Below are 144,179 nucleotides of genomic sequence, written 5' to 3'. Positions count from 1 at the left end.
GGACCCTGCTCCTGACTGATTTATGGCCCAGGCTTATTTAATTGAGTATCTCTGATTACTGTACAAAAATAACTTTTCAACCATGTAGGATGAACAGTGAGGCTGACCTCACTCCTTTAAGGTAGAAACTTAAGGTTGTTTCACCAGTTACACTAAACATATTTTCCAAATACTTCTGAAATAGCATGTGCTCCATTTCTAATAGACAAGTGTTATCAACCTTTTATTGCAGTGGGCTAAATCAGGGTTCTTGGTAGTCTTAAATAAATCTTCTTTGAAGCAAAAGTATACACCTCACACACATGGTTTTGGACTTAAAAAAAGACATCTGTACCATGTCCGATATAGAGTTTAAATGTATTCAATTACGAGTTTGCATCCCAATATTACACTTTATATACATCACAGAAGACTGAAATATAACACAACTGTTTGACACAGAACACAGGATTTTCATCGTAAAAAAATTGGGCTTTTTGGCCATTGACTGCAGGAAAGGGCTACAAGGTGTTCAGCAGTTTCACACTTCCAGGGTTTTTCAGGTTTAACACTTGTTAAAAAATACTCATCAGATGAGTATATGACTTAGTGTAACTGGTGAAACAACCTTTTTCAGGTTTAACACTTGTCTCACACATCAGCAGCAGGTGACAGCTTGGAGGTGCCCCTAGCCTCTACTCTGTCATTATGGGTGAAAAAGTAGGCTTGTTCAACAGGGTCAGGGAACACAGACCATCCCCAGTCTGGCCCAGCATCAATTGTGTACTAATTCAGTCAGAGACAGGCTGGTGTCCCACTGTGATGTAGAGTGTCTTTCAGACATCTCTACTCAACCCCCTGTGGCTGATGGGACTTCCCTAGCCCTGGACCATGTAGAGGGCCAATGAAATGTATGTGTAGAGAGCGGGTGAGAGGTTGAGGTGTATTTGGGGTGTTATTGTAAAAATGGTGGCCATCTGTGCAAATGAATGTTTATAGTGGTGAGGTGAAGTACAGTATGTTTTCACTGTCGAGCTAAGCAAATAATTTAATTGTCCAAAGAGCCAATCAGATGAGAGTCTGAATCACATGAGACTATTTCATGTAATAGCCATATATAATAACTTCGGGAGTAGTTATTGGTTGAAACTAAATCCCTGGCTTTGTTTCAGTTGGCATCAGAAGTATGTTAAAAGGAAGATCTGAGAATTGCAGAAAGCAGTGAGCCCGCGGCAACGGCCATTCAAATTGAAACAATTACTCCTACTGCTGTGTTGACTCTAAAGGGTGGCATTGAGCTCTCACTTCTGTATGTTCAATTCCTTTCTGTAAAAACTTCTGTGTTAGCTGCAGGATAATTAAGGTATGAATAAGGTATGAGTAATATGATAACTGAACATTAATGATAAATTAATGGTTGGTTTGGAATCATTCCATAGTTTAAATATTGGCGCAGACAGACATGGCAGCTCTGTTTCTAGCTCCTAAGCAAGTTTGCAGTCATTTCTTACACTATTAGCCCAGAACATTTTTTTTGTGTTATTACATACATCCGGAAATAACTTTTGGATATCAGAGCGGCGGTAAGTCACCAGCATTACTACCAGGAATACGACTTTCCCAACTTGGATCCTTTGTTCACACCCCCCCAGGGCAATTGATCTTATCTTTGGTTGTAGTCACAGCCGTGTATATTCCCCCTGAAGCCGATACCATGATGGCCCTCATAGGAACTACACTGTACTTCACGCAAACTGGAAACCACATATCCTGAGGCCGCATTTATTGTAGCTGTGGATTTTAACAAAGCAAATTTGAGGAAAATGCTACCAAAGTTCTATCAACACATTGACTATAGTACTCGCGCTAGGAAGACACACAAACATAGATATTCTCTCTTCCAGGATCTCCCCCACTCTCCCTTTGGAAAATCAGATCATGACTACATTTTGCTCCTCCTTTCTTATAGGCCGAAACTCAAATAGGAAGTACCCATGCTAAAGTCTATTCAACGCTGGTCTGACCAATCGGAATCCATGCTTCAAGATTGTTTTGATCACGCGGACTGGGATATGTTCCAGGTAGCCTTGGATAATAACATTGATGTATACACGGACACGGTGACTGAGTTCATCAGGAAGTGTATAGGGGATGTTGTTCCCACTGTGACTATTAAAACATACCCAAACCAGAAACAGTGGATAGATGGCAGCATTCATGCTAAACTGAAAGTGTGAAACACTGCATTTAGCCATGGCAAGGTGACTGGGAATATGGTTGAATACAAACAGTGTAGTTATTCCCTCCATAAGCCAATCAGACAGGCAAAACGTCAGTACATGAGACAAAGTGGAGTTGCAATTCAATGGCTCAGACACGAGCCGTAGGTGTACAGACAATCATGGATTACAAAGGGAAAACCAGCCACGTAGAGGACACGTCTGGCTCCCAGACAAGCTAAACATCTTCTTCTCCCGCTTTGAGGATAACACAGTGCCATCGACGCGGCCCGCTCCCAAGGACTGTGGGCTCTCGTTCTCCGTGGCCGACGTGAGTAAGACATTTAAGCGTGTTAACACTCGCAAGGCTGCCGGCCCAGACAGCATCCCTAGCCGCGTCCTAAGAGCATGTGCAGACCAGCTGGCTGGAGTGTTTACGGATATGTTCAATCTCTCCCTATCCCATTCTGCTGTCCCCACTTGCTTCAAGATGTACACCATTGTTCCTGTACCCAAGAAAGCAAAGGTAACTGAACTAAATGACTATCACCCCATAGCACTCACTTCTGTCATTATGAAGTGCTTTGAGAGGCTAGTTAAGGATCATGTAACCTCTACCTGACCTGACTCCATAGACCCACTTCAATTTGCTTACCACCCAAATAGATCCACAGACGATGCAATCGCCATTGCACTGCACACTGCCCTATCCCACCTGGACAAGAGGAAAATGTATGTAAGAATGCTGTTCATTGACTATAGCTCAACATTCAACAACATAGTACCCTCCAAGCTCATCATCAAGCTCAGGGCCCTGGGTCTGAACCCCGCCCTGTGCAACTGAGTCCTGCACATCTTGACGGGCTGCCCCAAGGTGGTGAAGGTAGGATACAAAACTTCCACTTCACTGATCCTCAACACTTGGGCCCCACAAGGGTGTGTACTCAGCCCCCTCCTGTACTCCCTGTTCACCCATGACTGCGTGGCCACACACGCCGCCAACTCAATCATCAAGTTTGCAGACGACACAAACATAGTAGGCCTGATTACCAACAATGACGAGACAACCTACAGGGAGGAGGTGAGTGCCCTTGCTGAGTGGTGCCAGGAAAATAACCTCCCCCTTAACGTCAACAAAACGAAGGAGCTGATCGTGGACTTCAGGAAAAAGCAGAGGAGCATGCCCCTATCCAAATTAACGAGACCGCAGTGGAGAAGGGGGAAAGCTTCAAGTTCCTCGGTGTACACATTACTGACATTCACCACAAAGACAGTGTGGTAAAGAAGGCGCAACAGCACCTTTTCAACCTCAGGAGGCTGAAGAAATTTGGCTTGGCCCCTAAGTCCTTCACAAACTTTTATAAATGCACAATTGAGAGGATCCTGTCGGGCTGCATCACCGCCTGGTACGGCAAATGCACTGCCCGCAACCACAGGATTCTCCAGAGGATGGTGCACATCACCGGAGGCATACTCCCTGCCTTCCAGGACACCTACAGCACCCGATGTCACAGAAAGGCCAAAATGATCAAGGGCATCAACCACCCGAGCCATGGCGTGTTCACCCTGCTATCATCCAGAAAGCGAGGTCAGTACAGGTGCATCAAAGCTGGTTCCGAGAGACTGAGAAACAGCTTCTATCTCAAGGCCATCAGACTGGTAAATAGCCATCACTAGCCGGCTACCACTCAATTACTCAACCCTGCAGCGTAGAGGCTGCTGCCCTACATACATAGACCCTACATAGACCTGGAATCACTGGTCACTTTAATAATGTTTACATACTGCTTTACTCATTTAATATGTATATACTGTATTCTATTCTACTGTATTTTAGTCAATGCCACTTTGACATTGCTCATCCTAATATTTACATATTCTTAATTCCATTATTTTACTTTTAGATTTGTGTGTTGTTGTGAATTGTTAGATATTTCTGCACTGTTGGAGCTAGGAACACAAGCATTTCGCTACCCCCACAATAATATCTGATAAATATGTTTGTGACCAATTAAATTTGATTTCAAGATTTTTTAAAGAGGGCCTTGGTATTTAAAAAAATTAAGCTAATGTATCATGATGAAGTGTATTTGTTGGGCGGCCCAGCCCCCGAAGTGACTTATCATCTCTATGCAATGATTCCTCTGTGTTGTCTTAGAAATGCAGCCTTCTCTGCATTATTTCACCAACCCCCTCTTATCATACTTCTAGCTATCAGAGGTTCTGTTGTCTTTACATCCTGTAGGTCTGATATCCGATTGGAAGTTAACTCAACACTACTACTATTGGTCCACAACTCAGAATTTGAATCAAATCATGGCCAAATGGTTATAAAAGGGTCTTAGTGTCACGATCATCGTCAGGGTGGAAATGACCGGACCAAGGTGCAGCATATATTTATTTTTTATTTATAAATGTCACCAACAAAACAAAGAATAAGGAAACAACCGTGAAGCTGACTTGGGCTATACAGGCCACTAACAAAGACAACTACCCACAACTAAGGTGGAAAAACAGGCTGCCTAAGTATAATTCCCAATCAGAGACAACGATAGACAGCTGTCCCTGATTGAGAACCATAGCCTGCCAAAACATAGAAACAGCAAACATAGAAATAAAGAAACTAGAATGCCCACCCGAGTCACACACTGGCCTAACCAAAATAGAGAATAAAAGCCTCTCTATGGCCAGGGCGTGACAGTACCCCCCCACCAAAGGTGCGGACTCCGGCCGCAAATCCTGACTCTATAGGGGAGGGTCTGGGTGGGCATCTACTTCGGTGGCGGCTCCGGTGCGGGACGCAGACCCCGCTCCACCTCTGGCTCCCCCCACTTTGGTGTTTAACAGGATTTTTGAATGACTACCTCATCTCTGTACCACACACATACAATATCTGTAAGGTCCCTCAGTTGAGCAGTCAGTTTCAAACACAGATTCAACCACAAAGACCAGGGAGGTTTTCCAATGCCTCGCAAAGAAGGGTACCTATTGGTAAAAAAAAATATTTAAATGTGCAATCATGACACATTATGACTATAGATTTGATGCACGAAACAGACTGAAAAAATATTTGGCACTGTAAATGGTCTCATTTAAATGAGGAAGGATTATAATTGTTTTTTCAAATCATACCAATCATATGAGAGAGATATTTGAAACAACGTTTTGACCCTCAGGTTTCCATTCCAAATGTGTTTGTGAATGAAGACCCTAAACCCAATGCATTAGGAATTGGAGTCACTAGCATTCTCTGCTATTTTATGTCCATTTAAAATGTATAAATCGGATGTGGACACATTCAAAATTATACATGCCACAGTGGCATTGCAATGAAACATGATTGAGTGTACACATTAGTCAACATTCACAGTACAGTTCCTGTGGGGTCTTATTGTTCCTGGAAGAGGGCTTACATGTGGCCTATTTGGTCACTTGGGGCTACATCATCTGTTTGGAGAGGCAGAGGGTCACAGGACTCATGCTTAGTTCAGGAGCCTTGGGTTGACCTGTGGTTTTCAAAAACACAAGATGTGTGTAAGATCAGCACAACAAGAAAATTATGAACCTTGGTCAATAGACCTCTTTGTCACACTTTGGTATTACAATAAAGAACAAAGTAGAAAAACATCAGTAAAACACTGAACATCAGCAAACCACCTCACTCACAGGAAATATTTGCTAAAATTGTGAACCATGCATTGATTTGAGAGGCCTCATTTATCAACCATGCGTACATTTCTTACTAAACTTTGGTGTACTGTAGAGATTCTAGGATTTGCGTGCACCCCAATTTATTGGGATTTGTCAAAGTGTCGCACGCAACATACTGTTTACGCATGTTTTCATTGATAAATCAGAGCCATATTAGCCTTATTTGTGCTTTGTGACCGAGTGCTAGAACCCTCCTTGAAAACACCCTCCATTCATCTTTTATGTTAACAGAAAAGCACCTGATTTGCTGCATGATTTGGAAATGTTGGACCTGGGCTATTTCCGTTTCTAAATTAAAAGGGAATAGCAAATTTGATCACATTTCTGTAGAGGTGTGGGCATAATGTTTTCATCTTTTGCAGTGACTCTTCCAAACAAAAAATGCATGCCAAATAGTGAGTGCCAAACACTGGCTGCGCATTCTGCAAGATTGATTGTCCTTTTGAACATTGTAAAAGTAAATGCTACAGTCCACACTTCTTATAATTATAGTTTATCAATAACTTTTCATGTTCAAAATCGTGCACTCTCCTCAAACAATAGTGTAGTATCTTGAATAGACCAACATATAATTGGAGAACACAGGATGTAATCTTTACTTGTTATTTAGTAGGAACTGATTTACACCACTATCTATCATGGAGACCAATACTCAACTAACTCTCTCTATTGTTCACAGAAGAGTTACCAACCTAGGACCGGTGATAGCACCGCCTATTGGTTTGATGAGCCAGCATCATTTATCACTCTATAACAAATAGCATGGTATTATTTCACTGTAATTGCTACTGTAAATTGGACAGTGCAGTTAGATTAACAAGAATTTAAGCTTTCTGCCAATATCAGATATGTCTATGTCCTGGGAAAAGTTCTTGTCACTTACAACCTCATGCTAATCGCATTAGCCTACATTAGCTCAACCGTCCCGTGGACGGAACACTGACCCCAAATAAGTTTTAACTGACTTGCCTAGTTAAATAAAGTTTAAATAAAAACTAAATGTCCTGCCTTTGTATAGGCTCTGAGATTAAATAGGCAATGATGTCTCGCTGCTATCGACAGCAATACCATAGCCTCCCATAATTTCAAATATTTTACATAAGCTACGTATTTACTGAGTTGACAGAATGTTTTAATCTTTAGTAGTAATATATGCTGTATCTGGAAAAGGACTGTGTCAGTTTTCTCTGAAAAAGAAAGCCATGGCAAATTATCATGGACCTGCAGCAGATCTTTTGAATCAACAAAGTTTTGCATCGACTTTTCCCCCACCTACTATAAATATGATGGACTCCTAGAAGCCGTAACAGACTGCCTGCAAATTCTGAAACATTGCAGAGTAGGCTACTCAAAAAAAATGCAATTACAGTACTTAGAGTACTTACAGTGCTATTTCTCGTGTGTCTTTGTTCTACTTGACTTTATGTATTTTTTTATAATATCACTGATATTCATTACTGCATTGTTGGGAAAGAGCAAGCAAGAAAGGCATTTCACTGTGCACTTGACAATACAAACTTGAAACTTGATACATAGGCCTACTTCAATGTAAAATATCAGCTGTTAAATTTGACTGTATACTGGTATTATAAACCCCACTGCCTATGATATTGCAAAACTTGAAATACATATAGCCTATCTATTTACTAGGCTACTAGGTCCAATTAAATGAGAGATGCGCATGGTAATTTATTGTATGGCTCCTTCGGGAATATGAACTCATCATGGCCAGAAAAGGTGAGGAATATATTCTGCAATCATTGTGAAAATTAAAAAAATAAGAAAAAGATATCTATGTCTAATTATAAGTTTCAAGTTTTAATGTCACATGCACAGGTACAGTGAAATGCCTTTTCTTGCAAGCTCTCACGCCAACAATGCAGTAATCAATAACAATGTAATACTAAAAATAACAAGGTAGAACATAAACACACGACATATAAACATAAGAAATAAGAAGAAAATTATAAAGTAAGTAAGCATACTATATACAGAGTCAATTCCAGTAGCATATTTACATTGTGCAGGGATATGGCTCAATAGAGGTAGCTATGCACAGATAGGGGTAAGGTGACTCATGATTATGATAAACAGAGTAGCAGCAGCTCATATGATGATTGTACTGTATGTGAGTGGGTGTGTGTGGAGTCAGTATAAATGTATGCGCATATTGTGTGTGTGTGAGTAAATGATGGCGTGAGAGTTTATATGTGTGTTGGAGTGTCAGTGAGCATAGTGTGTAGGGCCCTGTGAGTGTACATTGAGACAGTGCAATAATAATAAGAAAATATAAAGGTCAACTCAGTATGTGTAGCCATTTACAGTAGTTAGCTATTTACTTAGCTATTTAGCAGTCTTATGGCATGGAGATAGAAGCTGTTCAGGAGCTTGTTGGTGTCAGTCTTGATGTACCTGTACCGCTTGCTGTTGAAAGCAGAGAGAATAGTCTGTGGGTTGTTGGAGTCTTTAATGATTTTCCGGGCATTCCTTTCACACCACCTGATATAGAGGTCCTGGATTGCAGGGAGCTCGGCCCCAGTGATGTACTGGGCTGTCCGCAACACCCTCTATAGTGCCATGCGATCGAGTGCGGTGCTATTGCCATACCAAGCAGTGATGCAGCCAGTCAAGATGCTCTCAATGGTACAGTTGTAGACATTTTCGAGGATTTTAAGGGCCCATGCCAAACCTTTTCAACCTCCTGAGGGGGAATAGGAGCTGTCGTGCCTTCTTCATAACTGTGCATGTGTGCACCATATTCAGTTCTTAGTGATTTGGACACAGAGGAACTTGAAGCTCTCAACCTGCTCCACTGCATCCCCGTTGATGTGGATATCCACGATCAGCTCCTTGTACTTACTGACATTGAGGGGGAGGTTTTTGTTCCAGCCACACACTGCCAGGTCACTGACCTCTTCCCTGCAGGCTGTCTCATCGTCGCCGGTAATCAGGCCTACCACCGTCATGTCATCAACAAACTTGATGATGGTGTTGGAGTCGTGTGTGGCCACACAGTCGTGGATGAACAGGGACTACAGGAGGAGACTAAGCACACGTGGGGCCCCCGTTTTGAGGGTCAGAGTGGCGGGTGATGTTGCCTGTCCTTCTTCTTAACTGACTTGCCTAGTTAAATAAAGGTTATACATCCTGACCACCTGGGGTCGGTCCAGGATCCAGTTGTAGAGGGAGGTGTTCAGTCCCAGGGTCCTAAGCTTGATGATGAGTTTGGAGGGATAATGGCGTTGAACGCTGAGCTGTAATTAATAAACAGCATTCTCACATAGGTATTCCTCTTATCTAAGTGGGTGAGGGCAGTGTTGAGTGCAATTGAGATTGTGTCCTCTATGGATCTGTTGGGACAGTATGTAAATTGGAGTGGGACTAGGGTGTTTGGGACGATGGAGTTGTTATGTGCCATAAATCAAATCAAATCAAATTTTATTTGTCACATACACATGGTTAGCAGATGTTAATGCGAGTGTAGCGACATGCTTGTGCTTCTAGTTCCGACAATGCAGTAATAACCAACAAGTAATCTAACTAACAATTCCAAAACTACTGTCTTGTACACAGTGTGAGGGGATAAAGAATATGTACATAAGGATATATGAATGAGTGATGGTACAGAGCAGCATAGGCAGATACAGTAGATTGTATCGAGTACAGTATATACATATGAGATGAGTATGTAAACAAAGTGGCATAGTTAAAGTGGCTAGTGATACATGTATTACATAAGGATACAGTCGATGATATAGAGTACAGTATATACGTATGCCTATGAGATGAATAATGTAGGGTAAGTAACATTATATAAGGTAGCATTGTTTAAAGTGGCTAGTGATATATTTACATCATTTCCCATCAATTCCCATTATTAAAGTGGCTGGAGTTGAGTCAGTGTCAGTGTGTTGACAGCAGCCACTCAATGTTAGTGGTGGCTGTTTAACAGTCTGATAGCCTTGAGATTGAGAAGCTGTTTTTTTGAGAAGCTGTTTTTCAGTCTCTCGGTCCCAGCTTTGATGCACCTGTACTGACCTCGCCTTCTGGATGATAGCGGGGTGAACAGGCAGTGGCTTGGGTGGTTGATGTCCTTGATGATCTTTATGGCCTTCCTGTGACATCGGGTGGTGTAGGTGTCCTGGAGGGCAGGTAGTTTGCCCCCGGTGATGCGTTGTGCAGACCTCACTACCCTCTGGAGGGCCTTACGGTTGAGGGCGGAGCAGTTGCCGTACCAGGCGGTGATACAGCCCGCCAGGATGCTCTCGATTGTGCATCTGTAGAAGTTTGTGAGTGCTTTTGGTGACAAGCCGAATTTCTTCAGCCTCCTGAGGTTAAAGAGGCGCTGCTGCGCCTTCTTCACAATGCTGTCTGTGTGAGTGGACCAATTCAGTTTGTCTGTGATGTGTATGCCGAGGAACTTAAAACTTGCTACCCTCTCCACTACTGTTCCATCGATGTGGATAGGGGGGTGTTCCCTCTGCTGTTTCCTGAAGTCCACAATCATCTCCTTAGTTTTGTTGACGTTGAGTGTGAGGTTATTTTCCTGACACCACACTCCGAGGGCCCTCACCTCCTCCCTGTAGGCCGTCTCGTCGTTGTTGGTAATCAAGCCTACCACTGTTGTGTCGTCCGCAAACTTGATGATTGAGTTGGAGGCGTGCGTGGCCACGCAGTCGTGGGTGAACAGGGAGTACAGGAGAGGGCTCAGAACGCACCCTTGTGGGGCCCCAGTGTTGAGGATCAGCGGGGAGGCGATGTTGTTGCCTACCCTCACCACCTGGGGGCGGCCCGTCAGGAAGTCCAGTACCCAGTTGCACAGGGCGGGGTCGAGACCCAGGGTCTCGAGCTTGATGACGAGCTTGGAGGGTACTATGATGTTGAATGCCGAGCTGTAGTCAATGAACAGCATTCTCACATAGGTATTCCTCTTGTCCAGATGGGTTAGGGCAGTGTGCAGTGTGGTTGAGATTGCATCGTCTGTGGACCTATTTGGGCGGTAAGCAAATTGGAGTGGGTCTAGGGTGTCAGGTAGGGTGGAGGTGATATGGTCCTTGACTAGTCTCTCAAAGCACTTCATGATGACGGAAGTGAGTGCTACGGGGCGGTAGTCGTTTAGCTCAGTTACCTTAGCTTTCTTGGGAACAGGAACAATGGTGGCCCTCTTGAAGCATGTGGGAACAGCAGACTGGTATAGGGATTGATTGAATATGTCCGTAAACACACCGGCCAGCTGGTCTGCGCATGCTCTGAGGGCGCGGCTGGGGATGCCGTCTGGGCCTGCAGCCTTGCGAGGGTTAACACGTTTAAATGTCTTACTCACCTCGGCTGCAGTGAAGGAGAGACCGCAAGTTTTCGTTGCAGGCCGTGTCAGTGGCACTGTATTGTCCTCAAAGCGGGCAAAAAAGTTATTTAGTCTGCCTGGGAGCAGGACATCCTGGTCCGTGACTGGGCTGGATTTCTTCCTGTAGTCCGTGATTGACTGTAGACCCTGCCACATGCCTCTTGTGTCTGAGCCGTTGAATTGAGATTCTACTTTGTCTCTGTACTGACGCTTAGCTTGTTTGATAGCCTTGCGGAGGGAATAGCTGCACTGTTTGTATTCGGTCATGTTACCAGACACCTTGCCCTGATTAAAAGCAGTGGTTCGCGCTTTCAGTTTCACACGAATGCTGCCATCAATCCACGGTTTCTGGTTAGGGAATGTTTTAATCGTTGCTATGGGAACGACATCTTCAACGCACGTTATAATGAACTCGCACACCGAATCAGCGTATTCGTCAATGTTGTTGTCTGACGCAATACGAAACATGTCCCAGTCCACGTGATGGAAGCAGTCTTGGAGTGTGGAGTCAGCTTGGTCGGACCAGCGTTGGACAGACCTCAGCGTGGGAGCCTCTTGTTTTAGTTTCTGTCTGTAGGCAGGGATCAACAAAATGGAGTCGAGGTCAGCTTTTCCGAAAGGGGGGCGGGGCAGGGCCTTATATGCGTTGCGGAAGTTAGAGTAACAATGATCCAAGGTCTTTCCACCCCTGGTTGCGCAATCGATATGCTGATAAAATTTGGGGAGTCTTGTTTTCAGATTAGCCTTGTTAAAATCCCCAGCTACAATGAATGCAGCCTCCGGATAAATGGTTTCCAGTTTGCAAAGAGTCAAATAAAGTTCATTCAGAGCCAACGATGTGTCTGCTTGGGGGGGGATATATACGGCTGTGATTATAATCGAAGATAATTCTCTTGGTAGATAATGCGGTCTACATTTGATTGTGAGGAATTCTAAATCAGGTGAACAGAAGGATTTGAGTTCCTGTATGTTTCTTTCATCACACCATGTCACGTTAGTCATAAGGCATACGCCCCCGCCCCTCTTTTTACCAGAGAGATGTTTTTTCCTGTCTGCGCGATGCGTGGAGAAACCTGTTGGCTGCACCGCTTCGGATAGCGTCTCTCCAGTAAGCCACGTTTCCGTGAAGCAAAGAACGTTACAGTCTCTGATGTCCCTCTGTAATGCTACCCTTGCTCGGATTTCATCAACCTTGTTGTCAAGAGACTGGACATCGGCAAGAAGAATGCTAGGGAATGGTGCACGATGTGCCCGTCTCCGGAGTCTGACCAGAAGACCGCCTCGTTTCCCTCTTTTTCGGAGTCGTTTTTTTGGGTCGCTGCATGGGATCCACTCCGTTGTCCTGTTTGTAAGGCAGAGCACAGGATCCGCGTCGCGAAAAGCGTATTCTTGGTCGTACTGATGGTGAGTTGACGCTGATCTTATATTCAGTAGTTCTTCTCGACTGTATGTGATGAAACCTAAGATGACCTGGGGTACTAATGTAAGAAATAACACGTAAAAAAACTAAAAACTGCATAGTTTCCTAGGAACGCGAAGCGAGGCGGCCATCTCTGTCGGCGCCGGAAGTTGCCATCAAAGCAGCCTCTCAAAGCACTTCATGATTACAGATGAGTGCTACAGGGCGGTAGTCAATGTGGAAAGAAGCCTTAGAATTCTTCAGAACATGAATGATGGTGGTCATCTAAAACATGTGGGGATTACAGGCAAGGTTGAAAATGACCGTGAATATACCTGCCAGCTGTTCTGCGCATGCTCTGAGAACGTCCCCTGGAATACCATCGGGCCCTGCGGCCTTGTGGATATTGACCTGATTAAAGACTTTACTCACGTTGGCCTTGGAGCGCGAAATCACCAAACCTTCTGGGTCGGTGGCGGCCATCACCCGGAAGGATGTTGTTGTTGTGAAAGCGTGCATAAAATGCATATATTTCGTCTGGTAGAGAGGCATCGTTAGGAAGATCACGGCTGTATCTTCCTTTGTAATGGACTGTAGCCCCTGCCACATCGGGCAGACATAGTAGACTGTGTATGATTCCACATTATTCTTTGTCCTCTTTGTCCTCTGACAAATCAACTGGAAATGTCAGTGTTCCTCAAGGTTCCGTTTTAGGACCACTATTGTTTTCACTATATATTTTACCTCTTGGGGATGTCATTCGAAAACATAATGTTAACTTTCACTGCTATGCGGATGACACACAGCTGTACATTTCAATGAAACATGATGAAGCCCCAAAATTGCCCTCACTAGAAGCCTGTGGAAGTGGATGGCTGCAAACTTTCTACTTTTAAACTTGGACAAAACAGAGATGTTTATTCTAGGTCCCAAGAAACAAACCCTGATCTCTCTTTTGACGAACATATCAAGACTGTTTCAAGGACAGCTTTTTTCCATCTACATAACTGTCACGCCCTGGTCTAAGTATTTTGTGTTTTTCTTCATGTATTGGGTCAGGCCAGGGTGTGGCATCGGGTTTTTGTATTGTGGTGTGTTTTGTCTGGGGGGTTTTGGTGTGTATGTATTGGGATTGTAGCTAGTGGGGTTTGTAGCTAGTGGGGTTATCTAGCAAAGTCTATGGCTGTCTGGAGTGGTTCTCAATCAGAGGCAGGTGTTTATCGTTGTCTCTGATTGGGAACCATATTTAGGCAGCCATATTCTTTGAGTTTGTCGTGGGTGATTGTCCTTAGTGTCTTGATGTCATTATTCTGTGTTAGTTTACACTAGTATAGGCTGTTTCGGTTTTCGTTACGTTTATTGTTTTGTAGTGTTTGTATTTAGATTCGTGTTTTGTTTGTTGAATAAACATGGATCGCAATCTACACGCTGCATTTTGGTCCGACTCTCCTTCTCACCAAGAAAACCGTTACAGAATCACCCACCACAAAAGGACCAAGCAGCGTGTCAACAGGCAGGAGCAGCCCAAAGAGGAGATGCGCAATAAGGATTTCTGGACATGGGAGGAAATCCTCGACGGGAGAGGACCCTGGGCTAAACCAGGGGAGTGTAGCCGCCCAAAGGTGCAGCAGGAGAAGAGGCAACAGGAGCAGCCCAAAGAGGAGTACAGTATGGACTATACTTCTTGGGAGGAGATAGACAGGTGGGCGGTCGACCCAGGGAGAGTGCCGGAGCCCGCCTGGGATTCGATGGAGCAGTGCGCGGAAGGATATAGGAGAATGGAGTTTGCGAAGCAAGCAAGGCGGCGCGGAAGGAGGCCCGAGAGTCAGCCCCAACAATTTCTTGGGGGGGGGGCCTCAGGGAGAGTGTGGCCGAGTCAGAAGTCAGACCTGAGCCAACTCTCCCTGTTTATCGTGAGGAGCCAAGGAGGAGACCAGAACCAGAGCCGGTGTTGGAGGTGAGCGAAACAGAGACTGTGAAGGAGTTAATGGGGAAATTGGAGGAGAGAGAAATGAGGGAGTTGCTGTGTTGGTGCTTTTTGCATGGAATTCGCCCGACGGAACGTGTCGGATTTGATGGCACCTGGGTTAGCGCTCCATACTCGTCCTGAGGTGCGTGTTAGTCGGCTGGTGAAGTCGGTGCCAGCCTCACGCACCAGGCCTCCTGTGCACATCCCTAGCCTTGCACGTCCTGTGCCAACACTGCTCTCAAGATCTCCAGTACGCCTTCACGGTCTAGCCCATCCTGTGCCACCTCCACACTCCAGTCCTCCGGAAGCAGCTCCCCGCACCAGGCTTCCTGTGCGTGTCCTCGATCCAGTTCCAGCACCACGCACCAGGCCTTCAGTGCGCCTCGCCTGTTTAGCGCAGCCAGAGCCTTTCTCCTCTACAGCGCTGCCGGAGCCTCCCGCCTGTTTAGCGCAGCCAGAGCTTTTCTCCTCTCCTGCGCTGCCGGAGTCTCCCGCCTGTTTAGCGCAGCCAGAGCCTCTCTCCTCTCCTGCGCTGCCGGAGTCTCCCGCCTGTTCAGCGCAGCCAGAGCTGCCAGCCTGCATAGAGCAGCCAGAGCTGCAAGCCTGAATGGAGAAGCCAGAGCTGCCAGCCTGCATGGAGAAGCCAGAGCTGCCAGCCTGCATGGAGAAGCCAGAGCTGCCAGCCTGCATGGAGAAGCCAGAGCTGCCAGCCTGCATGGAGCAGCCAGAGCTGTCAGTCTGCATGGAGCAGCCAGAGCTGTCAGTCTGCATGGAGCAGCCAGAGCTGTCAGTCTGCATGAAGCAGCCCGAGCTGCCAGTCTGCAATGAGCTGCCAGTCTGCACGGAGCTGCCAGTCTGCACGGAGCTGCCAGTCTGCACGGAGCTGCCAGTCTGCACGGAGCTGCCAGTCTGCAAGGAGCTGTCAATCTGTAAGGAGCTGCCAGTCTGCACGGAGCCGCCAGAGCTGCCAGTCTGTAAGAAGCCGCCAGAGCTGTCAGCCTACATGGAGCAGCCAGAGCCGCCAGTCAGCATGGAGCAGCCAGAGCCGCCAGACAGTATGGAGCAGCCAGATCTTTCAGTCTGCCAGGATCCGCCAGTCAGCCAGGATCTGCCAGTCAGCCAGGATCTGCCAGTCAGCCAGGATCTGCTAAAACCACCAGCCAGCCAGGATCTGGTAGATCTACCTACCTGCCTGAGCTTTCTCTCACTCCCGAGCTTTCTCTCACTCCCGAGCTTTCTCTCACTCCCGAGCTTTCTCTCACTCCCGAGCTTTCTCTCACTCCCGAGCTTTCTCTCACTCCCGAGCTTCCCCTCAGTCCCGAGCTGCCTCAGTCCCGAGCTGTCCTTCAGTCCCGATCTGCTCCTCAGTCCAGTGGGTTTCTGGGTGAGGACTACTAGGCCATGGTCGGCGGCGAGGGTGGACTATCCAGGGACGCGAGGAGAGGGGACTAAGACATTGACTGAGTGGGTTCCACGTCCTGCGCCGGAGCCGCCACCATGGACAGTCGCCCACCCGGACCCTCCCTATTGTTTTGAGGTGCGTTCGGGAGTCCGCACCTTAGGGGGGGGGGTTCTGTTACGCCCTGGTCTAAGTATTTTGTGTTTTTCTTCATGTATTGGGTCAGGCCAGGGTGTGGCATCGGGTTTTTGTATTGTGGTGTGTTTTGTCTGGGGGGTTTTGGTGTGTATGTATTGGGATTGTAGCTAGTGGGGTTTGTAGCTAGTGGGGTTATCTAGCAAAGTCTATGGCTGTCTGGAGTGGTTCTCAGTCAGAGGCAGGTGTTTATCGTTGTCTCTGATTGGAAACCATATTTAGGCAGCCATATTCTTTGAGTTTGTCGTGGGTGATTGTCCTTAGTGTCTTGATGTCATTATTCTGTGTTAGTTTACACTAGTATAGGCTGTTTCGGTTTTCGTTACGTTTATTGTTTTGTAGTGTTTGTATTTAGATTCGTGTTTTGTTTGTTGAATAAACATGGATCGCAATCTACACGCTGCATTTTGGTCCGACTCTCCTTCTCACCAAGAAAACCGTTACAATAACATTGCAAAAAATCTGAAACTTTCTGTCCAAAAATGATGTAGAAAAATTAATCCATGCTTTTGTTACTTCTAGTTAAGACTATTCTCTACTTTCCGACTACCCGGATAAAGTACTAAATAAACTTCAGTTAGTGCTAAATATGGCTGCTAGAATCCTGACTAGAACCAAAAAATGTGATCATATTACTCCAGTGCTACACTGGCTTCCTGTTAAGGAAAGGGCTGATTTCAAGGTTTACTGCTAACCTACAAAGCATTACATGGGCTTGCTCCTACCTATCTTTCTGATTTGGTCCTGCCGTACATACCTACACGTACGCTATGGTTACAAGACGCAGGCATCCTATATGTCCCTAGAATTTCTAAGCAAACAGCTGGAGGCAGGGCTTTCTCCTATAGAGCTCCATTTTTATGGAATGGTCTGCCTACCCATGTGAGAGACGCAGACTCGGTCTCAACCTTTAAGTCTTTACTGAAGACTCATCTCTTCAGTGGGTCATATGATTGAGTGTAGTCTGGCCCAGGAGTGTGAAGGTGAACGGAAAGGCTCTGGAGCAAAGAACCGCCCTTGCTGTCTCTGCCTGGCCGGTTCCCCCCTCTCCACTGGGATTCTCTGCCTCTAATCCTATTACAGGGTCTGAGTCACTGGCCTACTGGTGCTCTTTCATGCTCTCCCTGTCTGGGTTGTGCCGTGGCGGAGATCTTTGTGGGCTATACCCGGCCTTGTCTCAGGATGGTAAGTTGGTGGTTGAAGATATCCCTCTAGTGGTGTGGGGGCTGTGCTTTGGCAAAGTGGGTGGGGTTATATCCTTCCTGTTTGGCCCTGTCCGAGGGTATCATCGGATGGGACCACAGTGTCTCCTGACCCCTCCTGTCTCAGCCTCCAGTATTTATGCTGTAGTAGTTTGTGTTGGGGGGCTAGGGTCAATTTGTTATTTCTGGAGTACTTCTCCTGTCTTATCCGGTGTCCTGTGTGAATTTCAGTATGCTCTAATTATCTCTTTCTTTCTCTCTCTCGGAGGACCTGAGCCCTAGGACCATGCCTCAGGACTACCTGGCATGATGACTCCTTGCTGTTCCCAGTCCACCTGGCCGTGCTGCTGCTCCAGATGCAACTGTTCTGCCTGCCGCTATGGAATCCTGACCTGTTCACCGGACTTGCTACCTGTCCCAGAACTGCTGTTTTCAACTCTCTAGAGACAGCAGGAGTGGTAGAGATACTCTTAATGATCGGCTATGAAAAGCCAACTGACATTTACTCCTGAGGTGCTGACTTGCTGCACCCTCGACAACCACTGTGATTATTATTATTTGACCATGCTGGTCATTTCTGAACATTTGAACATCTTGGCCATGTTCTGTGATAATCTCCACCCGGCACAGCCAGAAGAGGACTGGCCACCCCACATAGCCTGGTTCCTCTCTAGGTTTCTTCCTAGGTTTTGGCCTTTCTAGGGAGTTTTTCCTAGCCACCGTGCTTCTACACCTGCATTGCTTGCTGTTTGGGGTTTTAGGCTGGGTTTCTGTACAGCACTTTGAGATATCAGCTGATGTACGAAGGGCTATATAAATACATTTGATTTTGATATTGTCCTTTTGCTCGTTTGATGACTCTGTGGAGGTCATAGCGGGTCTTGTACTTGTTCCTGTCTTCAGCCATAGCCTCAGGGTTGTAGCCCTTTGTGCGATATCCCTATCCTTTAGTTTAGGGCCAACCTCAGTGTTGATAAATGGCTTTTGATTGGGAAAGCAGCGACCCTTAACTGTGGGGACAAAGTCGCTGATTTGTTTCCAACGCGCTCGAGTCAGTTGTTGTTGATGAAAAGTCAAACCCCTCCCATGGAGCGAGATAGCTGCCAAAAGGTTGAACGTACGTATCATTAGGATTGTAAGAAAATTCACACAGAAATGGTTAGGATTGTAAAAAAAGCCTTGCGTGAAACCTGAAACGTAACCTTTAAATTAGATCTGTAAATGTACAAACCCTATGTTACGACTATGAATGAACATTTACATGTTACTTTACATCTCCCTTTACTCTGTTACAGATCTTTTTTGTATGTACAAACTTTTGTCAGTACTGTGGCATCTGCAAAGGACATGAACTGAACGTAGCTAGTCAATCAAGCAACTCTAGCCCAGACGTTAGTTGCTTTGCAGCTTCCGGTTTCATTTCCAAAATACAAGTCCAGAGCTTGTTTTAGAACGGCATTCGATAACGACCCTATTCCAGTAGATGGCGAAGTATATGCTTGGTCCTTCAGTAAATTATAAAGACACAGAAGAGCCTTGTCTAGAATAACTGCCTGAGCTTCAAATTAGAAAGTAAATATGATTTAGGCCAGGCCTATTCCACTATCTAAATATAGCCGCGTATGGCTACTGTGGTGATCATGTAACGTAATGAAATCACACTTTTTCCAGTATTAGGGAGCATGGACTGTAGGTCTTAAATTAGGTATTTTAATTGTTGTATTTGAGAATGCCAGTCTGTATGTAGACTTGTTATAGCCATTTGCGTTGCACAACCCCACAACGCAGAGGCTATATCTATATCAATAAATGAGACAAAACTAAATATTGATTAAGTCTTGGCTATAATCTGTCCTGAGCAAAATAGCCAATGGCTCCCAAAGAGTCAAGACTATCTATAGGCTAGTCTTATTGCCAGATCTGTTTTTCCCTATCAGCCACCGCATGTGCTTCTTCAAATATTTTGTTTAACATTTATTTAGAGGCTATATATATATAGAGGCCTGTGAGCTAGGGCCTCTTTTTAAGGGGCCTATAATAGAAACCGTTATAAAACTCAAAAATAGAGTTCTAAAATATTACCGCAAGACACCAGCACCCAAAATGATAGCCTAACAAGTTGAAGGCCTATTTTTTATTTGGATAGGCCTAAATTAAACATTGAATTATTAAAGTGATAGGCTAAAGAACTTTGGAGAATTTAGATCATTTTGAATACACACATGGGTTTCAATAAACAAATTAACAAGACTGTTCTATTCACTTTGATTTAGTTCCTAGAGCAACTCAGACATATTACATAATTGATGACATGACTGACTTAATGAAGGATTAATTAAATGTTCAAATATATTGGAATGATGAGTTGCACGCAACATGCATGCTCTGCACTTTATTTGGCTAGTAGGCAAATAGGCCTACATTGGGGTATAATGACTATGGCTGCATGACTCCAGAAGGGCATCTTCTGAGGCTGAGTGGTGCTTTTCTGAATGCCCATTGTGCTGTGGTGCTGCATGGAGAACACAAGCTTTTCAACTGGGCAGCAGTATTGCGATGGAGGGAATAGCTTATACGGAGACTGCCTAGGATCGCTGCAACAGGGTTATTGTAAAATGTGGGGAAAAGCTTATGCCAGACTTAGCCTACATTTAACCTCTCCCTTGTTCATTTCAAAGTCCATATGTTCATGACCCGATTCATATAAATCATGTCAAATTATTTTTAATTCACATGAACCCTTCCTACAGAATGTGCTTGGGCAATATTTTGAGTGCTTAAATAATTCATTGATTACTATAAACTGGTCTATCTCCACGACATTCCTAGTTGGTCACCAAACATGTTTGTAAAAACTCTAACGATAAAGCCTTGCGTTCCTATTTTCTTTATTCCGTTCGTGCTGTTGGCGGTAGGTGCCCTAGTGTCGGGAAGGCAAAGTGTCCCCATTTTGAAACATTTCATGTGTCTGAAGGTAGAACTTCAGCTACCCGGCAGGCCCAGAGAGCAAATCAAGTGCACCTATAGGCCTACTGCTGGCCAAACAGATAGCTCAGATCACCACAGTTTCCACGAGCCATAGACTGTAAAAATAATTCTTCATTGCACAGCAAAGTTTAAAAAAAAATGTTAACCATGACTAGTGTCACGCCCTGACCTTAGAGCTTTTTATGTCTCTATTTTGGTTTGGTCAGGGTGTGATTTGGGTGGGCATTCTATGTTCATTTTTCTATGTTTTTGTATTACTTTCTTTTGGCTATGGGTATGGTTTTGGGTATGGTTCTCAATCAGGGACAGCTGTCTATCGTTGTCTCTGATTGGGAACCATATTAGGTAGCATTTTCCCACAGGGTTTTTGTGGGTAGTTATTTTCTGTTTTGTGTTTCTCCACCTGACAGGACTGTTTCGGTTTTCGTTCATTCTCTTTGTGATTTTTGTTATTTAGTGTTCAGTTGAAATAAAAGTAGGAACACGTACCACGCTGCACTTTGGTCCACACCTTCTTCAACAGACAGTCGTTACAACTAGAGAGTTACTCAACTAATACAGCAAAGCACTGTGGTTTTTACGAGTAAGTTCATGTTTAATTAAGTTGTTATGCAGCACTGTCAACACGTTGTTCAACATCTTTTATAAGCCATAAAATACACTACAACCAGCACTGCAACGCAGCTGCAATGAATGAGTATAGGAAAGTATTTCAATAAGCTTGTGTTATTAGTGGCTTGTCTCTTTTTTTTTAAATATGGAGTAACATTTCACTTTATTTGGACACCGGCTTAACAACATGCATTGGTGCATGAGGCAGAAATAATGGAGTGCCACTTGAGTTTTGCCATCAGCTGGAAGACAGTGTCCCCTTTTCTCAGTGAAGGGAGGAAGAGCAGAGGGATGGTGAGTTGTGTGAGAGGCAGTCTTAAAAGCGTCCACATACTTCCTAGTCGAAACAGTTCGGAAGAGTTTGTGCATATATTATGCTGAAATTTTGAAGTTTTTATAGATTTTTTTTTAAGGCACATTATATTTTTGCTGAAGTCTGTAGCAGAGGTCTACACCCCTTTGTCAGTGATTGGTCAACAGTAGGGATTCTTTAATGAAGTCTTTGTCATTCAATGAGACGATTAGTTTTCATGCACATGTTTACATTGAGAAATACTGCACCAAACATCTTAGTCGCGCCATTTTACATCTAAGTACTCCTCGTCAAAAACGTCAAAATGAACGACATATCTTGAGCTATCTTAGATTAATTCAGACTCTTTTGAGGAAGTGTATGTATATATTTTTTCTTGTTTTTCAAGCGAATGTCCTTTAAGGGGGTATGCAAGCACACTTGCTTGGTGCTCCTAGCTGACTTCGGCTAGCTGCCAGCTGAACTGAAGCATTCTCCCTTGAAACTGACCATCAGATGCAGGCCGTAAGTCCAGTAAAATAAATAAAAGCGCTAATTATTATGTTTACTCAGCTGTGCCTCAAAAGTAATTCAACAAATTATCTATTACAAGTGTGATTATATACATACAGTTTTTAAATATAATTTCAAAATGGTCTGAGAAGAACAACATTGGCAGCCAATTCAATCATAGCCAATATGCAGAGATAATGTTTTTGGCATATAGCCTACTACAAACTTCTACAGAACTGTTTTTAATAAATAGGTTGTTGTAAAGGCTTACGTTTTTATTAAAGTCATGTTTACAAACAAATCTGAGCAGTAGATCTCGGCTTGCATTTTGACTCAAAGTGATCTTGACTTAAAGGTTGGTGACCATTGGTCAAGTTTACAGGGCAACAAGCTCGCACAGTCTCATGTCAGAATGAGACATTCATCCATGTCTCACAAACATTACATTTTGAAGTTCTAAACTTCACATTTCGAAGTGTTTAGTTTGGGCATGAACTCCATATCTTCAAGGTTAACTAAAGGCATTAACTCCACTAGGCCACCACATTCAGCATCATATTCAGCAGCATATTTTGCACATAACCTATCACCTGCACATTAAGAGTGGAAACCTTTTCTGTTTGCCTTGTTTAAATTGTTTTGGAATGGTTGCCGTCTATTGCTCTGTTCATATTTGGGAACCCATTGACGGTATCATGGCAACAAAACGATTGACTTCAACCTGTTGTGCGGTGGTGTATGGAAATTGTATTTGTTACTGTTTTGCTGATGATTGCATCTGAAAACATTGGCTCATCGAGGGCTGTGACATGCCAATCAGCAAACTCCTGTTGAAAAGTGCCTGTTTCCAAAAACCAGAGGGTGGATAGCACTTGGATGTGCACCAGAATGGCATGTGCTTGCCTTTTTAAATCCCCGCAAAGATCCTATACGATTGGTTTTGGGAAGCGATATCTGATCTGTACTTTCTGCAAAAATGTCCCGTCTGTCTCTAAAAATTGTACTCTCTGTATTTCAACAATGGTGTCACTTTCACTTGTGCCTCTAATTTAACAAATTACTGTACTTTATATGGATTATTATTGTAACAAATGCACTGACATGGTCAAATCCTTACATAGCTTGCGTGAATTCACAATGATTTAAATATTACCCTCACAATTTCACACATTGTCAACATATATTTTTACCTATTCTATGCTTGACAAGCAGTTCCCTTATTCCACCTCAATTTATGCACATTCTCAAGCAAACGTTCATATTGATAAATCTCTTTTTTTCATGGAAATGATCCCACACATGGTTTACGTACAGATTTGTGTCTACATATGATTGATAAATGAGGTCCCAGGTCTTTTCTTGACAATTTCACCAAGTCTCCACTTCCTCAGACTGAATTTACTGTCCATTTGTACTTCACAGGCTCTATTTTCAGCTGGCGTTAAGGCAGCACAATTGTCAAAAGCACACTCGTTTGTAATTTTGAGCTGTAAAAGCCGTCATTCTTCTCTTTTCATACCCAAGTGACGGGATTTGTAATTTACCTGTCTTAAATGAGCTCACTTGCGCTAAGATGGGAAGGGTGACCATATCTGAGGTGTGTCCTTAAAAAACGTGCACCAAAGTACCAACCCCTGGCAGTGCTGTAGGGGATATTTAAGACCAACCAAAACCTGGTCTTAGCTGACAGTTGGTTATGTCATGGATGTCAAGTGCAGCCTATCCAGCCATGATGCACAGTGCCCATATGCACATGCTATAACTGAGATGTGGTTGTTGTGACCATAAACTTAAAATTTAGAATTAGAAACCAAGAAATAGCCTCCCCTCTCAATGAAGGCAGTTTTTTTTTGTCCTGCCAAATGCATTTGACAAGTAGTCAAGACTATCAAAGGTTTTGCGTTTAATATTTTACATCCAATCTATGAGAGCAGGTTGTTTAACCAGCTCCTGTTATTATTTGCTATGTCTGTAAAAAAACAACTCCAAGTAAGCTACAGGTGAAGGCGGAAGTTTGCATACACTTATGTTGGAGTCATTAACTTGTTTTTCAACCACTCCACAAATGTCTTGTTAACAAACTATAGTTTTGGCAGGTCGGTTAGGACATCTACTTTGTGCATGACTCAAGTCATTTTCAAACAATTGTTTAGAGAGATTATTTCACTTATAATTCACTGTATCACAATTCCAGTGGGTCAGAAGTTTACATACACTAAGTTGACTGTGCCTTTAAACAGCTTGGAAAATCCCTCTACGGGATCGGTGTCCCTAAACCAGGACGGTTGTTGCTAACGTGCGCTATTGTAAACAACAGCCAACTTTCCCAGGATAAAGACATGTCTTATATGGGTAGATTAAATGATTGTTAATCTAACTGCAGTGTCCAGTTTACAGTAGCTACTACAATGAAGAAATACCATGCTATTGTTTGAGGAGAGTGCACAACAAAATACTTTTATCACAACTGATTTGATACATTCACCTCTGAAGGTAAATAATGTTCTTACATTCAGTAATATTGCTCTGATTTGTCATCCTGAGGGTCTCAGAGATAAAATGTAGCTTAGTTTTGTTTGATAAAATACATTTTTGTATTCCACACGTAGGAACTCGGTTCTACAGTTTAAACCCCTGCTGTCTACTTGTGAGGGTTTTGCCATCATGCTTTTGCATTATTCACGAATTACATAGGCCTACCTGCAGTGCACATGCTACTCCATTCTGTGTGTATCCATCCCCATTTCCAAAGAGCGCCTCTTTTCCGGTTACCAAAGATGCACTCCACCAAATATATAAAAATTATTCAGTCCTATAATGCAATAACAGTAGCCCTAGGCTATATCTTACTTATTGATCAAGTGAGCTTTGTATTTTATATTTGAGAACTGCAATGTGTAAAGGCTTGTTGAAGCCAATTACAACAATGAATACTGTCAACACTGCAAACACAGGATAGCATCCTGTGTTTGCAGTGTTGACAGTTGCTATTGCTGTAGCCTATATGCTTAGTAAGCTGTATCAATCTACAATGGACTAGGAAGAGTATATTTCGTGCCCCCAGCCAAAGATACAAAACTTGAGACAACGGCATGCAGCAATAAGCCAACAAACGTGTGAGTGGGCAAGCCCTCGTCACACCTACAATTTACTTCAATCAAATGTATTTATAAAGCCCTAATTACATTAGCTGATGTCAAAGTGCTGAACAGAAACCCAGCCTAAAACTCCAAACAGCAAGCAATGCAGGTGTAGAAGCACGGTGGCTAGGGAAAAACTCCCTAGAAAGGCCAAAACCTAGAGAGGAACCAGGCTATGAGGGGTGGCCAGTCCTCTTCTGGCTGTGCCGGGTGGAGATTATAACAGAATATGGCCAAATGTTCATAGATGACCAGCAGGGTCAAATAATAATAATCACAGTGGTTGTCGAGGGTGCAACAGGTCAGGAGTAAATGTCAGTTGGCTTTTCATAGCCGATCATTCAGAGTATCTCTACTGCTCCTGCTGTCTCTAGAGAGTTGAAAACAGCAGATCTGGGACAGGTAGCACGTCCGGTGAGCAGGTCAGGTTTCCATAGCCGCAGGCAGAACAGTTGAAACTGGAGCAGCAGCACGGCCAGGTGGACTGGGGACAGCAAGGAGCCATCAGGCCAGGCATGGTCCTAGGGCTCAGGTCCTCCGAGAGAGAGAAAGAAAGAGAGACAATTAGAGCGAGCATACTGAAATTCACACGGGACACTGGAAAAGACAGGAGAAATACTCCAGATAACAGACTGACCCTAGCCCTCCGACACAAACTACTGCAGCATAAATACTGGAGGCTGAGACTTATTCCTCAAAACCCAGCCTTTTTGCGCAATAATCTATTGCGAGCATAATTCCCACAGTGAAAATAGCTAAAATACTTCTGACACCCCCCGGACCTGAAGCCTACCGTCAGCACTAAGATTTATCATTGCGTTGGGTTTGTTAAAATAGAGCCCCATATGTCTGACTTGGTAAGTGGTCTTGATCTTAACACCTGGGTTTTCTTCCCCCTCCTTTTCTTATCCCCCTGGTTTCTCTGCAGCTCTGGGGGAGGAGAGTGTTTGAGAGATTGCTGGCAGTGGCAGTAAAGCATGCTGACAATGGGAGGGAGGTATGGAGGGCCACACACACAAGGCGAGAGGGGGAGCACTTATTTCTCGACTAATGTGGTTCAGATATGGGGCTAAACTCCTGACCTGATGAAATCCCAGAGAAAAACCCATCTCCCACGAACAGAGGGCGAGACAGTCGCTATAAAGAAGTCTGGTTCCATGACAAATGAATGGGCTATAATACCATAAGTGCCATGTATTACAGTCTTCCCTGTGCACTCACACATGCACACTTACTTGCAAGCTCACACACAGGCCTATAATCACTCGGGCACACAAGATTTTTGTAATACTTCATCTCTCCTTTTTCAAAAGTTCTCTACTCCACTCTCCACACATCATTGCTGGCTATCTATTCAACAAAAATATTGAACTGTGATTTAAACAGACAGAGTGATTTGTTGATGAGGTCCATTTGAAAAACCATCCTCCGCTGGATAGCTTGGCAGGGTGCTTTTTGCAATACCACTACTGGTGTGGACAGAATTCATACTGACGTGTTTTGCAGGACACTGGCATTTGTTTCCCACAGGCTGAGCTTGAGCTCTGTGTACAGTCTTGTTCTACAGCACAACATTTATTTAGCATCTCACTGTACCCAATGGGAGATGATGAGAGGACATGCTGGAGGGCCTGCATTAAAGCATGCATCCCAAATAGGAATGAGCAGAATCTTAGCAAGGGCGGTATCTGCCTTGCCAAATAAAGTGTGGTTTATGAAGCATCCAAACTAATACACTGCAAAATGTAATTTATCATAATAGCCGTTTAAAATATCTTAAAATATCTTGAAATAAGAAACTACTCGTATTAAGCCGTTTTTAGGTTAAATTTAACAAAATGATCTACCAATGATAATTTAGCTTGGTACAAAAAAAGCTAGACATTTTTTTTTAAGTCATCAAATGTATTTATATAGCCCTTCTTACATCAGCTGATATCTCAGAGTGCTGTACAGAAACCCAGCCTAAAACCCCTAACAGCTAGCAATGCAGCTGTAGAAGCACGGTGGCTAGGAAAAACTCCCTAAAAAGGCCAAAACCTAGAGAGGAAGCAGGCTATGAGGGGTGGCCAGTCCTCTTCTGGCTGTGCCGGGTGGAGATTATAACAGAACATGGCCAAGATGTTCAAATGTTCATAAATTACCAGCATGGTCAAAAAATAATAATCACAGTAGTTGTCGACGGTGCAGCAAGTCAGCACCTCAGGAGTAAATGTCAGTTGGCTTTTCATAGCTGATCATTAAGAGTATCTCTACCACTCCTGCTGTCTCTAGAAAGTTGAAAACAGCAGGTCTGGGACAGATGGCACATTCGGTGAACAGGTCAGGCAGGGTTCCATAGCCGCAGGCAGAACAGTTGAAACTGGAGCAGCAGCACAGCCAGGTGGACTGGAGACAGCAAGGAGTCATCATGCAAGGTAGTCCTGAGGCATGGTCCTAGGGCTCAGGTCCTCCGAGAGAGAGAAAGAGAGAATTAGAGAGAGCATACTTAAATTCACAGGACACCGGATAAGACAGAAGAAGAAATCCAGATATACAGTGGGGCTAAAAAGTATTTAGTCAGCCACCAATTGTGCAAGTTCTCCCACTTAAAAAGATGAGAGAGGCCTGTAATTTTCATCATAGTTACACTTCAACTATGACAGACAAAATGAGAAAAAATCCAGAAAATCACATTCTAGGATTTTTTATGAATTTATTTGCAAATTATGGTGGAAAATAAGTATTTGGTCAATAACAAAAGTTTATCTCAATACTTTGTTATATACCCTTTGTTGGCAATGACAGAGATCAAACGTTTTCTGTAAGTCTTCACAAGGTTTTCACACACTGGCTGGTATTTTGGCCCATTTCTCCATGCAGATCTCCTCTAGAGCAGTGATGTTTTGGGGCTGTTGCTGGGCAACACAGACTTTCAGCTCCCTCCAAAGATTTTCTATGGGGTTGAGATCTGGAGACTGGCTAGGCCACTCCAGGACCTTGAAATGCTTCTTACGAAGCCACTCCTTCGTTGCCCGGGCGGTGTATTTTGGATCATTGTCATGCTGAAAGACCCAGCCACGTTTCATCTTCAATGCCCTTCCTGATGGAAGGAGGTTTTCACTCAAAATCTCACGATACATGGCCCCATTCATTCTTTCCTTTACACGGATCAGTCGTCCTGGTCTCTTTGCAGAAAAACAGCCCCAAAGCATGATGTTTCCACCCCCATGCTTCACAGTAGGTATGGTGTTCTTTGGATGCAACTCAGCATTCTTTGTCCTCCAAACACGACGAGTTGAGTTTTTACCAAAAAGTTATATTTTGGTTTCATCTGACCATATGACATTCTCCCAATCTTCTTCTGGATCATCCAAATGCTCTCTAGAAAAACTTCAGACGGGCCTGGACATGTACTGGCTTAAGCAGGGGACACATCTGGCACTGCAGGATTTGAGTCCCTGGCGGTGTAGTGTGTTACTGATGGTAGGCTTTGTTACTTTGGTCCCAGATCTCTGCAGGTCATTCACTAGGTCCCCCCCCCCCCCCCCGTGTGGTTCTGGGATTTTTGCTCAACGTTCTTGTGATCATTTTGACCCCATGGGGTGAGATCTTGCGTGGAGCCCCAGATCGAGGGAGATTATCAGTGGTCTTGTATGTCTTCCATTTCCTAATAATTGCTCCCACAGTTGATTTCTTCAAACCAAGCTGCTTACCTATTGCAGATTCAGTCTTCCCAGCCTGGTGCAGGTCTACAATTTTGTTTCTGGTGTCCTTTGATAGCTCTTTGGTCTTGGCCATAGTGGAGTTTGGAGTGTGACTGTTTGAGGTTGTGGACAGGTGTCTTTTATACTGATAAGTTCAAACAGGTGCCATTAATGCAGGTAACGAGTGGAGGACAGAGGAGCCTCTTAAAGAAGAAGTAACAGGTCTGAGAGAGCCAGAAATCTTGCTTGTTTGTCGGTGACCAAATACTATTTTCCACCATTATTTGCAAATAAATTCATTAAAAATCCTACAATGTGATTTTCTGGATTTTTTTTCTTCTCATTTTGTCTGTCATAGTTGAAATGTACCTATGATGAAAATTAAATGCCTCATCTTTTTAAGTGGGAGAACTTGTACAATTGGTGGCTGACTAAATACTTTTTTGCCCCACTGTAGCAGACTGACCCTAGCCCCCTAACACAAACTACTGCAAAATAAATACTGGAGGCTGAGACAGGAGGGGTCAGGAGACACTGTGGGTGATAAGTGAATTATCCCTTAATATAAGATATTTAGGCTTGCTTAGATTTCACTTTTTGCAGTGCAATACCCCTTCCACCTCTAAACTGCTTACTTAGCTAAGGAACTGTGGTCTCCGTCACTCTGTCACGTCATGCCATTGTTTTGAACATTCTCAAGCCGCCCTCTACCGGCTGCGCAATAATTGTGCCCTGAAGTCGTGATGAACCCAGTCATTCTGGACAAAGGCTAACGACAGTTTATTCTAAATTACACGATAGTGCCTGGAGATACAATGACATTGCTAAGTAGTCAAATTTACTTTAGACAATGTTGTCATTAGCTAGCAAAGTTAGTCAAAAATAGCTAGGAATGCTAATGTTAGCTTGCTAAAATCTAGTGTCCTCTCCTCAATCTTAGCTAACTAGCTAATGTTATACTGCATCTAAAGTCAATGTGGACACATCAAAATGATGACAAGTGGTTTTCCTACTAATTACAGTGCCTTGCAAAAGTATTCACATCCTTGGCATTTTTCCTATTACAACCTGTAATTTAAAATGATTTATATTTAGATTTCATGTTATGGACATAACCAATTTGGACTATTTTGTGTAAGTGAAATGGAAAAAAATACTTGTTTCAGAAAAATTTTAAAAACATTAAAGTGGTGCGTGAATATGTATTCACCCCCTTTGCTATGAAGCCCCTAAACAAGATCTGGTGCAACCAATTACCTTCAGAAGTCACATAATCTGTTAATTAAAGTCCACTTGTGTGCAATCTAAGTGTCACATGATCTGTCACATGATCTCAGTATATATACACCTGTTCTGAAAGGCCCCAGAGTCTGGAACACCACTAAGCAAGGGGCACCACCAAGCAAGTGGCACCATGGAGACCAAGGAGCTCTCCAAACAGGTCAGGGACACATTTGTGGCGAAGTACAGATCAGGGTTGGGTTATAAAAAAATATCTGAAGCTTTGAACATCCCATGGAGCACCATTAAATCCATTATTAAAAAATGGAAAGAATATGGCACTACAACAAACCTGTCAAGAGAGGGCCACCCAACAAAACTCACGGACCAGGCAAGGAGGGCATTAATCAGAGAGGCAACAAAGAGACCAAAGAGAACCCTGAAGGAGCTGCAAAGCAACACATCAGAGATTGGAGTATCAATCCATAGGACCATTTTAAGCTGTACACTCCACAGAGCTGGGCTTTATGGAAGAGTGGCCAGAAAAAAGCCATTGCTTAAAGAAAAACATAAGCAAACACGTTTGGAGTTCGCCAAAAGGCATGTGGGATACTCCCCAAACTTATGGGAGGGTACTCTGGTCAGATAAGACTAAGATTTCGTTTTTTGCCATCAAGGAAAACGCTATGTCTGCCGTTTTTCCCACAGTGAAGCATGGTGGTGCCAGCATCATGCTGTGGGGATGTTTTTCATCGGCAGGTACTGGGAAACTGGTCAGAATTGAATGATTTAATGGATGGCGCTAAATACAGGGAAATTCTTGAGGAAATCTGTTGAGGAAACCAGTCTTCCAGAGATTTTAGACTGGGACGAAGGTTCACCTTCCAGCAGGACAATGACCCTAAGCATACTGCTAAAGAAACACTCGAGTGGTTTAAGGGGAACATTTAAATGTCTTGGAATGGCCAAGTCAAAGCCCAGACCTCAATCCAATTGAGAATCTGTCGTATGTGTGGTATGACTTAAAGATTGCTATACTCCAGCGGAACCCATCCAACTTGAAGGAGCTGGAGCAGTTTTGCCTTGAAGAATGGGCAAAAATCCCAGTGGCTAGATGTGCCAAGCTTATAGAGACATACCCCAAGAGAGTTGCAGCTGTAATTGATGCAAAAGGTGGCTCTACAAAGTATTGACTTTGGGAGGGGGAGTAAATAGTTATGCACGCTCAAGTTCAGTTTTTTGTCTTTCTTGTTTTTCACAAAATATATTTAGCATTTTCAAAGTAGTAGGCATGTTGTGTAAATTAAATGATACAAACCCCCGAAAAATCTATTTTATTTCCAGGTTAAGGCAACAAAATAGGAAAAATGCCAAGGGGGTGAATACTTTCACAAGATACTGTATTTGCCTCCTATTGAATGACATTGTTATTCCAAGCCACTGTAATGCACTTTTGATGAAATCTTTATCAGCTCTCACTGAGTAAAATGCTCAGTTAGGCATCAGTGCAAAATTAACATTCAAAACAATATTGTGACGAAACATGCAACCCATTAATAAGTTTCACTAGCTGTCAGCTAGTATAAAGATTGTGAGACGAAAAACGGTAGTTAGCCTGAGATTTTTGTCTGAATTTGGTTTGCCTAGTTCATGGTGCCATGTGTGCTGTATCCGAACATATGGAAGGCAACAGGATACCTTACTGAGCTGCATGCAGTAATTTGTTTTGCCTGTTAACTTTCATTTAACAGTTTTAAATAAGATTCATGATTCCCCTCTGTGAACCGTCATATACCACGCAGATTAAACATGTTGTACAACACAAGTAATCATAATGATTATTAGACATACTGTATATTCTTTATGTCTCAGGCTGTGCTAGAGACAATGAACCAGAGGGTAGCAAAAGTCATTCCCTCAGAAAAATGATACAAATTTGAACAGTTCAGGTGGAAGCCAAACCTTTTACAAACACAATCAGTATTCTATTTACATGAATGGCTGCTGCTGATGTGCCAGCATCAGGACCACTGGACCGAAACGAATGTGTCGAGTGCTCTTGTGGTCTGTGTATATTTTAGTGTGTGTGCCATACAGTCTGGGAGCGGTGGTGGTCTGGTGCGATAGTTCCAGTCTGTTTCCTTTAGGCTGTCAGGACTCTCACAGACTAAACAGGAGTATAATAATAGTAAGGTTTACTGAAGAGTAGCTCTACACAGTAACTTTATCAACAAAAACAAATGAACAAACTAGGGATAAGAGCAAGCAGTCAAAACAAATTTTCCAAGTGTCTGATATCTCGTCTGGATAGAAGATTTGATCTGTATACTGATATGCTTTTTAAAATTTACATTTTAGACATTTAGCAGACGCTCTTATCCAAAGCAACTTGCAGTTAAGACCACAACATTTCACAGTTATAGTAAGTACAGCAAAGTCAATGCAACAGTAGTTTAGCTATCACATATTACTTTATTTTGTAATTTGGAGTATTCCTAAAAAGTGTTAAACAAATCAAAATATATTTTATTTGAGATTCTTCAAAGTAGCCACCCGTTGCCTTGATGACAGCTTTGCACACTCTTCGCGTTCTCTCAACCAGCTTCTTGAGGTAGTCACCTGGAATGCATTTCAATTAACAAGTGTGCCTTGTTAAAAGTTAATTTGTGGAATTTCTTTGCTTAATGCATTTGAGCCAATCAGTTTTGTTGTGACAAGGTAGGGGTGATATACAGAAGATAGCCCTGTTTGGTAAAAGACCAAATCCATATTATGGCAAGGAAGCTCAAATTAGCAAAGAGAAACGACAGTCCATCATTACTTTAAGACATGAAGGTCATTCAATACGGAAAAGTTCAAGAACTTTTAACGTTTCTTCAAGTGCAGTCGCAAAAACCAAGCGCTATGATGAAGACACTTGCTTGGGCCAAGAACCACGAGCAATGGACATTAGACCGGCGAAATCTGTCCTTTGGTCTGAGTCCAAATGTAAGATTTTTGGATCCAACCACCGTGTCTTTGTGAGACGCAGAGTAGGTGAACGGGTCTCCACATGTGTGGTTCCCACCATGAAGCATGGAGGAGGTGTGATGCCGTGGGGATGCTTTTTTTATTTAGAATTCAAGGCACACTTAAGCAGCATGGCTACCACAGTGTCATGACTGCCCTGTTGGGATCCAAATGGGTCTGATCAGCTTGGCAATGGATTACAGTAACTAGACCCTCTTTCACCTGGTGAGGGGTTGACACCTCACGCCCTTTTGGAAATTAAAGGAAAGGACATGGGTTGTTATTTTGTGATGTCATTAAAAATGTTAAAGGAAATATTGTAACTTAAAGTATATACACTACATGAATGAAGTCTCCATCATTAACGTTGTATATGAAATAGGAAACATAAATACTTTTGTTAAGATAGGAATGTGATTTTAGGAGCCATAAGATATCATTTGTGTCCTATAAACATTGCACAGTATGTAGCCATGCCCGAGTTAGGTCAGAGAGTGTGTCAGCCTGACAGTTCCGTCCCTTTTGACCAGAGTGCATCAAAGGATTGGTAAGAAATTAACATTTAGACCAGAAAGGCATTGAGCTGCAGCTCACGTCGGAAGTGGTTCGAACTCTGAATATTAACACATGGTAGAGGCGAGAAGCTCACCTTGCAGACAATCACTGGTACGGCTGATTAGCCATCGTAAGTAAGGTATCCAGAAATGCGAATATAAGTGGGACCATTCTACTACTCTTCATACCATGCTATTCAACTACTCCTCAAATCACGTATTCTACTACTCTTATCAGCAACGGGAACCGTCGTCATGGCTGGCTAGCCTATCTTCTGAAATGAACAACAGTAGAAGATCGGGGATGGGGGGGCTTTTGGACAATCAGAGACTTACAAGCGTGCCGTGGAAAGGCCAACACCCTCCCTAAGAAGGCCAGGTTCCGACAGGGATAAACGGTGAACGAAGGCATTCCTTCGTAAATAAATTCATGATTTCTTACTCCAAATGGGCGGCAGTTCATGTGCAAAGTATATGATTACTGTGAGAGTAGTTCCTAAAATGTATCAACGATAAGTGTCTCTTTCTCTCTCTCCCTCCCATCTACTTTGTAAAAAGCTGCCATATTCTGTCAGTCAGCTAGGGACCTGTTTTAATGTATTAAGTGTGTATGTTTCTTCTGTGTTATCATTTAGTTAGCTAGTAAATAAATAATTTAACCAATTTGTGTAGCACTGAATCATAAGTAAGGCTGTTTTTTTTGCAGATGCAGGTTACGATTGTTCAGAATGATATGATACGAGGTTATGATTAATACGTTGACTTTTATGGATGTGATAGGAGTTTAATTCAGGAGATGGTAACTCTTTAAACAACTGCTCTTGTGGTGCCCCAAATTCCTAATGAGTTAATTGTTACATGATTAATTTAAATAAGGTAACAATTAAACATGGTTAGTTGATTAGATAAATAAGTCATCAGATTAATGAAAGTAAAGTCATGACTACAGCATTCTGCAGCGATACACCATCCCATCTGGTTTGCGCTTAGTGGGACTACCATTTGTTTTTCAACAGGACAATGACCCAACACACCTCCAGGCTGTGTAAGGGCTATTTGTCCAAGAAGAAGAGGGATGGAGTGCATCAGAAGACCTGGCCTCCACAATCATTCAACCCAATTGAGATGGTTTGGGATGAGTTGGACTGCAGTGTGAAGGAAAAGCAGCCAACAAGTGCCCAGGATATGTGGGAACTGTTACATGTATGCTAAGAATCGTGAAGCAAGTACAGGGAGTGAATGTAATAAATAACGGAACATAACAAGGAACATAACAAGAAACACGAGTAGCGTAAATAAATAAAACAGTGAAAGAGTAAATAACACCTGGGGAAAGAACCAAATGGAGTGACAGACATGGGGGAGGTAATCAGGTAGGTGATGGAGTCTAGGGAAGTCTCATGAGGCGCAGGTGCACGTTTCGATGGTGGCAGGTGTGCGTAATAATTAATAAACTGGCGATGTAGAGCGCCGGAGAGCGGGAGTAGACGTCACAGGAACTCCTTGAAGACTGTTGGAAAAGCATTCAAGCTGAAGCTGGTTGAGAGAATGCCAAGAGTTTGCAAAGTTGTAATCAAGGCAAAGGGTGGCTACTTTGAAGAATCTGAAATATAATATATGTTTTGATTTGCTTAACACTTTTCGGTTACTACATGATTCCATGTGTTATTTCATAGTTTTAATGTATTCACTATTATTCTACAGTGTAGAAAATGGTAAAAATAAAGAAAAACCCTTGAATGAGGAGTTGAGTCCAACGTTTTGATTGGTACTGTATATCTATTATGCATGGGATTACATTGGAACAGATTTCCCAAATTAAAATCATTTGCTGGTGTTTTTGCAATCTGAAAAAAAAGAAAGATAGACACTACCTTTCAAAAGTTGTGTCACGGAGAAATGTTCTTGTTTTTTAAAGAAAATTTAATATTTATATTTTGTCCATTAAAATAACATCAAATTGATCAGAAATAAAGTGTAGACAATGTTAATGTTGTAAATGACTGTTGTAGCTGGAAAGCTGAGTTTTTTAACGTAATATCTACATATGCATAAAGAAGCCCATTATTAGCAACCATCACGCCTGTGTTCCAATGGCACGTAGTGTTAGCTAATCCAAGTGTATAATTTTAAATAGGTTAATTGATCATTAGAAAACCCTTTTGCAATTATGCTAGCACAGCAGAAAACTGTTGTTCTGATTAATAAAACAATACAACTGGCCTTTCTTTAGACTAGTTGAGTATCTGGTGCATCCACATTTGTGGGTTTGTTGGCAGGCTCAACATGGCCTGAAACAAAGACCTTTCTTCACAGAACAGCGCAAAACTGGCTCAAACCAGAATAGAAAGAGGAGTGGGAGCCCCCGGTGCAAAACTGAGCAAGAGAACAAGTACATTAGTGTCTAGTTTGAGAAACAGACGAGTCCTCAACTGGCAGCTTCATTAAATAGTACCCGCAAAACACCAGTCTCAACATCAACAGTGAAGAGGCGACTCAGGGATGCTGTCATGTCATTCCTACAGTCAGCATGCTAATTGCACGCTCCTTCAAAACTTGAGACATCTGTGGCATTGTGTTGTGTGACAAAACTGCACATTTTAGAGTGGCCTTTCATTGTCCCCCAGCACAAGGTGGACCTGTGTAATGACCATATCATTTAGTCAGCTTCTTGATATGCCATACCTGTCAGATGGATTATCTTGGCAAAGGAGAAATGCTCACTAACAGGGATGTTAACAAACTTGTGCAAAACATTTTAGAGAAACACGCTTTTTGTGCGTATGGAATATTACTGGGATCTTTTATTTCAGCTCATGAAACATGGGTACAACACTTTACATGTTGCATTTATATTTTTGTTAAGTATATATTTTTGCTCAGAAAACTAGGTGGGCCAAATAAAATCACTGCCAGCTGGGCAACTCTAATATAAGTCATCAGCAGTCATAAGCTTTCAGGGAGCCTCTACAGAGCCAATTAGCCACAGAGTGGCAGACTGCCTTCCCTTCAAGACACCTATAGCACCCGATGTCACAGGAAGGCCAAAAAGATCATCAAGGATATCAACCACCCGAGCCACGGCCTGTTCACCCTGCTACCTTCCAGAAGGCAAGGTCAGTACAAGTGCATCAAAGCTAGGACCGAGAGACTGAAAAACAGCTTCTATCTCAGCCATCACTAGCCGGGTACCACCCGGTTACTCAACCCTGAACCTTAGGAAGCTGCTGCCCTATATACATAGACATGGAATCACTGGTCAATTCAATAATGTTTATATACTGCTTTACTAATTTCAAATGTGTATAATGTATTCTATTCTACTGTATTTTAGTCAATGTTACTCCGACATTGCTTTTCCTAATATTTATATTTTTCTTAATTCCATTATTTTACTTTTAGATGTGTGTATTGTTATATATTACTGACTGTTGGAGCTAGGAACACAAGTATTTCGCTACACCCGCAATAACATCTGCTAAATATGTGAATGTGACCAATGAAATTTGATTTGAGTGGCTCGGTGTAAGGGAAATGTCAGGGTTGTGCCCATACATACTCATTTACTGAGTCAGAAGAATGTCTGAGGGCAGATTTAGAGGTTGGATGAGAGCAATAATCATTAGCAAAACACCCACACCTCCCTGTTAGAACGCTCTGTGGCAGTTGCTCTCTTGAGGAAAAAATAAACTTTTGCCTTCCGTCTGCCCTCCCATGTTTAAAAAGTCAAGGCATGCTGCAGATATTCTTTATGATGCTGTGAGCTAACCTTTGTTCCTCTCCTCCCCCTGCCTCCTTACTCACTCTCTCACATTGTAGTTAGTCAGTCGGTTTCAAAACAGGGGTGATAGGCTGACAGTATGGAAATGATTGTGGTCCAGTGAGGTTATACTGTATAGCCTGTGTTATGAGTTTCTTAATCCTACCAGAAAGAGGAGAGATTTGATACAGAATTAATCCATCTAAAATAAATATACAGTAGGTAACACTTTCTATGAAGTACATATAACGCTTTATAAACCCTTTATAATGCGATATAACACTGACTATGAGCATCCATAATAACTCATAAGTATTTATAAAACTAAGTATGATGTTTTATAGATCATTCACTATAATGAATTATGAGATTATAGTTAACTAAATAGTATAGCCATACTGGTTTGAAAACACAAACAAGATACTTCATACACACAAGGGCCCTGTGATACAATATAACAAACTCATACTAAAGATTTTTAAAGCACTTTTCATGTATTTTTGTTTGCTGTAAATAAAGTTATTCACTTAATTAAAAAACACCATAATAGGCTAGGTATTTGTAGGCTTGAAGTAAAGTGTGAATTTTCCACAATAGAAAGAAAAAAACACACGACAGTTAGCTTACCCTGGTAACATTTAATTTGACATTGTCAGTTAAATGGAGATTTTTAAGCAAAGCTGTTCATTATTTCAATACACAAGGATAACATTCAGTTAAGACATTAACATTACTTTGCCAAGGTAGTTGCAGGCAGCGCATTGCATTCCCCTCCACTTCCCTGCACACAAGTCTGTAGCTTTCTACTGCTGCTAGCTAGCTCACAGGTCTATTGTATTAAACCTCTCCCCATGGACAGGCAGTAACTTTAACATTATTGGTTAGAGGCAAAGTCTTGCCACTTGCTAGCTAGCTATTCACACCCGTAGTGACACTACATGAGCACGAGCAGCCCCACTGTGCCCCCACCAATGCATAGCTAGGTAGATAGCTAGCTACTAGCTTGCTAGCTAGAGCAGGAATTCTGAATTATAAAGCTTACATTGCAGCCATCTCATTACATTCTCTTTCAAGTTCACCTTAAACACAATTACTTTTTCATCTCAATACACATTGTTTAACTCAACCTAACTAAGTTATTATCCAGTTTCACCCCATACAGAACCAATCACCAAAGCACCCCCAGTCCATCACATTGCCTCCACCATGCTTGACAGATGGCGTCAATGACTCCTCCTGCATCTTTTCATTTTTTCTGCATCTCATGAACGTTCTTCTTTGTGATATGAACACCTCAAACTTAGATTCATCTGCCCATAAAACTTTATTCTAATCTTCCTCTGTCCAGTGTCTGTGTTCTTTTTCCCATCTTAATCTTTTATTTTTATTGGCCAGTCTGAGGTATGGCTTTTTCTTTGCTACTCAGCCTAAAAGGCCAGCATCCCGTAGTTACTGTTGACGTTGAGACTGGTGTTTTGCGGGTACAATTTAATGAAGCTGCCAGTTGAGGACTTGTGAGGCGCCTGTTTCTCAAACTAGACACTCTAATGTACTTGTCCTTTTGCTCAGTTGTGCACCGGGGCCTCCCACTCCTCTTCTGGTTATAGCCAGTTTGCGCTGTTCTGTGAGCGTTGCACAAGATCTTCAGTTTCTTGGCAATTTCTCCCATGGAATAGCCTTCATTTCTCAGAACAAGAATAGACTGACCAGTTTCAAATCAAATCAAAATCAAATCAAATGTATTTATATAGCCCTTCGTACATCAGCTGATATCTCAAAGTGCTGTACAGAAACCCATAAAACCCCAAACAGCAAGCAATGCAGGTGTAGAAGCACGGTGGCTAGGAAAAACTCCCTAGAAAGGTCAAAACCTAGGAAGAAACCTAGAGAGGAACCAGGCTATGTGGGGTGGCCAGTCCTCTTCTGTGCCGGGTAAAGATTATAACAGAACATGGCCAAGATGTTCAAATGTTCATAAATGACCAGCATGGTCAAATAATAATAATCACATGCAGAACAGTTGAAACTGGAGCAGCAGCACAGCCAGGTGGACTGGGGACAGCAAGGAGTCATCATGCCCAGTAGTCCTGAGGCATGGTCCTAGGGCTCAGGTCCTCCGAAAGAGAGAGAGAAAGAGAGAATTAGAGAGAGCATACTTAAATTCACACAGAACACCGGATAGGACAGGAGAAGTACTCCAGATATAACAAACTGACCCTAGCCCCCTGACACAAACTACTGCAGCATAAATACTGGAGGCTGAGACAGGAGGGGTCAGGAGACACTGTGGCCCCATCCGATGACACCCCCGGACAGGGCCAAACAGGAAGGATATAACCCCACCCACTTTGCCAAAGCACAGCCCCCACACCACTAGAGGGATATCTTCAACCACCAACTTACCATCCTGAGACAAGGCCGAGTATAGCCCACAAAGATCTCCGCCACGGCACAACCCAAGAGGGGGCGCCAACCCAGACAGGAAGATCACATTAGTGACTCAACCCACTCAAGTGACGCACCCCTCCTAGGTACGGTATGAAAGAGCCCTAGTAAGCCAGTGACTCAGCCCCTGTAATAGGGTTAGAGGCAGAGAATCCCAGTGGAAAGAGGGGAACCGGCCAGGCAGAGACAGCAAGGGCGGTTCGTTGCTCCAGAGCCTTTCCGTTCACCTTCACACTCCTGGGCCAGACTACACTGACCCACTGAATAGATGAGTCTTCAGTAAAGACTTAAAGGTTGAGACCGAGTTTGCGTCTCTCACATGGGTAGGCAGACCATTCCATAAAAATGGAGCTCTATAGGAGAAAGCCCTGCCTCCAGCTGTTTGCTTAGAAATTCTAGGGACAATTAGGAGGCCTGTGTCTTGTGACCGTAGCGTACGTGACTTTCAGAAGAAAGTCCTTTGTTCTTGGCCATTTGTGCCTGGATTCAAACCCACAAATGCTGATGCTCCAGATACTCAACTAGTCTAAATAAGGCCCATTTATTGCTTCTTTAAATCAGGACAACAGTTTTCAGCTGTGCTAACATAATTGAAAAAGGGTTTTCAAATGTTCAATTAGCCTTTTAAAATGATGAACTTGGATTAGCTAACACAATGTGCCATTAGAACACAGGAGTCATGGTTGCTGAAAATGGGCCTCTGTACACCTATGTAGATATTCCATAAATATATATATTCCATAAAAATACATCATTTTTTTTCATTTCCAGCTACAATAGTCATTTACAACATTAACACTGTATTTCTGATCAATTTGATGTTATTTTAAATGGTCAAAAAAGTTGCTCTTCTTTGAAAAACAAGGACATTTCCAAGTGACCCCAAACTTTGGAACAGTAGTGTATACTGTATATACTCTTTTGGGGGGAGGGGCTCAAAAAACCAAATAAAATCACCTGAGGGGCAAATTCGCCCCCCGGGCCACCAGTTGGGAAACCCTGTTCTACAGTATAGAATTTATCTAGTCATGATCAGCATCACCCATAGCTCATAAGCCTGATGAGAAATATCTTATTGTCAATTCATGTGGTCTGTGAACACTATAACTTAAAAAATGCTATATATTACTTAAGCAGCTGATCGACTGTAGAAGAGACTTTCCTATTTGGCTCAGTGTCTCGTTGGTAACTTTTCTTATCTTACGTCAAAAGCTTTGTTTATGTGAGAAATATCAATTAGTGTGTTGATTAATAATGTAGGGTGTGGGCTTCTCTAGGAAGAGATCAAAGTTTACTATCTGAACCCCACAAACAAGCTCAAGGCAACTCATTGTACTGACTAGTCATCTGTCTGCCCTTATTTCAGCTTCTGTTTTCCTTCCTCTCTCTGATTGGATCTATTTATCCCTGAGGCACAGAGGTAGACTGACAGGTTGAGCATAGAATATGTGATATGACACACCTGGTTGCTATGGAAATGGGGCCCAATAGCAATTTGAAATGTGTCAGGTAGATAGGGTTAGCTGGCACAGTGGCAGATGTCAGTTTGCAAGGAAGGCTATAAGACTGTCATGCACAGTGTCACATCTGCAGCACAGTGAAGGGTAATCTCATGCACTCCTATCTACCACATTATATAATGTATTATTTATAACACTAGTGATGTCTTGTCTAAGAAAACATATTGGTGACGACTCATCCCACTGTCGAGAAGGACATTAATTATTTTAAACTCAAAATGTATCCACCTCACGTAGCTTACAAGCCAATCATAAACTGTTTTGGTTAGCATCCAAAGCAACACACTGGATTTTTAGAGGGGAGCATTTCTTAGAGGCCCATGCTTTTTGTAAATATGCAATGGGCTTTCAGAGCTTTACTGCAAAATAAACACGCCGAAGTTCAGGGGAGCAGAACATTTTTACTGCACTAAACAACTTTCTCTCGCTGTCTATCTCTCTTTCCTGCTCTCGGTCTCACCCATTGTGCTCCTTCTCCTTTTTCTCACTGGTGCAAAGGCAACACCTGGCACAAAGGTTGATGGAGCTGATATAATTGGTTATAAAGGTTCTCCTCTTCTCAGTCTGAGCTATGTTCACTCTGATAGGTTGACAGGTGAGAAAACTCCTCTCGTTGTGTATCATTGTCAGTTCCATTTACTGTATGCTGTGTATTAAAGTGGAACTATAAGCTGTTTGTCTGGCGGTGTACTTTACTCTCATATCTATTTCTTTCACACTCGCATGCGCTTTCATCCAGAATCAATGGGTACTCTTCATATCAAACTCTTGTCAAACTCTGCATATGTGAGGCTAAAACATGTCAGGTACAGGGTGTACAAAGACAGTTATTTAGACAAGGCCAACTGCTATTAAAATGAATGCATCACAAGATGTTGTGTGATGACGGAGAGACATCATGGATAAGTGTAGTATAACTCACCCTGCTGAAGTCTTTTCCTGCGAGCTTGGGACAAAATGCTACCATAAATGTTACTGCGAGGAGAATAAGGGAGACAGAAGAGGTAGACTTGAACTGGCAGGTTATATGACAGGGTGGGTGCTCTTAATGAACTGTATAGCTGAGCTGACACTGAAGCATTGCCCTAAGCTCTCTCCCTCCCTCCATCTTCCTCCCTCATTCTTCCACACAATGTGAGCTGTCAAAGCACTGCTGTGACAGATATGTCTCTGAGTAATCACACTGCCTGACAATGCATGTAATGACACAGTGTTCTCCTCAAATACACTGCTGCGCAAAGTGCACAGAACATGAGGCAGCTTGTTCAAAGTCTCCCTGACAGCTAACGATGTCTCTCAGATAAACCTAGCACAATTGTTGTCGAAATTCAACAAATGGCCATATATTAGGTGATTTCTTTCAAATCAAATTGTATTTGTCACATGCTTTGGGTCCTTTTTCAATGATTTAAAAATCAAATATTATATTAAAAATATAGTGACACGAGGAATTTTTTATTTAACCTTTATTTAACTAGGCAAGTCAGTTAAGAACAAATTCTTATTTTCAATGACGGCCTAGGAACAGTGGGTTAACTGCCTGTTCAGGGGCAGAACGACAGATTTGTACCTTGTCAGCACGGGAGTTTGAACTTGCAACCTTCCGGTTACCAGTCAAACGCTCTAACCACTAGGCTACCCTTGAATAACAATTAAAAACAACATGGCTATACACAGCACCGAGTCGATGTGCAAGGGTACAAGATAACTAAGGTAGCTATGTACTATGGGGTGGCATGTGGCCTAGTGGTTAGAGCGTTGGGCCAGTAACCGAAAGGTTTCTAGATCGAATCCCTGAGCTGACAAGGTAAAAATATGTTGTTCTGCCCTGAACAAGGCCTAGGAACCCACTGTTCCTAGGTCGTTATTGTTAAGAGGACTGACTTGCCTAGTTAAATAAAGGTTAAAAAAAAATAAAAAATACAGGTAGGATTAAAGTGACTAGGCAACACAATAGATAATAGGCAGCAGTGGGTAGCCATTTGATTAGCTATTTAGCAATCTAATGGCTTAGGGGTAGAAGCTGTTCAGGTTCCAGACTTGGTGCACTGACACTGTGCCGTTCGATAACGGCGGACTGAGTGGCTGGAGTCTTTGAAAATGTTTTGGGCCTTCCTCTGAAATGACCTGGTATAGTCCTGGATGGTGGGAAGCTCAGCCACAGTGATGTACTGTGCCCTACTCACCACCCTCTGTAGCGCACTTGCCGTACCAAGTGATGATGCAGCCAGTCAAGATGCTCTCAATGGTGTAGCTGTATAACTTTGAGGATCTGAGGGCCCATGCCAAATCTTTTCAGCCTCCTGAGGGAGAAGAGGCCCTCTGTGTGTGGACCATGTTAATTCCTTTGTGATGTGGACACCGAGGAAATTGAAGCTCTCAACCTGCTCTGCTACAGCCCCATCTATACCCATAACATTATTTTTTGTATGGTAGGTGTGAGATTTATATATTTTACTAAAATATATTAACATATGTTAAATGTTAGGAACTTCAGACTTCAACTGTATAAGGCCATATATTACTTTTTTGTATGGGAATGGTTCAACTGATAAATTGATGTCATTGTTGCAATAGTTTGAGTGGGCAACATACTGTATACTATAATCTAAACTGTACACTATAATCTTAAAATTTCTTAAATTCACTATGATATTGATGGAAGTGGTCAACAAAAAAGCGTTGCATTACACTTGGTGTCCCACTTGAATCTAAATGCAACACTTCATAATGTAGCAAGCTGTCTCCTTCATGTTGTCCTCTAACCGGTGCTGTACACATTATTCCCAGTTTGAGCTGTGTTAGTTATAACAGGATGTGCAACCTTATCTCCCCCCTAATAGATGAGTGATTTATTGTCACTTGTCAAAACAACAGGGTTTTTGGTGAAATAAAAATAAGTAAATTAAAGTAAATAAAGTATTATGAATACTATTGCTGCACATGTATACTCAGCAAAAAGAAACATCCCTTTTTCAGGACCCTGTCTTTCAAAGAGAATTCATAACATACCAAATAACTTCACAGCTCTTCATTGTAAAGGGTTTAAACACTGTTTCCCATGCTTGTTCAATGAACCATAAACAATTAATGAACATGCACCTGTGGAACAGTCATTAAGACACTAACAGCTTACAGTTGATAGGCAATTAAGGTCACGGTTATGAAAACTTAGGACACTAAAGAGGCCTTTCTACTGACACTGAAAAACACGAAAAGAAAGATGCTCAGGGTCCCTGCTCATCTGCGTGAACATGAATTAGGCATGCTGCAAGGAGGCATGAGAACTGCAGATGTGGCCAGGGCAATAAATTGCAGTGTCCGTACTGTGAGACACCTAAGACAGAACTACACGGAGACAGGACAGACAGCTGATCTTCCTCGCAGTGGCAGACCACGTGTAACAACACCTAGATCGGTACAGGATCGGTACAGCCGAACATCACACCTGCGGAACAGGTACAGGATGGCAACAACAACTGCCCAAGTTACACCAGGAACACACAATCCCTCCATCACTGCTCAGACTGTCCACAATAGGCTGAGAGAGGCTGGACTGAGGGCTTGTAAGCCTGTTGTAAAGGCAGGTCCTCACCAGACATCACAGGCAACATCTTCGCCTATGGGCACAAATCCACTGTCGCTGGACCAGACAGGACTGGCAATAAATGCTCTTCACTGACGAGTCACGGTTTTGTCTCACCAGGGGTGATGGTCGGATTCGTGTTTATCGTCAAAGGAATGAGCGTTACACCGAGGCCTGTACTCTGGAGCGGGATGGATTTGGAGGTGGAGGGTCCGTCATGGTCTGGGGCAGTGTGTTACAGCATCATTGGACTGAGCTTGTTGTCATCGCCTGCAATCTCAATGCTGCGCATTACAGGGAAGACATCCTCCTCCCTCATGTGGTACCCTTCCTGCAGGCTCATCCTGACATGACCCTCCAGCATGACAATGCCACCAGCCATACTGCTCGTTCTGTGAGTGATTTCCTGCAAGACAGATGTCAGTGTTCTGCCATGGCCAGCGAAGAGCCCGGATCTCAATCCCATTGAGCATGTCTGGGACCTGTTGGATCGGAGGGTGTGGGCAAGGACCATTCCCCCCAGAAATGTCCGGGAACTTGCAGGTGCCTTGGTGGAAGAGTGGGGTAACATCTCACAGCAAGAACTGGCAAATCTGGTACAGTCCATGCGGAGGAGATTCACTTCAGTTTATGTCTCACTTGTTGAATCTTGTTATGGTCATACATATATTTACACGTGAAGTTTGCTGAAAATAAATGCAGTTGACAGTGAGAGGACGTTTATTTTTTTTGCTTGACATTATATGTAGAGAGAGCATTTTATGTTTATGTTTTCAATACATCAAACTGTTTTTGCATATTGATTAGGTCACTTTAAAGCTGTGTTTGGGAGGTATTTATCAAAATGTCTTGTCAACAGGAAGCAGCAACATCATTTTCAAAGTTTTAGGAATATAAATGGAACTTTCAACATTCATTTCCAATGTATTGTACTTAACCAGGCAAAAACTGCTGAATGAGTCTAAAAATGTGCCGTGATTGATTTATTTTGATGATACTCGAGAAATCACCAATACGATTTTACTAGGCAGGTTTGCTGTGCTTAGTTGTAGCGTTGACTGCAAGCTGACAGTGAATTCAGAACTGTTCCGTGGCTAGCCACATTAAACATACTTTTACCAGGTTTCCGTGAAGCAATTGTAATGACAGTCCACCACAACATACCCAAGTTTCCAGATAAGCAAGGGGTTGTCTGTTTTATATTTAATTGTGTATTAGAAACACAGTTTGAGATCATTGTGAGGGGATTTCACAAGTGGTTAGAAGGGGGAATTGGGCTTTCCGGGAAATTGTTGTCCGAGGTTGCAACATTAACCAAAGGGGGCGGGGCAGGAGAACTGCTAGCTTTTAAAACTTGCTGTTCCGAAGCAGTCCATTATTATTTCATGAGCTGTAAGGATGGCTTTGACTTTTTAAGTCGTTTGGGTCAGGTTTAAAATTCAGTCTCGTCTTGACAAGCTGTCTCTCTTTTTATTTTGAATCTAAATCCAATATGACAATCATAAGGTTCCTAATTCCGGGAAACGCACACAGATCCTATCCCAGATTTGAGGAACTGCTTGGTGTCACATGATACTGTACACAGCATTCTAGGATTGGACTTAAAAATGTCAGAAATCATGATTAAAGGGATGTGTTCAATAATAGTAAATACAAAATGTAAGTGAGTGATAGATACAGTAAAGCTACACCAGCACATCACTGCAGATTGACCTGGACTGTTTCTTTGTGTTTTAGGAGTTTGGATTCCTCCTCAAGCAGCCAGCAGTAAGGCATCTTTTTCTAACTTTATACATGTCATTTGAGTTCAGCATGTTGTCAAAAAATGTCTCAAGATGACTGCAATTACTGTTAACAGAATTGTATTAATGGTGAGACTTCAGGTTTTCATCTGTTGGCATTTTATTTATTACCATATCGGTACATTTTCCTTTAAGGGCTGTTTTGTTTTGCTGATGAAGCAAGCTTGATTTCTCTGCTCTCTACAAATTAGATCAGCCAAGTCATCTTTCAAATAACTGCCTGGTTTTGAGATATGAAAAGCAACATAGAGGACCTACTTCCTTCCACATGTAACGTCAGTCTGTAGATTCCGCACCAATAATATGAGAAGGTTGGAATTATTTTCAGTCTCAGTGACCCATGGTATTTCCTCCAGTGACTCTTGATCCACAAATACCATGTGCTACCAGGGTTTTAAACTGTTAAATAGGTTTGCTTTGATTAATGTTATATGGACACCTATCAATCTTTCTCCCTCCAGCACACACTGAGCTGTGAGCACATGACATTTGGTATGTTCTGGTCTCTACTGACTTACATGGGAAAGAGTGTGCTCAATGTCAACACTAGATCAAGTTCTACTCTCAAATGTAGATATTTTTTATCCCATCACACCTTATTAACTTACAGTACATTCCGATTGTAGAGCCAAAAACATATATTTTGCTTGAACTTCTAGAGCACAAAACCTTCTTATTTGGTGTATAGTGCACAGATAAATCAGCGTACTGTCATATCTAGTTGTATGACCTTTGCCCATTTTAGACAGACCTTTCACAGTACTACCGGGTATGGATGGACTTGGCCAGCAACCTCACACCCCTCATCCAAACACATCAGCTATGACACCTGGTAAAAGAGGTGAGAATCCACATGTATCTTAGTCAACAATCAAATACAGTTGATTTTGGCTTCAGCAGTGATGTGACTTTGTATGTGTCTGGGCTTGTGATGGCCATGCTGATGTCTGTGATTGTACCCGTGTTGCTGATAGACCCCATACTAACAGACACATTGTTGGAAACAGATGCCCGTGAGTCCCCATCACCTGAAGGGCCATCGGAAGCTGAGGCTGGCTCACCTTGGTCTATGTCTGGCAGGAGGGGCAATACCTGCCGGCCCAGGTAAAAAAACATTGCACCTTTAACTTTAACCTCAGACTTGAACTATGTCCCATTGATTGTTGGCATTGTTTGTGTTGATTAAACTCTCCCCAAATTGCTGGCTCTGCCCTACTGGCTGGTCTCCTAGAGACTCGGCCTGCCCCCCATCCTGACCTATGCAGATTCCTTTCTGGACAAATGGAGACTAAATTACCTACAGGGTGAGCTGGGCCTTAGAACCTTACCCCATAGCTCTACCCCCTTGAACACTTTCCTTTCATCCCATACCCAAAATGCCACTACACCCTTATCCTCTACCATCAATTCTATTAACACCACAGTACCATGTACTGTTTAGGAAACAAATGTATTGACATCAGTGGAGGCTGGTGACTTGAAACATTGAGGAGGATGGGTGACCCACAGTATAGGAGCGTAACGCACGGAGACGACAAAGTGTGTTTCAAAAATCATCAAAGACTAATTATTTTAACCTAAAGCATTTAATAAAGACATTTATAGTACCATATTATGGGGAATAGGAATGCGAGGGCTACTTACAGTGTTGGAAAGGGATCACAGCAGTGATTGAATGAGGGCCTGAATTGAGGTGTTCAAAGGCTTGACCAGCGCAGGACAGGATTTGACTGGGAAGACAAAAACATAACACAACACACTACACAGTTAGACAAAAGAGCTACGAATGAGTTAGTCCAAGCAAGGAGTAAAATCATTTGTGTGTAAAAATGTGATTGTGTATGCGTATGTGATTGACTCTACATAAAGAAATGAGTGAAAATGTATAGGGGTACTCACAGTACTTGGAGGGGAAACATTCAATGTGCCAGTGGATGTGCGGGCACATGAGACGTGGCTTCAGTTCATGTCAGGAGAAATTTGACAAAGATAGTAGAGTGGAGTGGTCATCACCTCTTAATCAGGGAACAGGAGGGGACATATAGCAGACAAAAAGCAGATACATTCCATTACAGCTGCACCATCGTAGGTTTGGACAATGACTTTCTCTATAAACTTAAATTCAGACATCTCAAAATTCATAAAGTCAAACACAGCACCTCGCCCACTTGACACATCAAAGTAGACCAAGAAACTTTCCTGAATAAAGCCCTGATCATCCTGTTTTTCCTTAAATGTTAACATAACTAGGAAAACTTTGGACCCTATAAGGTATGACAGTGAATAATCAGTTGTAAAAAGGTTTTATATGGGATATGATGGGACCAGTTGATCATAATTAGATCACATGATTTTTAAAAACTGAAGAAAAAAAAAAACTCCTGGCCCTGGGGGGGATGTAAACCCTGTCAAACTGCAGCAACCTTATACTTGTTCATATAAATTATATTTAGACTAAATTAGGAAGGGGATTTCCTCTACCCAGACCACAACTGATAGACAATAGATCTCACAGGGCTGAGCTTGCTTTATGCATGTTTGCATTATGCAGGCCTATGCAACTGTAGGCCTTGTAAAACATTTACTCACATCCGTCATCACTATTATGTTGATTCATTCATTCCAGTTAATCATTTTGGATTAGAAACGTATAGGCAGCCTAGCCAGCCCAATTTGGAATATAAACTAAATTTGACCACATTTTCTAATTGGCACACAAATGGACTATAAATACATAACGTTACCAATTAGTTTACCCTGACCAGATGGACAGGGCGCATAGGCTGTATGCAGCTGCTCTAATTAGTAGCCTACAGTTGATTAGACTGAAAAATAGTATTGTTTTCATCCCATACACCATTTCAGATTTCTAATGTTTAGGTGTAGTCTAGGTTGCTGCAACATATATATCATTAGTTTTTGCTTGTGTCTGTCCGGGGTGATTGTGTTATCTATCATCTTTGGGAAATAAATACCGGAGGAAAGTGGAAAGTCTACTTGAGCACACACGAAAAAAATGTGCTGCGTCAAACTCTCTTTAATCTTTTAATGGATGATGCGATGGAAGCTATCAAATCATTCGGAATTGTTTTCGACATCCCAGAAAAGACAGTCGAAAGTTTGATATGTTCAGCAAGTAAAGCATCGTAACGTTCAATTACCTCGGCAAAACTCCTTGTCGGCAGAACTTTCCATCTCGTCGTGTCCTCTAAAAGCAAATTATTGCATGCCCAAAAACGCAGGCAAAACCAGTAATACAGGCTCCCTGTTAACCAGCTATACTTTTGATACCAGGTGATATTTAACGAGCTCACCTTTTCATCTTTCTTCATGAAACTGATCTCAGGCAGCGGTCGACCCTCGCTTTTAATTCGCACCTTTTCCGTGTACGCCAGAGAACGAAAGGGGTTCTTCGTTGGTCATTCGCGCTGGTACAGTAGTTAGCTAGTTACTGAAATTAGCAAGACAATTGCACTAACTGGACACAAAAATAAAGTTCTAGACCAATAAAACAATTTCTAATATACCTATTCAGTCTACTGTAATCCAAAAAATGCTCAACTATCACCTTTCATGTTATCTCTATCCAACAATGTATCCAAATTCCTCCTAGGTTTTGTATTGATGTCAATGTACCATGGCGCTACCCCAGACAGTGCTGTTGAAGTTACTGTAGACCTTCATTGCAAAAAAAAAATATGATGTAATCAATTATTTGGTGACATATGAATATATTCAATATAGTTTTATTTAAATATGATAACTTTTTAATATTTCACAATTTTTATTTTTATGATATTTCACTGAGGATGGTCCTCCCCTTCCTCCGCCGAGGAGCCTCCACTGATTGACATTCTTTCTTAAACTTGTCATTTCAGGGACATGAAGATTAGGTGAATATGACAGATACACTATCATGACAAGTACATTTATCTCCTGTAAATTCCTGTTTTCGGGTCTGTTTTTATGTGGTTTCCATGCAATATTCATGTGGTTTTGAATATAGGAACTCGAATACACTATTCTCTTTCACTGGGGGAGAAAGCTGTAGAGGCTTCTTCCTGGTCTCTCTCTTGATGGAGAGGGTTTCTAGCTCAGGAATTCAGGAAAGTATATGTGTCTTTCTTTCTCTTTATCTGGCTCTATCTATGTATCTCTCACAGACTTTGGGTTGAAATCAGGGCTTTGTGCAGGCCAGTCGAGTTCTTCCACACGCATCTCAACAAACACTTTCTGTAAGGACCTCGCTTTGTGCATGGGGGCATTGTCACGCTGAAACAGGAAAGGGCCTTCCCCAAACTGTTGCCACAAAGTTGGAAAAACAGAACTGTCTAGAATGGCATTATATGCTATATAATTTATTTATTTTCACTGGAACTAATGAGGATAGCCCGAACCATGAAAAACAGCCCCAGACCATTATTCCTCCTCCACCAAACTTTACAGTTGGCACTATGCATTCGGGCAGGTAGCGTATTCTTGGCATCTACCAAACCCAGATATGTCTGTAGGACTGCCAGATGGTGAAGAGTGATTCATCACTTCACTGCTCCAGAATCCAATGGTGGTGAGCTTTACACCACTCCAGCTGGCGCTTGGCATTGCACATGGTGCTTCAGGACTCAGCGGTCCCATTCTGTGAGCTTGTGTGGCCTACCACTTCGTGGCTGAGCCATTGTTGCTTCTAGACAGGTGGCATCCTATGACTGTGCCACGTTGCTAGTCACTGAGCTCTTCAGTCAGGTCATTCTACTGCCAATGTTTGTCTATGGAGATGTCATGGATGTGTGTTTTATACACCTGACAGCAACGGGTGTGGCTGAAATAGACGAGTCCACTAATTTGAAGGGGTGTCCACATACTTTTGTAGATATAGTGTAACTCTGTATAGTGCTGTCGTAGATGGAGTGATAACCCCATGCTTCAGGAGGGCTGCTGTATGAGGGTGTGGGGGATGAACCAATGATGTTGTCAGGGGGAAGTGCTGCACAGAGTTCCACCATTCAATGCTTTGATGCTCTACTGGGCATCTGTCATGACGACCATGCAGGTATGGCCCCATTCTGACCAGATAAGCCTCTCTTTCTATATAAAAAGTCAAGTGAATTTTCAGTGATATTTCAATTTGGGTTCTAACCAAAGCGTATCTCCCCTCTGATCTCACCTCTTCACTCTCCTAATTTCTCCTTGGTCGTTCCTCCTCTGCATCTCTCCATGTACAGCATCTTTCCCACTGCCAGCTGATAGAGACTCCGACTGGCTGTCCCCCTCTAGGTGACTTTGTCTTATGACTGCTGTTGGTCTGCCTTGGTGGATCTGCAGAGTTACCATCTGGTACTGTATATATGTATATACTATATATGTAACCAAAAGATAGTGATGTATCCTATCAGTGTTGACTGTGTGAGTCATGTCTGTGAGATCAGTGCTCTCTGGGTGGCACCACGTATACTCTTTGGGAAGGGCAGTGGCCTGGAGCTCCAATGCTTGACTATAACTTCAGTTTTCTTGCTTAGGTAAACACTACATAGTTCTTCTAAATATTATTACTCAAACTAGTTGGAAATCAAGTTCTGGCAAGGGCTGACCCACTTCCAACACTGCCTGGGGCATTTGTGTAAGATGATCTACTTTACTAGGAATAACCAAGCAAACGATGTGGCGCCATCAACTAAGCCGACACAGTTAAATGCTTTATATGCCAGTTTTTTATGACCTAACAACACAACTTTATGGTTGTGGAAAAATGACAACCTAAGACATTAATCTCCACACTAAAATATGGGTGGCGGCAGGTAGCCTAGTAGTCACAGTGTTGGACCTGTAACCGAAAGGTTGCTGGATCGAATCCCTGAGCAGACCAGGTAAAAATCTGTCATTCTGCACCTGAACAATGCAGTTAACCCACTGTTCCCTGGTAGGCTGTCATTGTAAATAAGAATGTGTTCTTAACTGACTTGCTTAGTTAAATAAAGGTTAAAATCAAATGAAAAAAAGCATACCAGACAGAAATGGGAAAACATTGATGCTTTGTTGTGTGACATTATAGTGGTGGTTTCTGTCATAGGTATTGAATTGTAAACCACTTTGCCTTGTTACCTCCATTGTGGGGCTCCAATTCTACCCAAAGTGCATCTTAATCTGCCAGTAGTTATGGGATTAAGGGATTCTATGCTTGAGTAGAAACCCTTCGGTGTGATGTAGGCTGTCTTACAGTAGATAGAACAAATGGATTTACCAGCCATGCTTTCGTATGGGGTCTCAAATGGCCCCCCAAAAATAATGTTTATTCACTGATGTGTGTTATGGTTAGTAGCAGTAGTGGTCACGGTACTTGCTGACATGCAACATGCCTCAGCATTGCTTCACATTTCAACTCTAAACATCAGTACGCAGTTTGAGAGGTCTTCCCTTATCCAGTAGCCTTTATGACTAGATTCAATCAGATCATGCGTTAACCGGCGATAGACGACACCCTCATAGCTGATGTTTTGGAGGTGTTTGAGGTGTAACTGCATTGGAGCTGTCAAATTGGTGAGCCGCTGCTCTTGATCATTGTCACAAAACCACACCCGTCCTACTCGCGTCAGAAGTCCAGAACAAGAAAGTGTAAGCTATAGAAATAATTAAGCTAAATTTGAAACCATACACAAAATGCATAATTTGACTGAATAATTAGTAAGCGGTCATAATTTAATGGAGTCTGTGAAGGAAGAAACCACATGGAAAAAGTGACAAGGAAGTTAAGTCCCAATAACTGATTTCACCAAGTCAAATTAAATCATTTATTGTGTTGAGGTTTCATGATACTTGTATCTAAACCAAAGTAGATAACATTAAGCTTGTTCTTTTCATCAGCTTGGGTCTCTATATGCTTCGATATGAGGTCCTAAACCTAGCATGAAAGTGCATCCTTGTAGCTGTGTGGGTTAATATAGGCAAAATGTTTGCCTTCAGGTAAGTTGAGTCAATGGCAAGTTGAGCAAATTAATGTGCATGGGTTATGTTAAAAGTTTTGCCTGTGTTAAAAGATGCTTAAAAAATGTAAAAGACCAAAAAGGGATAGTGTTTAATTGTTTTGGGGAAATAAAGTTGTAAAAAGTTAGTGGTCATATTTTAGTAAGTACAGAAATGTGTCGTCGGATTAATTTACCCTGTCCCGCGGATTTATCCTCCCCAAAAAGCTATATTTTCAGAACTGTAATGTATATGTAACAGTATAGCTTCCGTCTCTCTCCTCGCCCCAACCTGGGCTCGAACCAGGGACCCTCTGTACACATCAACAACAACCACCCCCGAAACATCGTTACCCATCGCACCACAAAAGACACTGCCCTTGCAGAGCAAGGGGAACAACTACTTAAAGGTCTCAGAGTAAGTGACGTCACCGATTGAAACGCTATTAGTGCTCACCACCACTAACTAGCTAGCCATTTCACATCGGTTACATATACATTAATTCTGATTTTTTTTCCAGGGTTACACAACATCCTGAAATATATGTAGATGTCCTTGGTAGAAAGAATGCTATATTTCCCTTGATGGAGTGATGCTGACTGTAAAAAATTGCAAAATTTACCCCACTCTTCCCTAAATTACATTTCACATTACGCTGTTCAAACTTGTAATGGCTCTATGGGATTCCTCTCATTGCGACTCTGTGCAGCCAATAGCAATGTCTGCTTTAGGTATAATGCCAGGAACCAATTGTGGATTGGACAGCACTAATGTAATTCTACCTCTGACACTGTCAAAACAACCGCTATGCGGATGTCGGCTAAAGCAGATCTGAATGAATAGAGCCCAAGATATGCTGGTAGTGGATAGAGCGAGGATGGGCAGACATGTCATCATTGCCCGACTTTTACCTCCAGTTGGGGGATGTGGATGATGAAGGGCGATATTCTATTCCATTTTATTTTGCATGGAAAGGTGACACGTAAAAAAGTCCAGCTGAACTCAGACACTATAATGGTTCTTAGGGACCTGAGCCACTGAGCTTGTGTCAATGATCCAACCTGTTTCACCATGGTAACCATGGTTTCACTGTACTGTAGCTGGGGGAAGTGAGTGTTGGAGAGATATAGGAAGGTAGAGAGGAAGAGAGAGGGAAATTACACACTTGAGTTTAGTCGTCCAAGCTGACGGCATCTGGGCAGCAAGTGGCAGGCTGGAAACTGGCCAGCCTCAGGGCATGCCAGTTGTGGCCCTGCCAGAGAGTGAGCCAATCACATTTAGAGAAAGAGAGAGAGAGAGACTTCTGAGAGTGACTAGGCAGACCTCAAAGCAATCCAACACTGCAGCTGAGCCCTGTTCATGCTAGGAGTTTTTATCAACAAGACAAGGAAGAGAGCATGGATTAGGAGCTGTACAGTAGCATGTTGATGTACCAATTGGTTCTCAGATGGTCTAAATACTTAGGTCAGTTAGGACCACCACATTATTTTAAGAATGTGAAATGTCAGAATAATAGTAGAGAGTATGATTTTCAGCTTTTCTTTCTTTCATCACATTCCCAGTAGGTCAGACGTTTACATGCACTCAGTATTTGGCAGCATAGCCTTTAAATTGTTTAACTTGAGTCAAATATTTCGGGTAGCCTTCCACAACCTTCCCACAATAAGTTGAGCGTGACAGAGCTGGTGTAACTGAGTCAGGTTTGTAGGCCTCCTTCATCGCACATGCTTTTCCGTCCTGCACAAAAATGGTCAATAGGTTTGAGGTCAGGGCTTTGTGATGGCCACTCGAATACCTTGACTTTATTATCCTTAAGCCATTGTGCCACAACTTTGGAAGTATGCTTGAGGTCATTGTTCATTTGGAAGACTCATTTGCGACCAAGCTTTATCTTCCTGACTGATGTCTTGAGATGTTGCTTCAATATATCCATATAATTTTTCCTCCTCATGATGCCATCTATTTTGTGAAGTGCACCAGTCCCTCCTGCAGCAAAGCACCCCACAACATGATGCTGCCACCCCCGTGCTTCACAGTTGGGATGGTGTTCTTTCGCTTGCATGCCTCCACCTTTTTCCTCCAAACATAACGATGGTCAGTATGGCTAAACAGTTCTATTTTTGTTTCATCAGACCAGAGGACATTTGTCCAAAAAGTACAATCTTTGTCCCCATGTGCAGTTGCAAATCGTAGTCTGGATTTGTATGGCGGTTTTGGAGCAGTGGCTTCTTCCTTGCTGAGCGGCTTTTCAGGTTATATACTTTTTTTTTTAGATACTTTTGTGCCTCTTTTGTCCAGCATCTTCATAAGGTCCTTTGCTGTTGTTCTGTGACTGATTTGCACTTTTCGCACCAAAGTACGTTCATCTCTAGGAGACAGAACTCATCTCCTTCCTGAGCGGTATGATGGCTGCGTGGTCCCATGGTGTTTATACTTGCGCACAATTGTTTGTACAGATGAATGTGGTACCTTCAGGCATTTGGAAATTGCTCCAAAGGATGAACCAGACTTGTGGAGGTCTGCAATTTATTTTCTGAGGTCTTGGCTGATTTGTTTTGATTTTCCCATGATGTCAAGCAAAGAGGCACTGAGTTTGAAGGTAGGCCTTGAAATACATCCACAGGTACACCTCCAATTTACTCAAATTATGTCAATTAGCCAATCTGTTCAAAGGCACAGTCAACTTGGTGTATGTAAACTTCTGACCCAATGGAATTGTGATACCCTAAATTATAAGTGAAACAATCTGTCTGTAAAATTACTTGTGTCATGCACAAAGTAGATGTCCTAACCGACTTGCCAAAATTATAGTTTGTTAACAAGAAATATGTGGAGTGGTTGAAAAACAAGTTTTAATGACTCCAACCTAAGTGTATGTAAACTTCCAACTTCAACTGTATGTTCCGTCAACATTGTGTTGCATCATATTGTCTCTGCCTTGCAATTCACATAGTTTAGAATAATGTCAGCACACCTCTTACAATTATATTGGTTTTATTGAAAATGCATTTGTTTTAAGGTAAAAACAGTACAAAATGCATAATATTGCAAATCAATGAATTGCACTTCCTTAAGGTATAGCTATGTCTGTCCTTCAATATGCTACAGATGTAGGATCTTCATTTGATCACTGTTTTGTTGAGGAGAACTTTCCTGCACAGCAAGAAATGTACACTTGTGTATTTGATGTTTAAAATGGCTTCTAAAGTTTGTAATTTCCACTTTAAAATGTCATACTTGATTTGCCCTAATGAAAAATCTATCAACCCCTACAAAAAAATGTAATTAATTATATTCCACATTCACATTGCCTATTTCTGCAGGTGTATTTTCTTTCAGTGGCAAACTGGCTCAAATTAAGTTCCTCCATCTGTACAGTAATATTGAAGGACCTGGTAACCCAGCCAAGAAGATCAAATGTGTGATTGAATCACTTGCTGTCAGTGTGACATTTTTTATGTGAGATTTAAATTATTATCTATAAATATTAGGTGCAATAAGTGGATGGTTTAAGTTGCTACATCAAATGAATCCATCTATCCAAAGTCACTATTCGTCAAAGGCCTAGAAATATAAAGATTGAATACCCTACATGCTTATGTATACTGTAAATAGCCCTTCTTTATTGTTGTAAGTTCAGTGCATGGATTGCTACTTCTGGGTCGTGAGTTGATTCCACCCCTAATGTAATCATATAGGAGATAGTAAGCAAAGGTGTTTGGTGCTGATCAATGTTAATCAAAATTATTGGTGAGTTGCAGAATTATGGCACTACGTGAAGGACCATATGGTCTGTGATGATGATCAGTTGAGCCAAGTGAGTTAGAATTAAGCAATAAGGCCATTATACCACGGCTAAGGGCTGTTCTTTACACACAACACAAAGCGGAGTGCCTGGATACAGCCCTTAGCCGTGGTACATTGGCCATAAACCACGAAGCCCCGAGGTGCCTTATCGCTATTATAAACTGGTTACAAACCTAATAAGAGCAGTAAAAATAAATGCTTTGTCATAACCGTGGTATACGGTCTGATATACCACGGCTGTCAGCCAATCAGCATTCAGGGCTCGAACCACCCAGTTTATAATGTGAAATGCATATTCCAGAGAGAATAGTGATGCATTTCGTCCTGTCCTTACAGTACATTTATTTTCTGTGGGTTAGAGTAAGTTAGTGAGATGTTAACATGTGTGTAAGTGAAAGGCAATAACAGCTTTGTGCATGTGAATTGATAAAGAAGTGTCAAAACCATGCTTACTTTTTCAACTGAAATTCAATCATATTTTCATAAAATAGTCTGCTGCATGTTGAATAACACAGTAATAAGAAACTTTAATATGTTATATAATATAATCAACAAACTTTAATATGTTAAAATAAGTCTATATTTTTTTCTATATGCAATAGTCAAATCTTGGATTCAACCCCTATTTCTGCACATTGATGGATTAGAACAGCTATTGGAACAGAACTATAACCTTGACTATATCCTGTTTCTAAAAAACAAAGCAGTCGAGGATCCCATATATCGCAATCTTCCTTTACATACTCCTGAAGTGCATGTCTGTGTGCAGAGAAAGAGAAAGAGAGAGAGCGAGACAGACAGAAAAAGGGAAAGAGACAAAGGAAAAGGAAGGGGAGAGAGAGTAACTGGGCTCTCTCAAGACTGGAGAGAAGAGGCAAGAAGGGTTCATGTAGAGTCGGTTCACTAATATAGTGTAATGTACTGTATATAACTTCTTCTTCCATGATGTTCTCAGCCTCCAAATGTTTGTGCTTTTCCAACAGGCTGATGTACGATTAAAGTATATTTTTAGAGAAACAGGCCTTCCACATGGTGATTCCTCTTCTGGTCAAGCAGAGACCAAAAAGGTGTGCCATTGGAAATCATTTTTAAAAAGTGAGAGAAACATTTGCCCGGTAAATAAATAATATCCATCTTCATATTTGTGGGCTACATTTCATGATGACAAAAATATATCCAGTCTCACCATGTAGTTCTGCTAACCTTTAGCCAGGGTATAAGTTGACCTTCTCCGGTTTTGAACGAAAAACTGAAGGCTTGGCAGAGCTAAGATTGTTTAAAAAAAATCCCCCATTGATTTCTAGTGCAGTTCAAACTTAGAATCCTGATTTAGATGATTTACTGTTATCAGATTATCCGTTCCCTGGAGCAGAACATCTACTGTTGTGATAGATCCCTTTGAGGGAAGATAGATGTGTAAAAACAGATCCAAAAGTCCATTCCAAAAGCCAAGATCTTCCCTAAGTTAAAGGAACCAGAGTTTCCAGCGACCATGCTTTTTGGACTCTGTCTTGGACTTGCGTTTGGGGGTTGAAGTGAACACCTCGTGGGGGTAAGGCAGAGCAGGGTATTGAGAGTTGTCCAAGGGGCACAGTCTCTTAATCAGGGGCTGTAACTTGTCCTCCTGCTGCTTGAAGTCCAGCTCCACACTGCAACACAAACAACACAATAACATTGAGTTAACACAATAATATATAATAAAACACAATCTTAAATTATAGCATACAATGGTGTTCTGGACAATTCTGTGCTTCCAACTTTGTGGCAACAGTTTGGCAGCAGATTCTTTCCTGTTTCAGCATGACAATGGCCCTGTGCACAAAGCAAAATCCACACAGAAATGGTTTGTTGAGATAGGTGGGGAAGAACTTGATTGGCCTGCACAGAACCCTGACCAACCCAACATCAGTGCCCGACCTCACTAATGCTCTTGTGGCTGAACGGAAGCAAGTCCCCGCAGCAATGTTCCAACTTCTAATGGAAAGCCTTCCCAGAAGAGTGTAGGCTCTTATAGCATTAAAAGGGGGACCAACTCTATATTAATACCCATTTTTTTGTGGAATGAGATGTTCGACGAGCAGGTGTCCACATACTCCCCAATTAAGGTGCCACAAATGTTCTGTGATATTTTCCTTCTCTTAGAGAAGGAAAATACTCGAATTTGAAGCTACTGTGGAAAGATGGTTCAATCCTATTTCGGTTTAGCTTTTAGAGTACCAGGATTTAAGAGATTGAATAACATTCAAACCAGTCTTAATTGTGGCTATCACAAATTGAACATGAATGAAGCAGCTCAAATATGAACCATGACTCTGCACAATCTGGTACATTGGATTTTGATCCCATAAAAGTGATTTTAAGTTAATAATATGATTCAGGAGTACTGCCAATTCGCCGGCATTCAATTTGTCCGTTGATAATCCAGGGCAGTCGCTAGCCATAGACTCCAGATGGATTGTTTGGGAAGCGCACAGTACAGTCTGATAATTCTCATAGCACCATAAATCATTTCCTCTAACACTGAAATGTACTGGATGTGACATCAGACTAATGTATATAAAAAGTATGAACATCTGTATGTTTCAGTGCATAGTGAAGGGTATTCCCTAACATGATACAGTATGTCCATCTAGTAGTCGGGATGTGAGTCATTTCTGATGTCTGATTTCCTCATCCTCTGCTGTAATCCCTGGCTGCCATCATCCGATTCCATTCGGGCACTGAGACTAAATCTCTCACTGCTGGGAGAAGCACCAAGCTTTATCCCAACCAAATGAAATCATTCACAACCCAAGCAGGCCCAGACGTACTACATCTATAGCTATTGATTAAGTTAATCTATTCATTTACGTATTACCATTGGCATGTGTAATAAATATGGAAAATACTATTTTGGAATGAGTAAAGTAGGATTCATACTGTCATACCTGACTGCCAATTTAATACATGTTGACAAAAAATATTTCCCCCGTAGTCATTATATTTTCCAGGCCTCTGCAATTTAATCAAAAACATCCATTCTCTGAAGATTGCAATGTGTGGTTGTACAGTACTAGAAGCAACAGTAAAAATAGTAGCAGTAGCAGAAAGTGTAATTTTCCAACAGGCAAGTAACATTAACCTTATCACACAATGTTGTCTAAGACTGATCTTATTTATCGTTGATAAATTGTTTTTATTGAAAGTGTAGAACAATTTGAAGCGGCCTACCAGTCAAACAGATGTAAGTTAAAGAGGAGTCAAACCTTCTGAAATTACATGAAACCCTCCAAGGTCAAACATAAGTATACACAGTGTAGGCAGACAGATGGATGTACAATGCCCTGTTCAGCCCTTTTCACAATCACCGGCATGACAGGCAGTCCAATTAGTTTTCTGAAGGAGATGCTCTGCTCAAAAATGACAGAATTAATCTTAGGAAGTGTCCATACCCTTAAGATAAGTGTCAGTTATTCAACTCTTTGACAACCTTCAGAGAAAATGATACATGGTGCCAGACAGGCATTTGGTGGTGCAGAAGATTGAATCAATCAATAAAGGTGTGATTACAGGAATATAAATGTGACTATAAATACAATCTTGAATATATACAGGTAGTTCATACTTGAACTTTCCCCCCAAAACAGGATTGTGAAATGATGAGCACTTCAATGATGTAGTATGTGCCAGCACATACTGTACCTCTGTTTTGGGTTGTTGAGATTTTACATCGGTCAGTTGATTCTTACTTCCATCAAGATTGAATTGCCACAACTTTGAAATGAGTTGCACGCTTTGTATATGTACAGAAGACGTCCTCTTATTACCCAGTATTTCTAGAGCCATTCTGAAAGCTCAGCATTTCAGGGCTCTTGTTGATGCCAAGCTTTCGCTAGAAAACAGCACAAAGCACAACAGCGCAGCACACTATGGAATGGTCTTGGCACTTATTAAGCAATGAATCACTTGGCAGAGAGCTGCAATTACTGTATGCTGTGGACAATTGGCTCATCAGGGAGCCCGAGGAACACTGTACTGTGCGGGTGGCCCTGGGGAGCAGGTGACTGAGTAAACAAAGACCACGGATCTCAGATCATCTCATTCTCAACAGATTGGGACAGCTAGAGATGGGGTATAGCATTTTCAATCATTCACAAGCAGATTAATCATCTGTTTAGCTACGGTCTGTGAATAGCTGTGTGTGTGATCACTAGTGCCTGATTGTTTAGCTGTGATCCCGGTGGAGTGAACATTGTTTAATGATTGTTCTTCCTTGGAGGGTGGTGATGGCAGATGTTGTCTCCTACATGCTCTCACTGTCTTCCTTCTCTGGTTGGTTTCTAATTCTATAATGTTGATGGTGTGGTAGCACATTACTTTACTATTACTGTAGGTTTTATTCTGATAATCTGCTAAATGAAGATGTAAATGTTCTCAATATTTTCTCCCCTTCCCATATCACCTCCAGAATACAGTATATTATACAATGCTCCTTATTTGTCTTTCCTTCTGGGCTACCGACATGAATGGTGCAGGCACCCCCCCAAAAAAATAAAAAATAAAAATATCCAACTAATATACTTCAATTGCCTATGTTTATTTATTTATATCACCAGAGTACAAATGACTGACTTGGAACCAATGAACATATATATCTTTGACTGACAAGGTGCCATTTTGATAGCACCTTCTTTGTTAAAATGTCAGCTAAGGTCCAGCTCTATTTAATGGTTGACTGCCTTACAGTAACACAGTCATGTGCACACAGAATGACAGACACATACTTTATTGAACACATCGATACTACAAGCCCTCTCAACACCAATGAAACTACTGCATCTTTGCTAAAAGCAGGGGGCATACACGCTAACCCAATTAGCTACTTGCTCTTAAGAGTAATTATATAACATCTTCATTAAACCCAGCTCATACAACCAGGAACTGTATTTGCACTGATTTGTGAAGTCGTTATTAGCCTCAAATTAGCCTTATAAAAAATCTCTGCAAACAAGATTCAACCCTCACCTTCTTTTTGAATTCTGATTCTTGTACCTATGTTATGCATTATGAACTAGAACTAGTAACCCAATCCGTGTGGGTGTGCATCAGAAATCAGGCTTTTCATCTGTGCTCCCCTGGTATGGAATATGGGCAAAGACCCTAGACTGTTTACTGTTGATGTTACTGCAGAGCCATACTAAGTAGTCTAAGGAATCTATTCAATTCGTATCGAAGAATTTCAGTGTTACAGCATGATTGAAATTTAAAGGCAATGTTGCCGAATTGGTGGTGACTGCATTCATGGTAAACACTGCATATGTCGGCTCAATCAGAAATTACCTTTACATTTCTATTGCGCAATCAGTAACACTTCAGCGATACAGACTGAATAGAGCCCTAAGCTCCAGAAGGACATTAGCATGGCTGGGAACTGTATGGAGCAGAGGTTAGACACTCTGGGCCATAATCTCTACATCCACTGTTTTCTCAGGGGTTTTTTGCATTTGTTTCCCCAGCCTGCTTTTCAATGGGATGTGATGTGACTACAGCAGTGAGGCCTTTATGCTCTCTCTCTCATCTCCCTCCCTCTCCATCCCCCCTGTCCCTCTCTCTGCTCTGTTTGTATCAGTAGCAGTGATGCAATGGATGCTGCAGTATACAAGAGGGAGGGGCTGGGAGTGTCGGGCGGGAGTTGAATTCTGGGTAGGGATTGTAGATTGACTACCTCAGCTCAACTGGGCACCTGCAGGAGCCCAAGCCATGGATTGATTAACCATATTGGAACTGACTTGCTGTTCGGAATTAGAGGCCACGTCTCTGCTGCTGCTAATCTTGGCAATGAGCAGTTACTGTCCAAGTTTGAGGAATAATTGGCCGTTTGGTTCAGACTTTTTTTTTAGTTTGGCTCTTTTTAATTCTGCTCACTGTATCCAGGCCAGCTCATTAAGTGGAAGCAAAGAATGGTTTGCCCAGCAAGGTGATTATTGCTGGCTGCCCTATCAGCACTATGAGTCACCACCACAGGCCCTGGCAGGAATAGGCCTGTCATAACAAAGAATGGTCTACTCAAACCTCTACTGTTTGTCCATTTTAGGTTGGATATCTATTTTTATTCACATAGCTAGCGCTGAAAGCCACAGTCCTAACGTAACAGTTCAAGAAATCAACATACATCTCAGAAAATAAAGAATAGTAAAAAACGAATGGCTAAACAAAGTATACACTGTAACATGTGAAGTAGATAACATTAATGATATAAGAAAATGGTAAACACTCATAGAAAGAATCATCATTCGCCTTGTAGACTTTAAAAATATAAATTGGGGGACTGGGTGTGACACTCAATCCAGTGTGTAAATCAGCAAGATGGAGTAAGGGGATACTGCAGAGAAAAAAATGAACTAGACCATTTGCAAAGTTTTTTGATATATTTACTGCCCATTGCGCTGGCAGAGACAGATAGCACTTGATAGATGGTCGTCTTGCTTTCATTTCCCAAGTCCTACTCAAGGACAGTCAAAAAAAAAACCCGCAGAGGCACACAATTTAGGAGCTGAAAAACCTATTGAACACAGATGGAATGATAATCATTTCCTTTGTATATATTCCACAGGCCTTTTTCTAATAACAAAATGAATCATTTGCATAGACTTTTCATGGAACGGCTGTGTTTAGGTTACATCCTGGCACTTCCAGTGGAAAATGTATTTTCCTTTTTAAAAAGGATTGAGAGCTATCTATGGATAATCTAAAATTTTGAGAATAATTATCATGCATTCTAGACCTGTGTCAGCGTAAAGCTGTTGTCTCTCTGTGATCAGTGCACTGATAAAGATAAAACATATTTTTGCCTCTATCAAAGCAGTTTTCCTTCTCTGCCCTTTATCCTTCCTGGCTCCTTCTCTGCCCTTTATCCTTCCTGGCTCCTTCTCTGCCCTTTATCCTTCCTGGCTCCTTCTCTGCCCTTTATCCTTCCTGGCTCCTTTTCTGCCCTTTATCCTTCCTGGCTCCTTCTCTACCCTTTATCCTTCCTGGCTCCTTCTCTGCCCTTTATCCTTCCTGGCTCCTTCTCTACCCTTTATCCTTCCTGGCTCCTTCTCTGCCCTTTATCCTTCCTGGCTCCTTCTCTGCCCTTTATCCTTCCTGGCTCCCTCTCTGCCCTTTATCCTTCCTTGCTGTATATTGTTTAGTTAGTCCTTGTTTGTTTGATTTCTGTATCTCTGTCCCAATAGTGTTTATGGTGTGATGTACTGTAAGTCATCTGCATTGTTGGTAAACAGTATATTATTTGATTCCTTCTTTCTATGTGACCTTGTGAATTAAATCAAACACCACTTCAGAATTTCACTTACAATCAACCTCTACTGAAGCAAAGCTATTCATAATTCATGTAACATCTTTACATATCTCCAACCAAGGTTCATGAATAAAGGAGCAAAGTGTGTAGATATGTTTATCCCCTCTTATATTCCCAGAATTACAAGTGTTTTTCAACACATCGTTTGTTCTTTTAGTTAGTACATATATACTCCACATACCCAAAGGACATTAGGCTGCCTACATACATACAGCATTACCCACGTAAAAGCCTACATCCTGTACCTGTTCTGTTTCTTCCTGTTATGACATGCATTCTTGTATTAGTGTGGAAACTGTGTTTATTTTAAGTAATCCCATAATGATATCACACCAAATGCATAGCATCACAAATAAGAAGGAGCATTCTTGTTGAATCATTGTGAGACATCAATGGCTGTAATCACTTTGTTAGCATACAACAGCTCATACATTAACTAATTAGATTATGTAGTTTGTAAATCAGGAAGACTACACGAAGCAATGCATATCAGCATTTATGGTAGGAATTGAATCATTTCAAATCCTCTTTCGTGCCACACTAGTCTTCAGTTAGATACTGTACTAGCAAATGTGATTTGTCACATTAGTTATCTCAGATTTTAGATCATCAAAAATTATTATTTTTTAAAATCTTTATTTAACTAGGCAAGTCAGTTAAGAACAAATTCTTATTTTCAATGACGGCCTAGGAACAACTATTCAGGGGGAGAACGACAGATTTGTACCTTGTCAGCTCGGGGGTTTGAACTTGCAACCTTCCGCTTACTAGTCCAACGCTCTAACCACTAAGGGAACATATTGCTCATGAGGGAACATATTGCTCATGAGACTAAGGTAAAAGAAAAAGCACATCATTACATTAATCATTCCTGCATGCCAATTTCCTTACTCTGACACCATGGCTGTTACATGAAGCATTATTTACGCACGCAACAAGAGAACAGGGCTGAACAAAATGAGAGGCTTTGTCTGGATGAGAACATTCATTGATTAGGTACTGATTACGTTAACTCAGGTTAAAATGGAGATTAACTTCTAGTTTAGTTTATTAGGATCCCCATGAGCTACTGCACATGCAGCAGCTACTCTTCCTGGGGTCCATATACAGTGCATTTGGAAAGCTTTCAGAAGCCTTGACTTTTTCCACATTTTGTTACATTACAGCCTTATTCTAAAATGTCTTAAATGCATTTTTTACCCTCACCAATCTGCACAGAATAGCTCATAATGACAGCGCAAAACCAGATTTTTAGACATTTTTGCTAATTTATTACAAAAAAAAAACATATTCCTTATTTACATAAGTATTCAGACCCTTTGCTATAAGACTCCAAATTAAATTTAGGTGCATCCTGTTTCCATTGATCATCCTTGTTTCCATTGATCATCCTTGTTTCTACAACTTGATTGGAGTCCACATGTGGTAATTCAATTGATTGGACATGATTTGGAAAGGCACACACCTGTCTATATACGGTCCCACAGTTGACAGTGCATGTCAGAGCAAAAACCAAGCCATGAGGTCGAAGGAATTGTCCGCAGAGCTCCAAGACAGGATTGTGCCGAGGCACAGATCTAGGGAAGGGTACCAAAACAATTCTGCAGCATTGAAGGTCCCCAAAAACACAGTGGCCTCCATCATTCTTAAATGGAAGAAGTTTGGAACCGCCAAGATTCTTCGTAGAGCTGGCCGCCCGGCCAAACTGTGCAATCGAGGGAGAAGGATCTTGATTAGGGAGGTGACCATGAACCCGATGGTCACTCTGAAAGAGCTCCAGTTCCTCTGTGGAGATGGGAGAACCTTCCAGAAGGACAACCCTCTCTGCAGCACTCCACCAATCACACCTTTTCAGTAGAGCGGCCAGACGTAAGCCTCACCTCAGTAAAAGGCACATGACAGCCCGCTTGGAGTTGTCCAAAAGGCACCTAAAGGACTTAAACAAGATTCTCTGGTCTGATGAAACCAAGATTAAACTATTTGGCCTGAATTCCAAGTATCACGTCTAGAGTAAGCATGGCACCATCCCTAGTGAAGCATGGTGGTGGTAGCATCGTGCTGTGGGGATGTTTTTTAGTGTCAGGCACTGGGAGACTAGTCGGGATCGAGGGATAGATGAACAGAGCAAAGTACAGATAGATCCTTGATGAAAACCTGCTCCAGAGCGCTCGGGACCCCATACCAGCGGTCATGAGTCATGAAGGCCTACAAATTCCAGGTGACCGTTTAGTCACAGTAATTAGGCTTCTCCAAGGTCTGATGCTGATGTTGGTCATTAGTAGCCTACCAAACTTGCTAAATGCCTGGTCCTCAGCACTCAATTGTCCCTCTAATCATTCTGACATTAATAAAAATCTAATCAAAAATCTAATCAAACACTTCCTGAGAGCCCATGACCTCATGTTGAGCAACATTTCTATAGGCTATGCAATTGTGCGAGAAAACAGGGTGATGGCATCTACTAAACAGAGAAGGATCCCATCAGCTTTCTATAGGCTTACAATATTTACTTCTCAACTTTCCTAATATTAAGCAAATTGCTTATATTTACAACAGGAGTATAGCCTACCTGGCTGGCATGAAAATGAACCACGGGAAAAGCATCCTCCATTCGCTGTTTAAGTGCGTTGATGCCCCTGTTTCGATACAGGTGCATGATAATGGTCCATTCTAATTCAAAACAAATTTCACACATACTGTATTATTTAGTATCCACTACCATTCAAAAGTTTGGGGACACTTAGAAACGTCCTTGTTTTTGAAAGAAAAGCTATTTTTTTTGTCTATTAAAATAACATCAAATTGATCAGAAATACAGTGTAGACATTGTTCATGTTGTTAAATGGAATATCTACATAGGCGTACAGAGGCCCATTATCAGCAACCATCACTCCTGTGTTCCAATGGCACGTTGTGTTAGCCTTTTAAAATTGTAAACTTGGATTAGCTAATTGATCATTAGAAAACCCTTTTTCAATTATGTTAGCACAGCTGAAAACTATTGTCCTGATTAAATAAGCAATAAATATGGAGCATCAGATTCTTATTGGAGCATGTGGGTTCGATTACAGGCTCAAAATGTCCAGAAACAAAAAAAAACTTCTGAAACTCATCAGTCTATTCCTGTTCTGAGAAATTAAGGCTGTTCCATGCGAGAAAATGCCAAGAAACTGAAGATCTCGTACAACGCTGTGTCCCACTCCCTTTACAGAACAGCACAAACTGGCACTAACCAGAATAAAAAGAAAAATGGGAGGCCCCGGTGCAAAACTGAGCAAGAGGACAAGTACATTAGTGTCTAGTTTGAGAAACACAAGTCCTCAACTGGCAGCTTCATTAAATAGTACCCGCAAAACACCAGTCTCATCATCAACAGTGAAGAGGCGACTCTGGGATGCTGGCCTTCTAGGCAGAGTTCCTCTGTCCACCGTCTGTGTTCTTTTGCCCATCTTAATCTTTTATTTTTATTGGCCAGTCTGAAATATGGCTTTTTCTTTGCAACTCTGCCTAGAAAGCCTGCATCCTGGAGTCACCTCTTCACTGTTGCTGTTGAGACTGGTGTTTTCTGGGTACTATTTAATGAAGCTGTGTAGAGTGTGCAGTCATTAGCATACATTGTCATTATAGTTTCTTGTAAGACAAGTGGCAAATCATTTGTAAAAAAAAAAAAAAGAGAGAAGTGTAACGGCCCGAGGCAACTGCCCTGAGGGATACTGTACTCTATACTGTACATATCTAATGTTAGAGAAGCTTCCATTGAAGAATACTCTCTGAGTTCTAACGGATAAGTAACTTTCCAATCATGTGATGACAGGTGATGTAAAACCATCTAACAATACACATCCAAATATCATCTTATTGTTAATTTTGGAGTCGTTTGAGTCAGTGCAGTATGAGTTGAGAGAGCTTCACTATATACATGCTGAAAGTCAGTAGTGAACGTGTTCTTTGAAAAACAGAATTGTATTTGTTCTCCATCAGTTTACTGAAAACATGCAGCAAACTGACTGGTGGGCTGTTAGAGCCCAGTAAAAGGGGCTTTACTATTTTTAGGTAGTGGAATTACTTTAGCTTCCTTCCAAGCCTGTGGACACACACACTCCTTTTGTTTAAAGCCACAGCAAATAGTGGTGGCAATAAGGTCTACTACCATTCTCAGTAGTTTGCCATCTAGGTTGTCAATACCTGGTAGCTGATCATTAAGGATGTTTAACAATCATTTCCCACCCCTTCCACACAAAATTCAAAACAGCAATCATTCTCTTTAAGGATTACCCCCTTTTTTCAATTTTCGCCTAAAATGACATACCCAAATCTAGCTCAGGCCCTGAAGCAAGGATATGGATATTCTTGGTACCTTTTGAAAGGAAACACTTTGAGGTTATGGAAATGGGAAAGGAATGTAGTAGAATATAACACAATCGATCTGGTAAAAGATAATACAAAGAAAAAAAAACATTGTTTTGTATTTCTTTTGTACCATCATCTTTGAAATGCAAGAGAAAGGCCATAATGTATTATTCCAGCCAGGTGCATTTCGATTTAGTCCACTAGGTGGTGGCAGCGTATGTGCAAAGTTTTAGACTGATACAATGAATCTTTGCATTTCTGTTCAAAAGTGTTGTATCAAGACTGCCCAAATGTGCCTAATTAGTTTATTAAAAACTTTTCATGTTCAAAATTGTGCACTCTTCTTAAACAATAGCATGTGTTCATTCACTGTAATAGTTACTGTAAATTGGACAGTGCAGAAGGATTGACATAAAATAAGCTTTCTGCCAATATCAGATATGTCTATGTCCTGGGAAATGTTCTTGTTACTTACAACCTCATGCTAATCGCATTAGCCTACGTTAGCTCAACCGTCCCATGGAAGGGACACTGATGCCGAAGAAGTGTGAAATGTCACAATAACAGTAGAGAGAATAATTTATTTAAGCTTTTATTTCTTTCATAACATTCCCAGTGGGTCAAAGGTTTACTTACACTCAATTGGTATTTAGTAGCATTGCCTTTAAATTGTTTAATTTGGGTCAAACGTTTCAGGAAGCCTTCCACAATAAGTTGGGTAAATTTTGGCCCATGCCTCCTGACAGAGCTGGTGTAACTGAGTCAGGTTTGTAGGCCTCCTTGCTTGCACACAACTTTTCAGTTCTCCCCACAAATGTTCTATAGGACTGAGGTCAGGGCTTTGTGGGCCAATCCAATACCTTGACTTTGTTGTCCTAAAGCCATTTTGCCACAACTTTGTAAGTATGCTTGGGTTCATTGTCCACTTGGAAGATCCATTTTCACCAAGCTTTAACTTCCTGACTGATGTCTTGAGATATTGCTTCAATATATCCACATCATTTTCCTACCTCATGATGCCATCTATTTTGTGAAGTGCACCAGTCCCTCCTGCAGCAAAGCACCCGCACAACATGATGCTGCCACCCCCACAACATGATGCTGCCACCCCCGTGCTTCACGGTTGGCATGGCGCTCTTCGGCTTGCAAGCCTCCCTCTTTTTCCTCCAAACATAACGATGGTCATTATGGCCAAGCAGTTCTATTTTTGTTTCATCAGATCAGAGGACATTTCTCCAAAAAGTACGATCTTTGTCCCCATGTGCAGTTGCAAACCGTAGTCTGGCTTTCTTATGGCAGTTTTGGAGCAGTGACTTCTTCCTTGCTGAGCGGCCTTTCAGGTAATGTCAATATAGGACTCGTTTTTACTGTGAATATAGATACTTTTGTACCTATTTCCTCTAGCATCTTCACAAGGTCCTTTGCGGTTGTTCTGGGATTGATTTGCACTTTTCACACCAAAGTATGTTCATCTCTAGGAGACAGAACGCGTCTCCTTCCTGAGCGGTATGACGGCTGCGTGGTCCCATGATGTGTTTCCTTGTGTACTAGTGTTTGTACAGATGAATGTGGTACATTCAGCCATTTGGAAATTGATCCCAAGGATGAACCAGACTTTCCCATGATGTTAAGCAAAGAGGCACTGAGTTTGAAGGCAGGCCTTGAAATACATTGACAGGTGCACCTCCAATTGACTCAAATGATGTAAATTAGCCTATCAGAAGCTTCTAAAGCCATGACATCATTTTCTTCCAATTTCAACTGTAAGTGGATGTCACAGATCCATTACTATTGATATACATTCAAGTTGGTTGAGTGATAACTTGGGTCATGTTCCAGTCATTAGTCACGGTAAGAAGCTTCCTCTTGAGAGGACAACTAGATGATAACCAGTCAATGTTCAGGTCACTCTGTTAGCATTAGAGACCTTATCTAACATCTAATATCAACTCTAGTAATTGGGGACTAGACTAGAGTCTATACCTGGTCAAATTATTTAGAAGTTCCCTTAGCCAAAGTTTTTTTTTTAAATGCATGCTGTTTTTTCATGGATAAAGTGTATGTACTTAAGCACGAGTTGTTTACTAAGATGACGATAATGAGTGCAAAAAATTGACATGAAAGTATTTGTTGAAATTGGTTCACTTTTTAAATTTAGATCTCTGCTATAGCAGTCTCTGTTACGGTGTTTATTTGCGACATCACAAACCCTGCTATCTTAGGTTTTCCCCTGTGAGTCTTTCCCTGCCTGTAAGGCAAGCCGTACAGCTGAAGAAGCAGCTAGCTGAATGGAAGGTGCTTGCTGGCACACTAGGGTACAAAAACAACTAACATCTTGATGGTGACAAACTTTGGAGGCTCAGTACCATGATTCAGATGGTATGCTTCCGTATATTCTGTAATATTGTATATTGTTTAAATTGGAGTCGATCTCTGAGATGGATGTTTTTATTCTTGTCTTTGAAGGCAAAGTGAAGGAGTTAGACTCTTGTCACAGTGTGAACACATTTGCAACCTGCCTGAGGATCATTTAGATCTCTCAGACGAGTGGAGAAGTCAGAACATCTATAGTTTTCTTTATTTATTTTATTATCTTCAACCATGACAATGTTATATGTGCAGAACCTGCATCTATAAATTAAACTCAATTTGCTGCTTCTAATTCGGTTTATGTGTTAATTCCTTTCTACATTCACTACATTCCTCTATTTAAATGCTCACCAGATTCTGAAATAAGAGTTGAGGATGTCTATACATAATTGTAATAGGATATCAATAGTTTATTTTCATAATTGATCTGACCCAGATAGGAGTGTTCTCTTCTCCTTCAGTGAACTTATCATTGATCTCAGACACACCATTTCCTAGTATCTATTTCCACCTCAGATTCACGTGGATGGTGCTCAATAAATTGATCTCACTCTGACAGAAGTATTCTATCAATTGTCATTATTGTTTCACAATCGAGCTACGCCCATTAATACTTAATGCAATACCATTAACACCATGCAGTGATAATAATGATATCCTCTGAGTTCAGTAAACTATTCAATTCTACTCATTACCAGAAAACACATTCTACTTAATTGACTCTTAGCACTTGGTTTGCCACATTACAGTATATCACCTCACACATACAGTACATATAAGCATCTCTCATGCCATGTTGTTCCATTGCAGGTGTAAGTGACCTTTCAAGCTGTAAACAAGCTGTAAACAAGTACTCACCTATAAATGATGCAGGCACTGTTTCGACACGTGTCACAGTTGGCTGTGTCCTGTCCCGTTCGGTAGGAAAGCCTGGGGAGAGGTGAAAGAATGGATGATGCATTTATTTCATTTTCATTTATCTACTGACATGGATTTGTGTTAATAATGCTAGTCGTTTGTGAGATTGGATTGACCAGGTAATAGACATACTCACTAGATGTAATATGCTCATCTCTATCCTTATGACACAGTATACAAGTGGTTTTCATAATATTGTTTTCACCAGACCTTCTAACAGAACTAATGCATTATTAACCATGTTTATGAATACTAAAGAAAAATCAATATATGTGATCTCTCTGGGCTCCATCCAACTGAATGTATTCAGAAAAGAATGAGATTTAAGGAGGCAAAAGACAATCAACATGACAAATGCTGTCTGTCTTCTTTATCGCATTCCAAAGAGCCCTAAAGCCCAGTCTCCGCCCTGTATTGTCTTGTCATTACTTAGATTGCTATGCTTCCTCCATCTTTGGCACAATTGTATGTACATTCTGCTCCTGAGGCATACTTACAGTAATCAGACATAAGTGTGAACTGAGCATGCATGGAGATTTGATGGCATCTATATAAATCTCTCTAGTAGTCTCATAGTGTCAACAGTCTCATCCTTCATGTTACATACGTTGAGATGTCACATACGTTGGTGGCAGTGTTGGGATTTCTCGTTCATGATGTGTAGGGGACAGTGGAGGCTGGTGGGAGGAGCTATAGGAGGACAGGCTCATTGTAATGGCTGGTGGGAGGAGCTATAGGAGGACAGGCTCATTGTAATGGCTTGAATGGAATGAAAGGAATGGAGTCAAACATGTGGTTTCCATATGTTTGATGTGTTAGATACCGTTCCATTTATTCCATTCCAACCATTACAATGAGCCTATCCTCCTATAGCTCCTCCCACCAGCCTCCACTGGTAGGGAGGGGTCAACTGGAAAGCAGAAGGGGCAACTGGGTCCACCAGGACATGTAATTGCTTATTGTCACTGGGGAATGATGGATGAGAACTAGAGGGGTTGAACTCTGCTGCTCACCATGTCATAAGGATGACCTTATCTGTCTTGGATGGATCAAAATTGCAGATGGGAATGCAAGGTCACCAAGTTCATCTGTCCATGTCACCTTAGAGGTTGCTCTTGAATGTGGAGTTGAGGGCCTGAATACACAATAACTCTTTGAGTCACACAAAAAGAAGGGAGGTTTTTTGTTGAGATATTTGAGTGTTACCATGATAATCAAGGTCATCACATTTCTAGCACAACATCGTCTACTGTAAATCTAAACTACAATTGTATTTACTGAACTGTATTTTCAGTTAATCTAGCAATGTACCAATGTTGTGTTAGGCCAGATGACTTTATGTGAGGACACTGTGTCGGAAAGTAATTCTCTAAGCTCTGACACTATAAGTCATCTCTAAGCTGTGCCACTGTTTGCTGGCACAGGCTCACTCCGGTGTTATTTGCTCGTCCTCATTGTGCAAATAAGAAATCCTCACTGTCCCTATAGCGCTGACTTCCACATCACTGTGTGTGCTCTAAAAGCAGAGCTTTCACCTGAGAAATCCATCCACATACTGTAATGCCTTTATCCCAGTGAGAATAAGACTGGCTTTCAGACACTATTCCGTTCCACCGGAAATCTGTGACCATCACTTTGAAGACAGACAGCTTTAGAATGGCTTGGCAAGGAGCGAGAAGGTGGGGAGGGAGCTGAGATACTGGGGCCTTGTGGTGACGAGCAGGCTCTAATAATAGTGGTCAAACATACTAAAGGGCCATATGAGCCCATACTTCAGAGGAGATGAAAGCCAGTGCTTTATGATGCGTTGATAATTGGTCCTTTTAAACTAGGCTTCAAGGAGCGACATCAGGGGTACCGTGTTCTCTGGTGGCTGTGGCGAAGGCTTAATGCAATTTGCTTTGTGCCACTCTGGATTGTAGTGATGGAGCAGAGCAGACAGCCTTCTGCATTCTGTCTAATGATGAAGAGGTTTGGCCTTTTGGAGTTGGCACATAAACTTTATGCACTTGTTAGTACCTCTGTACAACTGAGCAAATATACTTAATGATATCTACAGTTCAATCAGAGACCACTTACTTCCTTGCTATTGGAATGAGATGACACAGATAGCCTTGATGTATGTATTCACAAGCTCAATTTAGCTTACACATACTGTTAGACCACAGCAGTTTGAAGGGCTGCAGGACTACCAAGAACATCAAATCTCAGTGATGACTGAACCACACACACACAATGTATGTACTCACTTGAGTATGTCAGTTATGTCAATTCCATATGTGACTGGTTACAGGATCCTAGGATTATTGTAATTTTTTGACAAACTGTTCTTTACATTTTATAAAACCAGGGTCCAATGTTTACTTTTTTTCTCAGTTGGCAAAAAATCTACTGGCCCAGACAGAATTTTGACTTTTTGGGACATCAAATCAAATCAAATTGTATTGGTTACATAAACATATTTAGCAAATGTTATTGCGGGTGTAGAGAAATTCTTGTCATAGTGTAGTTTTAAAACGCATTGGAGCCCATTTTTTAAAAATAGCATTGTATTCATTAATTGTATTAATTCATTCATTTTTATTTCTAACGTACACTAGTGTCTGTAATTTAGAGATTTTTTTTACATAAGAAAATAGGATGCTGACCCTTTAAGTCAAAAACAGATATCAACATGGCTACAGTAGCCTAGCCAAGACGAATGCTATGTGTCTTTTTGTATCTTTCTTTTAGCACACTATCGACGTAGCCAGCATATTGCTAGTACAGTATGTTCGCTATTGAAAGTTTACTTTTTAAAATAACTTTCCCTAAAATAAATAAGCTCTTCGTGTAGATTGATGGGTGCTTCTTTTTGCTCTGGACAGCTTGCGTGTGCTGTGTGAAGACATCAACTCACGTACAGCTCGAGCCCTCGAGAAGTTGTGACTCGCGGGAACATGGTGGTGCTTGAATGAGTGTCCAATCATATACCTCAAAAACCAATAGCGTAACTTTTCTGTGTGTAGTCTTTAATGGTTTTCAATGGTAGACTGCAACAGAGCAGGTTAATGTTGAACTGGAATGCGAAAATGCTCTGAAAAGTTACCGGCACAAGGAGAACCATTTGCCAACATGTTTTTACTGGCCCCGTTAATGCCTGAACCTGAAAAGTACAAAATGGTTTGTCATACACTGCAACGGGAAAGTAATGCAGCTTTTAAAGTTGATAAACTTGGATACCCACTTTGAGAAAAAGCCCTTTTAAGTTTTGCTTCAATTATCACAAAGGCTAGAGAGCTCTTCCTTGTATACGGCCATTCAGCATTGTTCACACTCTCTTAGCGCCACCACCCATCTCTTCAACAATTGACATGTAAACACACGAGTCAGCATGGAATTGTACTACAGAAAGTAATCTCTCACAACTGAGCTTTGTCTATAGCACCAGCTAAAATCAGGGCAGCAATGTTGTTGAGAGATGTAGCCACAATTTTTCCATAGCTACAGTTGAAGTCGGAAGTTTACATACACTTAGGTTGGATTCATTATTAATTAAAACTCGTTTTTCAACCACTCCACAAATTTCTTGTGAACAAACTATAGTTTTGGCAAGTGGGTTAGGACATCTACTTTGTGCATGATACAAGTATTTCTTTCCAACAATTGTTTACAGACAGATTATTTCAATTATAATTCACTGGATCAAAATTCCAGTGGGTCAGAAGTTTACATACACTAATTTGACTGTGCATGTAAACAGCTTGGAAAATTCCAGAAAATGATGTCATGGCATTAGAAGCTTCTGATAGGCTAATTGACATAATTTGAGTCAATTGGAGGTGTACCTGTGGATGTATTTCAAGGCCTACCTTCAAACGCAGTGCCTCTTTGCTTGACATCATGGGAAAATCTAAAGAAATCAGCCAAGACCTCAGAAGAAAATTGTAGACCTACACAAGTCTGGTTCCTGTTTGGTAGCAATTTCCAAATGCCTGAAGGTACCACATTCATCTGTACAAACAATAGTACACAAGTATAAACACCATGGGACCACACAGCCATCATACCGCTCAGGAAGGAGACGTGTTCTGTCTCCTAGAGATGAACGTACTTTGGTGCGAAAAGTACAAATCAATCCCAAAACAACAACAAAGGACCCTGTGAAGATTCTGGAGGAAATAGGTACTAAAGTATCTATATGCACAGTAAAACAAGTCCTATCCCGACATAACCTGAAAGGCCGCTCAGCAAGGAAGATGCCACTGCTCCAAAACCGGCATAAAAATGCCAGACTACGGTTTGCAACTGAACATGGGAACAAAGATTGTACATTTTTGGAGAAATGTCCTCTGGTCTGATGAAATAAAAATAGAACTGTTTGGCCATAAAGACCATTGTTATTTTTGGAGGGAAAAAGGGGGAGGCTTGCAAGTCGAACAACACCATCCCAACCGTCAATCACGGGGATGGCAGCATCATGTGGTGGGGGTGTTTTGCTGCAGGAGGGACTGGCGCACTTCACAAAATAGAAGGCATCATGAGGTAGGAAAATTATGTGGATATATTAAAGCAACATCTCAAGACATCAGTCAGGAAGTTAAAGCTTGGTCACAAATGGGTTTTCAAAGTGGACAATAACCCCAAGCATACTTACAAAGTTGTGGCAAAATGGCTTAAGGACAACAAAGGCAAGGTATTGGAGTGGCCATTAGAAAGCCCTGACTTCAATCCTATAGAAATTGTGGGCAGAACTGAAAAAGCGTGTGTGAGCAAGGAGGCCTACAAACCTGACTCAATTACATCAGTCCTGTCAGAAGGAATGGGCCAAAATTCACCCAAGTTATTGTTGGAAGCAAGTGGAAGGCTACCCGAAACGTTTGCCCCAAGTTAAACAATTTAATTAAAGGATATGCTACCAAATACTAATTGAGAGTATGTAAACTTCTGACCCACTGGGAATGTAATGAAAGAAATGAAAGCTGAAATAAATCATTTTCTCTACTATTATTCTGACATTTCACATTCTTAAAAATGAAGTGGTGATCCCAACTGACCTAAGAAAGGGATTTTTTACTCGGATTAAAATCAGGAATTGTGAAAAACGGAGTTTAAATGTATTTGGCTAAGGTGTATGTAAACTTCTGACTTCAACTGTATATCTTTCCAAAAATCTGTGATAGCCAAGATTATCTATAAACTGACCATGTAAGCCCCCATTCTGTTATAGACAGACGCCTGTGACATGACAGACCAATCAGGACTCATCTCTTGGCATCTTTAGTCCCTCCATTATCTCAGCCAATCATGGCTGACCAGGAAGGATCCTGTCTTTCTCCCTATATAGCTCAGTGCTTTCTCCTTGGCTAAACTAGGCTCGTAATTTAACATTTTTTATCCATATTTACAGATCACATACTAGTTTGTAATCAAGGCACATGAAAGTTAATATGTTCAAGAAGGCAATTCCGCAAAAGAAATCTTTAAAAATCTATATATTTTATTTTCAAACCACCCTCCTATGAAGTAAGAACTAGAGGCAAACTCCCACCTTGAGGAATTTGGGCACATTTGATGCATGGTGGCTGGTTCAACTCACCCTTCTCTTTGAGCCTCGCCCTTCTCCAGCTCTTGGATGACCCCCAGTAAAACCTTGATGGTCTCCTGACTGGAGCTGATGAGGTTTTCCATGGCCTGGAGCTTTCCCTTAATATCCCCATTCCCAGGTAAGGGCACTATCTGCTGACAGGCACCCTGCTGTCCTGGAGGGCAAGCCTGATCCTCCAGGCCCGACTGTGTTTTCCTTGGGGCTGGTAAAGTCCCTGATTGGTACTGATGTGCCTTTACCTTGACCACAGAGCAGCCAGCACTGTGGGGGTGGGGCAGTGTCTGAGACTGTTGTCCATTGGGCTGCATGGCCTTCTTGCGTTTGTGGTGCACCGACGGACTCCCTAGGCCTAGACTTTCCACTTGCGTCAGGGAGTTCCAGGCAACAGGACTTGTGACCTTTAATCTTGTGTCCTGTAAGAGTTCCTCGCAGTTTGCCAACTGGCGTTTGGCGGAAGGGTTGGCACCCGTCGTGTCCACTTTGGATAATACTTTGTGTTTGGTCCTCACGCCAGAAGCCTGGTTCTTCGGCTCTCCCATGGGAGTTGGGTCATTTGCAAAGCACTCTGTGTCCTTTGTGAGGAGAGAGGGGTCCGGGCATGCACGCCCGTCTACGCAGTTGGCACCGGATAACAGATCCTCTGTGCCACTGCTGTCATCCCTGTGGTGGAGCAGTGCCTGCGTCTGCCGCACATGCTTCCCTGCACCCTGAGATGACGAGCACTCCTCTAAACTCACTGCCTCGTCCTGACCTTTCAAGTTACTCAAAAACCCATTGTTTTGACCCTTGTAGTCCTCCACCAAGGCCGTGTGTTTGATGGTGTGTCCTTTCTTTCGCTCGAAGGGGAAAGTCTGGTAGTGTTTCGTAAGGTCTGGTGACGTCTGAACACCCGTGCTCTTAGTCACATTGGGGATGGAGCGCCGCGCAGGCATCGCCATGTACTTCCTGTATGCCACTTTACAGGAAATGGACCTTGCTCCTCGCCCCCCTGCCCGCTGCTCGTTCTGGGCGTCACAGATATCCTTGAAGCGGACTTGTAAGGCTTTGTTCCTCTTCTTCACCTGCTGTTTGCCGTCAGGACCGTATTGTGCCTCCAAGCTATGTGACGGGCCTGTCTCTGAATCTGACTCTGAGTTGGAGAGCACGACCCTGCTGCTCTCCTTGCTCACCATGGTTTCTGGGAGAAGGGAGAGAAATATACAGTGTATGTCATAATATGCTGGGGTTTAATCACAGTACATTTACTTTAGGCAGCAGATCGTTTTTATTTTCTTTGTTCTGTTACTGAGACTAGAGGTGTCTAGACTGTCAGGGCCCGGTTGCATAAAACATCTTAAGTGTTTTCCTTAAGGGTTCACCTTAAGGAATAATTGTCCCTTATCTAAGATAATTGTTTAAGGGTGTTAAATAGATCCCCTCAACTATTCCCTTAGGTAAGAGCATACTTAAGGGGTTTTACTGTAGTTTGAAAGCATGTACGGCTGAAAGAGTATCTGGTTACCATGGAGACAGCCCGATTCACCGACTAAATGTTTCCTCAAAGAGATTACATGTATTTTGTGAGATAACAGAACAGAACTTTGAAAAATCAAGACAGGATAACCAAATTGCTTCAGAAGAAAATAAACCAAGTTTATTTTAGTTACTTTTTTCTCAACTTGTTTCTATTTCTTTCTAGCACATCAAGCTAGCTTACAGAGTAGATAGCTAACTAGCCAGCTAGATTTGTAGCCATGGTTTGTGCACCTTCCATTGTTTAGGTAAGTAGCTAGCTGGTTAATGTTTTCCTTTTGTAACCAGGGCAGACGAAAATGACATTCAACTCCACAAATGACGTTTACATTGAAATCGATACTGAATGAAGCAGTTAATGGGGATCCTTAACTTTGCCACTAAATTTAAGGGGGGGATTCACCTTAAAATGTTTTGTGCAACTGACTTAAAGTTAATGAAACTTTAAGGGAAAAGATAACTTTAAACGTTTTATGCAACCGGGCCCAGAGATGAATTTATACGAGATCACGATTTATGTCACAGATGAGACACACACAGACACAGACTTATTTTATATTATTATTCTTATGACAAATAAAGATTTCTATAGATATTCCACATTCAGAGCTGTCGTATTTAAGGGGCTGTATTGCATTGAATAATGTTTGACTTTGTGTCATTGGAATAGTGTACGAGATTTATAATAGATTTGATTACCAACGGACTAACATGGAAAGCAGTTTTAGGGAATGAAATTGTGTTAAAAGGAAATATCAGAGTTGAGCTAGTTCATCATCTTTATACGATGAGACACTATGTGATAAATAAACCCGAATGCATCATTTGTTACTACACAAATGCAGGCCCTTCATGGCATAGTCACTTCTCTGAAAGCAATCACGTTCAATCATTTTGAGACGTAGTCAATCCATCAGTATGCTTGGTGACATACTGTTTTTTCATCTCAAACTCCTTATAAGTCCAAAGTCCAAAGCACTACCCCACACAATTTGCTTATAATGAAACAGACTGTAATGAGGTTATGAAGTTATGTAGAAAAATCATATGTATGTCATTGATATTTCGTAGTTATCCAAGAGCCTGTATTAGCCTTAGCATTGCCTTCTGTCCATGTGGGCAATATATGAGCACTGATTCTACCACACTACCCCTAATGTCACCTGAATAAAAGGAAGAAAGGAAGCCCCATTACCAACGTTTTAAAGAGAGTCTGTCAGTACTTCAGGTCCTCTCACTCACACAATATTAAGATAGCATTGGACAAGGACTGATAAAAGGGGCAACTGAATGCATTGGGAATCGTGCCAGGTGTTTTACTTTGTAGCCTTGTAGACATTGACTTTTTTTTGTATCTCAGACTACAGATGAAAGGGAAGCCTTTTTAGATATATTTTTCTTGCCATCTTAAACCATTGAATTGTATCTAGATCCATACAAAGTCCCCTCGAGTCATCCTTACTTTATATTCAAACACAAGACAAAGCATGTAAAGAAGCTAAATGCTAATTCACACGTAGAGAATATATACTGTATATTTAAAAAATCCTCATTCCCTCAAGGTTCTTGAGCAAACCTGGAGTGTCATATGATAATTTTAAAGACAACTGAGTATGTGACACCGCCAGAGCTCCTCTGAATAACCAGTTACGTTTCCTCTTCCTACTCACGCCCTACTTCCCAGGGCTACCTATCACTGCTAATGACCAGAGGTTCTTCCCTGGTTTGGCCCCAACCATCCAGGGGATTATGAATAATGCATTGACTCTAAAATTGCAAAAGTAATCCTCTTAAATCTCCTTATGAACTCTGGCAGACCATGCTGTCTGTTACAATTGCCCTTCAGTTCTTCATACAGAAATGTTAGATAGAAAACTCCACATCAGATGCTATGATTGAATGGTCATCGCCATAATTATCTAGTGTTTTCTGTCAGTTATTTAGACATAGGACTGTGCTGGCTGGTTTTATATATATATATATATATATATATATATATATATATATATATATATATATGAATGTATCACTATCCCTGCTAGCAAATCTATAACATTTCTGACTTACGATATTCAGCTCTGCCTCCAGCTCCAGCATGTGAACAAGCTTCTAGAGAGGTTCTCTTGAGGTGTAGTGATTGACATGCTCTCCTGATAAGGCATGTTTGTAGGATTAAAATGCAGCCTATCCACTCTCATAAATGGTATAGTAATGGTATTACAGAGGCATTGATAGCAGCACTATCAATGGCATTGACCTTGACACAGCACACGTGATGCATATCATCAGTGAATGGAAAACCACATCTCACTTGCAGTTTGCTGTCTATCTGCTGCCAAGGCATGTTTTCTCAGTGCATCAAATCATAGCAATCCGTGCTATTTATGTTGTGACACCACATACTAATTCCCCAACACAGTGGTGGTTGGTGCTGTTTAAGCATATTGGATGGCTGTCATCCATATTCTATTCACCCAGCTCAATGTAACATTGATAGGTTTCGGCTAGTACATTATACTCCCTATACCCATCGTTGCTACAACCTAGCCCATGATTGAAAGTTTACAGCGCCGGTGCACAGGTCGAGATGGGTTTTTTTTGCAGTCAAGGTGACAAGCAGTGACACATTCAATACTGTCTTGCACACTCTTACCTACATGTAGCGGATCTAGAGTGTAATCATTAGTCCAACAGTTGCAAAGACGTGTTTTTATTGGACAAATTCAGGTAAGTTTATCCCCGTTATATTCCACTTGCTTCATTATAAGAAACGTTTTTTCAATAGAATCGGTGGAATGAATACACACAAACACAGTTCACTTTCATAGCAACCACATACAAACAGTATGATCCGTATGCTCTCGGTTGTCTGTGGTCAGGCGAAAAAACCTTTTCAAACCAAACCTTCGTATCATTCGTAACCATTAACCACTACACACAGCCTACATCGTTGTGATAAAGTAGCTTAGCAGCTACACCTGCGGGCCCCGGTGGCAATAAATAAATTAAACCAAAAATGTACTTTGACTTGGAAGAGTGCCAGTGTTGGCTAGCCATTGCCAGCTAGCTAACATAGCATCCCTCTCTGTTTGTGCCGGGTGTTTGAGTATGCTAAACAAGCTAGCTGCAGCCACCAGCTAAGTAAGTGAAATTTAAACAGCTCTCTTTATTGCCCTCTCTCTCATTTTGTAAGAAATCTATTGTCTTTCTCTCTCTTTTACTAGGCAAGTCAGTTAAGAACAAATTCTTATTTTCAATGATGGCCTAGGAACAGTGGGTTAACTGCCTGTTCAGGGGCAGACCGACAGATTTTGTACCTTGTCAGCTCGGGATTTGAACTTGCAACCCTTCAGTTACTAGTTCAGTTACAACCTTCCAGTTACTCTAACCACTAGGCTACCCTGCCACCCCAGTCAACTACTCACCACATTTTATGCACTACAGTGCTAGCTAGCTGTAGCTTATGCTTTCAGTCCTATATTCATTCTCTGATTAGGTGGACAACATGTCAGTTCATGCTGCAAGAGCTCTGATAGGTTGGAGGACATCCTCCAGAAGTTGTAATAATTAATAATTAGCTTTTGTATTGAATTCAATATACCCACAGGAGGAAGGAAGCTAGCTGTCCTACGGCTACACCATGGTGCTACCCTACAGAGTGCTGTTGAGGCTGCTGTAGACCTTCATTGAAAAACAGTGTGTTTAATCATTGTTTTGGTAACATGAATATATTTAGTACAGTTGTATCTCAAAAATACAACCTCTAATGTTTTGCTATTTTCATTTTTTATGAAATTCACTGAGGAGGATGGTCCTCCCCTTCCTGCTCTGTGGAGCCTCCACTGCCACACATGTACCCTTAAATGAACCAAACAGTACCATGTGAGATCATTATGTGTACCTCTGAAGGCACATTATGTGTATTTTGATCTTTTTGTACCCCAGGGAAGAATACTGTACTCTAACCATACCCTTTTTACTGAGTGTGTATGGCACAATCCGAGCACTGCTCACAGCACCATGAAAGTGGTATTTACACAACAAAATTAATTTATGTAACATACAGTACTTCACAACTCTATTTGTGGAGTAAAGATCATTAGCATTATCTACTGAATAACCTAATCGCAGAATATGATATGGCATAGGCATAACCTAGGTTGTTTCTCAATATTATCAAAAAAATATAACATTTTTAATGTTTCACTATTTATTTATTTGATTCACTGAGGAGGACGGTCCTCCCCTTGCTCTTCTGAGGAGCATCGACTGCCCCAACGCACCAATTCCCCCATGACACCATCTTGGAAAAACCCATTATACAGAGAGAGATAATTAAGATAAAAGGCCTGACATGGTGTGGTATAAGGCCAATATACCACGGCTAAGGGCTGTTCTTACGCATGACACATCGCAGAGTGCCTGGATATAGCACTTAGTTGAGGTATATTGGCCATATACCACAAACCTCAGAGGTGCCTTATTGCTATTATAAACTGGTTACCAATGTAATTAGAGCAGTAAAAATACATGTTTTGTCAACCCTTGGTATACGGTCTGATATACAGTACCACAGCTTTCAGCCAATCAGCATTCAGGGCTCGAACCACCCAGTTTATAATAGGGAATATCTGAGGACACACGCCAGATGTGTGTGTTGCATAGCATATTGGCACCCTTTTTTAATACTAGGATGCCAAAAGAGGAGGGGCCATAACTCTTTGTTGGGTACTTTGTATCTACTGTTTGATCATGCAAGTTTACCTAATCAGAAGTACTTCGCCATCCCATTGCACAATATGTGATTTGAGAATAATGTGCGTGATGTGGGGACATCTGTAAGAATTGGTTTTCTTATCATTATCATACTGGCCTTCCCCACATGAAAAAATACTACAGTTAACTATAGAATATTATAGTACTTACTATAGAATTCTGTAGCAAATTGTAGTATACTGTAGAATACTTTACTCCACACTGCAGTGTCCCTCGATCATGTTTAGTACTTACTATATAATTGTTTTGTATACTGTAGAATACTATACTACACACTGTAGTATATGTGTGGTACTTACTATATATTTTTTGACATTCCCACCAAGTTATAGGCTAGGTATCCCCCAGTAATGTACATCCTCATATCTCGGTTCTGTCTGTCTGGTGAATTCTTAGTATCTTGCTGGGCTGCAGGATACACCTGAGACAGTGTGCTTTATGGCATTGGCTTAAAAGATTCATCACTGCACTGCACTTTCTTTTACAGAGGAGTAGGGGAGCTTTTAAAAAGGCCTCAATTTGCTCATCTGCTCACTGAAAGCCAGTGCTATGAAATGGATCTTCCGAAGAGTAAGTTTAGCATCGCCATGACAAGGAGAAGTGCATTACACCTGACGCATTGACATGGTTACAAGGGAGAGAGAGCTGTGAGGAGCTGAGGGGTGTTTCCCGGAAGCAGGAGAGAGTGAGATGGCAGATTGGTTAATGTTCCCATGCCTTACAGTAGCTGTTCCTTGCCCAATTGTACCATATTTACAGGTTACTGTGAGCCACCCTTTTTACTTGCTCACTGACGAGGGTATGGCTGCTGATGTTTCAAAGAAAGAGTAAGATAATTTGAATTGCTCCAACAACAGAAAAGGATGAAGGAACTAAGTGGTTGGTTTCTCATAAACAGAGCCAAGAGAGAATACAATATTTGATTAGACTGATAGAGAAAGAGGTGGGGGCCTAGGATAGAAGATGGTTTGGGCACACCATAAGCGGGTTTCTAAGATAGAGGTTTCTGTAGAGACAGATATTGGTTTGAAATGAGGCAGGGGGAGAACAAACCATCTGAACTGGTTTCAGAAGCCTCGTTTGCACCTTGCGCTAATGTGGATTTTGTGATCTGATCAATATGATCCAATCAGTGTCACATCAACACATGGTATTAAAATGTGTCTCTTATCCGTCCACTATGTCTGCATTGTTACCAGATTTCCTGTTGCCTCCCTGTAATTATTTTGAAAAAAATATGAATTATTGACAATTATTGATGCAATACATCAGTGGTGCTACCTGTTAATTATTTTAGAGGCTTGCATAATGATTTAAATGGCTTGACCATCCAGCTTTGTTTACACTTGATCGATATCCAGATACATTGGATCCCTGATTACCTCCGGAGGTGGTCAGGAAGATCTCATCACAATCAGATCACAATGCGTCTTTTAATCATCTACACCTGCCCCAAAATTTGGGCACAATCCGAATGTGGACAAGATCAGGACAAAGGATGCATGTTAGCACCAGCTATAAACGGGGCTATAGAGAGAGAAGGGTGGGATGACTATGAAACAGTATTTAATAGACAGAGAGAGGAGAGAGAGAAAATCTGATCTGCCCTCTATGTGATGCAGTGCTCTGCCGGGAGCGTCAAGATCACACGTCATTACTCATGATAAGTTGCGAGTCCCAGGTGGAATCCTCATCTCGTCGTCACATGACGCCTTGAGGAACACATCTATCGCTCTTAATAATCACTGTACTTTCAGCAGCACTACTGTAGCTATGGTATGTGTTCAACACTGAACACCAACTACATCTCACTGTCACAAGCACTTGAGCACTATCATTGATATCCCTAAAAATTATACAATGCCAATGATCACATGTGTTAGCCCATTGAAAAGAGCAATAATGGTCAACCCTTAAGTGCAATCGATCAATGCTACAAGACTAAATCAATATGTAAAATCTAACTGAATATTCACCTGAACATTTCCTTGTTCAGTAATCTGTTCATTACACTTTCTAAAAAGGAAATCAGATAGTATCAGCCAAAAGTGAAACAGATAACATAAAGACAACATCATTGCTTTATCCAGATAAATTGATAGCCTTTTATTGGTTAGCTAGAATGCCCCCTTTGAATCCTCCACATATCAGCGTCTAGACAATAAAGCAACCGGACATACAGTATATCAGAGCAAATACAGTAAAGACATTCAAACCACTCGGGCACCTGCTGTATCTTGACAAATCAAAGCTGATAAACTGACACTAAGTGCAGATTCTCCTATGTTTCTATATTAACTTCCTATCGTTATTACTATACAGACTTAAGTGTTAAACACTTACCTTGAGAAACAAATCAGTGGAGCAAAGGATGAGAAAGCAGAGATCTCCCACTGAGCTGGTGCATATCCATTCATGTAGTGGCATAGAGAGCTCCGTCCAGAGAGAGGATAGGGTACCAAAGAGACAGCCACTGCAGTGACAGCTGGATAGTTGTGGCACATCGGCAAAGGTTCAGGATAGAAAAAAACGGCCTCCAACCCCGTAAGGTCCACAATGAAGTCCTCCCTACTTCTCTCTCTCTCTGTCTGACTCTCTCTCTCTCTCTTTCACCTCATTCAAGCATCACTGACACTCGTCCGCTGCCGCTCCTGCACTCACCGGCAATAGGCACTCGTACAGTACATGCTGCTGCAATCCCTGTGCATTTGGGAGTGTGCGTGTTTGTGAGTGAGAGAGAGAGAGAGAGAGAGAGCAAGGGAGAGGGGAAGAGGGAGGATGAGAGCTAGGGAGGGTGAGAGAGGGGGAAAGCGCAAGCTGCTGGGGAAAGTCCATAGTTGCCACAGCTGGTGAGCTCATGCATTAACAGTAAAAACCTCCTTATTGTGTCCTCTGAGCTGGCATAGTGGCATAGGGTCTGGTGAGCTGTTATATCATCTGAACGGCTTCCCAGATTGCCTGTGGGGAAGGCTCTGAAATAATAATGCATTGTGTTTTTAATTGGATGTCTCCTTCCCTTGTTACTTTTAGATATCTGACACCCTGTTTGTGAAAGGAGAAGAGAAGAGACAGAGGGGGAAGGAAGAAAAAGCGGGAGAGGAAATGTTGGAGGAGAGAGAGGAATTGAGAGAGTATTAGTATGTAGTCTGGAAGGAGAGAATGAGAGGAAGAGATGTGGACACCAAAGAAGAATTAATAAACTGTATCCAACTCTGCATGTCTACCGCTGATCGCTGACCTCACAAAGAGAACTTGACTTGCAGCCGTTTTACCATGTTACTGGGATTTACATATACTAGCAAGAAAAACAATGCCTACAGTATATCAAAGCCCATCTCCCTTTGAGTTCTTGATTGGTGCAAAGTGTTCTATTATTTTTCTCTGCATTCAAGGTCAGTGCACAGGAAATACTTCCATTCTGTCTGTGGGTTGTGAAATACTTTACTCAGTTGGCTGTGATACATGCTAGATATTGTGCAGTGAAATGTGGTGTGCATATCATGAGGGTGATATGTGATATATCAAGATGGTGATATGTGATTGGAAAGGATCTTCAAAACAATAAAATCCTCCACCATTGTATGTTTTATTTTCCTCTGCTGGGTAAGCTACTGCATAATAAGGTTGAAATACAGCAGAAATGAGACACTAAGGCACCACAAGTGGCTGCTGTGAGAGCTCTCAGCCAGTGTGACTAAAAGTTTGCCTGTGCTTTGCTTTAGTAAGCAACCTGCAGAAAAGATTTCCAAATAACGTTTGTCGTGCAAAGAGATGAGGCGGAGGCGGAATGGTAATCTGCTGACTGCTGTCTTATTGATTTAAAGGGAGTGTAGCACCTATTTCCCAATGCCAGAAATGCATATAATGTTAACTTAGAGCACCCAAAGATAACATTCACAAATGATAAAACTCTTCAATCAATTGTTATAATATTGTAATCTTGTTCTAAAAGTTGGGTTTGAGGTTTTCTCCAAATCAGCACTAACTTCTGGAAACAATCCCACAATACCCCGTGGTGAACGTCACACAGTGAATGAAAAGATTCTTTAAAATGTGTGAGAATTGGACATCTACTCGTCAATCTGAGGGGCACATTTCATCGCTGAGAACTTTCAGAGTCATCAACAATGGAAGGAGGGCTTCATCAAGAAGTTGCTTCTCAAAGTAGATGTTGTCCATACCATCAATGGGGCTTCTAAAGCATCTCAAACAGCCTGCTGCACCAGCAGAAACCGAGAATTACCACGGGCTTCAGTGAGAATGGAAGTGATAAGGGTAAGTGAAAGAACTAGCTTGGTACCTTGATGCTAATGTTAACTAGCTATAAAGCTACCGCATTTAGCTCATGTCTTCCATCTAAGTAAGACAGATAAAACTAACCAAATGTCGACATGTCTGAGACAAAAGTTCCTAGTGGACTACCAAGATATGATAGCTTTTTACACAGAGATGGAAAAGGGGGTGAGTAAAATAGAGAGATGGAGAAAAAGGAACATTTATCGTGGATACATTCTAGGACTTTCGTCACATTAATCATATACTTTGCCCGCGAACCGCCACCCATTTTGGAATAAGAAGCAATGAATGTATTTACGTGTTTGGATGCCGTTGTACATGCCACTTGTACATGCTCTGAGGTTCCATCAGATGTCACAATGTCCTTCTTCTTAGTTGTCCGGTATCCAATGGACTGTTTTTGTTCAGAACTTGTTCTTAGCCTGTGTGGATAGTCAGAGTTTGAACCCCTTTACATGGACAGCTGCAATCTGTTCATGTGCAGGTATAGTCTGGTGAGTTTGTCTTTTTCACCTTTTGTTGTTTCAACCGTTTCCCACATGGAGCTAACACTCCATGTTTCCTGGTATGGTAGGTGAGGTTATCTTCTCATCTAGTGTTGAGGTTCAGAGTTTCAGAGTTTCTAACCATTTCAACATGTGGACCACAGTCTCACATCTTCTGGTATGATTTGCTAATTCTTAGTCAGGCACTATGGTCGAAAAGGACAGTTCCATCACGCTGACAAGCTCTCTGACCTCATTCGGGGCGTGGGTACTTAATGTGCAAAGGATATGATTAGAAGTTATCTCTTATGACTCCTAAAATCACATTCCTATCTTACAAAAAATAGTTTCATTAATTGTCATATCACATAGAAAACGTATTCGATGGAAACTTGACAGCTAGAGGGGGTGCCCTTCCTAAGTTACAGTATTTGGTTCATACAGTTTTTAATTATATCACAAAATTCAAAGCAACATTATTATTCTTTAGGTCCCCACTGACATTTTCCATATTCTTTATGTTAGAAATATTGTTCCAGGGTTCACTTTTTGGATGCTAGAGTTTTGGGCTGGTAAACCTCTCTCTAGACAAAGACATTCCCATCCCAATACTAGAGAGCCAGGGAGTCCTCTGCTGCATAAAATGTTTGACCAGTGTGTGGAGGTCAAAACAATCAAAACAATCCTGTCTCAGAGCTCTACTCCTTCGACCTCATTGCTTGGTTTTTGCTCTGACATACACTTTCAACTATGTGGCCTTATATAGACAGGTGTGTGCCTTTCCAAATCATGTCCAATCAATAGAATATACCACAGGTGGACTTCAATTCAGTTGTAGAAACATCTCACGGATGATCAATGGAAACAGGATACACCTGAGCAAAATTGTTTGGCTCATAGCAAAGGGTCTGAATACTTGTGTAAATAAGTTATTTATATTTTTTATTTGTAATATATTTGCAAAAATGTCTAAATCCTGTTTTTGCTTTGTCATTATGGGCTATTATGTGTAGATTGCAGAGGAAAATGTTTCATTAAATCAATTTTAGAATCAGGCTGTAACGTATCAAAATGTGGACAAAGTGAAGGGGTCTGAATATTTTCTGAAGAATCTGTATTATCATCTTGTCATACTAATGGTACCACTCGTGATTTGCCTGAAGAGCCGTTGGTAATAATAGCTAGTGTGGCTATTTCTTTCTTGCTGGCAAAATAAGTGAGCTAGATTTTGTTTGTGTACTGCCATATGTCAATAACATACCTATGTTTGTCACTGGTATGGGCTAGTAAATATCATAAACCTAGCCAGCTAGACACTGATAGCCACAAACTAAAACCAGGGAGAGAAGGAGGAGATAATTCATTTTATGTTTCATCTGCTGCTGGCTAGCTAATGTTCACTCAAATAACTTTTCCACGTGTAATTGATGAAATTAGTATTTTATTCTATAAAGGTTGTATCTGTGTCAATATGTTGTGAATATTGTCTAAAAAAATCGCCACAGCCAGTTTCCATACTAAAAAGGAAGTGCCACCTGGTGCGCACCAGTTTACCTTGTACAGAAGACTACATGCAATCTGTTCGTCCACCTTGTCAAATAAATTATGATCTTGCGTTTAGGGCCTTCTATCAGTCTTTGTGGTTTTCAAGTTAGAACCCATGTATATTAGTTACTATACAGCATTAACTACATAAATATCTGATAGGGTCCATTATCTGCTACCTGGACTTTAATTGTCTGTTTCCTGACTACGCCACACCATGGAATGCTTGTTAAGCTCTGCTCTCTCACTCCCAGAAACAGATCTCCCAATCAGCCTGAAGCCCAGATAAAATTGACTAGATTTAATGATTGGAACAATGCAAAGACAAGCGGGAGGAAATGAGGAATAACCCTCTCTTCGTCTCTCTTCCACTCTACTAATTGATCTGCCAAGGGCTGGCTAGTGAGTGTATGTTTTATTCAAATGAGTTATCCTTGGAGATTACTGTCAGTTTTTAACTGTTCATGGTCGGATTCCCACAGAGACTGTTTGCGCTTTGGAGGCCACTGCAAACACTGACTGTAAAAGTGATCTAATTTAGCTGGTTACAGAGAATAGGGAAAATGTATTTGCACATTATAAGGGGAAGTTAGGGAGCGAGAGGACTCTGTTGAGGTTCAGTAGCCAACGTTATTGTGTTTCTTCTACTTGTTTTGGCACTTAATTTTCCACTCTTCAAAGGCTCAGAGGAGAGGAAGTATGCTGTCAAGTGCATCTCTCAGATGTACATCCCTAGGTGAAATAATTATAATTCTATCTAAATTATTCATTTTTCCTATGTTGTTAAAAAACTTCTTCAGGATCGGTGGGTCCCCCACGGGACGATTGAGCTAATGTAGGCTAATGCGATTAGCATGAATTTCTAAGTAACAAGAACATTTCCCAGGACATAGACATATCTGATATTGGCAGAAAGCTAAAATTCTTGTTAATCTAACTGCACTGTCCAATTTACAATAGATATTACAGTGAAATAATACCATGCTATTGTTTTAGGAGAGTGCACAGTTATGACCTCAAAAATGTATTTATATACAAATTAGGCACATTTGGGCCGTCATGGTACAACATACTGAACAGAAATGCAATGGTTCATTGGATCAGTCTAAAACTTTGCACATACACAGCTGCCATCTAGTGTCCAAAATCTAAATTGTGCCGGGGCTGGAATAATACATTATGGCCTTTCTCTTGCATTTCAAAGATAATTGTACAAAAACAATAAAAAAAAACGTTAGTTTTTTTCTTTTGTATTGTCTTTTACCAGATCTAATGTGTTATATTCTCCTACATTCCTTTCACATTTCCACAAACTTCAAAGTGTTTCCTTTCAAATGATATCAATATATGCATATCCTTGCTTCAATGCCTGAGCTACAGGCAGTTAGATTTGGGTATGTCGTGGGTATGTCAGATCCTTAAAAGGTAAAAAAAAGGGTACCAGAGCAAATAAAAAGTGTATTTTTAATTCATTATTATTTGTATTTATGGTAACAGACTAGTGGCCAGTAACCGAAAGGTTGCTGGTTCGAATCCCCAAGCCGACTAGGTGAAAAATCTTTCTGTGCCCTTGAGCAAGGCACGTTACCCTCCTGTTAAGAGCATCTGGTAAATTATTAAAATGTAAAATGTAGATGTGTATAATTTGAGGTCAACAATTGTGTTTTTAATATAAAGGAGTTGTTCATTATTTTACAACATTATATTGGATGTTTCATCAGCCTGAATATAGACTATGAGCCAGGATAAATATGAATCCATTGTTCAGTTTTCAGCCACAACAAAACGTAGTTAAATATAGCCACCACTAGCTAAAAACCAATTGAAGTTTTGAAGCATGTGAACATGTTTTGTATTTTTTATGGACAAATCACCTTTAAGTAACATCAAACCAAATAAGGAGTTGATTTGAGTTGATTCTACATTTTTGGGGTCACAGGGGATCACATGCCCCATAATTTTCATAGATGTTTTGCTAGCGGTGGCTAAAGTTAGCTGAAGATTGTAGTGGCTGTGTAGCCATTTCCTGCAGTCAAAATGACCTAGTGGCCTCATGGGTGGAATGTAATAAAGATTTTTCATTATCTTTTTTTTTTTTAATCTAGTGTTTCTGTGTCAAACAGTTTAGTTATTTTTCAGTCTTCTGTGATCTATTTATATTGTGTAATATTGGGATGCAAACTCAAAATGTAATACATTCAACTCTCTATCTGACATGGTACAGGTGCCTTCTTTTTTAAGGCCATAACCATCTGTGTGAGGTGTATACTTTTCTTTCAAAGTAGATTTGTGTGACCCTGATTTAGCCCACTGCAGTGTTAATAAAGAACACTTTATCCTGGGCCATAGCCTACTTTCAGGGTGAGGTACCATCTAACATCATGTTGTAAAATAGTGAACTACTCCTTTAAGTTATCTTCTACACCAACCTATTCACTCCATGGGGGGTAATACTTTATTATGTTTGTTTTTTTCAGTGTAATAAATAATTTAGTGGTTTAGTAAATAGTTTATTCATCATTTCAAAATCATTACTCACACTTTGTTAACGTTAGTAGGCTAGTTATTCACACATTTATAAACAACTTTTAAAGTATGTAATAAGGATTCATAAGACCTTTCATAATATGCGACTCGTTTCAGGAAACAAGGTGTATCACTCTGAAGCATCACTGCTTCAGAGGCGAGACATTTGAACTTATCAAAATGTGGTTGATTTTTTGGTAGAAATGCCTTCTGGAACATGTGAACTTTCATGTGCCTTAATAGCAAACTTGTATCCCGTCTGTAAATACAAATACAATTGTTAAATGATGAGCTTAGTTGGTTTAGCCATGGAAAATTCAGGAACGTTCCCGCTAGTCATGATTGGCTGAGATAACGGATAGGCTGAACATCCCGAGAGATGAGTTGGGAATACTCTGCCATAGCTAGCTTCAGTCTATAACTAAGGGGTGCTCAGTATGTGTATGACTTTTTTGAAAGATATCACAAATAAGTGTTTCTCTCTAGTTGTTGAAAGACAGAGTTTTGAAATCAGTGAAATGCCCCGTGGAAGCAGAGTCTGATAACTGTGGACTAAGGAGATGGCAGAAAAATCTGGGGCACTAATTGCAGCACTAATTACAGAAAATAGCTTACAGTTGTGAGTGTGATGTAATTAAAGTAGGGCATTCTACTAAGGAATTTTAGAACTTGGACACCCTCTCGTTGGCCTAACATTATGTCCTAATTTGACTTTGGTGCAGGTCATCTTTCTTCACATTACTGTCTCTGATAAACACACACTATATAAAATAAAATCATGGTTTATTTGTCACATGTATTTTTCAACATTTAATTTCACTTTTATTTAAAGCTAGTGAGGGAGATAAGTGTTTCCAGTTTCAGAAATGTTTGTAGTTTGTTCCAGTCATTGGCAGCAGAGAACTGGAAGGAGAGGCGGCCAAAGGAAGAATTGGTTTTGGGGGTGACCAGAGAGATATACCTGCTGGAGCATGTGCTACATGTGGGTGCTGCTATGATGACCAGTGAGCTGAGATAAGGGGGGACTTTACCTAGCAGGGTGTACAGGATACAGAAAGTGTAAACGGTACAGTGAAATGGTGACTTGCATACTTGTCTTTTGTTTAGGCATGTAGCTAGGTAGCAAGCTAAACAATTAACCATAATCTCAATTTATAACATTACCTCCCTGCATGAATCTGCAGGAGGCTAAATCTAACCGACTAGATTCAATGTTAGCTAGCTAACATTAGGATATAACTAGCAATGGCTCTGAGTGTCACACCCTGATCTGTTTGACTTGTCTTTGTGCTTGTCTCCACCTCCCTCCAGGTGTTGCCCATCTTCCCCATTATCCACAGTGTACTTATATCCGTGTTCTCTGTTTGTCTGTTGCCAGTTTGTTTGTTTTGTCAAGCCTACCAGCGTTTTTCCTGTGCTTCTGTCTTTCTCTAGTTCCTGTTTTCTAGCTTTCCAAGTTTTTGACCATTCTGCCTGCCCTGACCCTGAGCCTGCCTGCCGTTCTGTACCTTCCAGACTCTGCTCTGGACTACTGACATCTGCCTGACCCTGAGACTGCCTGCCGTTCTGTACCTTCCAGACTCTGCTCTGGACTACTGTTCTCTGCCTGCCCTTGCCTTTGACCTGTCACTTTACCTGCCTCCTGTTTCTGTAATAAACTTTTGTTACTTCAAAACTGTCTGCATCTGGGTCTTCTCGTAAGCCTTGATACTGAGATTCTAATAATATTACTACACAGATCATACACGTAATGTTAGTAAGTGAGCCAGCCAGCTAGCGATAGCTAGCTAGCTAACAGTATGCTTTAACTTGTAATGAAAACAACTTAATGAAAAATGTAGAAACCTATATCTGAAAACAGGTGAATGACAGGTCGGGCTTCCTGACGGGTTGCATCACTGCCTGGTATGGCAACTGCTCGGCCTCCGACCGCAAGGCACAACAGAGGGTAGTGTGTACTGCCCAGTACACCACCAGGGCCAAGCTTCCTGCTATCCAGGACCTGTATACCAGGCGGTGTCAGAGGAAGGCCCTAAAAACTCCAGCCACCCTTGTCATAGACTGTTCTCTCTGCAACCGCATGGCAAGCGGTACCGGAGCGCCAAGCCTAGGTCCAAGAGGCTTCTAAACAGCTTCCACCCCCAAGCCATAAGACTCTAATGGCTACCCAGACTATTTGAATTGCCCCCCCCCCCCCCCCCCACGCTGCTACTTTCTGCATTTGGCGCATGTGACAAATAACATTTGACTGGATTTGATTTGATTTAAAAACTCCGTCCTCCAGAAAGTGCAGAGCGTTAGCAACACTTTTGCAGTTGTTCATGATATACGTATTGTCACGACTTCCGCCGAGGTTGGCTCTCCTGCCTGTTCGGGCGGTGCTCGGCGGTCGTCGTCACCGTCCTACTAGCCACCACCGATCCCTTTTTCGTTTGTCTGTTGGTTTTGTCTTATTAGTTTCACCTGTGTGTATTTTAGTTTAATTGACGTCCTTATATGTAGTAGGCTGTCCCGCCCTTGTTTTGTGCGGGATTGTTTTGGATTCATGTATTTTGGGTTAATACGTGTGTGTTATTTTCTCCGATAATATTTTGATCCTGTGTTGGATTATTTCACCCTGTATATTTGGGTTGACCGTGTTTGGTTTCCGGAGAATAAAATCTATCGACTCACTGTAACCTGCTCTCTGCGCCTGATTCCACCCACCTTGATATTACGTGACAGAATCCCGCACCACCCATGGAATCAGCAGGAGCAGCCGCGTCTCCTCTCCCATCGATGGAGGAGAGAGTCCTCCACCACACCAGCGTGCTTCATCGGATTGGTTCTGCCATGGACCAAATGATGGAGAGGATGGATCGATGGGAGAGGAGTGGTCTTCCCACATCATCGCTAGCACCCCCTTCTCCAGCACCTCCTGTTCCTGCGACCACATCGGGCTCCGGGGCTCTTCGGTTGACACTCCCACGGGAGTATGACGGAACGGCGGCTGGGTGCCAGGGTTTCCTCCTTCAACTGGAACTATACCTGGCTACCGTGCGTCCTGCTCCCTCTGGAGAGGAGAGCGTGAGCGCCCTCGTCTCCTGCTTGACTGGGCGAGCCCTCGAGTGGTCCAACGCAGTGTGGAATGGTCCGGACTCGGCGAGGGATAATTACCCAGAGTTCACCCGCCGATTCCGAGCTGTTTTTGACCATCCACCAGAGGGTCGGGCGGCGGGTGAACGGCTGTTCCACCTGCGGCAGGAGACGAGGAGCGCACAGGACTTTGCTCTGGAGTTCAGGACCTTGGCCGCAGGAGCAGGATGGAACGACAGGGCCTTGGTCGATCATTTCAGATGCAGTCTCAGGGAGGACGTCCGCAGGGAGCTGGCATGTCGGGACACCACCTGCACACTGGATGAGCTCATTGACTTGGCTATCCGTCTCGACAATCTGCTGGCTGCCCGCGGGCGTTCGGATCAGGCCCTGTCGTTTCCACTTCCCAGCCCTCCTGCCCCTATCCCAATGGAATTAGGAGGGGCAGCTTCGAGGGGGACCGGAGGAGGAGTGTCCTCCTGCACCAGTTGTGGTCGACGAGGGCACACGTCAGACCGGTGCTGGAGGAACTCGTCTGGGAGTCGGGATGGCAGGCGGAGCACTGCTCGATCACCCCAGGTGAGTAAGCACCAGACTCACCCAGAGCCTCCTGTCGGTCATGTGTATGTATTGACTTCTTTCCCTGGTTTTTTTCCCTCTCTACAGCATAAGGCGCTAGTCGATTCAGGCGCAGCTGGGAATTTCATGGATCGTGGGCTTGCGTTAAGGCTAGGGATTCCCCTGGTGTCGTTAGACCAACCCTTCCCCGTGCACTCCTTAGATAGCCGACCATTAGGGTCAGGAGTGATTAGGGAGGCTACGGTGCCACTGGACATGGTAACGCAGGGGGATCATAAGGAGCAGATTAGTCTGTTCCTTATAGATTCACCTGCGTTTCCAGTGGTGTTGGGGGTTCCCTGGTTAGCTCAACACAATCCGGTGATTTCCTGGCGACAGGGGGCTCTTAAGGGGTGGTCAGAGGAGTGTTCAGGTAGGTGTAGAGGAGTTGCCGTTGGTGCGACTACGGTGGAGAGTCCAGACCAAGTCTCCACCGTGCGCATTCCCTCTGAATATGCCGATTTGGCTATCGCCTTCAGTAAAAAGAAGGCGACCCAATTACCACCTCATCGTCGAGAGGACTGCGTGATAAACCTTCTGGAGAACGCTGCACTTCCTAGGAGTCACGTGTATCCATTGTCCCAGGAGGAGACGGTAGCGATGGAAACATACGTTGCTGAATCGCTGAGACAGGGGTACATTCGGCCCTCCGCATCACCCGTCTCCTCAAGCTTCTTTTTTGTGAAGAAGAAGGATGGAGGTCTGCGTCCGTGCATTGATTATAGAGGTCTAAATTCCATCACAGTGGGGTTTAGTTACCCACTACCTCTCATCGCTACAGCGGTGGAATCATTTCACGGGGCGCGCTTCTTCACAAAACTGGACCTGCGGAGCGCGTATAATCTGGTGCGTATCCGGGGAGGAGATGAGTGGAAAACTGCATTTAGTACTACATCTGGTCATTATGAGTACCGCGTCATGCCATACGGGTTGAAGAATGCTCCAGCCGTCTTCCAATCCTTCGTAGACGAAATTCTCCGAGACCTGCTCGGGCAGGGAGTGGTAGTGTACATCGATGACATCTTGATCTATTCTGCCACACGCGCGGCGCATGTGTCTCTGGTGCGTAAGGTACTTGGGCGACTGCTGGAGCATGACCTGTATTGCAAGGCGGAGAAATGTGAGTTTTTCAAACAGTCCGTTTCCTTCCTGGGATATCGTATTTCCACCTCTGGGGTGGTGATGGAGGATGACCGCGTTACAGCCGTGCGTAATTGGCCGACTCCGACCACGGTGAAAGAGGTGCAGCGGTTTTTAGGGTTTGCCAATTACTACCGGAGGTTTATCCGGGGTTTTGGTCAGGTGGCTGCTCCCATCACCTCGCTGCTGAAGGGAGGACCGGTGCGCTTGCGCTGGTCAGCAGAGGCGGGCAGAGCATTCACTCGTTTGAAGGAGCTGTTCACCAATGCGCCCGTGTTGGCGCATCCGGACCCCTCTTTAGCGTTCATAGTGGAGGTGGATGCGTCCGAGGCTGGGGTCGGAGCCGTGCTGTCCCAACGCTCGGGCGTGCCACCCAAGCTTCGCCCTTGTGCTTTCTTTTCGAGCAAGCTCAGCCCAGCGGAGCGAAACTATGATGTGGGGGACCGGGAGTTGTTAGCTGTAGTCAAGGCTCTGAAGGTGTGGAGACATTGGCTTGAGGGGGCTAAACACCCCTTTCTCATCTGGACTGACCATCGTAATCTCGAGTATATCCGGGCAGCGAAGAGACTAAATCCACGTCAGGCTAGATGGGCCATGTTTTTTACCAGGTTCCAGTTTACCCTCTCATACCGGCCAGGCTCCCAAAACACCAAGGTCGACGCGCTGTCCCGCCTCTATGATACCGAGGAGCGGCCCGTTGAGCCAGCTCCCATCATTTCACCGTCATGTCTCGTGGCACCGGTGGTATGGGAGGTGGACGCGGAGATAGAGGAGGCCTCACGGTCAGAGCCGGCCCCCCCCAACTGTCCAGTGGGAACTCAGTACGTACCGAGGGGGGTCCGGGACAAGCTGATTCGGTGGGCTCATACTCTCCCCTCCTCGGGTCATCCTGGCATCGAGAGGACAGTGCGGAGTCTGAGAGGGAGATACTGGTGGCCCACGCTAGCTAAAGACGTGAGATTTTATGTCTCCTCCTGCTCAGTGTGTGCTCAGAGCAAGGCTCCTCGGCACCTGCCTAGAGGGAAATTACAACCCCTCCCCGTTCCACAACGGCCGTGGACACACTTATCGGTGGACTTTCTTACCGACCTTCCCCCGTCCCAGGGAAGTACTACGATCCTGGTCGTTGTGGACCGGTTTTCTAAGTCCTGTCGTCTCATCCCGTTGCCCGGTCTCCCTACGGCCCTGCAGACTGCTGAGGCCTTGTTTACCCATGTCTTCCGGCACTATGGGGTGCCTGAGGACATCGTTTCTGATCGGGGTCCCCAATTCACGTCCAGAGTATGGAGGGCGTTTATGGAGAGACTGGGGGTCTCGGTCAGCTTAACCTCAGGTTTTCACCCCGAGAGTAATGGGCAGGTGGAGCGCGTAAACCAAGATGTGGGCAGGTTTCTGCGGTCCTATTGCCGGGACCGGCCTGGTGAGTGGGCAAGGTATGTTCCCTGGGCTGAACTAGCTCAGAACTCCCTACGCCACTCCTCAACTAACTTGTCTCCTTTTGAGTGTGTGTTAGGTTACCAGCCGGTCCTGGCCCCATGGCATCAGAGCCAGACCGAGGCTCCTGCGGTGGAGGAATGGGTACAGCGCTCCAAGGACACCTGGAAGGCCGTTCAGGACTCACTACGGTTAGCGGGCGAACGGCAGAAGAGGAGCGCTGACCAGCACCGCAGTGAGGCCCCCGTGTTTGCACCGGGGGACAGGGTCTGGCTCTCGACCCGAAACCTGTCCCTCCGCCTGCCCTGTCGGAAGCTGGGGCCGCAGTGTGTGGGGCCGTTCAAAGTCCTGAGGAGAATAAACGAGGTGTGTTACAGGTTACAACTTCCTAGGTATTACCGTATTAACCCCTCGTTTCATGTGTCTCTCCTCAGGCCGGTGGTGGCTGGTCCCCTGCAAGAAGGTGAGGTGCCTGAGGTCCCTCCGCCCCCCCTGGACATCGAGGGGTCCCCGGCGTACACAGTTCGGGGCATTCTGGATTCGAGACGCCGGGTGGGGGGCCTACAGTACCTCGTGGACTGGGAGGGGTACGGTCCGGAGGAGAGATGCTGGGTTCCGGTGAGGGACATTTTGGACCCTTCTCTCCTGAGAGATTTCCACCGCCTCCACCCGGATCGCCCAGCACCTCGTCCTCCGGGTCGTCCTCGAGGACGGTGGCGGCGCGCTGCGGGGGCCGCGCGTCAGGGGGGGGGTACTGTCACGACTTCCGCCGAGGTTGGCTCTCCTGCCTGTTCGGGCGGTGCTCGGCGGTCGTCGTCACCGTCCTACTAGCCACCACCGATCCCTTTTTCGTTTGTCTGTTGGTTTTGTCTTATTAGTTTCACCTGTGTGTATTTTAGTTTAATTGACGTCCTTATATGTAGTAGGCTGTCCCGCCCTTGTTTTGTGCGGGATTGTTTTGGATTCATGTATTTTGGGTTAATACGTGTGTGTTATTTTCTCCGATAATATTTTGATCCTGTGTTGGATTATTTCACCCTGTATATTTGGGTTGACCGTGTTTGGTTTCCGGAGAATAAAATCTATCGACTCACTGTAACCTGCTCTCTGCGCCTGATTCCACCCACCTTGATATTACGTGACACGTATGTTGAGTCAATAAGTATTCAACACCTTTATTATAGTAAGTCTAAATTAGTTCAGAAGTAAAACAAATCATAACATGTCACATAAATTGAATTGACTCACTGTATGAAATTATATTTTTAACATGATATCTGAATGACTACCTTATCTCTGTACCCAACACATAAAATTATCTGTATGGTGCCTCACTTGAGCAGTTAATTTCAAATACAGATTCCCCACAAAGACCAGGGAGGTTTACCAATACCTCACAAAGAAGGACACTTATTAGAAGATGGGTAAAAAATAAAACTGAGTTAGGAAAGATGCCTGTATCTTTGTAGTGACTGGGTGTATTGATACCATAACAAAGGAGTTCAATACTAACAGACTCAAGGCATTTCAGCTTTTCATTTTTAATAAACATAGTAAACATTTTGAAAAATGACATTGTGGGGTATTATGTGTAGGCCAGTGCCAAATTATCTCAATTTAATACATTTTAAACTCAGGCGGAGGGTTGAATACTTTCTGAAGGCACTGTTAATGTACACACAGAGGAGTCAAGCCTGCCTATTCACCATGTAGTGTCATGTTCCTCATCAAGGAGTAAGGATCAAGGCTCAGTTTTGCCAGCGTGGTATGCTTTTGGACTTTGTTGTTAGACTAATTTAAAGGATTCCACTAGTGCAGAACAAGAAGATCTGATTAGAATATGAACACAGACTTAGTGTTTAGGTTTATGGAGTAAACATTTGAGGAATAATTATCTGCTTAAACAAACAAGAAGAAACACTTACCCAGTAACTCGTTTATGGAAACTGCGGCACATCAGAAACTGTAAAATTACCGGCCAATATTCATTTTGGTGATTAAAAGCTCAGATCTGATAGCAATGGCTTTTTGCCATGGTGATTTATGCAGTGATACAAACCAGTCAGAGGTTCCCTGACTATGGGACCTGAATAAGAAAAACTCTGAACCCTAGTTGAAGCCTTTTCCTGGTCAGGTAAAATTCCTGTTCCTCCATATAGACACGCGTCTCCATAGCCCTGGCCATGGAGCTGATATCACTGTTGATGTTATAGTCATTCTTCTGCACTTCCAACAGTGATGACAGTGTTGGTGTCCTTGGGGTGTGGGGAAGCACTGTAATGGTCTCTGGTGAGAGACTCTGCCTCAGATGGACTCATTATAGTCTTACAACCACGGCGTTGTTTACTACCTCAGCTGTGTCAACAGCCATTCCTGTCTCTGGCTAGCTCTACACTTAAAAAATGAGACAGATGATCTGAACCTCTGTGGCATGGGACGGTGTATAGTTTCCCTTTGCAAAAGCTATCGCAATGTGCTCTGCTTTTAAGGACAATGTTTGTTTGATTCTTTTGTTGTTCACAATAAAGAATGCAGAGGTGTTTTGGTGCTTTTCCACTAAAGTCACATTTTGGTTTGTTTGAGGGTGAATCTGAACCTGTGTTTATAAATTAATACACATTTAAAAGAGAGCATGTTTGAGTTGCAGCTGAGTACATTTTTGTTTAGCAGTGAAAACATGAATTTGTTAAATCCAATTCTCGCAGAACAGGAAGAATTACAGTGCAATCGGAAAATCTATTCAGAACCCTTCCACATTTTGTTATGTTACAGCCTTATTCTAAAATTGATTACATATATTTTTTCCCTCTTCAATCTACACACAATACCCCATAATGACAAAACAGTATTAAAAATAAAGAACATCAATACCTTATTCAGATCCTTTACTTAGTACGTTATTGAAGCACCTTTGGCAGCGAGTCACACTTGTATTTGGCGAGTTTCCTCCATTCTTCTCTGCAGATCCTCCCAAGCTCTGTCAGGTTGGATGGGGAGGGTCGCTGCAAAGCTAGTTTCAGGTCTCTCCAGAGATATTTGATCGGGTTCAAGCCCTGGCTCTGGCTGGGCCACTCAAGGACATTCACATACTTGTCCCAAAGACACTCCTGCGTTGTCTTAGCTGTGTGCTTAGGGTCTTTGTCCTGTTGGAACAACCTGTTGTCCTTCGCCCCAGCCTTAGGTCCTGAGTGCTCTGGAGCAGGTTTTCATCAAGGATCTCTCTGTACTTGACTCTGTTCATCTTTCCCTCTATCCTGACTAGTCTCCCAGTCCCTGCCGCTGAAAAACATCCCCACAGAATGATGCTGCCACCCCCATACTTCACCGTAGGGATGGTGCCAGGTTTCCTCCAGAGGTGACGCTTGGCATTCAGGCCAAAGAGTTCAATCTTGGTTTCAACAGACCAGAGAATCTTGTTTCTCATGGTCTGAGAGTCCTTTAGGTGCCTTTTGGCAAACTCCAAGTGGGGTGTCATGTGTCTTTTACTAAGGAGTGGCTTCCGTCTGGCCACTCTACCATAAAGGCCTGATTGGTGGAGTACTGCAGGGATTATTGTCCTTCTGGAAGGTTCTCAGATCTCCACAGAGGAACTCTGGAGCTTTGTCAGAGTGGCCATTTGGTTCTTGGTTACCTCCCTGACCAAGGCCCTTCTCCCCCGATTGCTCAGTTTGGCCGGGCGGCCAGCTCCAGGAAGGTTCCAAACTTCATCCATTTAAGAATGAAGGGGGCCGCTGTGTTCTTGGGGTTCTTCAATGCTGCACATATATTTTGGTACCCTTCCCCAGATCAGTACCTCGACCCAATCCTGTCTTGGAGCTCTACGGACAATTCCTTCGACCACATGGCTTGGTTTTTGCTCTGACATGCAGTGTCAACTGTGGGACCTTATATAGACAGGTGTGTGCCTTTGCCAAAACATGTCCAATCAATTGAGTTTACGAAAGGTGGATTCCAATCAAGTTGATAAAACATCTCAAGGATGATCAATGGAAACAGGATGCACCTGAACTCAATTTCGATTCTCATAGCAAAGGGTCTGAATACTTATGTATTTCTGTTGTTTATTTTTAAGAAATGTCTTAAAATGTATGAAAACCTGTTTTTGTTTTGTCATTATGGGATATAGTCTGTAGATTGATGAGTAAAAAAATCTATTAAATCTATTAAAGAATAAGGCTGTAATGAAACAAAACATGGAAAAAGGGACGAGGTCTGAATACTTTCTGAATGCACTGTATGCCTGAAACTCACTAACTCAGTCTAATTTAATTATATAGTAGGTATTTTTGCCTGAATGAGCATCACAACCTTTCCTGAACGAAATGAAGTGCTTTGTACAATTTTCCCAGGTGAAGCTCTCAACACAGGATGTTCCTTCACTTGAGTGCCTGCGTCTTTCTCTAATCTGGTTACGAGTAACTTTACCTTCAGAGTCTATGAGAGATAATGTCATAGCAGAGCTGCACAGGTTGAGGAGAGTAGCTTTCATCCCCACTGCCTCTCAGAATATGAATGCATCATTGTATTGATGGAGACTGGTGAGATGGTGTTACTCTATGTCAGATACAAGTCCACTCTCCTCATTGCAGACTAGATTAGATCAGTCCACTCTCCTCATTGAGGACTACATTAGATCAGTCCACTCTCCTCATTGCAGACTAGATTAGATCAGTCCACTCTCCTCATTGAGGACTACATTAGATCAGTCCACTCTTCTCATTGCAGACTAGATTAAATCAGTCCACTCTCCTCATTGAGGACTACATTCGATCAGTCCACTCTCCTCATGGCAGACCACATTAGATCAGTCCACTCTCCTCATTGCAGACCACATTAGATCAGTCCACTCTCCTCATTGCAGACCACATTAGACCAGTCCGTCCACTCTCCTCATTGCAGACTAAATTAGATCAGTCCACTCTCCTCATTGCAGACTACATTAGATCAGAAAGGAAAGGTGTATGTGGACAACAAGGCACTTTTTATTTATCACGACTTGACGCTGCTCTGTTCCTCCTACTTTAAATCTCCTTCAAACCATTATTTATGATCATGATCACACTCCAGACTATTCCAATTATAAGGGAATCCATGTAGTTCAGCATAAAAACATAACTAATTAAACTAAAGTTGTCAGAAAAGTTTGTGTGCTAGAGTGGTGGTATGGAAGTCTGACTGTTTTCCTGGTAATCATTTCCTCTGGTACTCTGCATATGAAAGTTAATTAGTGCTGGATGACACCTCTTTGTTCTCCTAGCTCAGCAATTAGACGAAGTTCATCACACACCAGGGGTAGAATTGCAAGAGAAGATGCTGTATCATCTTCACACACAATATCTTTGTATTTTATGACATTTTACAAACTAGTGCACATCTCAGGCAGGCAGACACGCACACATGTACATACTGTACATATGCAAGCACACACAAACACACAATGCTCCATCATTGAATTGTAGTTTTCTCATGTGTAGAGATGTTATCTATAATCCAAATTAAATTATTGTTACTTAATCTGGCACATCCATGTGAGCTCACTATACCACCTCGCTGACATCCTTTTGACCTTCTGGAGTGATCCACAGTGAAGTTGATATAATGGCGGAGCTCCAACAAACCAATTTACTCTCTGTCTAAAGTCTGAAGATTTATGTTACAGTTTACTTTCACTTAGAGATCTCAACAAAACAAGAGCAGAAGTAGAGTGCAGATCATTGTTTTTTGTAATGCATGTATCGTCATCTAGAGTATAACATACTCCTGTTTACACTATACAGCTGGTTGGGCCAAATGTTATATTTGTGATGATTGTTGTGAGCTGACCCTCGCAGCTTCATCATCAGAGCATGATGCGAGAATGAGATTCGTGTTAGACATGTATATTAGACAGTACTGTTGTGACTGGAGTAGTATAATATAGATGGTCATTACACAAGATACTGTAAACATCACGGTTCTGTTTGAAGAGTAAGATTGTGTCATTCTGCCACTCTCTGTCCCTCTCTTACTCTCACTCTCTCTCTCTCTCTTCTCCTGTAGAAGATGAATGATTGTGGAACATTGATTATCTGCTCAAAGATACAACTGCTGTGAGGAATATGTGTGCAAAATACAGTAGAACGGGTTCTAAGACCTGTCACTGAGGATCTGCTTAGCGCAGCTCAGCTGAGAACAACAGATTGTACTAAAGAATCATTGATGAGAGTTTCCACTCATTCTCCAAATATCTGTCTCAATTTATATCGTGCAGAAGAAGCAACAAGGAAGTAGTGGAGTAGTGTTATGGCAGTCTGACTGTTTTCCTGGTAGTCATTTCCTCTGGTACTCTGCATATGAAAGTTAATTAGTGCTGGATGATGCTTCTTTGTTCTCCTAGCTCAGCAATTAGACGAAGTTCATCACACACAAGGGGTAGAGTTGCAAGAGAATATTATGTATCATCATTGGCGAATAGCCAATCTTGCACCTAGCCAATTCAACTCAACTCCATGATTTATGATGGAGTAGAGTGTCGACGAGCATGTGCAGTCTGGGAAGTCACGTAAAATTACGTTTTGTTTAAAAACTACTGATGTCAGCACCCAAAGAATAGCCCGCAATTACAATGAACAATATTGTGTGAAATTGCGATTTTGTCACTTTTCTGTCCAGCAGTGATGCATGTATATGAAAAACTCTAAAATTATGTTATATTCAGTGGCCAGCTTGAAGTTGTGCAATCACAGTGTATTTGATTTAAAACCGATTGTTAAAGTTTCATTCAGTGGACCAGATGATGTTGCATCATAGAAAACTGCCATCAAAGGCACGTTGGTATGTACGATGATTTCAGAGATTTGCATAGCACCAAATTACAATGTGTGTCCATTGGCAATAACTTTTTCAGGGCACACATTCTCAATGGTCCATCATTAAAAATAATAAGGATAATACAATGAATAAAGAATAATAATCTGGAAAATTCATTTTGAACCACAGAGGCCCTTCAGGCCATTTCTTTAAAAAAATTGCAGTTTATTTTGAGAAATATGCTTCTAATGAGTTTTAATGAATATTATGCACACCAAGCAAAGCTATCATTTTTAGCCAACTACTGCCAATCTCTATCAGAAAAATCCTCCTTTGGTCTTGGGGTCCTAGTTGCCTAGGAACACTCAGATGTTTTGAAAATTGCCTTTCAATGCAAATACCAGAATACTTTTTCCTATAGTGAAATTCTATGAGTTATAAACCACATTCATTCAAATGTAGCTCTTTGGGGAATCCTCTTGAAAGAGCATTTCTATGTTAAATGGTACTCAGACAAAACAGAGGCGTGATACCCATAGGGGTCACAGGGGCACGTGATTTGTCCTGTACATTGTTTTTTAAAGAACATTGTTGTTTCTCTGTAATACTACTAGCCACCAAGCAATTCCCAATCTCTCAACCGCATAACTATCTACCAAAAAGTAGTTTGGAAAAGGGGGATACCTAGCCAGTTGTATAACTGAATGCCTTCTTCCACATTTAACCCAACCCCTCTGAATCAGAGAGGTGCGGAGGGGGGGGGGGGGGGGGGGGGGGGGTATGGGGAGGCTGGGCTGTCTTGATCAACATCCACGGTGTCCAGAGAACAGTGGGTTAACTGCCTTTCTCTGGAGCAGAACAACAGATTTTAAACCTTGTCAGCTCTGGGATTCGAGACAGTAACCTTTCGGTAACTGGCATCAATGCTCTAAGCACTAGGCTACCTGCTGACTCACTGAGTTAGAGTAGCTAGCTTGTCTAACTACAGGTCACTGCCAAAATAAAGGAACCTAACATGAAGTGTCTTAATAGGGTTTTGGGCCACTACGAGCCAGAACAGATTCAATGCACTTTGGCATAGATTCTGCAAGGGTCTGGAACTCTATTGGAGGGGTGCAACACCATTCTTCCACAAGAAATTCCATAATTTGGTGTTCTGTTGATAGTGGTGGAAAATGCTGTCTCGGGCATCGCTCCAAAATCTTCCATAAGTGTTCAATTGGGTGGAGATCTGGTGACTGAGACCACCATTGCATATGGCTTACATCGTTTTCATGCTCATCAAACCATTCAGTGACCACTCGTGCCCTGTGAATGTGTGCATTTTCATCCTATGGGGCATAGCTATGGTAGACAAAATAATGGCCTGCCCAGAATTTTAATACATGACCCTTAGCACGATGGGATGTTGCTTGCTTAAAAACTTAGGGCTGAAATCCCGTTAACGGGATTAACGGCAAGTGAAAGTGCATGGCGCCAAATTCAAAACAACAAAATCTCATAATTAAAATTCCTCAAGCATACAAGTATTTTACACCATTTAAAAGATACAATTCTCATTAATCCAGCCACCGTGTCTGATTTCAAAAAGGCTTTACAGCGAAAGCACCACAAACGATTATGTTAGGTCACCACCAAGCCAGCAAAAGAGAGGAGTCACGAAAAGCACAAATAGAGATAAAATTAATCACTAATCTTTGATGATCTTAATCACATGACACTCATAGGACTTCATGTTACACAATACATGGATGTTTTGTTTGATAAAGTTCATATTCATATAAAAAAATCTGAGTATACATTGGCGTGTTATGTTCAGGAGTTCCAAAAACATCCAGTGATTTTGCATAGCTACATCAATTTACAGAAATACTCATCATAAATGTTGATGAAAATACAAGTGTTATACATGGAATTATAGATATACTTCTCCTTAATGCAACCACTGTGTCAGATTTCAAAAAAGCTTTACGGAAAAAGCAAACCATGCAATAATCTGAGAACGGCGCTCAGAAAACATTTACATATATCCGCCATGTTGGAGTCAACAGAAGTCAGAAATAACATTATAAATATTCACTTACCTTTGATGATCTTCATCAGAATGCACTCCCAGGGCTCCTAGTTCCACAATAAATGTTTGATTTGTCCATCATTTATGTCCAAATAGCTAATTTTGTTATCGCATTTGGTAAACAAATCAAAACTCACGAAGCGCGTTCACTAGTTGCAGATGAAATGTCAAAAAGTTCCATTACAGTCCTTTAGAAACATGTCAAACGATGTATGGAATCAATCTTAAGGATGTTTTTAACACAAATCATCAATAAGGTTCCAACCGGAGAATTCGTTTGTCTTCAGAAAAGCAAAGGAACGCAGCTACCTCTCATGTGAAATGTGTGTGACCAGCCTGTGGCACTCTGCCAGACATCTGACTCATTCAGCTATCATATGGCTCCACTTCACAGTAGAAGCCTCAAACAAGTTTTTAAAGACGGTTGACATCTAGTAGAAGCCTTACGAAGTGCAGCTTGACCAATATTCCACTGTGTATTCGATAGGGGCTGAGTTGATAATCGACCAACCTCAGATTTCCCACTTCCTGTTTGGATTTTTTCTCAGGTTTTTGCCTGCCATATGAGTTCTGTTATACTCACAGACATCATTCAAACAATTTTAGAAACTTCAGAGTGTTTTCTATCCAAATGTACTAATAATATGCAGATATTAGCAACTGGGACTGAGGAGCAGGCAGTTTACTCTGGGCACCTTATTCATCCAAGCTACTCAATACTGCACCCAGCCATAAGAAGTTGATTAACTCAGGAACCATTTGTGGAGGCACATTCCTTTCAATCTTTTACCCAGATTTGAGCAGATATGCAGAGAAGCATAATAAGTTAATAAAAACAATCCCGGCACCAGGATAAAAAGACTAAGGTGGCAGTTGAAACCGGTGAGGGGGCACAATTTTGAGGGGCTCTTGTATTGGAATTATATTGAATTCGGCTTATATCAGGCTGTAACACAATAAACATCAACTTCAAATGCCGAGACTCCGAGACAAATGATTAAGTGCTTTTGAACTGAAAGGATCGTGCATAATCTGTAGTTTATCTGCGCTGCATTGTCAGCACAATGTACCGCGCCCTACATACTAAAGCAAGGTTGTTAGGGTAATGAATACAGACTACAAGATAGGGTAATTCACCCATTATGAACAGCCTATGTGAATGCAGCCGTACACACAGCTGTCTTACTAAAATAATGCAAACTAAATGCTGAAAGTAGTAGCCTGGTTATTCATGCATGCAAAAAAAAATACTGGAAAGTAGTTTGGTTTAGAATACCGACACAACTGTGAATGTGAACGAATGAATGCAACCAGAACAAAACCAAGTAGGCCTAGTAAAAAAATATCAGCCCGATAAAGGCATGACATATTTAGGCTAGTTACATTAACAGTAAACAAACACAGTAAACAAAAGACAAATGGAGATTCAAAAAACCAAAAGAATGCCTACAGCCTACTACAGTGAGATGCAGTTATGCAAAGCTGCCTTGCCAAATAAATAGGCCTATAGGCCTGCTTCAAACATGGAAAATCATGCCGCTCATGTTGTGATATAGCACAATATACTTTTGTGGATCGAATTCAACACATGTAATCAATTAAGCAATGCCAGCCTACCATACACACGCTTCCAATAAATACAGTTCCATTTACAAAAACGAAAACAAATAGGCTACCCAGAAAACCATAATAGAATGTATCTATTTCTATGTTGAAACATACCAATATGTAGCTATACTTGGATTCGTGCATTGGAATTATATTGAATTTTGCTTGTATCACGCTATACCACAACAAACATAAAAGTTCAAATGCCAAGACCATTGAGTGTTTTAACCAAGAAGTGACAGGTTGGCTCTAAGTATTTTATTTATATAATCGTAACACTGATTTAAAATGTATTTTTCTAATGGAGAACAGCTAGTAGCTAGCAAAAAAAATATTTTTAAAATAAATATTTAAAAAAATATTTAAAAAAGACAACAAAAAAAAGAAGATGGCTCATTAGCTAGCTATCTCCTTTAGCTTGTCACCACATTATGCATTGTGACCGACTAAGGTAAGAATTGTTTTGGATATTAAAGCTCTGAGTTAATATGTCATCTATGTGTTAGATACAATTTGATTGTCAAAGCTAGCTAGTTAATGTTAAATGTTTTGCTTGCTTGCTAGCTAGCTAGCTTTGTAGTAAGGGCTTGGTTTCGCTACCAGCAATATAGCTAGAACTGGCTAGCTAGCTATATTATTTCTAGATAAACAATCATATTTTTCCCTGCAGTGGATCCTTCTGGTTTGGAGCCTAACAGAACCCAAACAATGTAAGTTAGTCTTTTGTATCATTTAGCTAGCTAGTTCCTGAACATGAACCCTTAATCTTCATATTGTGTTGAACTGTTGCACTGACTCTGCATAATCCACAGGGTAGCGGTCAATTTGTTTCTGAAAATAGACATTAGGAGGTTAAGGAATCTGCAACGTAAGTATCAAATTGAGGTTGGGTTTCCTGATTTGGTCTGGGTATATTGTAGCTAATTAGAAGGGGTGTCCATATACTTTGTATATATAGTGTATAAAAGGTGTGCCGTGAGAGCGTTAGAAGAGGGTCAAATGAATGCATCATGGCCAGTGCGTGAGTGTGGGAAGCTCTACCAACTGTAGCATATCATACTAATTTGAGTGTCTCTTATTTTCGTTTCCCTATTACGCCTAGTCTATGAGACCAGGCTGCAGATTAGCTCAATAGACAATTTCTCAGCATCTGAGTATCACAGAATGTGTGGAAACGCTAAAATGTAATGTTTATTTTGGGTAATTTAAACCATTAAGTTGTGATTCAAGAGAAATTAAGAGAAAAATTACCACAGTTTGCGCATTTAAGTTAATAAAGACTGTACTGTATATAAGCGCTTTTAGGGTTAAGGAACTATAGTGTTTTCTATTATTGTGTCACACCCTGACCATAGTTTGCTTTGTATGTTTCTATGTTTTGGTTGGTCAGGGTGTGATCTGAGTGGGCATTCTATGTGGGATGTCTTGTTTGTCTATTTCTATGTCTGGTCTGATATGGTTCTCAATCAGAGGCAGGTGTTAGTCATTGTCTCTGATTGGGAACCATATTTAGGTAGCCTGGGTTTCACTGTGTGTTTGTGGGTGATTGTTCCTGTCTGTGTGTTTTGTACCAGATAGGGCTGTTTTTGGTTTTCCACGTTTATTGTTTTGTAGTGTTCGTGTTTATCTTTTTGTTATTAAACATGAATCAAAGAAACCACGCTGCATTTTGGTCCGCCTCTACTTCACCACAGGAATACCGTTACATATTGGCCACTTTTACCATGTTTCTCCTTTTTTTTGTTGGATTTTACTTGAAATATACTAATTCATGTTACCATGCTATAACTTAATGATTACTTTACATGTATAAGGAATGTATTTATTGGGGGTCAATCAAGGGTGGATAGGAATGTGGTGTATAGAAAGTTACTGACTGAGACAAGGGGAAGTGCAAGAAGTTCATATTCTGTTCCTAAGGACAGAGGCAAAGGGTAAAAGTATTGTTTCAGTTCCTGAAAAGGAAGGAATTAGGGAGGCACAAGGAATTCGGCTTGAGGTCAAGTCAACAGATGAAGTAAAAAGAAACCTCTGAGAGGGGGGGGCAAAGGGGCCACCACAACGACCCTCCTACTACAGTGTCCTATCTCACACACATACATTTCCACGCCCTCAAAGGTTTTAGCATCAGGCAAGGCCATGACTACACAAGTGAGAGGAACCAATTAAGTTCCTGCCTAGCAACAGAGATGTATTGGCAGTCTAGGTGTGTAAGGAGTTGACCTCTCCTAGTAGGAGGTCACAAATATATGTGCTTGTTGAATCATGCTTTGTCTTTGTAGTTGTATGACCCAGTGGGTGAATAAACTTGGTCTGAGCTTTTCTAGTTGTTCGTTTGAGTTTTTACTCTGTTTGTTCAGAACCTAACCGTTTGTTCTTTTTGGTATCCTATACCTCTTGTCAAGCATATTTGCAGAAATTGCAGCAGTGCTTTGTGCTTTGAGAAGGAAAGCGCCCTCTGCTTCCTAATTGCATTTGCTGTCACCATCTGTCATGTAAAGCTCAAATAGCACTGGCACTAAACAAGACCCTCATACCACACCTCTAATGTTAGCTAACAGAAAGACCCCCATGAGGAAATGTTCTTAGTAGAACAAATAAACTGTGCAGTTTACCCTACCCTAACCCTTTTCCTAACCTTTACCTAATTTTCCTAGCCTCTCATGTGAATTCACCTTACCTGGCACGTTAAAGCATTGGTAGTTAAGGGCTTGTAAGTAAGCATTTCACTGTAAGGTCTACAGCTGTTGTATTCAGTGCATGTGACAAATTAAATTTGATTTGATTTGGTGCACAGAAATCTCAGTCTTCTCGATCCTCCAAACAAATTACTCCAGGCAAAAGCAACGGGTCTTTACACTGGAGTCAAAGTAGTCTGCATTGCAATGGAATGCATCGATAAGCTGAGGTGTGACAGCGAGTTCAAAGCCTTTTGGACACAGTTCAGTGCCAGTGGCACTGACGCACCACCAGCTCCACGCAAACAATGATGTTATTTGAGTACAAATCTCCAGCAATACGTGATGGACACCACAGTAGGCCTGCAGGACTGAGGAGAAGAGACTGAGTGTAAAAAACTGTTATTGGATGCTGTCATCTGTGAAATATCAGAATGATTAGGCAAACGCAAAAGTAAGCCCAGAGAGCCATGAATTTGTAGATGTGAAAAAGGTGAAACCACTGCTGGATCTAAGCAAAACAGATTTGGCGAAAGCTGAGTTTAGTGTCGCTTGCCAGTTTTTGCAGACTGAAATCGTCCGCTCTGGTTCCAATGTGATCAAATGGACCCTACTTGATATTCTACAATGATTCTCTGGGCCTCTCTCAGCTAGGCCGACCGTGCTTACTGCGCTGAGAAATGGATTGACTTTTGGGGCGTCGACAGCTACATACGAGAACTCATTTTCCACAAAAGAAGCATGCTGCACCCGAAGAAAGCTCAACTAATCCAATTGTCATTTGAGGGGGATATTAAAATAAGATTTTGGGGAGAATGGAATGATCGATTAGTCAGGAAGTTCCACAAAGCGTCAAGCAACAATCTAGCTAGTTGGTTTTGACAAGTATCTTGGTGGTATAGACAGTAGCATAATTTCAGCAAAAACCTAGGGTGGGGACCCATACCGAAGCTTATTTTATTAACAAATATTTTAAATACATATATGTATATATGCACTAATATTTGAAATACATATCTAAATACATGTATTACTTATATATGTCCATATACAGTGCCTTCAGAGGTTATTCAGACCCCTTGACATGTTGTATGTGTAAGAAAATGTAATTAAATGTCAAATGCAATATAAAAAAGGCAAACAGCAAAAACAATTAAGAAGTGAAGAAGAAAAACGTGTTAAGTAAAAAATATATAAGTAAAAAATATAAAATAAAAGTAACAAACAATTAAACAGCAGCAGTAAAATAACAATAACGAGGCTATATACAGGGGGTACAGAATCAAAGCGCGGGGGCACCGGTTAATCAAGTTAATTGAGGTAATATGTACATGTAGGTAGAGTTAAAGTGACCATGCATAGATAATAATCAGAGAGTACATAATAAACAGAGAGTAGCAGCAGTGTAAAAGAGGGGTCTGGGTAGCCCTTTGATAAGCTGTTCAGGAGTCTTATGGCTTGGGGGGCTCGCGACTGTGCTTCCCTTTGTAGTCTGTAATAGTTTGCAAGCACTGCCACAGTTTTTACTAAAAAGTTATATTTTGGTTTCATCTGACCATATGACATTCTCCCAATCTTCTTCTGGATCATCCAAATGCTCTCTAGCAAACTTCAGACGGGCCTGGACATGTACTGGCTTAAGCAGGGGGACACGTCTGGCACTGCAGGATTTGAGTCCCTGGCGGCGTAGTGTGTTACTGATGGTAGGCTTTGTTACTTTGGTCCCAGCTCTCTGCAGTTCTTTCACTATGTCCCCCTTGTGGTTCTGGGATTTTTGCTCACCGTTCTTGTGATCATTTTGAACCCACGGGGTGAGATCTTGCGTGGAGCCCCAGATCGAGGAAGATTATCAGTGGTCTTGTATGTCTTTCATTTCCGAATAATTGCTCCCCCAGTTGATTTCGTCAAACCAAGCTGCTTACCTATTGCAGATTCAGTCTTCCCAGCCTGGTGCAGGTCTACCATTTTGTTTCTGGTGTCCTTTGACAGCTCTTTGGTCTTGGCCATATTGGAGTTTGGAGTGTGACTGTTTGAGGTTGTGGACAGGTGTCTTTTATACTAATAACAAGTTCAAACAGGTGCCATTAATACAGGTAACGAGTGGAGGACAGAGGAGCCTCTTAAAGAAGAAGTTACAGGTCTGTGAGAGCCAGAAATCTTGCTTGTTTGTAGGTGACCAAATACTTATTTTCCACCATAATTGGCAAATAAATTCATTAAAAGTCCTACAATGTGATTTTCTGGATTTTTTTTCTCATTTTGTCTGTCATAGTTGACGTGTACCTATGATGAAAATTACAGGCCTCTCTCATATTTTTAAGTGGGAGAACTTGCACAATTGGTGGCTGACTAAATACTTTTTTGCCCCACTGTATGTTTTTTATTTTTTTATTTATTTTACCTTTATTTAACCAGGTAGGCAAGTTGAGAACAAGTTCTCATTTACAATTGCGACCTGGCCAAGATAAAGCAAAGCAGTTCGACAGATACAACGACACAGAGTTACACATAGAGTAAAACAAACATACAGTCAATAATACAGTATAAACAAGTCTATATACAATGTGAGCAAATGAGGTGAGAAGGGAGGTAAAGGCAAAAAAGGCCATGGTGGCAAGGTAAATACAATATAGCAAGTAAAACACTGGAATGGTAGTTTTGCAATGGAAGAATGTGCAAAGTAGAAATAAAATGAATGGGGTGCAAAGGAGCAAAATAAATAAATACATTAAATACAGTTGGGAAAGAGGTAGTTGTTTGGGCTAAATTATAGGTGGGCTATGTACAGGTGCAGTAATCTGTGAGCTGCTCTGACAGTTGGTGCTTAAAGCTAGTGAGGGAGATAAGTGTTTCCAGTTTCAGAGATTTTTGTAGTTCGTTCCAGTCATTGGCAGCAGAGAACTGGAAAGAGAGGCGGCCAAAGAAAGAATTGGTTTTGGGGGTGACTAGAGAGATATACCTGATGGAGCGTGTGCTACAGGTGGGAGATGCTATGGTGACCAGCGAGCTGAGATAAGGGGGGACTTTACCTAGCAGGGTCTTGTAGATGACATGGAGCCAGTGGGTTTGGCGACGAGTATGAAGCGAGGGCCAGCCAACGAGAGCGTACAGGTCGCAATGGTGGGTAGTATATGGGGCTTTGGTGACAAAACGGATTGCACTGTGATAGACTGCATCCAATTTGTTGAGTAGGGTATTGGAGGCTATTTTGTAAATGACATCGCCAAAGTCGAGGATTGGTAGGATGGTCAGTTTTAAAAGGGTATGTTTGGCAGCATGAGTGAAGGATGCTTTGTTGCGAAATAGGAAGCCAATTCTAGATTTAACTTTGGATTGGAGATGTTTGATATGGGTCTGGAAGGAGAGTTTACAGTCTAACCAGACACCGAAGTATTTGTAGTTGTCCACGTATTCTAAGTCAGAGCCGTCCAGAGTAGTGATGTTGGACAGGCGGGTAGGTGCAGGTAGCGATCGGTTGAAGAGCATGCATTTAGTTTTACTTGTATTTAAGAGCAATTGGAGGCCACGGAAGGAGAGTTGTATGGCATTGAAGCTTGCCTGGAGGGTTGTAAACACAGTGTCCAAAGAAGGGCCGGAAGTATACAGAATGGTGTCGTCTGCGTAGAGGTGGATCAGAGACTCACCAGCAGCAAGAGCGACCTCATTGATGTATACAGAGAAGAGAGTCGGTCCAAGAATTGAACCCTGTGGCACCCCCATAGAGATTGCCAGAGGTCCGGACAACAGACCCTCCGATTTGACACACTGAACTCTATCAGAGAAGTAGTTGGTGAACCAGGCGAGGCAATCATTTGAGAAACCAAGGCTGTTGAGTCTGCCGATGAGGATGTGGTGATTGACAGAGTCGAAAGCCTTGGCCAGATCAATGAATACGGCTGCACAGTAATGTTTCTTATCGATGGCGGTTAAGATATCGTTTAGGACCTTGAGCGTGGCTGAGGTGCACCCATGACCAGCTCTGAAACCAGATTGCATAGCAGAGAAGGTATGGTGAGATTCGAAATGGTCGGTAATCTGTTTGTTGACTTGGCTTTCAAAGACCTTAGAAAGGCATGGTAGGATAGATATAGGTCTGTAGCAGTTTGGGTCAAGAGTGTCCCCCCCTTTGAAGAGGGGGATGACCGCAGCTGCTTTCCAATCTTTGGGAATCTCAGACGACACGAAAGAGAGGTTGAACAGGCTAATAATAGGGGTGGCAACAATTTCGGCAGATCATTTTACAAAGAAAGGGTCCAGATTGTCTAGCCCGGCTGATTTGTAGGGGTCCAGATTTTGCAGCTCTTTCAGAACATCAGCTGAATGGATTTGGGAGAAGGAGAAATGGGGAAGGCTTGGGCGAGTTGCTGTTGGGGGTGCAGTGCTGTTGACAGGGGTAGGAGTAGCCAGGTGGAAAGCATGGCCAGCAGTAGAAAAATGCTTATTGAAATTTTCAATTATGGTGGATTTATCAGTGGTGACAGTGTTTCCTATCTTCAGTGCAGTGGGCAGCTGGGAGGAGGTGTTCTTATTCTCCATGGACTTTACAGTGTCCCAGAACTTTTTTGAGTTAGTGTTGCAAGAAGCAAATTTCTGCTTGAAAAAGCTAGCCTTGGCTTTTCTAACTGCCTGTGTATAATGGTTTCTAGCTTCCCTGAACAGCTGCATATCACGGGGGCTGTTCGATGCTAATGCAGAACGCCATAGGATGTTTTTGTGTTGGTTAAGGGCAGTCAGGTCTGGGGAGAACCAAGGGCTATATCTGTTCCTGGTTCTAAATTTCTTGAATGGGGCATGTTTATTTAAGATGGTTAGGAAGGCATTTAAAAAAAATATCCAGGCATCCTCTACTGACGGGATGAGGTCAATATCCTTCCAGGATACCCCGGCCAGGTCGATTAGAAAGGCCTGCTCCCTGAAGTGTTTCAGGGAGCGTTTTACAGTGATGAGAGGAGGTCGTTTGACCGCTGACCCATTACGGATGCAGGCAATGAGGCAGTGATCGCTGAGATCTTGGTTGAAGACAGCAGAGGTGTATTTAGAGGGGAAGTTGGTTAGGATGATATCTATGAGGGTGCCCGTGTTTAAGGCTTTGGGGGGTATATACAGTCAACGTGGGGACAATGTCATTAATGCACTTATTGATGAAGCCAGGGACTGATGTGGAGTAAGTAGTCCTCAATGTCATCGGAAGAATCCCAGAAAATATTCCAGTCTGTGCTTGCAAAACTGTCCTGTAGCTTAGCATCTGCTTCATCTGACAACTTTTTTATAGACCGAGTCACTGGTGCTTCCTGCTTTTGTTTGTAAGCAGGATTCAGGAGGATAGAATTATGGTCAGATTTGCCAAATGGAAGGCGAGGGAGAGCTTTGTATGCATCTCTGTGTGTGGAGTAAAGGTGGTCTAGAGTTTTTTTCTGTCTGGTTGCACATTTAACATGCATGTAGAAATTAGTTAAAATGGATTTACGTTTCCCTGCATTAAAGTCCCCGGCCACTAGGAGCGCCGCCTCTGGATTAGCGTTTTCCTGTTTTCTTATGGCCGTATACAATTCACTGAGTTCGGTCTTAGTGCCAGCATCGGTTTGTGGAGGTAATTAGACAGCTATGAAGAATATAGATGAAAACTCTCTTGGTAAAAAGTGTGGTCTACAGTTTATCATAAGATACTCTACCTCAGGCGAGCAAAACCTTGAGAGTTCATTAGATTTCGTGCACCAGCTGTTGTTTACAAATATACATAGACCATTAACGGTTTCTAAGAAAAACGCATACAGCCAGGGCGTAGGCGTGACTCTGACATTGGGACAAACAAGTTTTAAATGCTCATTTCTGAGGACTTTTGAGAAAAGGATACAAACAAATCTTAACTTACAAATGGGCAAATTTAAGGTGGCCTTGTTGAGGGGAACTTACTCTGGTAGAGTCCAATCGGTCTTATGACATTTTCAACTGATAATAGCAACAAGATACCCAACAACATATACAGTTAAAAACAGTTAAAACATTTACAGGGATCTGATCCTTAAGAGGTAATTAAACTTACATTTTTTATGACCATATCATTTTTGCATGTTCTCTATAGTTATGTGCTCAAAAATGTATTAATTGACCAATTTGGCACATTTGGGCAGACTTGACTCAAAAAGTGATGCAGTAATGCAATGCTTCATTGGATCAGTCTGAAACTTTGCACATACACTGCTGCCATCTGATGGCCGAAATCTAAATTACGCCTAAACTCCTATGTGATTTAATGACCTTTCTCTTGCATTACAAAGATGAGCGAGCGATTTTAGGCTGATGGGCATGTCCGTTCACATGATGGACATATCCCCTCACTTCACATGATGGACATATCTCCTCGCCCCCACTGACTGCTTTTCTGTTACAAGCAGTGTGGCAGTGTCTGATTGAGAGAAAAAGCGATCAGATTGTGATCAGATCTTACAAGTGTAAACAGACAAGATTAGGTCAAGATCAGGGCAAAGGACGCATGTTAACGGCAGCTATAAACAGGGCTAGAGTGTGAATCAATCTAAATGATCATATATGATCTCTGATGAAATGATAGCATCTTAACTCTAGAGAGTGCATATTGCATGTGTTAACTTCATTCAAGAAAGAGGCAGCCATGATGATATTTTATTTTGGATAATTGTTTAGGGTGGATATTAATTAGTTTAAGTTTGACCTTTAATGCCTGCCTTTCATTTTCTTTGGATGAAATATAACTCCAATCTTAAGGACTGTTTGTTTGGAATAGATAGTGCTGGTAAGAGTAGCATGGTGTACCAATGAAAAGGAGTTGTTCGATTGAGATAAATGGCCTGTCGGTGGTTATGATGTTGCTGCTTTTTACATTCTCTGTTCATATTTTCCTGTGTGGTTGTGTCTTCTTCTCCATCTCTACATATCTCACTATACTGAAAATTCAGCTCTTTGTGGAGTGGGATAATCTGCTAGTTTTGCTCAGACAACTATGACTTCACATGTTTACAGTGTGGTCTTGGGTGAGTAAATTCCACCGTAGCATAAAACATAAGAATAAATCTGCACAATCAACATGGCATGCTCACGACCACCTGGGACCATACTTGGGAGAGCATGCCATGTTGATTGTGCAGATTTATTCTTATGTTTTATTCATGATGTGCATGAGAAAGCACTCCTCCAGTAAAACAGCACTGCATTGTATTCCCACAGTTTTCTCTCCATACTGTAACAACATCTACAAATCCCATTTTACTTATCTAATTGGAGAAAATAAAGTAATTGAAGGCATATGTCTACCTCTAATGACTTTATTAATCTGATCTAAGACAACATGCTTCCCTGTGGGAAATCTGTTAATAATGCAGAGTAAATTAATCCAGCGAAATGCCCACAGAGGGTACCTGCTGCTTCTCAGTATGCAACTCTCCCCCGGCCCAGCCTTCTCTTCACCCCCCATCTCCTCCACCTACTCTGAACTAATAATTTGTGTACTCACAGAAAAGAGATCGCTTAATTTATTCATTGGGAGTTGTGGGAACTTGTGCCTGATGTAGAAATGTGTTGCATGCACTCCCTGATCTCACATTTGTCACAAGATCCATTATTGCACAGTGGAAACAAGGCAGCTGGGGCTCTAATTGGATCTTGAACCTGTGGTCTTTTCATGGAAAAGGAACCTCAAGCAGGGTTGAAGTCGGAAGTTTACATACACTTAGCTTGGATATTTTAAACAACTACACAAATTTCTTGTTAACAAACTATAGTTTTGGCAAGTCAGTTAGGACATCTACTTTGTTCATGACACAAGTAACTTTTCCAACAATTGTTAACAGACAGATTATTTCCCTTATAATTCACTGTATCACAATTCCAGTGGGTCAGAAATTTACATACACTAAGTTGACTGTGCCTTTAAACAGCTTGGAAAATTACAGAACATGATGTCATGGCTTTAGAAGCTTCTGAAAGGCTAATTTACATAATTTGAGTAAATTGGAGGTGTACCTGTGGATGTATTTCAAAGCTTCAAACTCAGTGCCTCTTTGCTTGACGTCATAGGAAAATCAAATAAATCAGCCAAGACCTCAGAAAATAAATTGTAGACCTACACAAGTCTGGTTCATCCTTGAGAGCAATTTCCAAATGCCTGAAGGTACCACGTTCATCTAGACAATAGATTGCAAGTATAAACACCATGGGACCACGCAGCCATCATACCGCTCAGGAAGAAGACGCCTTATGTCTCCTAGAGATGAATGTACTTTGGTGCGAAAAGTGCAAATCAATCCCAGAACAACAGCAAAGGACATTGTGATGATGCTGGAGGAAACAGGTACAAAAGTATCTATATCCACAGTAAAATTAGTCCTATATCGACATAACCTGACAGGCCGCTCAGCAAGGAAGAAGCCACTGCTCCAAAACCTCCATAAAAAAGCCAGACAACGGTTTGCAACTGCACATGGGGACAAATATCAGACTTTTTGAAGAAATGTACTCTGGTCTGATGAAACAAAAATAGAACTGTTTCGCCATATGTTCGGAGGAAAAAGAGGTGATGCTTGCAAGCTGAAGAACACCATCCAAACCGTGAAGTACGGGGGTGGCAGCATCATGTTGTGGGGGTGCTTTGTTGCAAGAGGGACTGGTGCACTTCACAAACTAGATGGCATCAGAGGAAAGGAAATTATGTGGATATATTGAAGCAACATCTCAAGACATCAGTCAGGAAGTTAAAGCTTGGTCGCAAATGGGTCTTCCAAATGGACAATGACCCCAAGCATACTACCAAAGTTGTGGCAAAATGGCTTAAGGACAACAAAGTCAAGCTATTGGAGTGGCCATCACAAAGCTCTGACCTCCATCCTATCGATGATTTGTGGGCAGAACTGAAAAATTGTGTGCAATCAAGGAAGCCTACAAACCTGACTGGGTTACACCAGCTCTGTCAGGAGAAATGGGCCAAAATTCACCAAATGTATTGTGGGATGCCTGTTGAAGGCTACGCGCAACGTTTGACCCAAGTTAAACCAATTTAAATGCAATGCTACCAAACACGAATTGCGTGTATGCAAACTTCTGACCCACTGGCAATGTGATGAAAAAAATAAAAGCTGAAATAAATTATTCTCTCTACAATTATTATGACATTTCATATTCTTAAAGTAAAGTGGCGATCCTAACTGACCTAAGACAGGGAATTTTTACTAGGATTAAACGTCAGGAATTGTGAAAAACTGAGTTTTTAAATGTATTTGGCTAAGGTGTACGTAAACTTCCAACTTCAACTGTATGCTGTGAACACGTTTTTAAAAAATTGAAAATGTGTCATAAAAAAGTTAATCAAGCTGATCAAGTTCATAATCTTTTCCCGACTATTTAATGTGAAAAGAAGGCAAATATATATATTTTTTTGGGGGGGGGGGGGGGGGGGGCTTCACAACATCTACTGATGCTGAAAAGCATCAGTAACTTTGCCTCATGAATTTCTGAAATCTCCATCTGTGGAATGATCCTTACTTGAGCTGACAGTCTGCAATTAAATGAGGCCAGACTGTAGGATGTATTGCGTGAGCTGATCATAGAGGCTCACTGGTAAATATTTGATGTGAAACATTTGTGTTGAGAATGGGCTCTTTTGGCCCTTCAAGTAGGATCAGGGTGCTGAGGCTGGGTATCAGAAATACTAGATTAGCACAAAAATGTGCTACATTTTAATATCCCATCAAAGCTTTACATTTTTTCTCTTTGTACCCACACACACACACACACACACAAACCATGTCAAAGTCTTGCCATACTGCACGTATACTATTCCCATGTAATGTTCAAGCAATAAATGTTGATAGATCTGTTATTAAGAAGCCTAAACCGTGTAAATATAATTAGCCTGTGTTGTAGCTCATTGATGCTTGGGGGACAATGTTTCTGTTCTGCTCTGCTGGCCTTTTACAATGTTGTTTGATATTGTAAGCTTTACTTTAAAGTAAGACAAATGACCTTAAAGGTGTAAGCAGACAGTGAGCAACATTTTATGTAGCACCTGAAGCCAGGCAAGCAGTTAAGACATGTCTCTGTCAGGAGACATTATGCAGTGTTAGCCTGTGGTATTTAATAAACAATAATGTTGTCAGTCATTCATCCATGTTATGATGGTACGTGTCTAGTCTGAATAGGAAATCAGTGGCTGACATCAGATGTATTATGGCCCTATGGCGTATGTCAGTGGCATGCAACAGATGGCAATGCACTGTTCACCAACTGTATTAGCTCTCACACTTCTCCATGTACTGTAGATACATATCGACTTCTGTACTTATTATTCTTACTATATATTTTTGGTATATATACACACAGGTAGCATTTGGATTACTCATACAGTGCTATTTGGGTTGTTAATTGGATACGTTCTGACAATCTTGATTTCTTGTTTCTAGTTTATTATTTGTGTACTTGTTTGACATTTTACTGGACAGTTAGGAGCTAGTAACATACAAATTTTACTGCACCTGCTATAACATTGCTAAACAGTATACACAACCAATAAACTTTGATTTGAGAATGCTGCTGATGCAGTATCATTCCATCTAAATGGTCTGGCATTAGACCACAGATTCCATGTCCAACTTCATCATTATATAGAAAATACTGAAAGGCTATCAGCATCAATGTTGTAGAATCAGTTGTTAATATCTATCTTTACTGTCCACCATGCAGGTATACCTACAACTTGAAGACCATGGTCTCTATGACAGCTTTCTACAGACATGACCTTGAAACTATCCTAATCAGACTACTGCAGTACCACTGTGCCAGACCCGCTGAGAGAACCCCCCTTCAGACATACAGTACAGACCTGGCTTGCTCCTCTCCTTTGTTGGTTAGTTTGGTGTAAATTAAACTCTGCTGCTTCATGTTGGCTGTGTTGAGTAATTGCCGGCTGAGCACAGTCCTAATTGATCCTGTCAGGCTTGTATCTAGTCTCTCTGCTCTCTATCTCGCTCTCTCATCTTGCATAATCTTATCAGACACAACAGCACCTTCTAGAGAGAGAAGCATTGGAACACAGCACAGAGAACTTGCAAACACTGTAAACACTCCCCCCCCTCCCCCCACTGTCAGATGTGTCAACAAATTCCCACCAATTATCCTAATTGAAAAGTTATCACAGAGGTCTTTCAAACGAACATAACCAGGGTGGTTTAAACCACACCTAGGGATGTTTTTCAAAATGCATACTGTTGTGCTCCGAGCATGTAAATTGGAGCATGGGGGGTCGCAGTATGAGTCCAAGTCAAAGTATGCGAAAGGGAGCATGGAGGGCACTTCTCGAATGCGTACTCCATTTGTACATATTTTGAAGCATGCATCGACGCAAGCTTTAATGTAAAGTATACAAAGAAATATGACGGAACCACGTAAAAAAATTGCAACACTTCTTGAAATCAATGGAGGCCCTAATTTGAGCTGAAGTGAGAGAAAATACACTTCAGAATGTTGCCTATTCACAACTTACAGGTTTCCTTACCACATTTATTTTAATACGTTAATCAATACATGCTGTATTAATTTTGCCATGTTTACCTGCCTACATACCATAGATTGCAAGCCCAAAGTATGTCAATAGGGCTAACTGGCTAGCTACCACAGTTAGCTAGCCAGATAGCCAAGAATAAGTGTCTTCTACCATGCATAATACTAGTTTTAAATGAAAAATAAATTCCTGTTAAACTATCTGGTTAGTTACATTATTACAATTCACAAATATCTAGCTAATAAGTATAAAGTAAAATGTTTGCTTTGTATATATTTTGTTTATCTCTATTGACATTGTCCTGGCTGAAAGACGGTTCAGTGAATGTGTAGCTAAGTCCATAGTAAGTCAATAGGGCTAACTGGCTAGCTAACTAGTCAAGACGAATTGGTAGTTACACACATACATATTCTTAGTTTTAGGTCATTTGGCCTGTTCATCTAGCTGGCTAGCTAGATTATTACAATTCACATATTTATCTGATAATTATGAAGTAAAGCTTTGCTTTGTGTATATCTTGTTTTGTTTATTGTTGCCATTGTCCAGGCTGGAAGAAGGTTAAGTGAATTGCAGTGTGAGGTAATACAGTAAGGGGAGTGCGAGTACTTCTCAAATGTAATGTTTCATGCCTTCTCCACACTCTTGTCCTCACAAGAGCATAATCGGAGAAGGAACTCGGAGTATGAGAATGTGGAGCATGGTAGTATGTATATCGAGTAACACCCTAGGTCTTTAGGTAGCTTTTCCTTTTACCATGTGCCATATCATATTCTGTGATTTGGTTTTTCAGTAGATAATGCTAATGAGCTTTCATCCACAAATAGATTTGTGAAGGGCTGTATGTTATACATCACTTTAAATAATTCACTTTGTTGTGAAAATAACACTTTCATGGTGCTGGGAGCAGTGGTCTGACTGTGCCGTACACACTAAAAAGAGGTATGGTTAGAGTACAGTATATTTTCCTTTATTTAACTAGGGAAGTAATTTAAGAACAAATTCTTATTTTCAATGACAGCCTAGGAACAGTGGGTTAACTGCCTTGTTCAGGGGAAGAACATCAGATTCTGACCTTGTCAGCTCAGGGAATAGATCTTGCAACCTTTCATTTACTAGTCCAATGCTTTAACCACTAGGCTACCCTGCTGCCTGTGTTATAAAAATATTTAAATACACATAAAGTACCTTCAGAGGTACACATAGTGGTCTCACATGGTACTGTTTGGTTCATTTTAGGGTACATGTGTGGCAGTGGAGGAAGGGGAGTACCCTCTTTATCAGTGAATTTCATTCAAATAAAAATAGTGAAACAAAAAAGTTATTATTTTTAGATGAAACTATATACAGCTGAAGTTGGAGGTTTACATACACTTAGGTTGGAGTCAAAAACATGGGACCGAGCTGGGACCGAGGGACTGAAAAATAGCTTCTATCTCAAGGCCATCAGACTGGTAAAAAAAGAGAAAGCTATAGTCACTTTAATAATGCCACTTAAATAATGTTAACATATCTTGCATTACTCATCCCATATGTTTACACTGTATTTGTATACCATCTATTGCATCTTGCCTATGCTGCTCGGTCATCGCTCATCCATATTGTGACAACCAGGGGGTTGGGTCAAAATGTTTACACCGATCAAACCCGGACAGAGTAGGATTAGCTCAGTTTCAAAGGTGTTGATTAAAATAAAAGTCCAAAAGAAAAGAATAGGTCTCCCCCAAGGGACCCTCTCCAGGATACCGTCTTCTGGACTCCGGGTCTTGCTGTATCCTGTGGGGATCAAAAACTGAACTCCCTCCTGTTACCTCTTGTACAGTCCCCAACTATACGGAAGTCCTTTCCTCCCCCAGTCTCTCCCCCAATCAGCCCCAGTTAGACCTGGCACGTCCAGCAGATGTATACTCCGTCTGTCACCAGGTCTCGACGATTTCCCATCTGGTGGCCGACCTGCTGTACCCCCTCCCCCCTAGCTCTGTCGGGGAGGGGGCTGTCATCAGTGCGACATATGTCTCCCTTCTCGATAGGGCATCCGAGTTTCCATGCTTCGCCCCTGACCTGTGCACAACAGAAAAAGAGAAGCGTTGAAGGGACAAGGACCACCTGGTGACCCGATCGTTTGTGTCCTTTCCCCTGGCCATCCAGACCAGGGGAGCATGGTCCGTGACCAGGGTGAACACTTGAGAGTGTCTAGCGCCCACTTCACCCGCTAGAAACTCTTTCTCAACAATAGAGTACCTTTTTTCTCTAGGTATCAGCTTTCAGCTGATGTACATGATGGGGTGCTCCCCCCCATCGTGTATCTGGGACAGAATGGCCCCTAGTCCCGTATCACATGCATCCATCTGGACCACCATCGGAAGCTGGAAATCGGGCGTTACAAGAATCAGATGAGAGCACAGCGCTTCCTTCAGGCAGCTGAACGCCGCTTCTGGCTCGACCGTCCATTTCACCGGGAGGCGGGTACTGGTTAGATCGGTGAGGGAGAAAGCTATAGCCGCAAAGTTGGGGATAAACCAGCTATAGAATCCTGCCAGTCCCAGGAAGGACTTGATCTGTGTCTTGATGCGTGGAACGGGCCAGTCACGTACCGCGTGAACCTTCCTCTCCTGTGGCTTGACGTTCCTCCGTCCGATCAAATACCCCAGGTACTCCTCCTCGAACACTAGTTTGCATTTCTTGGGGTTCGCGGTCAACCCGGCTTGCCTGAGCGGATCCAGCACCGCCTGGAGGCGCGTCAGGTGCTCTTCCCAACCGCTGCGTACTGGCCGCTGCGTACTGCTGGAGGGATTGAAGCACTTTGTTCATCAGTCGCTGGAATATGGGTGGGGCTCCGTGTAGACAGAACGGTAGCATCCGGTACTGATACAATCTGTCTGGTGTTGAAAACGCTATCTTCTCCTGGGAGAAGGCTGCCAAGGGTACCTGCCAATATCATTTGGTTAGGTCAAGGGTGCTGATTTACCGGGCCTTTCCCAATCGGTCGTTGAGCTCGTCCACCCTCGGCATGAGGTAGGCGTCGAACAAGCGTATGTCATTCACACCCTGGAAATTACAGAAGCGCAGGCTACCTTCCGGTTTGGGCACCAACACGATGGGGCTGCACTATGCACTGTGAGACTCTTCAACAACCCCCATGCTCAGGCCGTGAAACTTCCTGTTTCACGGCCTTCCTTCGTTTCTCCGGAATCCGATATGGCCTCTTTCGTACCGTTTCCTCGGGCCGGGTACAGATGTGGTGTTCAATGAGGGTTGTGCGGCCCGGCTTCTCGGAGAACAATGCCATGTTCGAACGACGAGCTCCCTGAGCTCTTGCTTCCGGGCTGGGGCGAGGTCCTCATTGCTCGGGACCACCATTGGTACCGTTGGCGTCCTGGGTCCCGACCATAACACGGCCAAGGCTGTCCTCTCATGCCACTTCTTCAACAGGTCCACGTGGTAAATCTGTTGGGGTTTCCATCTCCCTGGCTGCTGTACGCAGTAATTGACAGGTCCCAGCTTCTCGATCACCTCGTATGGCCCATGCCATGTTGCCAGGATCTTACTTTCTTCCGTGGGGATCAAGACCAACACCCTGTCTCCCACCTGGAATTCTTGGGGCTGGGCTCCCAGATTGTAGACCTGGGCTTGGGCACGTTGGGCCTTCTCCATATGTTCCCTCACGACTGGCCATATGCCTGTCATCCGCTCCCTCGTCGTCTCCATGTGTTCTACCACGCTGCGTAAGGGGGTCGCTTGGGCTTTCCACACCTCCTTTGCGAGGTCCAGTACGCCTCGGGGGCTCCTCCCGTAGAGGAGTTTGAAAGGGGAAAACCCAGTGGAGGACTGGGGTACTTCTTGGTTTGAGGACTTTAGGTGGGTTAGTAGCTGGTCCCAATTCTTCCCGTCCTGCTTGATGACTTTCCGCAGCATTTGTTTGAGCATTTTATTGAACCGCTCGACGAGCCCATCCGTCTGCGGGTGGAAGACAGAGGTCGGATCTGCTTGATCTGCAGGAGAGCACACAAATCTTTCATTAGGTGGGACATAAACTTTGTACCTTGGTCTGTCTGTATCTCATTCAGGTTGCCCACCCGGCTAAAGAGGTGGAACAGCTCCCGGGCGATTCCCTTGGATACCGCCACCCATAGGGGAATGGCCTCGGATATCGGGTAGCATAGTCCACTATTACCAGGATGTACCGGTGTCCTCGTGCTGTTTTTACCAGGGGTCCCACTATGTTCATGGCAATGCGTTCAAAGGGCACCCCGATGATCGGTAGGAGGACCAGTGGGTGTCGGAAGTGTGCCTTTGGGGCAGTCATTTGACACTCCGGGCAGCTGCGACAGTAATCTTCCACGGCCCTCCTCATCCTGGGCCAGTGGATCCGGGCGGCGATCCATTCCCGGGTCTTCTCCATTCCCCGGTGTGCCCCCAACAGGTGGGTGTGGGACGGCTGAAGAACAGTTCCCACGTACCGTCGGGGCAGCAACAATACCTCTCGAAGTTCCCCCTGTTGGCGCGACACCTGATGAAAAACGTTACTCTTGATCCGGACCCATAGACACAGGTTGATCAACCGTTTGCTTCCGGGCCGCATGGGCGATGGGGCGTCCTTGCTCTCGTCTTCGGCCGGCTCGTACCTTCTTCCTCTGATCGTGCCCCCACAGGGCCTCAAACAGCGGACAACCTCGTCCCACTAGGAAAGATACCGGCAACTCTGGAGCTGCACCCACCACCATCTGGCAGTTCCCTTGTGGCGTCACAATGTTGGCCCATACGGTTGGATACTGCTTTGTGTCCCCGTGAACACAGGAAATTCTAATTTCTCTACTACATTCGGTATCCTGGTTCAGCAGGCTTGTGGTTACGAGGGTAACCATACTTACGGAGTCTAATAGAGCTTCAGTGTCGTGTCCGTCAACCTTCACCGGGACCATTGGTGCTGTTGATTCGTGGTGTGCCCAACAGGAGGTAACGTAGTTCACTGCGTGACCCACCTCGCCTCCGGTGCTTGCTGACGGCATTGACTCCTATCGAGCCGGGCAATTCCAGGCAGTGTGCCCCCGGGCGAAACACTCAAAACACCTCTTTGGTCTCCATCTACCTGGGGTCTTCGGTGGCAGGGGGGCCCTACCCCAGCTGTCTCTCCACAGATTTGCGGTCCCTTGGCCCTGCCGACTATCGGTTTGGGGTACACAGCAGTGGGGCTGTCCTTCCGACTCCTTGAACGGGTCGGCGACTCGGCCCGGCTCCCACTAAGCAGGACCTGAGTGTTCTGATGCGTCTCCACTGCTTCCAGGAGGCCCTCCAAGGTCTGGGGCGCACATAGACTCCCTCTTCATGCCGTGGGTTAGTGCCCGTAGGAAGCGATCCAGGACCACTTTATCTAGGATGGAGAGGGTGGATACGTCAGTTAGGAGCCATCCCCTGGTGATGCGCAGAAGGTTGCTCATCTGGGCTTGGGGTGATGCTTCGGCTACGTACCTCCAGTCGAGAAATAGTTGAGCGTGATGGGCCAGGCTATACCCGTAGCAGCTGAGTATCTCCCGTTTGAGTCTGTCGTAGTTAGACCTGGCATGTCAAGCAGATGGAGCCATCGTATTGACGAGTCTCCCTCTGGTGGCTGACCTTTTGTACGCCACATTATATTTATGTGTACAGTTGAAGTCGGAAGTTTACATACACTTAGGTTGAAATCATTAAAACTCATTTTTCATACACTCCACATATTTCTTGTTAACAAACTATAGTTTTGGCAAGTCGGCTAGGACATCTACTTTGTGCATGACATAAGTAATTTTTCCAACAATTGTTTACAGGCACATTATTTCACTTATAATTCACTGTATCACAATTCCATTGGGTCAGAAGTTTACATACACTAAATTGACTGTGCTTTTAAACAGCTTGGAAAACTCTTGAAAATGATGTCATGGATTTAGAAGCTTCTGGTAGGCTAATTTACATCATTTGAGTTAATTGGTGGTGTACCTGTGGATATATTTCAAACTCAGTGCCTCTTTGCTTGACATCATAGGAAAATCAATAGAAATCAGCCAAGACTGAGAAAAATTGTAGACCTCCACAAGTCTGGTTCATCCTTGGGAGCAACTTCCAAACGCCTGAAGGTACCACGTCCATCTGTGCAAACAATAGTACGCAAGTATAAACACCATAGGACTACGCAGCCGTCAAACTGCTCAGGAAGGAGACGCATTCTGTCTCCTAGTGATGAACGTACTTTGGTGCGAAAAGTGCAAATCAATCACAGAACAACAGCAAAGGACCTTGTGAAGATGTTGGAGGAAACAGGTACAAAAGTATCTATATCCACAGTAAAAACGAGTCCTATATCGACATAACCTGACAGGCCGCTCAGCAAGGAAGAAGCCACTGCTCCAGAACCGCCATTAAAAAAAGCCAGACTACGGTTTGCAACTGCACATGGGGACAAAGATCGTACTTCTCTGGTCTGATGAAACAAAAATAGAACTGTTTGGCCATAATGACCATCGTTGTCTTCGGAGGAAAAAGGGGTAAGAACCTGAAGAACACAATCCTGAACGGAAGCACGGGGGTGGCAGCATCATGTTGTGGGGGTGCTTTGCTGCAGGAGGGACTGGTGCACTTCACAAAATAGATGGTGTCATAAGGCAGGAAAATGGTGTGGATATATTGAAGCAACTTCTCAAGACATCAGTCAGGATGGACAATGACCCCAAGCATACTTCCAAAGTTGTGGCAAAATGGCTGAAGGACAACAAAGTCAAGGTATTGGAGTGGCCATTACAAAGTCCTGACCTCAATCCTATAGAACATTTGTGAGCTGAACTGAAAAAGTGTGTGTGAGCAAGGTGGTTTACAAACCTAACTCAGTTACACCAGCTCTGCCAGATGGATTGGGCCAAAATTCAACTAATTTATTGTTGGAAGCTTGTGGAAGGCTACCCGAAATGTTTGATCCATGTTAGAAAAGTTAAAGGCAATGCTACCAAATACTAATTGAATGTCTGTAAACTTCTGACCCAATGGGAATGTGATGAAAGAAATACAAGCTGAAATAAATCACTCTCTCTAGTATTATTCTGACATTTCACATTCTTAAAATAAAGTGGTGATCCTAACTGACCTAAAAGAGGGAATTTTTACTCGGATTAAATGTCAGGAATTGTGGAAAATTTAGTTTTTAAATGTATTTGGCTAAGGTGTAAGTAAACTTCCGACTTCAACAGTTTATACTATTATTCCATCCCTGTACTTAGATTTGTGTGTATTAGGTAGCTGTTTTGGAATTGTTAGATTACTTGTTAGATATTACTGCACTGTTGGAACTAGAAGCATTTCGCTACAATCGCTATAACATCTGTTAACCACGTGTCAATGTCTGTCACCTTGATTACTCTAATATCTCTCGACCTGTGCACATACGTTGTAAACTGTCATTCATAGGCTAGGTTGTAGCAACCTCATGATGGGTATTTGATTTGATTTGATTATCATGTAGTTAATATCCTAAACCTATCCATGCTACATTGAGCTGGGTGAATAGAATATGAATGACAGTCATAGAATATGCTTAAAAGGCAAGACTCCCACTGATGTGTGGATAATCCAGTATAATGGTACACTGTATAAAAAATATTGTTTGTTTTTTTGGTAAAATTTACAGTAATGTTCTGTTAAACCAATGTTTATTTGGAATTAACGGTAACATACTGTATATTTTTTTACAGCTAGTGTCACGTTCTGACCTTAGTTCCTTTATTTTGTCTTTGTGTTAGTTTGTGTGTTGAGGTGTGTAGTCTATGTTTTTTTGTCTATGTTATATTTCTGTGTTTGGCTTGGTATGGTTCTCAATCAGAGGCAGCTGTCGATCGTTGTCTCTGATTGAGAATCATACTTAGGTAGCCTGTTTTCCCCATTTTAGTTGTGGGTGATTATTTTCTGTTTAGTGTTTTTCGTCACCTTACAGGACTGTTCGTTTGTCGTTTTTGTCGTTTTGTTCAGTGTTCAGTTGTTTTATTAAAATAATGGACACTTACCACGTTGCGCATTGGTCCTCCTCTCTTTCTCCAGACGACAAGCGTTACAGCTTTCCGTAAAAACAACAGGATTTTTTTTACAGTGTACATTTTCTTTATCTAATAGTTTGAATATAAAAAAGGTACAAACATCACACTCTCACTTTCAACATAAGGGTATGGTGAAGGTATATTTGTTTCCCAGGGTACAAACGTATTTTGTGTACCTTCATGTGTGCACTAATGATCCTTGATGTTACTGATCAGTACCTTTGCTTATCAGAAAATCTACAAAATGTATGAAGAAAGCTCCAGTACATATGTATAGTTACAACAATGCATTTTTGCCACTTAGAGGGAACTAAGGGGCGTTCTCATTGTAGTGGTACCCAGAAAAGGCAAATGTGTACCATAAGGTAGGCTGTACACTGCAAATTGGCCAGTGTTAACTAGTATTGGTTTTTCAGTGTAACATTTCTAGTATTGATTCAGGAGTATTTCATATTTCCCAGCATGCTCTACTGCAGGTCAATGTTTTTAAATTATTGTCTTTAATATCTTAGTTTAGCATGTACATTGATTGATTATGCTACACAAAGATAAATAACATGCATTTTTCTAAACTAATTCAATAATTTAGTTAGATTTATGGCATCTGTTACTGAAATGGTTGCCAAAGTATGATCCCCAATCAGAGGCAACGATAGACAGCTAGCTGCCTCTGATTGGGAACCATACTAGGCCAACAAAGAAAAAGAAAACATAGATATACAAAAACTAGAGTACCCACCCTAGTCACACCCTGGCCTAACCAAAATATAGAGAATAAACAGGGATATCTAAGGTCAGGGCGTGACATTTATCAATGTTCTTAACCCTGACAGTCATTCAGGTTGCGGGTGGTTCTCCCATCTGGAAGGTTCTCCCATCTCCGCCAAGGAACTTTGTAGGGGTGTCAGACGTCATTTCCGGTCACGACTTGCAGACTTGTTTTTGAGTTGCTGTGCGTTTTGTTGCCAACCTGTTTTGCTACCTGACAAATTTACGGTTTTTACTTTTTAATTACCGTTTATATTTTTGTTTTTTCCTACTCAACTTTTTCACTCCGGACGCTTTATCTGGACACGGTTCGTCAGGACCTCCAACAGCCGAAGCTAAGTAGTAACATTAACATGATGCCTTCTAATTGCAGTCGCTGTACTCGCCTTACGGCGAGGATAGCTGTGCTACAAGCCCAGCTTCAGACGCAATCGCTAGGCAAGGGTAATTTCAGTGTAGGAAAGGATGAAACCGCGTCTGTGCCACCAGTAAGTACAGATAGTAGTATAAATCCCCTGGCACAGTCCCCGCAGCCGGACAACTTTCTCACGGTTTCTGGAAGGAAATGCTGTAGGAACGCTCAACCGCTCAACGGTGTCGCTCATTCAGCCGACAGAAACTTTCAACCGGTTTTCCCCATTAAGCAGCAGGTCGGAGTCAGAGGCCGAGTCTTCTCTGGTCTCTCCTCCTCCCGTTACGGGGTCTGAGACGCCGAAGCTTCCCACCATTAGCTCTGACAAATTGAAAACTCTAGTCATTGGCGACTCCATTACCCGCAGTATTAGACTTAAAACGAATCATCCAGCGATCATACACTGTTTACCGGGGGGCAGGGCTACCGACGTTAAGGCTAATCTGAAGATGGTGCTGGCTAAAGCTAAAACTGGCGAGTGTAGAGAGTATAGAGATATTGTTATCCACGTCGGCACCAACGATGTTAGGATGAAACAGTCAGAGATCACCAAGCGCAACATAGCTTCTGCGTGTAAATCAGCTAGAAAGATGTGTCGGCATCGAGTAATTGTCTCTGGCCCCCTCCCAGTTAGGGGGAGTGATGAGCTCTACAGCAGAGTCTCACAACTCAATCGCTGGTTGAAAACTGTTTTCTGCCCCTCCCAAAAGATAGAATTTGTAGATAATTGGCCCTCTTTCTGGGACTCACCCACAAACAGGACCAAGCCTGACCTGCTGAGGAGTGACGGACTCCATCCTAGCTGGAGGGGTGCTCTCATTTTATCTACCAACATAGACAGGGCTCTAACTCCTCTAGCTCCACAATGAAATAGGGTGCAGGCCAGGCAGCAGGCTGTTAGCCAGCCTGCCAGCATAGTGGAGTCTGCCACTAGCACAGTCAGTGTAGTCAGCATAGCTATCACCGTTGAGACCGTGTCTGTGCCTCGACCTGGGTTGGGCAAAACTAAACATGGCGGTGTTCGCCTTAGCAATCTCACTAGGATAAAGACCACCTCCATTCCTGTCATTATTGAAAGAGATCATGATACCTCACATCTCAAAATAGGGCTACTTAATGTTAGATCCCTTACTTCAAAGGCAATTATAGTCAATTAACTAATCACTGATCATAATCTTGATGTGATTGGCCTGACTGAAACATGGCTTAAGCCTGATGAATTTACTGTGTTAAATGAGGCCTCACCTCCTGGCTACACTAGTGACCATATCCCCCGTGCATCCCGCAAAGGCGGAGGTGTTGCTAACATTTACGATAGCAAATTTCAATTTACAAAAAAAAAAATGACGTTTTCGTCTTTTGAGCTTCTAGTCATGAAATCTATGCAGCCTACTCAATCACTTTTTATAGCTACTGTTTACAGGCCTCCTGGGCCATATACAGCGTTCCTCACTGAGTTCCCTGAATTCCTATCGGACCTTGTAGTCATAGCGGATAATATTCTAATCTTTGGTGACTTTAATATTCACATGGAAAAGTCCACAGACCCACTCCAAAAGGCTTTCGGAGCCATCATCGACTCAGTGGGTTTTGTCCAACATGTCTCTGGACCCACTCACTGTCACAGTCATACGCTGGACCTAGTTTTGTCCCATGGAATAAATGTTGTGGATCTTAATGTTTTTCTTCATAATCCTGGACTATCGGACCACCATTTTATTACGTTTGCAATTGCAACAAATAATCTGCTCAGACCCCAACTAAGGATCATCAAAAGTCGTGCTATAAATTCACAGACAACACAAAGATTCCTTGATGTCCTTCCAGATTCCCTCTGTCTACCCAAGGACGCCAGAGGACAAAAATCAGTTAACCACCTAACTGAGGAACTCAACTTAACCTTGCGCAATACCCTTGATGCAGTTGCACCCCTAAAAACTAAAAACATTTCTCATAAGAAACTAGCTCCCTGGTACACAGAAAATACCCGAGCTCTGAAGCAAGCTTCCAGAAAATTGGAACGGAAATGGCGCCACACCAAACTGGAAGTCTTCCGACTAGCTTGGAAAGACAGTACTGTGCAGTACCGAAGAGCCCTTACTGCTGCTCGATCATCCTATTTTTCTAACTTAATTGAGGAAAATAAGAACAATCCGAAATTCCCTTTTGATACTGTCGCAAAGCTAACTAAAAAGCAGCATTCCCCAAGAGAGGATGACTTTCACTTTAGCAGTGATAAATTCATGAACTTCTTTGAGGAAAAGATTTTGATTATTAGAAAGCAAATTACGGACTCCTCCTTAAATCTGCGTATTCCTTCAAAGCTCAGTTGTCCTGAGTCTGCACAACTCTGCCAGGACCTAGGATCAAGAGAGACGCTCAAGTGTTTTAGTACTATATCTCTTGACACAATGATGAAAATAATCATGGCCTCTAAACCTTCAAGCTGCATACTGGACCCTATTCCAACTAAACTACTGAAAGAGCTGCTTCCTGTGCTTGGCCCTCCTATGTTGAACATAATAAACGGCTCTCTATCCACCGGATGTGTACCAAACTCACTAAAAGTGGCAGTAATAAAGCCTCTCTTGAAAAAGCCAAACCTTGACCCAGAAAATATAAAAAACTATCGGCCTATATCGAATCTTCCATTCCTCTCAAAAATTTTAGAAAAGGCTGTTGCGCAACAACTCACTGCCTTCCTGAAGACAAACAATGTATACGAAATGCTTCAGTCTGGTTTTAGACCCCATCATAGCACTGAGACGGCACTTGTGAAGGTGGTAAATGACATTTTAATGGCATCGGACCGAGGCTCTGCATCTGTCCTCGTGCTCCTAGACCTTAGTGCTGCTTTTGATACCATCGATCAGCACATTCTTTTGGAGAGATTGGAAACCCAAATTGGTCTACACGGACAAGTTCTGGCCTGGTTTAGATCTTATCTGTCGGAAAGATATCAGTTTGTCTCTGTGAATGGTTTGTCCTCTGACAAATCAACTGTAAATTTCGGTGTTCCTCAAGGTTCCGTTTTAGGACCACTATTGTTTTCACTATATATTTTACCTCTTGGGGATGTCATTCGAAAACATAATGTTAACTTTCACTGCTATGCGGATGACACACAGCTGTACATTTCAATTAAACATGGTGAAGCCCCAAAATTGCCCTTGCTAGAAGAATGTGTTTCAGACATAAGGAAGTGGATGGCTGCAAACTTTCTACTTTTAAACTCGGACAAAACAGAGATGCTTGTTCTAGGTCCCAAGAAACAAAGAGATCTTCTGTTGAATCTGACAATTAATCTTAATGGTTGTACAGTCGTCTCAAATAAAACTGTGAAGGACCTCGGCGTTACTCTGGACCCTGATCTCTCTTTTGAAGAACATATCAAGACCATTTCAAGGACAGCTTTTTTCCATCTACGTAACATTGCAAAAATCAGAAACTTTCTGTCCAAAAATGATGCAGAAAAATTAATCCATGCTTTTGTCACTTCCAGGTTAGACTATTGCAATGCTCTACTTTCCGGCTACCCGGATAAAGCACTAAATAAACTTCAGTTAGTGCTAAATACGGCTGCTAGAATCCTGACTAGAACCAAAAAAATTGATCATATTACTCCAGTGCTAGCCTCTCTACACTGGCTTCCTGTCAAAGCAAGGGCTGATTTCAAGGTTTTACTGCTAACCTACAAAGCATTACATGGGCTTGCTCCTACCTATCTCTCTGATTTGGTCCTGCCGTACATACCTACACGTACGCTACGGTCACAAGACGCAGGCCTCCTAATTGTCCCTAGAATTTTTAAGCAAACAGCTGGAGGCAGGGCTTTCTCCTATAGAGCTCCATTTTTATGGAACGGTCTGCCTACCCATGTCAGAGACGCAAACTCGGTCTCAACCTTTAAGTCTCTACTGAAGACTCATCTCTTCAGTGGGTCATATGATTGAGTGTAGTCTGGCCCAGGAGTGGGAGGGTGAACGGAAAGGCTCTGGAGCAACGAACCGCCCTTGCTGTCTCTGCCTGGCCGGTTCCCCTCTTTCCACTGGGATTGTCTGCCTCTAACCCTATTACAGGGGCTGAGTCACTGGCTTTACTGGGGCTCTCTCATGCCGTCCCTGGAGGGGGTGCGTCACCTGAGTGGGTTGAGTCACTGATGTGGTCATCCTGTCTGGGTTGGCGCCCCCCCCCCCCTTGGGTTGTGCCGTGGCGGAGGTCTTTGTGGGCTATACTCAGCCTTGTCTCAGGATGGTGAGTTGGTGGTTGAAGATATCCCTCTAGTGTTGTGGGGGCTGTGCTTTGGCAAAGTGGGTGGGGTTATATCCTTCCTGTTTGGCCCTGTCCGGGGGTGTCCTCGGATGGGGCCACAGTGTCTCCTGACCCCTCCTGTCTCAGCCTCCAGTATTTATGCTGCAGTAGTTTATGTGTCGGGGGGCTAGGGTCAGTTTGTTATATCTGGAGTACTTCTCCTGTCCTATTCGGTGTCCTGTGTGAATCTAAGTGTGCGTTCTCTAATTCTCTCCTTCTCTCTTTCTCTCTCTCGGAGGACCTGAGCCCTAGGACCATGCCCCAGGACTACCTGACATGATGACTCCTTGCTGTCCCCAGTCCACCTGGCTGTGCTGCTGCTCCAGTTTCAACTGACCTGAGCCATAGGACCATGCCCCAGGAATACCTGACATGATGACTCCTTGCTGTCCCCAGTCCACCTGACTGTGCTGCTGCTCCAGTTTCAACTATTCTGCCTTATTATAATTCGACCATGCTGGTCATTTATGAACATTTGAACATCTTGACCATGTTTTGTTATAATCTCCACCCGGCACAGCCAGAAGAGGACTGGCCACCCCACATAGCCTGGTTCCTCTCTAGGTTTCTTCCTAGGTTTTGGCCTTTCTAGGGAGTTTTTCCTAGCCACCGTGCTTCTACACCTGCATTGCTTGCTGTTTGGGGTTTTAGGCTCGGTTTCTGTACAGCACTTTGAGATATCAGCTGATGTACGAAGGGCTATATAAATACATTTGATTTGATTTGATTTGATAAAAAAATCTAACTGTTGGATACTCCTGCTGGAATTGAATAGGAATTAGTTTGAGCATGTCCTCTGACAGTTCTGAAGTCTTTATAAATGATTAAATAAAAGCATGTGCCAATAAATACCTATAACTAATATTATAGCGTCTATAACTCAACACTGAGGATCCTTGTCAAGAGATACAATTCTCTTGGTGTAGTGGTTAAGGTGTTGGCATGACAGTCACTGGACCCATGCTCGAGTCCCAGTCGGGCTACCCCCGAATTCGCTACACTGGTGTCAGGAGTGGAATGGTGGAGAGGTGTGTAAACATGAGGGACTTGGTTGGTATGGAGAAGAGGTCCATTTTTGCCACTTAAAAGGAACAAATGACTTTTTCACTGTGGTGGTAAACCTAAAAATGCAAATGTGTACTTTTTCTAAAGTTACACATTTGTTCCTGTGGACTATATGTAAGAAATGTAATATCTTGTCCCCTAAGGTACACTATTGGCTCTTTTAAGGTACGAACTGGGGTAACTTGCAGGGTACCACTACAGTGACATTTATTTGCACCTTTTAAAGTACAATTCACAACTTTTTTTTCTGAGAGTGTATCTACTGTATCTAAATTCAACAGAGAGCTATTTGTTAGTGTCTTTGCTGTGCTTACAGAGGGACACATCTGTCAGGTTTGAGTCAAATGGCCGCTGGCTGCCATGACAGGACAAGACATTTGCTGCGTCATCATGGATGCTAAGACTAACCTCTGACACAGGAATGCTGATGCCTGATAACCCTTATCACACACACACACACACACACACACACACACACACACACACACACACACACACACACACACACACAGAGATGCAAACATACAAACACAAAATTCCCTCAAAGTTGCAGGGATGACATGTTAGACATTGGGAGCAAAACTGCCAATTATTGTTGGCTGTTGGCCTCACCAGCAAACAAATAATTGTTATGTAACACAATCTATTTTCCAAAGTGCTACTACTATTGACAGTAAATTAACATATTTAAAGGTTATGAGGTCAGTTGGGCATTCATCTTGGTGCACAGAGACCTTAAATCAGCATTTTCACTGTCTGTTTCCACCACTAAGGTTTAAAAGGTTACCCTCCTGGAAATCCCTTTGGGTGTGGATGGAAAACCAGAGGACAAATTTTACAATGCATATTCTGCTTCTGCATACAAAAATTATAATTGGATGACAGAAGTATGAAGACGAGGGATATGAAATGCTGCCCTCTATATATGGGTCTAATCATGGTCTGGCCTCCCACTGACTCTAGTCTGTTGCTGTCCTCATGGCCCACATAACTGGGAGGTGAACCAAACCTGTCCTGATCCGCAGATGGAAAATTAAGTTAGCCATTAGGCTGTCCCAGACAGTAAGTGGCAGGTCACTTTTTCTTCTGTTAAGAGCTCCGAACACTTAAGCTATTAACCTTTCCCTCTGGAAGACCAGGATGGATTACCCTATCTGCCAGTCTTCTCATTAAACTTCCCTTTTTATATTGTCTTTGTCAAAGTCGTGACTAGCACTTACGTTTTTAACTCTAATGTCCATGCCAAGTGAATGACTTTAAGGTCCATCCCAATCATTGTGGGATTGAGCAGGTAAGAGCTTTGATAGCCACGGAGAAACAAATGAGAGCATTTCAACTCCATTGCAATCTATTTTGAAGCACTTATAAGCACTTATAAATGTTGGCAGTGCCTGGCATCGTTAACTGTTCACAAACAGGCAGGGAAATGAAAGATTCACTATCTATAAAATGTCTGGGAATTGCAAAGAATCAGATTGCATGATGACTATTTCAGGTTAAAACTGGAAAAAACAACACCACACAAATTATCATTTGTGTATTTGTATATTTAATCAAAATGTTTGTATCTGTAAAATGATCATATTTCTCCACTTACCATTTGTAAGTCTCTCAGTCTGTCTACTGCCTTTCCCCCCTCTCTCCCTCACTTTAACTTTCTCTCACTTACTCTTTCCTACAATTTCACTCTTCATAGAATTTTGGTAACCTGTATTATAATTCATACTTTTTGCAGTTTCCATGGCTAAACTAACTAGGCTCGTAATTTAACAATTATATTTTTTATTTCAAGATGGGATACAAGTTTATTATTAAGGCACATGAAAGTTCACATGTTCCAGAAGGCATTTATAAAAAAAACAAACATTTTTTCTAAGTTCAAATGCCTCGTCTGTGAAGTAGTGACGCGTGACATACACCTTGTTTCCTGAAACAAGTCACATATTATGAAATATCTTATGAATCATTATTAAATACTTTAAAAGCTGTTTATATTTGTGTGAATAACTAGCCTACTAACGTTAACAAAGTGGGAGTAATCATTTATAAATGATGAATAAACTATTTACTAAACATTATAAATGACATTTAAACAAAATGTAATAATAAACATTATAAAATATGTTTAAAAAAATGTAATAACAAAGTGTTACCCACCATGTAGTGAATAGGTTGGTGTAGGAGATAACTTAAAGGATTTGTTCACTATTTTACAACATGATGTTAGATGGTACCTCACCCTGAAAGTAGGCTATGGCCCAGGATAAAGTGTTCTTTATTAACACTGCAGTGGGCTAAATCAGGGTCACACAGAATGTTTCTTGGTAGTCTTAAACAAATCTACTTTGAAACAAAAGTATACAGTACACTTCACACAGATAGTCATGGCCTTAAAAAAGAAGGCAACTGTACCATGTCAGATAGAGAGTTGAAATGTATTCAATTTTGAGTTTGCATCTCAATATTACACTTTATACAGATCACAGAAGACTGAAAAATAAAAAATAAACTGTTTGACACAGAAACACTAGATTTTCAAAAAAAAGAAAAGTGTATTAATTCTGAAATAATGAAAAAATATGAATAACATTCCACCCATGAGGCCGCTAGGTCATTTTTGACTGGCTACACAGCCACTACAATCTTCAGCTAACTTTAGCCACCGCTAGCAAAACATCTATGGAAATTATGGGGCATGTTATCCCATAATGTCTCCTGACCCCTCCTGTCTCAGCCTCCAGTATTTATGCTGCACTAGTTTATGTGTTGGGGGGCTAGGGTCAGTTTGTTATATCTGGATTACTTCTCCTGTCCTATTCGGTGTCCTGTGTGAATCTAAGTGTGCGTTCTCTAATTCTCTCCTTCTCTCTTTCTTTCTCTCTCTCGGAGGACCTGAGCCCTAGGACCATGCCCCAGGAATACCTGACATGATGACTCCTTGCTGTCCCCAGTAAACCTGACCGTGCTGCTGCTCCAGTTTAAACTGTTCTGCCTTATTATTATTCGACCATGCTGGTCATTTAGGAACATTTGAACATCTTGGCCATGTTCTGTTATAATCTCCACCCGGCACAGCCAGAAGAGGACTGGCCACCCCACATAGCCTGGTTCCTCTCTAGGTTTCTTCCTAGGTTTTGGCTTTTCTAGGGAGTTTTTCCTAGCCACCATGCTTCTACACCTGCATTGCTTGCTGTTTGGGGTTTTAGGCTGGGTTTCTGTACACCACTTTGAGATATCAGCTGATGTACGAAGGGCTATATAAATACATTTGATTTGATTTGATTTGATCCCCTGTGACCCCAAAAAATGTAAAATCAACTCAAATCAACTCCTTATTTGGTTTGATGTTACTTAAAGGTGATTTGGCCATAAAAAATACAAAAAATGTTCACATGCCCTTATAACTACCATTGGTTTCTAGCTAGTGGTGGCTATATTTAGCTACATTTTGTAATGGCTGAATGGTTTCATATTTATCCTGGCTTATAGGCTATTTTCAGGCTGAGGAAACATCTAATATCATATTGTAAAATAATGAACAACTCCTTTAAATTAAAAACACAATTTCATGAAAATTGCATTTCATTCCATGTTTCTGACAAACACAGCCTCAAATTATACACATCCACTTTTTAATAATTTACCAGACACTCTTTACATGAGTGTTAAGTGCCTTGCTCAAGGGAACAGACAGATTTTTCACCTAGTCGGCTTGGGGATTCGAACCAGCGACCTTTCGATTACTGGCCTCTAGTCTGTTACCATGAATTAAAAAATGTATTCATTAAAAATACACTTTTTATTTGCTCTGGTCCCCATCTTTTTAACAACATAGGAAAAATGAATAATTTAGATAGAATTATAATTATTTCACCTAGGGATGTACATCTGAGAGATGCACTTGACAGCATACTCTGCACATTCTGAGCCTTTGAAGAGCGGAAAATTAGCTGCCAAAACAAGTAGAAGAAACACAATAACGTTGGCTACTGAATCTCAACAGAGTCCTCTCGCTCCCTAACTTCCCCTTATAACGTGCAAATACATTTTCCGTGTTCCCTGTAAACAATTAAATGAGATCCCTTTACAGTCAGTGTGTGCAGTGGCCTCCAAGGTTCAAACAGTCCCCGTAGGAATCCGACCATGAACAGTTAAAAACTGACAGTCATCTCCAAGGATAACTCATTTGAATAAAACATACACTCAGCCCTTGGTAGATCAATGAGTTGAAGAGAGGGATATTCCTTCTTTCCTCCTGCTTGACTTTGCATTGTTCCAATTATTAAATCTAGTAAATTTTATCTGGGCTTCAGGCTGATTGGGAGGTCTGTTTCTGGGAGCGAGAGAGCCGAGCTACACAAGCATTCCATGGTGTGGCTTAGTCAGAAAACAGACAATTAATGTCCAGGTAGCAGATGATGGACCCTATCAGACATTGATGTAGTTGGTGCTGTATAGTAACTAATATACAGTACATAGGTTCTAACTTGAAAACCACAAAGACTGACGGAAGGCCCTGAACGCAAGATCATCATTTCTATGACTCACAAGGTGGAGGAACTGATTGCCTGTAGTCTTCTGTACACAGTAAACTGGTGGCACTTCCTTTTTAGTATGGAAACTGGCTGTGGCGATTTTTAGACAATATTCACAACATATTGACACAGGTAAACCTTTATAGAATAACAATTTAATTTAATCAATTACACGTGGAAAAGTTATTTGAGTGAACATTAGCAAGCCAACAGCAGATGAAACATAAAATAAAAAAATCTCCCTGGTTTTAGTTTGTGGCTATCAGTGTCTAGCTGGCTAGGTTTAGGATATTTACTAGCCCATACCAGTGACAAACGTCGGTATGTTATTGACATATGGCAGTACACAAACAAAATCTAGCTCACTTATTTTGTCAGCAAGAAAGAAATAGCCACACTAGCTATTATTATCAAATGCTCTTCAGTCAAATCACGAGTGGTACCATTAGTACGACCAGATAATAATACAGATCCTTCAGAAAATATTCAGACCCCTTCACTTTGTCCACATTTTGATACGTTACAGCCTGATTCTAAAATTGATTTAATAAAACATTTTCCTCAGCAATCTACACACAATACCCTATAATGACGAAGCAAAAACAGGATTTAGACATTTTTGTAAATGTATTAAAAATTAAAAATATAAATTCCTTATTTACACAAGAATTCAGACCCTTTTCTATGAGACAATTTGTTTTGCTCATGTGCATCCTGTTTCCATTAATCATCCGTGAGATGTTTCTACATCTGAAATGGAGTCCACCTGTGGTATATTCAATTGATTGGACATGATTTGGAAAGGCACACACCTGTCTATATAAGGCTATATAATGTCAGAGCAAAAACCAAGCAATGAGGTCGAAGGAGTAGAGCTCTGAGACAGGATTGTGTTGTCATGACTACACATGAGGATCACAATGGGTCAGATCAGCTTGGCAAGGGCTGACAATCACCAAACCCTCTCCCCCCTGCAAAGGGGGGAGGAGGGAATGGTGGAGTTTTTTGACACCTCCACACACTGGTCGTACATTGTATGCAGCAGAGGACTCCCTGGCTCTCTAGTATTAGGATGGTAATG

The 144,179-nt window shown here is 42.2% G+C and overlaps 1 protein-coding gene and 1 pseudogene across 1 annotated transcript; one reads left to right on the top strand and one right to left on the bottom strand.

Moving 5' to 3' along the window:
* The first annotated feature begins 30,062 nt into the window (after window positions 1-30,062).
* Window positions 30,063-51,823, top strand: LOC139381542 (indoleamine 2,3-dioxygenase 2-like; annotated as a pseudogene).
* Window positions 51,824-58,774: 6,951 nt separating this feature from the next.
* Window positions 58,775-79,042, bottom strand: LOC139381890 (inhibitory synaptic factor 2A-like). Its single transcript, XM_071125742.1, has 3 exons — window positions 77,862-79,042; window positions 72,224-72,295; window positions 58,775-58,958 (listed from the first exon to the last, which is right to left on the bottom strand). The coding sequence occupies exons 1-3, from the start codon at window positions 79,040-79,042 to the stop codon at window positions 58,775-58,777; spliced, it is 1,437 nt and encodes a 478-aa protein (XP_070981843.1).
* Between the last annotated feature and the right edge of the window lie 65,137 nt (window positions 79,043-144,179).

The sequence above is a fragment of the Oncorhynchus clarkii genome, chromosome 23 (genome assembly GCF_045791955.1).
Source record: "Oncorhynchus clarkii lewisi isolate Uvic-CL-2024 chromosome 23, UVic_Ocla_1.0, whole genome shotgun sequence".
NCBI classification, from domain to species: domain Eukaryota; kingdom Metazoa; phylum Chordata; class Actinopteri; order Salmoniformes; family Salmonidae; genus Oncorhynchus; species Oncorhynchus clarkii.
Note: the sequence above shows the minus strand (reverse complement) of the source record. Positions and strands in the feature narration are given on the sequence as shown.

Coding starts and splice junctions, on each gene's coding strand:
- LOC139381890 (XM_071125742.1), bottom strand. CDS start 79,042: ATGGTGAGCAAGGAGAGCAGCAGGGTCGTGCTCTCCAACTCAGAGTCA. Junction 72,296..77,861: donor GGCGAGGCTCAAAGAGAAGG/GTGAGTTGAACC, acceptor ACCTCTCCCCAG/GCTTTCCTACCGAACGGGAC. Junction 58,959..72,223: donor AGTGCCTGCATCATTTATAG/GTGAGTACTTGT, acceptor TTTGTGTTGCAG/TGTGGAGCTGGACTTCAAGC.